We start from the raw sequence: 129,276 nt of genomic DNA on the forward strand, positions 1-129,276 counted from the left end.
ATCATTAATATACTAAAGGGAATTAATTTTTTTTCTTCTTTTTGGTTCTCATTCACTTCCAAAACTCTTATTTTTTCACTTCAGGCCATGGTTTTACAACAAAATGGGAATTTGATGGAGTTGGTGGATCCAGAATTGGGGTCTGAGTTCAGTAAAGAAGAGGCAACTATAATTATTAAAGTAGCTTTATTATGCATTAATCCATCACCAGCACTTAGGCCCACCATGACTGCCGTAGTGAGCATGCTTGAAGGACGAACAGTCGTTCCAGAATTGACCATGGAAGCAAGTATTTATGCTAATGATGTGAGGTTTGAATCCTTTAGAGGCCAATGTCAGACCCTACGAGCAAGCTCAAGTGATAGACAGAGCCTCCTTCAGTCATCAAATGCAACATGGATTGGCTCTTCTTCTACATCTGCCCATGATTTCTATTCGATTAATCTCGACTCTAGTAATATGAAGAGAATGCTACCTATCTCCAGCTATGGTTAATGGTAAAATTTAAAAGAATGAACTGTGTGATTTTAATTCCATCATGACAACTTCTCCCTAATTTGTTACTTCCCTTCCTATAATGAGTTACTAGATTTATGATTTAAATATCTCCAGATTTCGTGTATGTAAAGAAATGGATAGTGTCATAATTGTTCAGATTCATGATATCTTTCATAGTTTCATTTCCTTGGATCATAAAAATGACAATAACCAGTGGGGCCTTGGGAAATTGTTGATCTGCCTACTTGGAATTAAAACCAAATAAAAGAATGAAAATGAACCCAATTTGTGATTAAAAATATTCGTTTGTATCTGTTACATTTCTTTTTTAATATTCAATTTTTTACAATAAACACCAACTGCCTCTTAGGCAGATTGGTGCCTCCCGTGGTTTTTGTCGCATATTAGGAAATGCCACTAATCAATTCTTAGGTTCTTCCATTAACACTTACTTAAGGTGATATATCCAAATCGTATCACCAAAAATTTAAGAAGAGATGGTCTGCAATATCATGAAAAATTGCAATGTATGGACATGGATATGCATAAAGTGGCTTATGAATTTTGTCAAGCAATCTTTTCTTCCTAAATCATTCTTGCTGTAAGTGTTGTGGATGGTTTAATTTAATTCACAACGTTGTTAGTTTTGAAGTTGTCTTCTCTTGGGAACAAATACTGAAGATTTATGTAAAAATCTCAAAAAACTTCAAAACTTTGAATTGATACCTCAACTTGATGATTTCATACTATCTGATTTTTAAAAAAATGTTCCATTAATGTATAATCATTTTCTCAGGATGAACTAGTGTTAGTTAATTATTCTTTTCTAACTATTGAGTTATACTACAGAATTACTATTCAAGACTACATATTCTTAACATAATGTTCAAATGTATTTCTCTATATGAAATTAATATTTGTTTTGTTTATACTTTAGTATTAATCCGTCAAAATTAATATTGGTTTGATTAGTAATAAATAAATGCATTTAATTAATATTTAAATATAACAGACTCTGCTAAAATTTATCAATTTAAACCTCAGACAATATTGAGTTGTTTATAAACTTCCCAACACATTAGAAAAGGAATATATCATTCATTTTTGTTACATTTCAATTTTGTTATGGACTCCAAAACCTTGTAGAAAAGTCCACCAATAGGCCCATTATCCATAAATGCAATGGTGAGCCCATAATCCCATTAACCAAATATTTTAAATAGCTAGTTTGATTACCACTAGGCCCAATACAAAAGCCCAATTGAGAAGTGCTTCGTGTAATAGGATCACAATTGGGAAAGAAAGACTAGGCTTTCAATATGGACCCATGCAGTAGTAATGACCTTAAGTTGGGCAACGCCAAAATATTGGTTTTGACTAAGGCCACTCTACAATAATTCTCTCGTCTGCAATTGCTCTCATTATCATGGCTAGAATTCAAGACCCATTAGGAATAAGTTGAATTTATTTTCTTTTATAGCTTTTGGATTTTGATGTTCTCAAGCTTAAAAATAATTTATTTTCTAATAAGTTGAATTTATTTTCTCATTATCATGCCCTTAGCCTCCCATATATATAATTATAAACCGATCCAATTCACTAATTTTTAAAAAAAAAAGCTTAAAAAGAAAAAAGAAAAAAGAAAAAGGGAATTAAGAGCAAACAAACAAAACTACAAAACCATATAGAAAAAGAATGAAAGACACGTGTAGAGGGAGAAGGAAAGAGGTTGAATAGAAAATCTACATATTTGATAAGGCAAGTGATGCTAAGGATACCACAAATTTTACTATAAGCTTACAAATTGATATGTCACTGATCACAAAAAATTAATTTAAACATTCATTAATTAGGTTGTTGAAGTTCATTAATCATAGCCATTGTCACATGATATTGTGAATATTTTGTAGTATATTTGGCGCATTTTTCCTTTTCGTTTCTATCAAGACGTCCAAAATATGAGACCAATTGAAACTCTAAAATTTTCAAAAAAACAAAATTTGTTGTAAATGTGTTAAATTATCAATTATAGATTAATCTCCTCTAATAGTTTGAGACTTTAATTTTTGTAAACCGATATCCTACAAAACCACACAACAAATAATATCCATCTCTCTCTCTCTCTCTCTCTCTCTCTCTCTCATAGTGTGCTAATTTTCGTATATAATGAAGAGAGTATTTTTAGTTTTATTAAACTTTATTTTTAAATCTCTATTAGATATCAGGAGTTTGAATTTCATTATTCACTTAATTTTATGTAATGAAATCTTTGCCATATACACTGACATGATTGCTTCAACAATTAATAATCTTATTGTTATTTAATTGTAATTTCATCATTTATATAACCTTGGTCTATTAACAAACTAAAAAAAAGACTCAATTGCTTTCGTATTAGTTTTGAAAAAAAAAAAAAAAAGACTCAATTTAATAAAAAGTCTTTACATTTTCTCTTTTATGTGTATCGCATGGTACCAAAGAAAAACATGAACATGGATGAACACAATATTTTTTTCAAAAGCTTGCTTACAAGTTTATGTTTAGATAAATGTTTGTTGTAATATTTTTGTCAATTTCTATAAGTTGAACATTATCATTATTTATATTACTTTTGGCAGCTATAGCCAACCTAAGTGGCTTGTCTATAGCTGTCATTACCTTTGAAATCTCGCTAAAGGGGAAGTTTGGAAACAAATAGCACAAGGATGCTACTACCTTTATGAATTTACAACTCCTCTCCACATTTGCAAGTACCCTTTTGACAGGAGAGCTTTCTGAAAAAATGGGATGCACATGCTCAATCCTTTTAATGGATCTCATATTCATAGTTGGGTACATAGGCAAACTACAAATTCCAGTTAGCTTTGGAATCGGCATGGGGAGCAAACTAATCCCCCTCTTTGTTGCTGCTAGCTGCCCCCCAAAGATTAGGGGAACAATCATAAAAAATTAATAAGAAGTCTTTACATTTGGTCAATTAATAATGTAAAAAGAGACTTAATTGCATTGGTATTGTTTTTGAAAAAAAAAAGACTCAATTTAGTAAAAAGTTTTTACATTTTCTCTTTTATGTGTATAGCATGGTACCCAAAAAAAAAAAAAAAATTGAACATGAATAAACATATTTTTTTTTTCAATAGCTTGCATGTGTTTCAAGTTTATGCTTAAATAAATGTTTGTTGTAATATTTGCGTCAATTTCTATAAATTGAAAATTATTTTTTTTTACTCAATTTTAAGTGTGATTTGTTCCCCATTAACAGTCAACTTAATAAGAATTTCAAACTTTTTAATATAGGATCAAAATTAATCCGATCAAATAGTTGGGTTTTAGTTAAAACTCACCCAAATTTGAGAAATCCAATAAAAATTATCAAAATCAACACAAACAAAAATTTGACTGTTCAAACCACAAGACTCGAATTTCCATCAAAATCAAAGGGTAGACAAAAATTAAGTATCTAAACCTCTTAATCCCTAATTCATACTGAATACAAGACTTTATTTGGAAAACAAAAAAAGAATCAATGTTTGTTGTAATATTTTTATCAATTTCTATAAGTTGAATATTATCATTATTTATACTAATTTTGGCAGCTATATGATCATATTGTTTTTTTTTTTTTTTTGGTTTCCCATAGTGTATCCTCAAAACTTTCAACCAGAGACTAATCACTGTTCATGCCGGATCGGCCCACGAAGGAGTAAAGCATTGGCCCAGGGATTTTTTTCAAAGTGCAGGTAGCAGGACTCGAACTAGGGAGCACACCTAGTCGAGCCAAGTACAAACACTCTGAGACCAAGCGCCGAACCGCTTGGCCAACCCCACTGGGTTATATGATCATATTGTTAATACTTCTAAGTTAATTTCTTTTTTAACTTTTCTCTAATTAAGTATTTGGAAAAGTTGTTTAAATTTAAATATCTTATATTTAGATCAATCTTTTAACTTCATATATTAATAATTAAATATTGATTTTTTTATTTTTATTTGTTACTTTTTACTTGTTTGAAATATATTTTTATAATCAGTTTAAATTATGAAAAAATATTGTAAGCATAGCAATAATTATACTAACTCTAATACTAGGCTTGAAAAAATAGATCTAAGGCCAACAAAAAAGGAAAATTTGATTAAGTTTGATTTATCATGTAGGGAAAGACCTTGGTGAATAGCTACACAATTGGAAACGAAAGACTGGAATGCCAACGTGGAACCATGCATAAATTAGTCAAGTTGGTTAACGCGCTTATCAAAATCGGAACCAAGGCCATTGTACAACAATTCTCTCATCTGTAATTGCTCACATCCTGATAATGTATGCCACGTCATTGAATTATACGTAAAACTTTCATTTTGCTACTACAAATCTACAATGATGGATTATAAGATTATTTAATATATTTTTTTATGAGTTTAATTTATTCAATCAGCAAATTACATAAGATGTCCAGGTGGCACCCTTAGCGGATGCCTAGTTTCAAAATATTTTAGAAAGCACTAGAGATGTGGGAGTGCTTAATTATTTGCAAAAGATCCTATTAATAAGGGTTTGTTACAAAAGATGGACACTGCACGCATTCTTGAAGTCTGCTTCTTTACTTCGTTCCTCTCTTGACTAGATCATACTCAACACTATTAAATTCACGGAAGATGAATTAGATTTGTTAATCAACCAAAAGAGCAAACTTCATAGTGCGTATATATAATTGACATTCAAAAATTAAACATAATTTATTAATTGATATTTAGCAAATTATATAAGCAAGAACTTTTATTTGACAATCGCAATTGTGATTAAGACTGCCTACAAAGACTTTTTTTTTTTTTTTTTTTTTTTCTTGATTTGATAGTTATAACTTATGATGGGTTGGGGGAATTCATACCCTGAATTTTTTTTATTGAGAACACCAAGAGGTAGTAACTGATTGAGCTACAAGGCTCTTAACATTTACGACGACTCTTGAGACCATATTTTTGTTTAACTTATTAAGTGACATATCTTGGACATATAAGACACTTTCTCCTTCAATGACTCCATACTCCTTGTACTCTTCAATGATTCCATGTCTTATCCATTGTGACATCTTTGTCATATATTTCATCTTCAACTAAACTGCTCACCTTCAACTCAAGATAGCTTCCTCCACCCTCTATGATTTTCAAGGGAGATGCTAATATATTCCATATGTTATTTAGCACATTTCAAATCTTTGATATTAATGGCACCACTCAAATCACCCAAGAAAATCTTAGTCAAACCCACACCATCAAAATAAAGAATTCCCACAAGCCAATAAACCTACCTCAATTCTCATTCTGTACAACCTAAAAGGATTAAAAAAAAAAAAAAGTTGATTTGCAATTAGAGGGGATCTTTGGTTCTTTATATAAATTATTTTTGCAATCTGAGATGACTTTGTTTCATTTATTGCGGCTGGATTGTTTCACAGTTGAATAGAGTTTTTAAAAAACAATTAATGATGTGGAAAATTGTGGAGTTAGCAAAGCTGATGTGACATTGTATTATGAAGTCAATAAAAAATCAAAAACTTCAGATTTAAAGTACATATAGATAATAAATTATTATTACTACTACTATTATTATTATTATTATGAAAATGAAATTATTGATACCAATGTTAATAACATAAAAAAGATTTTAAAAATAAAAACTTATGTTTATTATATTTCTTTGTTGAAAAACTTATTTTAATTGATTTTTATGAGAATAAAAGTATTAATAGTTATGTATAAACATATACAAAAACCTAAACCTGTGTATTTTGAAAAACAAATCATAACAATTACTTAAAAATATAGGATAAATTGCAAATTACACCCCAAAAGTTTTGGGGGTGATTGGATTTTACACCCTGAAATTTTAGAATTTGGATTTTACCTCTTGAAGTTTGGGGTGTTTGGATTTACACCCTAACGCTTCAAAACTTGGATTTTACCTTCTTAAGTTTAGGGTTGTTTGGATTTTACACCCCAATATTCTGAAACTTTAGGGTGTAAAATTCAAATACTCCAAAATTTTAGAGAGTAAAATCCAAATACTCCTAAAATATAGGGGGAAATATCCAAATTCTAAAACGTTAGGGTATAAAATTCAAGCATCACCAAATTTCAGGGGGTAAAATACAGATTCTAAAACTTTAAGGTGTAAAATCTAATCACACCCAAACTTTAGGAGTGTAATTTGCAATTTGCCCAAAAATAAATAATAAACATATATGTATATAAACTTGCATATTTTCAAGAGATTTCATATTGGCCCAAGTAATGCGCAACTTGTGTAACTAGAGGGATGAATATAAAGTACAACTTACATAGCAATAGGAATAAGCATAACTTCTAGTCTCCCTTTGAAGTCCTATTTTCACAAAGAAGTTGAAAATAAAAAGTGACTCTAAACACGTTTCTAGTTATATTGTTTTAACTTTTAACCGATTATGTGATAATTGATCAATTATCTATACATAATTTTAGTTATTTAGATATATAATACACATAAATAATTTATAATTTGTCATATAATAGATTAGAAAATATAAGCTCCATTTTGAGCCGAACTTTGTTCAATAGGAAATACCAATTTAAAAACAATTAGATTAATTAGTAACTTTAATAATTTATTTAAGAGCATGATAGACAACTTAAGTAACACCAGTTGCTTTTATAGTATACCAATGTTAATAACATAAAAAAGATTTTAACAACTTAACTTTGTTATGTTTGTTATATTTCTTTCTTGAAAAACTTATTTTAATTGATTTTTATGAAAATAAAACTATTAATTGTTATGTATAGACATATACATAAACATTAACCAGTGTATTTTGAAAAACAAAGCATAACAATTACTTAAAAAATAAATAATAAACATATAGGTATATAAACTTGCATATTTTCAAGGGATTTCATATTATGATTAAGACAAATTTTTTGTTTAAATTGTTTTTTAGAATGCTGATAACTTTTGATTAAAATAAGTGGCAACCACAAGTATGGTGGAAAGAGAGATATTCAAAAAAGTCTGTAGCTCAATCCAAGTTGAGTTTCAAGCCCAGAAAATAAGGCGCACTATTTTGAACAAATTTCCCACCAATTCAAATGAAATTTAAAGGTTGATGAGTCATTTTCTACACGAAGTCAAAAAATATTTATTTTTGGTTTCCTAAGAAATATTCAGCCTTTATGTTTTATCCTAATTAAGCATATAGGTTTTTTATTTTGATTCTAGTTTCTTTGAGTCTATTATGACTTTAGTCTTAAAAATGTAAGGAATTAAATCGTAATTTCAATCTCCTATGCTTATAGGGCTATTCTAAGCACTATATAAGCTACTTGACTAGAATGAATAAAGCAGAAAGTGTTTTTCAAAAAAATAGCCTTTTGTGCTTTTTAGAAGATTAATTTTTTTTATTAAACCCTAATGCCTTGGGTGGATTCCTTTCAGTGGTGATATTTGTATCCCTTTTGATTTTTCTTTGATAATGAACTTATTTATCCTTTTAATACTTGCGTGTTGTTCCGTATAACTATATATATATATATATATACATATAAATATATGTCAAATCACCCCCCCTTTTGTCATATCAGATTAGTTTAGTTCACCCCATTTTTTGGTATTAGTATTTAGAGGAACATACGAAAATAAGCTTACACGCAAGTCGCATGTACTAATAGGCAAAATCTAACAATGCATTAGCCTTTTTTAGGCAATACATTAACATTTTTTTAACGTACAACTTATTTGAGTACGTAAGCCACAAGAGAGAGTATGTCCATTTTCTATCTTATCTACACTACTATATAAAAGACTTCTACTGTTTGGAATCCTTATTTTTATAGTTCAAAAATATCCCTACACCTTACGTTTAAGTAAAGACAAAATTTAGGGATAACCTTGTAAAAATACATCTCTAACTCAACCCAAAACACTACATACAAAATAGAACAACTATTAAGTTGTTAACCTACTCAAACTTATCCACTAATAAACGGTTACAACAGTTTACTACCCTTTGCATAAATAAAAAATAAACCAGCCTCATCACACGTGCTTCGCGCGTGCAATGAGGCTTTTTATTTTTCATTTTTTGGGTTACACATTTTATTCATGACAGTTTTAGTTTTATTTTTTTATTTTATTTTAAGAAGTTGTACTAGTACTTGACTACTGATGTGAGAGAGAAATGTAGAGATGAGAAAAAAACAGTTTAATAATAATAACAAGTGGTACGTTTGTGGAAAAAAAAAAAAGCAGTTTTTTTTTTTTTTTTTTTTTTTTTTCCAAAAAGAAGTTGTATTAGTACTTGACAACTAACGTGAGAGAGAAATGTAGAGGTGGGAGAAAAAACTGTTTTTATTTATTTTAAATTTAGCTAAAAATTAGGAATTTTTAAATTACTGATTTTACATGTCTTTCCAAAAGTAGATGATTATTCATTTGCTTCTCACGTCCTGCAAATAGCCTAGCTGCAACTTGCTAGCATGAAGCCAGAATTGCTAGCAATCGCCAATTAGCCATACGGTGGTGAATTCGTTCTCAGGCCTTGTACACACCACCCGTCACACTATGGGAACTGGCCATGCTTGAAGCCATTACCTTAACCACGAGGAGGGGGATGCCAAAAGCAGGGCTAGTGGCTAGAGTGAAATTGTAACAAGGTTAGGGATATTATAAGCATTCCATTAATTATGTATCAATGTTCTAACAAAAATACTTGTATGCATCAAATATCGGGGGTTCCACAACGTAAATGCATTAAAAAGGGACAAGTTTTAGTAGATGGTGCTGCTACAGTTAGCGGCGAACTTGCTATGGGAAAAAACGTAGTGGCAGCTCCAGAAATTTTGTTTAGGGGGGTCATTAAGAAATTTAAATTAATAAAAAAAGAACTTGAATATATTAAGTTATAGAAAAAAAAATGAATTTTTACAATTTCCTTCTACAAGTTTTCAAATTTTGAATTGTTACACAATAGTTCATTTTGAGTATTTATTGCCAATATGAGTAACTATGACCATTTTATTTTGTTATAAAAATATTTTAAACTAAATGACTAAACTTAATTCATTGGCTCTATATTAAGTATTGACGCACACAACCACACTCATTCATACATAAAATAATTTACTATGTGTTTACTTAACCAATCAAATCTTGAATAATCACTAACTTTGCAATTTTTTTCTTGAATTTTTCTAACTTTATGACAAAAAGTTATTATAACATGATAACTATACAGACTCATGTAAGAAATCCTCTCTATTTCCTAATTATTAAATTATATAAAGTTATATTATATTTATATTGTAGACACAAACATCCACATACATGTCATTATTTACACAAATGACATTATAAAAAAAAAAAAAAGTAATTCACATAATCAATATTAGACACACTCTCACACATATAATAAAAATTTATGACATTTAGAATTCACAAACACTACTCTTTCTTTAGAGTCAGAAATACTTGTAATAAGGGTGTATAAGATTTAAGTTAGGGTGTGCAAAAATATTTTTAAGAAAAAAATTAATATATTAAACTAACAAAAAAATATTAAATTTTTTTTTTTTTTTTTTTTGAAGTCAGGGGGTTCATTTGAACCCCTGAACAAAGAGTAGCATCGCCCCTGAAAAAACGTATTAGTAGCTTATATGCCAACATATTTTCCCAGTGACCCCGTAAATACTTCTGCTACGAAAAAAAGGTTGTGATTGATTTCTTGTACACTACCCCTTCTTTCTAATGGGTTTCGATTTTCGAATCTAAAAATCATTTATTGGTACATAACCTGACTGAGGTAAATCCATGACTTCAATTCAAGTGTTTTTTTTTTTTTTTTTTTTTTTTTTTTTTTTTTCTAGTCTGACTAACCAACCACCTAAACCTTGAATAACCCTATGATTTAAGCTATAGGGCATCTAAATTGAGGATCCCAAATGAAATATAATTGATAATTTAATCAACCATTAAGTTATAAACTCAAGCGGTTGACAAATACTTATGCACATGTTCACAAATGAGATATATTCAATCATTGAACCATTGCAATACATAAGGATCAACGATTTCTGAGCTTCACCCTTGTTTTGTTTTAGATCCAAAAAGACCCACACATCCTCCAAGTATCAAGTATATGATAGTTCTTCAAGTCCAAAGCTGAAATAGGTCATTTCACATACATGGAGCTATGCAATATCATCACAAGGTAAGTTTAAATATATCATTCTACAAGTATATGCTTGATTTGTAGTGTCCTAATCATTGTTGTGTACATTTTAAAATGTCTATTAATAAAACAAAAGTGACACATTTTGTATAATCACTACAACAAAATGTAGTTTCAGTGACGAATTTTAGTGAGGAAAATTTTTTCCTCGCAAAAAAGTACTATATAGCGACGAAATTTAAATTTCGTCGCTATTTATAAAAAAAATTAGTAATATTTAGCGACGAAAATTAGATTTCGTCGCTATATGTTGTGTTGAACTCAGGCGCCAAGCAAAAAATGTTGGCGCGAAACTAAATTCAGCTATAGTGACGAAAATTTTCGTCGCTATAAGATTAAGTTTTTGCGACGAAAAATTTCGTCGTAAAATGTGTTAGTAAGAACACTATTAGTGACAAAAAATATTTCGTCGATGTATATAACATATAGTGACGAATATAAGTTGTCGCTAAAAATAAAAACATATATATCAGTATATTATCAGCGACGAATCCCAGTTCGTCGCTAAAGGTAGCCAACAACGACGAATCTGAGTTCCTCACTAAAAGTTTTATACTAATATCACTCAGGCGCCAAGTGAAAATTTTTTGGTGCCAAACTAAATTCAGCTACAGCGACGAACTGTTTCGTCGCTAAAAGTTTAAGTTTTTTGCGACGAAAATGTTCGTCGCTGAAAATAACATATAGCGACGAATCCGAGTTCGTCACTAAACGTTTTACATAATATGACTCAGGTGCCAAGTGAAAATTTTCGGTACCAAACAAATTCAGCTATAGCGACGAAGATTTTCGTCGCTAAAAGTTTAATTTTTTTGCGACAAAAATTTTTGTCGCTAAAGATGTTAGTGAGAACACTATTAGGGATGAAAATAATTTCGTTGCTGAATATAACATATAGCGACGAAATTAAGTCATCGCTAAAAATAAAATGATAATTATAGGTTCGTTATCAGTGACGAAACCCAGTTCATCGCTAAAGGTATCCAATAGCGGCAAATCTGAGTTCATCACTAAAAGTTTTATACATATAATCTTTAGCCCTTTTTTTTTTTTTTTTTTTTTTTTTTTTTTCACTTTTCCCTTCTTCTGATTTTTTTCTCTCTTTCCCTCATAGCCCATCCGCATATCGCCGATTCGACCGTCGATTAGGCTCGCCGTCGCCGCCAAATCGGCTCGCCGTCACCGCCGAATCGTTGCTTTTGCTTTTGCTCGCCGTCGCCTTTGCTTTTGCTCGTCGTCGCCTTTGCTTTTGCTCACCGTCGCCTTTGCTTTTGCTCACTGTCGCTTATGCTTGCCGTTGCCGCTGAATCGGTTCGCCGTCTTATTTGCTTGCTCGTCGTCGCTTTTGCTTGCGTTGCTTTTGCTTGCCGTAGTCGCTTTTGCTTGCCGTCGTCGCTTTTGCTGCTTGCCGTCGTCGCTTTTGCTTGATCGTCGTCGCCGATCAAACCCCAACGATGTTTCGGCTCCCAGCCACACCGACGCTTCGGCTTCCCTTCGCCAATTTAGCTCCCACGGCCCTTTGGCTTCCACCCACACTGACTGTTCGCCTTCCCTTTGCCGATTCAGCTCCCAGCGACCCTTCGGCTTCCACTTCCAACCGGTGACCCTTCACCTTCCCTTCACTGATTCAAATTTTTTTTTTTTTTTCTAACTACTTCAAGTAAGAGACTCCTGAAATTATATTTATTTATTGCTTTTCTTTTTTGGTTTCTGAGCATTGGTACATAAGGAACGTTTCATTTGATATACAAGTTTTACTATAGTTTCACTTCAAATACATGCTGCACTGGGGTTGCTTTCATATGCACTTTTGGCAAGTGCTGAGGGGAGTCATGTTTAGACACTCCTTTAGGAAATTTGGGCTCTGGGGCTTGTTTAATGTCAATATTATTCCCAAGAATTAGGCTGGAAATTTAAGTATATTTACAAATGAATATGGGAATAAGGGTCCGTTTGGGAGTTTATAAAGGAATGGAATGGAATGGAATGATCATTAAAAGAATGGAATGGAATAGAATGGAATGGAATGGATTTAGTAGGGAAAGGAATGGAATGGAATTTAAAAATCTTGTTTGGATGTTATAAAATAAATGAATGGAAAGGAATGGAATGGAAAGTAAGTAACACCGTTTGGAAGTGACATTGGAAGGAATGGAATGGAATCATTTTATAATAACATTACTATTGTACCCCTCATTTTAAAGAACATAAAAAATAATCAATGAGAACTTATAATTGTTTTGAAATGTTTAGTATTTAGTGGATGATGTGAAACTAGTTAGCCACAATTGGGTCTGTGTTAAATTATTGAATTACAATATAGTTTTGTCAAGGTGAATAGAAATAATCACGCTAATTAATAATTTAACAAATGAAGATAATGGCATGAAAATTTGACAATAGCACAATTTCTTTATTTCAATTTGAAAATTTTTTTTAGGGGCTGCTAGTTTTAGATTGAATCTTTCTTGGCTAGTGTGCTTTACAATAGATTTGATAATTTAATACATCTCAATCTCCCAATTTCTTTAAAGAAAAAAGAAAATTTTATTGTAGCTAAAAAACAAGTTATGTATATTTCTATGTTGTAAAGCAATTCACGCATCACATATTTATTCTCAACAAAATAAATATTGTCTAACAATGCAAACAAATATCTTAAAAAAAAAAAATTAAAACTCCGGTAATGAGTCTTGCCAAAACAAAACAAAAAAAACATAATCCATTCCAAAACTAAGGTTGGCCAAAAAATCCCACACTTTTTTAATTTTTAGGCCTAGACATTAGTGTCAATAAGACACATTTGCGCTCATGATCTGGGCAACCAAAGAACATCTCCTTATATGTTGGATTTTCCATCAAAAATATGTAGGCCTCAGTCTTTGATATTGGATCTAAGTCCAATAGGCCCAAAGCTGCGTGAACTTCTGCTCCATATGACTTTGAAAACAAAATTAATCTAAAAAATATTAGTTTGCATCAATAAATAAAAAACTATATAATAAAAAAATAAAAAAATAAAGATAATTAATTCATATTAAATAAAAAATTAATTGAAGACATTAATCAGTGTATTTATTTACAATTCAAGAAATTAATCAATGTACTCAAAATAAACTATGAAATTAACTCAATGAAAAAGTGTAAAAAATATAACAACATATTTGAAAAGTTGTATAATGACTCGTTGGGCCAATGGCTACAGACCTACTGCTTTGAGCTGAAGTGGTGAGAAAATTTTAAACTTGGTTTGGTAAAAGATTTTAACATTCATCCCATTGCATGTTAACTTTGAATTGACATGCTGTGTGCTCTTTGATTGCTGGTATTATGAGTGTTGGACATATATTAGCTTAAACTAAATTCATTAACCTGAGAGGAATATCATCTAACAAAAACCCTCTCTCTAATCCTCACCCTCGCCTAATGAAAATATGGCTGACTTAAAAATACTCTGTTTCTTGACCAAAAAACAGAGCATATCTCCTAACATGAAAGGCAAATAGCACTATTTGGATAGCCCCAAACGAGTGTAAAATTTGTAAACTAACTAAAACCTTTCCTCTCTTACTCACTAACATGTTATGCTTATATCTTTATCAGCAACAATTATTTTAATTACGCTTTGAAGTCCAGCCCACAAAACTCTTGCCAGCACATTAACTTCTAAAAACAATATACGTACCATTGAGTCTCCATGATTATGCCACGTCTAGAGTCCCCGACAAAAACAAAATAAATGGTGGCTAATTTATAGTACCATAATCAAAAAAAAAATCCCTTCCAACAACTTCGGTTTCCACACGCTCTAAACTAATTTCTATCTTCCAAAGACTTGATAAAGAATAGATCTTCCTACACCACTGACATGTTTCTACGGGTTTTGATTTTTTTTTTTTTTTTTTTAATGAATCATTCTCAATCCACAATCCCAAGACATCCACCCTATCTTGTTTTCTATCAAGTCCAAACACATGCACACAGAATCAATTATTCATTGGGGAACGAGGTGTGGAGAAAAATCAATGATTCATTGGAACACATAAAAGCAATAGCAAATTGAATTTTAAGGGTCAGACCAAAAATAAGATTATCCAATAAGTTGTATACATTGGCATAACGTGTTTCTACGGGTTTTGAAATTTTTTTTTTTTAATGAATCAATCTCAATCCACAATCTGAAGACATTAATGAAAAATAGTTCCTCACACATAACAAAGATAGAAAATATATGACAAGACATGAAGTAGGAAGCAAACATAACAGAACTGGTAGAAACATAAGAAAAAGAAAGACTTACTTGTGAGCAGTAGCCAAAACTTGCAGCAGTCAAAGAATAAACAGCAGTAGCTTCAATGGTGTCTCACGAAACAGCAATAGCTTCACTTTGTAGCAAATAAGCAATAACGTGTAGCTATGTTTTTTTTCTTACGGCTGATTGAGAAAAGAATGGTTGATATTAAAGGGGTATTTAGGGGTTTTAACAAAAATTTCATTAAACCTAAACCCATTCCCTCCCATTCCTCCCAATTTTGAGGGGAATAAAAATTTGAGGTTTGGAGGGAAAAGGGAGGAATGAGCATTCCCTCCTAACCATTCCATTCCCTCCCACTTAAACTCCCAAACAAGGGAATGAACTTTCCATTCCCTCCGTCAAAACTCCCAAACAAGAGGAGGGAAGAATATTCTAAAAATATTCTTTTTTTTCCATTCCATTCCATTCCATTCCATTCCATTCCCTCCTTCCAAACGGAGAGAAGCAGTGCATTTTAGAAAAGGAAACAGATATGCTTTTATTCTAACAAATTTGGAACCATCAGAGATTTGTGTGTGTGGAGGGGTAGGTAACCGTCAAAATTTTAATTGGCTCTTAACTACAACATTCAAGATAGTTATGAAAGATTGGATTTTATGAGATTAATTCTTTTGTTGCTCTAATCATAAAGAAATTGGAATATAATGGTTAATATCTTAGAATTATGATATGTTAATATACACATTTATTTGTTGCAGGGAACATCTTTGCTTTTGGGCTGTTTGTATCACCTATGTAAGTTTTAGACCTAAATAGTCTTCCTGTTTTATAAGACTTTTAAGAGGAGAAAGAGGAGCATATAGATTATATTATATTTCATCCCCTAACTAGTTTTTTTGGTTTCTGAGCATTGCTTTTCTTCAAAATTCCATGTTTTGCAGCAAATTTGGGGTTCCTTTTTTGGTTCAAGATGTTAGGATGTTTGGGGAATCTTCATTTTGTACAGAGAAAAGTCAAGGCTTGTTGATAGGTAAAAGTTACCCTTTAATTGTGAGAAGTTTCTAGCACTATTTTCTATTTATTGCTATTAGTACTTGGAAAATGTAAATTTCGAAATTTTACATAGCCCTCTATTTGCTATGATATGTTGTAGTTGAGCTGTATGTCTTGTAATTTAGGAAACTAAATGAACAATGGACAATTGTTTGGTATATTATCTTGTAAAAGGCTTTCATCTCAATCAAATAGAGGGCTAGGTAGTAGATTTGCTTGTGTGTGCCTCTTTGGTTAGGTTCTTTTTTATTATGTGGATGCTTGTGATTTGTATTATAATTATGGTGATGTTGTGTTTAGTCTTCATACTTTATTATGTGCAAATATTTCTCTTGGCTGGTGGCACAACTGGTACCATTAACATACTCTGTAACATGTCCCATTTGGTTAAGCTCCTAACACTTCTTCATTAATTTTCACAGGTATAATTTTTTCTTTTTTATTGTTTCTGGTAGTTGTATCATTTTCAAGACTGAAGGACTTATAAATTTAAGTTTTCTTTTGCAGGCTAAATACACATTGACTGTGTTTGGATTGCGCGTTTGCGCGTCCACGTTCACTTTCTGCGTTTTCTTTTTTTTTTTTTTTTTTTTTTTTTACACCCAAGCCGCAGTTGTTGACCAGATTTTCCATGAACAGTGCTCAGATGCACTGTTCATGGACCCACAAATTACATTTTTTATCAACTTTTTCATTAAAAATGGGTCCCACAACACTATTTACACATTTAAAAATTATTTCACTACAGTGTTTTCAGTTTCAGTTTTCAGTTTCAGCAAAAATAAGCTCAATCCAAACGGACCCATTATTTGCAATAACTTTGGATTTCTTTTTTTGAAAGTTGTAAGCTTAGCTTGAGCAAAGTAAGTAAATTCTAGTTAAAAACTTATAAAATTTTATATTTGTGATGTTGGAAATTGGATTTTGTGGTTGTATGTTGTGTTGGAGCAAGCGGGTGACTTGCATGGTGCTATAAGGTGGTTTAAATACATATTGGGAGCGTTTTACATTCTTTTGAATTATGATTGGGTATTGTTGATTAGATGTAATGAATAGTAAAATTTAATACTTGTAAGCATTATAGTTGTGATGTTTGTATTTGGTTTTCTTGTGGATTGTTGGTTTGAATGAGTATTGTTGATTAGATGTGATGAATAGTATTTTATTTGATTTAAATACTTGTAAAATTCTATATTTGTGATGTTGGAAATTGGATTTGTGGTGGTATGTTGTGTTGGAGCAAGTAGGTGGCTTGCATGGTGTTATAAGGTGGTTTAAATACATATTGAGAGTGTTTTACATTCTTTTGAATTATGATTGAGTATTGTTGATTAGATGTGATGAATAGTAGATTTCAATACTTGTAAGCATTATAGTTGTGATGTTTGTGTTTGGTTTTCTTGTGGATTGTTGGTTTGAATGAGTATTGTTAATTAGATATGATGAATATAATTTTATTTGATTTAAATACTTTTAAAACTATATACTTGTGATGTTGGAAATTGGTTTGGTGGGTTGTTGTGTTGGAGCAAGCGGGTGGCTTGCATGATATTATAAGGTGATTTAAATTCATATTGGGAGTGTTTTTCATTTCTTGCAAATTTGAATGAGTATTGTTGATTAGATGTGATGAAAAGTATTTTACTTGATTTAAATACTTGTAAAACTCTATATTTGTGATGTTGGAAATTGGATTTGTGGTGGTATGTTGTGTTGGAGCAAGCGGGTGGCTTGCATGGTGTTATAAGGTGGTTTAAATATATATTGGGAGTGTTTTACATTCTTTTGAATTATGATTGGGTATTGTTGATTAGATGTAATGAATAGTAGAATTTAATACTTGTAAGCATTATAGTTGTAATGTTTGTATTTGGTTTTCTTGTGGATTGTTAGTTTGAATGAGTATTGTTGATTAGATGTGATGAATAGTATTTTATTTGATTTAAATACTTGTAAAACTCTATATTTGTGATGTTGGAAATTGGATTTGTGGTGGTATGTTGTGTTGGAGCAAGCGGATGACTTGCATGGTGTTATAAGGTGGTTTAAATACATATTGGGAGTGTTTTACATTCTTTTGAATTATGATTGGGTATTGTTGATTAAATGTGATGAGTAGTAGATTTCAATATTTGTAAGCATTATAGTTGTGATGTTTGTGTTTGGTTTTCTTGTGGATTGTTGGTTTGAATGAGTATTGTTGATTAGATGCGATGAATATTATTTTATTTGATTTAAATATTTGTAAAACTCTATATTTGTGATGTTGGAAATTGGATTTGTGGTGGTATGTTGTGTTGGAGCAAGCGGGTGGCTTGCATGGTGTTATAAGGTGGTTTAAATACATATTGGGAGTGTTTTACATTATTTTGAATTATGATTGGATATTGTTAATTAAATGTGATGAATAGTAGATTTCAATACTTATAAGCATTATAGTTGTGATGTTTGTGTTTGGTTTTCTTGTGGATTGTTGGTTTGTTATCCTTATTTTACCTAAGTAGCTTATAGACTTAGATGTTAGAATACATTATGCATGAGTTGTCCTTATTTTGCTAAAATAGCATTCATCTTGCAATTGTAGTCAAACATGGATAAAAGTTGGATGACAATGGGTAAAACACCTGATGGCAGATTAAGTCGTCCATATATTGAAGGGGTCCATATATTTAAGTCGTCCATATCTTTAAGTTAAAACACTTCATTTTTTATGTATCATTTGAAACTAATATTTGTCACGTGATAGGTTATTCAATTTTTAGTAGAATTATATTTGACTAAAGATTTATATTTAACTAAAGATTTATATTTATGCAGATTTCTTATTGGCGACTTTAGGGGATTTCCTTTAGGCATTATTTGAAGACATATGAGGACATCTTCCGTTGGTTTTAATTATATTATGCAACATTTTTTGTATTGTTATAAAACATCTTAAGTTATTGTATGTGTTGCAAACAATTATTGTATGGAAGGAGTTTGAATTGGATACTTATTTTAATTTTGACTTGTGAAATGTATGGATCGATTTTTTATAAATGTGAGGTTTTAATAATGTAATGACAGGTTATTCAATCTTTAGTAGAATTATATTTTTCACGTGATAGGTTATTCAATTTTTAGTAGAATTATATTTGACTAAAGATTTATATTTAACTAAAGATTTATATTTATGCAGATTTCTTATTGGTGGCTTTAGGGGATTTCCTTTAGGCATTATTTGAAGACATATGAGGACATCTTCCGTTGGTTTTAATTATATTATGCAACATTTTTTGTATTGTTATAAAACATCTTAAGTTATTATATGTGTTGCAAACAATTATTGTATGGAAGGAGTTTGAATTGGATACTTATTTTAATTTTGACTTGTGGAATGTATGGATCGATTTTTTATAAATGTGAGGTTTTAATAATGTAATGACAGGTTACAAGTTAATATCAATTCCATGAAAATAATAAAAATAGAAAATAAGTTTTAGTGATGAATTTTTCGTCACAAATATAGCAACAAAATTTTTTTTTAGTGACGAAATATTTCGTCACTAAATGTAGGGGAATTTTGTAAGAAATGGTTTTAGTGATGAAAATTTTCGTCGCCATATGTGTATGGATTTTCCTAAAAAAATAGTTTTAGTGACGAATATTTTCATCACTATATGTACCCAAAAAAAGTTTTAGTGACGAAATTGTTCGTCACTAAATATGATTTAATAAACTAAAATGGTTTTAGTGACGAAATATTTTCGTCACTAAATACTGTTTTTAGCGAGGAAAACATTTAGCGACGAAACGCTTTCGTCGCTAAAAGTTTCTTTTTTAAAAAACAAATCGGACTTTTAGTGACGAAATTTTTCGTCGCCAGGACTTTTAGTGACGGGGCTACAGCGACGAAACGAATTTCGACACTAAAAGTCCAATTTCGTCACTAAAGGTTCTTAGTGACGAAAAACAGGACTTTTAGTGACGAATTTTTTCGTCACTAAAAATACATTTTCTTGTAGTGAATAGCTTCATGGCAAATTCAATTGGAAAGCACTTAGAATGAGGAACAAAAAACATTGCTCCACGAACTTCTCCACAATAGCTAGCATATTTTTAATAAGATGACCTATTCCATGTTTCTAATGTAGTGAATTATTTTACAATTTTACTTGATGTAAATATTTCAAGTTTCTACCTTGAATTATCAACTTTTTCATAATAGCTTTTGTAAATATTTTCATATGTAATTTTTAAATAGTTTTACAGTTACAATTTCATTATGCATTTTTACTATATGTAAATGTGGGTACTTGCCCCGCCATTAAGCAGTGTTTTTCCACTCTGAGGAGCCAAGCCCTCACGGATTTGTCACGAAGGGGTGGGAGTCTAGGATCTTCACCATTTTTTGCTTTACACCTTTGTCCCGCATCGCCTAAGTAACCCTCCCACACATGTGTAGTAGTGGTACACTCATGCAAGCTCCAAGGGCATATAAAGCATGAGTGGGAGGGTTACTTAGGCGATGTGGGACAAAGGTGTAAAGCCAAAAATGGTGAAGATCCTGGACTCCCACCCCTTCGTGACAAATCCGTGAGGGCTTGGCTCCCTAAAACGGACAAACACTGCTTAATGGCGGGGCAAGTACCCACAGTAAATTTAAAAGATTTACTAAGAGGATCATTTTTTTACTCCCCTAAAGGTTAATGCTAAATTATAGCATCATTTTCCAATCATTAAAACATTGATTACTACATTAGCAAAATTGCCAAAAATGAATGACAATTACTATATACTAGCCTTTGAGCGCATGCTTAGAGGCTATTCAATTTTTTGGGATAAAAGTTAATAATTTGCATCTATTATAATTTGGGATTACTACATTTTTCAATCACACAAAAAAAAAAAAAAAAAAAAAAAAAAAAAAAAAAAAACCTAGGCGGTGATAGAAAAAACCATTTCACACATAATACTCACCATCCCCTCTGAGCACGCGCGTGAGCGTGTGCTCAGAGGCTAGTTTTCTATTTAGGTATATATGCATGGCCAATGTGACCAATGAAGCTGGATTAAGATTAATGTAATTACAATTTGGGTAAAATACTATTTTGGTCTCTAAAATTTACCAAAAGTTTGTTTTTTATCCCTAAACTTTAAGAAATTCATTTTGTCCCTAAACTATTGAAAAGTTCATATTTCATCTCTAAACTATTCAAAATATTTTATTTATGTCCTTAAACTTTACTAAAAGTTTGTTTTTCATCCTAAACTTTTGAGAAAGTTCTTTTTTCATCCTTATTTTTGTCTCTATACTATTTAAAAAAACTCTTTACAAAGTTTAGAGATGAAAAAAGAACTTTTTAATGTTTAGGAATGAAAAACAAATATTTAGTAAAATTTATGGACCAAAATAGTATTTTACCCTTACAATTTTGTTGAATGATTGACGAGGGTAAAACAATTGATGGGAAGATCTAAGATTACCTAACAGAGATATCTAACATTAAATCTTGGCTTGCCTCAAAACTTGGTTGGAGCACTCTTAGGACTCTGGATGATCAGATTAAAGGGCAGCTCAATTAATGCAAAATATCTTTCAGCTTCATCTTAGAGCAAAATTTAGTCCACAAGTTGACAATGGGTTACTAAATAATTGAGTGCGCCCTTGGCATAGCCATATCACTTGAACTTGCTCCTAGCGTCTGACATTGGCATAAATACTTGCTCCTAGGATCTGTTTGTCCTTCAAGCATGCTCACGACGGCAGTCATGGTGAGCCTAAGCGCTGGTGATGGATTAAAGCTGCTTTAATCATTATAAGTGCCTCTTCTTTACTGAACTCAGACCCCAATCCTGGATCCACCAACTCCATCAAATTTCCTTTATGTTGTAAAGCTATGGCCTGAAGTGAAAAAAGAAGAAAGTTTTGGTCCTTTGGGAAGTGAATAAGAACCAAAAAGAAGAAAAACAAATAATTCTGCTTTCTTTTTCCTTTAATGTAGTTTCTCAATTCCCAAGTGAGCACTGAGCATACAGTAGTAGGCTACGAATTTAAATGATGAAAAAAAAAACAAATTAAGAGTAGGTAAATCAAAAAAAGAACAGTTTTTGCAATTGAAATATTGATAAAGCAATTAGTTAACAACAATTTCTGTAATTTCATCTTTTTCATATACTTACCAAAAGAAATTCTTTTCCAGTGTTAAAAAATCATTTTAACAAGATATCATCCAACATGTCACTTTGATTTCAATGAAGACATATTAGTTATGCAAATTGAACGTTGAACATGCAAGCAAAAATATACTACTTTGGCCAAACTCTTGCCACCCATGACTAGGTCAAACAATTTTCAACTGAAATATGTTTTCAAGAGGCTTGAGCCTAGCAGGTTGACCTAGTCAAATGAAGTTCCAAAAGAAGCAACCTAGGTTCCATAAGGTGCTTTAACCACAAGTTTCAAAGGAACGTGAGAAGGATGTAACTTCACAATCTAAAAGACACACCCAATTCTTGTTTGGTCTATAAATAATATTCAATCTGAATCATGAAATTAATTCATTTCAAATAAATAATATTCATGATGAACAAACTCACTTAATGCTAAGAAGTAAAAAATTACTATAACTTTTTTAAGCTTTGATTCATTTATAAGTTGTAAATAACACACATTCAATTAAAAATTTTCACATGCCAAGTAATTCTTGTAAGTGAAATTGTTATTGCGTGGAACTCATGTGCAAGTCAGCAAGTGATTAGGACAAGAAAAAAATATTGATTTTTCTTTCTAAAAAAAATATTAATTTTCAAATATATTTTTGGTGAATAAAAAATTATTGTTCTTTTTTTAACCCCGTTTTTCTTTGTGCTTTCAAAATACCAATTGATGGAAGAACCATTTAAAAGAATTTATGTTTTTATGTTATAAAAAATTAAAAGGGTTGGTTTATTTGTTTGTGTGGTTTTCCTCTCAATGATATTATCATCTAGCACAAAAAGAGAAAAAAAAATCACCTATATATTTTTGTCTGATCAATATCTCATGTTTTGTATTGGTATTTTAAATTTTAATACTACTTTTTCTTTTGACACTTCCTTCTATTTTAAGTTGTAATGGAATAACTAATAGCAAAGCCATTTTCTCTTGAGATTATAAATTCATATTATGTTATTAAATGTGTAACATAAGACTTATCAATTTACAAATATAGAATCACTTAATTATAATGCTATAGTTACAAGCATTGTGTTCAGGTACCTTAAAAATCCTTTTTATCATTTAAGCAAGACTAAAAGTTTCTTAAAATTTTGTAAATTAATGAAGTTATTGCTCATATTTCATGTAACTTAATATTCTATAGCTATAGTGAACTATGTTTATTAACTCAACATTTATTTTATCTTCCCTTAAAAGCAACCATGACTTTTGAGTAAAGTTTGTGGTATGCTTTTATGTTAAAACTTAGAACTTCTTTTCCCCACTCTTGTGAGTGTGTGTGTGTTACTGTGTTTGTTTGTTTCTAAAAATGAGTAATTATCCCACATTGCTCAAGAGAGTGTTATATGTAATATAAATTGTCACTTTGAATGGAGTTTGTAGTGTATCTTTGTGTTAGAACCCATTTTTTCTCTCCTTTGTGTGTGTGTTTGTTTCTTTAAAAAAAAAAAAAAAAAACTCAATTTTTATTAACTAATTTGTAACTTTTATTCCCTTATCAATAAATGCGATAGTAAACTATGCATATTGACTCAATATATATCAGCTAATTTGTAACTTTTATTACTTTGTCAATAAAACATGAATGGTCAAAGATGAATTATTATTCAAATAAGTTATTAAATATCAATTCTAAAAATTTTCATAAATTCCCTTAAAATTATTTCTACTTTTGTCAAGGATAATATGAATATGCAACCGTTGTTTTAGTGGAAGCTTGTTTCAAATGCATATCTAATAACTATCATACTTAGGTTGTGTTTGGCATTGGCTTAAAAAGCCTTTTTTTTTTTTACTACTTAGCTTATTTTTGCTACTATTCATAGATCTCATTGCACTTTTTGGTATTATTCATGGGTCCTACTGAACTATTTCAGTTACCTTTTAGCTTTATCTACAATATATTCAGTAAACAAGTTTTCAGTTTTAATTAAATAAACTGTTTCCAAACGGACTCTTAAATTTTGCTCAAAAAAAAAAAAAAATTGATGATTATCAAAGAAAGAGTTTTTGATTAATATTAAAAATTTAGAGATGTTTCTACTACCATTTTATTCAAATTTTTGATTGAAATAATATTTTATATATTATTAAATTCAAAAAATAAAGTTAATACAATGAATTAGACTTAACCCATTTCAACCAAACTAAAATGGATAGGATTTTATTTCCTCTTAGGAGGCCTTCATTGGGCTATTAGTGAAGCCCAATTAGTCCACTTTAATCAAGTAGGCCCTGGTCCATTCACTTAACACTGGTCCAGGTTGTCCAGCAGATTACTTTACTTCATAATATACGCTTTAGTATGAATTAGGCTTTATAGCCCATTTTACCTCTCTATTGGGACCAATCTTTACAATCAATACATCATTGTTTACACAAAATGGGCAGATACAAAGAGAAATACTCAAAGGCCAAGATATTAAGGGTCTGTTTGGAAGCAGTTTTATTTAGTTGAAATATCAAAATTTTTTGTTGACAGTGTGCTAAAATTTATTTGTACCTTGAAAAAAAATTTGAAAATGTGAGAAAATGCGAGAAAAAATGAGGTTTTAAAAAGTTGTAGATAAAAGCTAAAAAAACTAAATACTAAAAACAGAGCTTAAAAGCTCATGCCAAACACACTCTAAGAGCATCTCTAACCGCTTTTTCAAAATTTTGTATTGTTTGCAGAGTGAACTGTTGCATTTATCGTTTACTTACCTACTTTTCAAATACGCATTCAGCCAAAAAAAAAAAAAAAAAACTTTAACTTTAACATTAACATGCATTATGTGGCCATGTCCTTCAAAAAATAAATAAATAAATAAAAGAAAGAATAAAAGCCAAAGAAAGAAAATAAGAAACTAAAGAATATTGCAGAATAAAAAGAGAAAATGCATGTTTGGTTAGAGATTTTTTATATTGTTGTTTAAGTGTTATGGAAATATATTGGTTAAAAAGTGTTGTGGAAATACGTGCTGTAGTTTTTAAATACTAAAAACTATTGTTTAAATACCCCTAAATTACCTTCAAAATGAACAATGGAGATATGACATTCTCTGTTGACAGTATGGCAACGGGTCGGGTTTGGGCTGGTTTTTTTGTGTCCGAACCCGACCTGTGGCCAGTCCCCATGATCTGAACCTAGCCTGTTTAATAAACGGATTTTTTTTTTCACCCCAAACTCACTCCATCGGACCCTGTCCTGTCATGACCGGCCCAAAATCAAAAACACAAATTTCAAATTTATGATTTTCCGACCCAAAATCACAAACACAGACACAAATCCTAACATAAACACAAAAATCACAAACACAAATTTTTAGATTTATGATTTTCCCATTCAAAATCAGAAACACAAACACAAATTTCAAATTTATGATTTTCCCTTTCAAAATCACAAACACAAACACAAACACAAACTCACATGATTGAGACAAACTGAACCTAGAAAAAGAAAAAGAAAAAAAAATGGAGAACGAGGTGGAGAGAGGCTGTGAGGCCGTGAGAGGATGGCTAAGCGAGGCCGTGAGGGGGGCGATTGAGTGAGGTCGTGAGAGGGTTGCTGACTAGCAGGGTATCGGTGCGAGATGGGTGGGGGATATGGCCATATGAGTTGTGCGAGATAGGCGAGGGAGATGAGAGGGTTGTGCAAGATTGGTGAGGGCGAACCAAAGATGAGAGAGTTAGAGAGTTGTGCTTGACTGCTTGTGGCCGTGTGAGCGAGAGAGCTGAGAGATAAAGAGAGAGAGGCGGTCGTGTGAGTGAGAGAGCTGAGAGATGAAGAGAGAGTTTAGAAGATATTTATACTTAGAGTTAGAGTTTCTAAATTGTTTTTAATATTATATATTTATACGGGTCGAGTTCGGGCCGGGTTTGCATTATACCCAAACCCATTTCGGATTTTTTTATTATTAAAATCCAAACCCACCCCCATTTGCTTCACGGATTAGGTAAAATCTGCCCCATTAGGGTCGGGTTGGACCGGGTACCCACGAGTCGGGCATATTTTGTCATCCCTAGTTGACACTACATGTAAAGAGTAAAGACAAGGTTCATCTTGGAAGCATCAAACTTTGCCATGGAAGTAACAAAACGGTACATTCACAACTGGACCTTCCATTTCCTCAGTTCCAATATAGAAAGAAACAATGCTAGTGAGCTTGACAGTTGACATAAATGACACCTTGGCTTAAAGTTTAAACCCCACTAGTATGCATGTGAAATACAATTTTGAAAAATCTGGAGAGTAAAAGAAATACTAGCTTTTGTGACAGTACTGTGGCAATTCCAAGTTTCCAAACAGCTGCACAATAAGCAAAGAAAAATTTTAGGAACACAAAATTTTTCATAATTTTTTGTTATAGTTATGATGTAGCAAAAAATAACATTCTTACATATAACCTTACTTAAAATTATGACATATTGTCAAAGTATCTCCTAATCAATGTGTCAATTTTATATATTGATTTTTCTTTTTCTTTTTCTTTTTTTAAAAACTAAAGTAATTCTTTTACAATGGTATATATATTTTAAGGTCTTTTGCAATCAACTCACCTTTTGATAATTCAAAATGAAATATAAGAGAGAAAGAATAAATATTGATACTTTTTAAGTTAATTAAAAATAAAAAGTATATTTTTCTCAAAAAAAAAAAAAGTATTCATACATTATCTTTAAAAAAAGGAAAATTTGATTAAGTTTGATTTATCATGTAGTGAAAGCCCTTGGTAAAATAGCTACACAATTGAGAAGGAATTAAAGAATGGAATGTTAATGTGGATACATGCATAAATGGGTCAAGTTGGTTAATGCCTTTATCTAAATCAGATTCAAGGCCACTGTACAATAATCCTCTCATCTGTAATTGCTCATACCTTGATAGTGTATGCCACGTCGTCGGATTGTACATAAAACTTTCATTTTGCTGCCACAATGATAGATTAATTATTTATTTTGGCTGAATTATTATTATTTATTTTGGTGAAAAGAGAAGAAGTTTTATTTATTCAATTAGCAAATTACAAAAGATGCCCAAGTGGCACCATTAGTGAATGCCTAGTTTCAAAATATTTTAGAGAGCACTGGATATGTGGGAGTGCTTAATTATTTGCAAAAGATCCTATTAATAAGGGTTTGTTACAAAAGATGGACATTGCATGCATTCTTGAAGTCTACCTCTTTACTTCGTTCCTCTCTTGCCTAGACCATACTCAAGTAACTCAACACTATTAACTTCACGCAAGATGAATTAGATTTGTTAATCAACCAAAAGAGCAAATTCATAGTGCGTATATATAATTGACATTCAAAAATTAAACATAATTTATTAATTAATATTTTGCAAGTTATATAATCAAGAAATTTTATTTGACAATCATAATTGTGATTAAGACGGTCTATGAAGACTTTTTTTTTCTCCATTTGATAGTTATAACTTATGATGGGTTAAGTGAATTCAAACCCTAAATTTTTTTTACTGAGAACACCAAGAAGTAGTAACCGGTTGGGTTATGAGGCTCTTAACATTTACGACGACTCTTGAGACCATATTTTTGTTTAACTTATTAAGTGACACATCTTGGACGTATAAAGTACTTTCTCCTTCAACAATTCCATACTCCTTGTAGTCTTCAATGATTCCATGTCTTATCCATCATGACATCTTTGTCATTTCATCTTCAATTGAATTGCCCACCTTTAACTCAAGATAGCTTCCTCCACCCTCTATAAGTTTCAAGGGAGATGTTAATATATTCCATATGTTATTTAGCACATTTCAAATCTTTGATATTAGTCTTCATTTTTCGATGTCAAGAGTTTTATAGTTCAATTCACATTAATAACTCTAGGCATTTCCAATTGAGCCCATTTAGGGTTTCAAACTAAATAGATACATGGAGGTTTTATAATTTTATCTCTCTCTCTCTCTCAACAATTCAAATTACATGTAAACTTTCTTCTATAAATATCCTTGTCACACAGGTTCCTTAAAGCACAAGATTTTGCCTAGGGGTGTCAATGTTTGACCCAACTCACAAACACGGCATGATAAAAAACATGTCATAAGCGGGTCAATCCACGTACAAATAACTTTTTAAAAAATCATATAGAGAAAGATTCTAAAAATTATGACACTATCTTTATCTCAGTTTTAAACATTATGACAGTATATATAAAATAAAAAATAAAAAAAAATTAAAAAATTAAAAAAAAAAACCGCTTGTGATGAGATTAGTGTGTATCAAATTTGGTTATTTTTCTAATATTGACAAAATCTTTTAAAACCCCAATTTTTTTATTATTCTAATTTTGGTTAATTTGATATTTAGAGTTACCAATAACGATAAATTATGTAACTTAAAACTAACTAGAACTCACTCACTTTTTGGACAAATCAACCTAACAATAAACAAAGATTAAATTAGGTATGATCTTTTATAAACAAGTTCAAATCATGTTTTTTCTAATGTTGGCTCATAAAATTTTAAATATTCATATTTTTCTATATCGTTATTTTAATATAAAATTTTGAATTTGGTTCCTAGAGTGAAATAAAAAACTCTGTGACCTAACTATTACGAAAACTAAAAGTGACCTTGTTAAAACAGATTCGTATTGAATTATTGATATTGACAATTCAAATGAATGTATGGAAGCCTTACTCTTGCTTAAATGATAAAAAAGATTTTTAAAGGTATCTGAACACAATGTTTGTAACTATAGCATTATAATTAAGTGATTCTATATTTGTAAATTGATAAGTTATATGTTATATGTTACACATATAATAACATAATATGAATTTATAATCCCAAGCGAAAATGGCTTTACTACCAATTATTCTTCGTACAACTTAAAATAGAGGGAAATATAAGAATAAAAAGTAATATTAAAATTTAAAATACCAATAAAAAATATAAGATTTTGAGACACAAAAATGAAAAGACATTTTTTCTTATTTTGGGCTAAATGATAATATCATTGAGAGGAAAGCCACACAAACAAATAAACCAACCCATTTAATTTTTTAAAACATAAGAAAGTGGATTCTTTAATGAATTATTTTCATTACTTTTCAAAAGACATTTTAAATGGTTCTTTCCATCAATTGGTATTTTGAAAGAACAAAGAAGAACAGGGTAAAAAAAAGAACACTGATTTTTTATTCAAAAAAATATTTGAAAATCAGTATTTTTTTTGGGGAAAATCAGCATTTCATTTTGGGTTTATATAAAGAACACGTGCAACGGCTAGTTTATATATAAAACGGCTAGTATTTTCAATTTTTCTCTCTCACTTTCCTTTCTTCACTTTTCTCTCTGAAAAAATTCTCGCTTTTTTCTCACACTTTCCCAGATAACCCAACCCATCTTCATAAGCAGAAAATTTTCCCATAAGAAAGTGGTTTTCCTTTCCACAAAAATAGACAGATTCAATTCAACAAACGGACGGGTTCAAAGATTTTCCCCAGAAGATCTGATCCTCTCTCTCTTCAAACGGGTTTTTAATTTTGAAATGCTTAATATTCTTAATTTTAATTTTAATTTTTTTTTTTTGTTTTTGCAGACTACTGAGAAAAAAATCTGACGGTGATGAAGAAAAAAAAGGTTTGAAGATTTTCTCTGGTGAGGGGGTTTTCCATGCCGCCGCTGGCCGATGGTGCCTATGTTAGACTAATGGGATTTTTTTGTGCTTTCTTGGTTTTTTATTCTAATTGGTGTGGAATATCCTTTCAAATGTATATGGGTCTTAGGTTTTGTTGGGGTTTACACGGAGAGTGGCTTTTGGGGCTTTGTCTTTGTGTTTTCATCTTGATATTAGGCATATTTCTCCATTGTGGGGTTTTACTGTTTTAGAGTCTTACCATTATTGACAACATAAACATGATCTTCATTGTGGACTTGAATTAATTTTCATGTTCCTGTTGTTTTAAAAGATTTTTCATTTATTTTCTATGTTTCTCCTCTGAAATTTGTGGCACATGAAGTTTATTGATTAATATGATCTTTCGTAAGAAAAATATTGTGAGAAAAGAGAAGTAGTAATCAAGGAAACATTTTTCAAAAACTTTTTAGAATAGCCAAAGAAAATGTATCTGAAGTGTGCTGATCAGATTGATTTTAGAGATCAAAACCTTTCTCCCATCAAAATTTGATAGTTTTCATGTTTGAAGATTACCCATCTGGAATTTTTGTTATTTTCCATCCTGTATTGATTATATATATTATTAAATGTTTGTTTCAACACCGCCACCACCATTGTTACATGTTTCAACTCACCATAATACTATCAGCCATACCACTCTGGCCCCTACTGCCTTTATCATATGTCTGTACACCTCCTCTTAATTGCCACATCGACTCCCTTTTGCCACCACTGCCTCTGCCTACTTTGTAGTGCCAACCCCTCGGGCATCAATTTATAAGTGCTGGATTTAAGGTTTGTTCTCTTTAGAGCGCAACTCCATGCTAGCTATTCCAGTTATGTTAGAAGTTCGTTCTGCTTGTGACTTTTCCCTTTTGAACTGTCCACCTTTGAAGTAATTTTATCATTTTTGATACATCTCTTGTATTCTGTATGGTATATGGACCTTCTTCATGGGCTGCTCCATATTTTCTTTCTGGCAGAAGGCAAGGCACTTGTGATGCCTTGCTTTCTGCCAGAAAATAGTTTCTTATATTTTACTTGTCATTCTTTGTCATTTGCTGTTAGCTAGTTACATATATTTCATCACCTTAGAAAAGGTTAGTTGGGTGAAATGCCTGTATCAACTGTAAAGGTTTAGGGATAAGTTACTAGATCTTGTTGCAGTAGTGATGGGAACTTTGATATAAAGGTCTTATTTCATTTAGTTTACCCCTAATAAGACCTTGCTGAAATAGATAGTCCAGGAAAATATTCTACTCCTAATAACATGTGTAAATTTTAGTATCAGTATCTAGTAAAATGTTAGGAGTGAAAGAGGCAAGGCCAGCCTATATTGATGTATGCATATTATTATGTTCTATGTAGATCTGGAAGAATTTTATTTTATTTGTAAGCTTTTCATTGCCTTTGATATCTGGGATAATGATAAGAATTTAATTTAGTATGCATCAAATTAGTTTTGTATATGCACAGATTTCTGCTGAACATTTATGGATATTACATGCATGTATTTGCGTGTAAGCATTTCTTATATTTTACAGAGATCTGGAAGGGTTGAAGAAGAGATTGAGATGCTTCAGCTCAAGCTGAAGCATATTGATGAAGTTATAGCTTTCAGTGGAAGGAGGGCGAAGACAGCTAGATCTCAAGGGAAGAAGGTTCAAATAATTGTCAAACAGGAAATTTCAAGGTGGATGTTGCATCTTTTATTTTTCTGCTTTCATACTTGTTATATATTCCAAGGCGCTTACATGACTTTGATACTCTTATCAATGCAGAATACCTGGGAACTTGGCCTGGGCTTACTTGCAGCAAAAACTGAAGTACATTACAGGTAAGGTTTTCCATTCTCTGAACTTGGCTCATTGGGCACCTTGAATGTCAACCGAGCTACTTAGCAATCTGTTTAAATCTCTTAGCATGTTATCATAGTCAAAACTTGGTTTTCATTCATACTTTTCTTTTTACAATATTGTGGGCATAAATAGCCACTATACATAATTGGAATGCTAAAGTTTAGGACTAAAATCTCTGAGCCAATAGAGCATATCTCTAATCTAGGAAACATATATATTTACAATCAATCTATATATGGAAGTCTACCAACTTGGAATTATTTCTAGAATCTTCAACAATCATTGATCTACTTTTCATGATAATAGTTGCCAAGACTCAATATTTTATTTCTCATGTTTATAAAGTGCTAAAGGGTTATAGTCTTCTTGGCATGCTTCCACCTCAACTTGTCAAACTTCCTCACCTCCAAGAAATGTAAGATCGTTTTGAAATGCTTCAATTACATGTTTGATGGTAATATTTTGCAGCACTAATTTCTTGCTCAATTCACAAGGTTTGATTACAGAAATTTTTTTTTTTTTTTTCCCAGTGCTTTTCAATTTACACCAGTCTTCCTCTAAATATAGTGATTTTGCATACAACTATCTCAACAGAACAGTACCACTGGAATGGGCTTCAACACAATTAACTTTTATGTGAGCTTTTGTAAAATTATATTGATAAAATTGATATTTATTTGCTTTTATCTTAAATTAACCAGCAAGTGATGTGCAGCTCTGTTCTTGTGAATCGCTTATTAGGGGAAATTCCAAAGGAGTTGGGAAATATTACTTATCTCACATACGTGTACGTTTTGAACTTTGGTTTAACTCAATCATGTATATCTTGGACAAAGGACATTTATGGTGATTGAAGTCTTTATGAGTGGGATAAAGTTGTGAAATGAAGTAGAAAGGCTTCGGTTTTCTTGTTAAATGTATTGTCATGACCTCAAAACCTGTGGAACTTTTCATCCTTTATCTGTTACATAATGGTTTTGATATCCCTGCACTCCATAGTGACCTCTTGGAGGGTTTTAATCATGTTTTTTTCTATTAAGCTTTCTTGGTAATCTCAATATTTCGTTTTTTAATTTTGGTTTTTACCCCCTTTTCAAACAGGTGCCTTGAAGCAAACCAATTCTCTGGCATTGTTCCTCCTGAGCTCGGGGATTTGATCAACTTGCAGACTTTGTGAGACGCCTCAGTTCTTCATATTGATGCTCTGTAATTCTTAACTTTTCTCTTCACTTTTAACAATTTTCTGAAGGATTTCAGTGGTTAATTGCTTCAATGTTGTAATTGCAGGATGCTCTCCTCCAATAGTTTGACAGGGAACTTGCCATTAGCTTTTGCTAGGCTGAGAAACCTAATAGATATGTGAGAGTATTATATCCTCCTCTTTTTATATATTTGCCTCTTTTTAAAGCATAAATATCCACCTCTATTTATATTTTCCTTTAAATCATAAATATCAACTTATGCTTGATCAAAAATCATTTTATTGCTCAATGCGGTAGGATAAATGATAACAACTTCAGAGGAATTATACCTAATTTTGTACAGAATTGGAAACAACTGACAAGATTGTGAGATCTTTGTTCTTTTGAAAAATATCTCAAGTTCTTTGAGTTTTAATGGTAGATGAGTCTGAATTTAGCATATATTCTTATTCAAATTTAAATTCTTGAAGAGAAATGCACGCAAGTGGACTTGAGGGACCTATTTCACCAAATATATCTCTTATGAATAATTTACTTCAGTTGTGAGTGAAAAGCCTTCTCATATCCATCCAGTAGCTTGATATGATGTGAGTTTGTTTTTGTATGTGTTGGAATTATGATTAAGAGATTAAACTCAACATTTCCTGATAGCTTAAGTTTTTGAGATAATTGGTAATTTAACATAGTATCAGAGCAGGAGATCCTGAGTTCGATCACTGTCTTCACTCTACCTTCCATTTAAAATATTAAATTCTCACTTGTTGGGCTCTCACTTATTAAGAGGAAGTTTAGGCCCACAAGTGAGGTGGGGGGGGGGGGGGGGGGGGTTAGAATTATGATTAAGTGATTAAACTCACAATTTCTTGATAGTTTAAGCTTTTGGGATAATCGGTAATTTAATAGTATGTCAATCAATGGTTTTGGCTTATGGTTTGCATCCTTTGTACAGGAGGATTAGTGACATAGATGGGCTAAATCAGGATATTCCTATGTTGAGAAACATGACAGGCATAGTAAGATTGTATGTTTGGTACATACATTGGCAAATGATATAAATGTTTGACTTGATGATGGTCAATTTGATATAATTCAGTTATGTATTTTAGGGTTTTGAGAAACTGTAAGATTTCTGGGGAGATTCCTGCATACATCTAGACAATGAAGATACAAAGTAAACGTGCTTTTATTTCAGTGAACAAGAAAAATGGAGGCCATTTAAATGAACAGAAAAACATAACTTTTCTTTCACCTATAAGGGTGGATTATTGTTTAGTATTCTTTCACTTATACAATGTAGACATTTAATTGATGTTTTGCATTTAATCGATGAATAAAGCTTGGGCAGATATCATTGAAGATGGTTGCTAGTATGGTTTTTCATCCTAAATTCTAGATGAATATATCATAATCTGGGTGTATATATATATTTTCTAATATTTAACATACTATTATATATATTACTTTGGAGCCTGGACAGTGATTTATCTCATGATTTCTTTAGGGGTTAGTTGCACATATCTCTCTTGATTACTTTGCACATATCTCATGTTTTTTGTGCAGCCAAATAGATCTTTCTTACAATAATTTGTTAGAGAGCTCTGCACCACCTTGCCGAGACTCTTTGTAAGTCTGCCTACTTGAGTTTTACAAACTTTTCTGTCTTTGTAACTGTTATAAGAGTGTATAGGGCAGGGGAAAAGAAGTAATTCCCTCCTAATCACACATTTATATATAAATAATGGTTATGTGTGTTAGAGTTATTAATGTAAATAAACCCTAAAAACACTTGTTGAAATAACAATAACCTTTCTTGTATTCTGAAACTAATTGCTTTTCATCATTGAAAGTTCAATAAGTGTATGGAACACCTTGAACATTTAGACCCCCAATAACAAAATTATCAATTCAAGCTTTATGACAAACAATAAGAGTGCGGAACATGAATAAGCTTAATACAGAATTGATAAACAATCTAAACTAAATAAAATCACATCCACAGCAGAAATTAAATGGCAAAGATTAAGGGAAGAGAGATGCAAACACAAAGACAACACACGATGTGTTATTGAAAAGGAAACCGAAACTCTCGACGTAAAACCTCTCCGCCGCCCTCCAAGCGGTACGTAATCCACTAGAAAATGTAGTTGGGACACATGAATAGCAATAGACCCTCCAAACCTAATCTACCCAGTGTACCTAAGCCCTTCAAACTTCTTGCTCCAACGAGGTTGCACCGAACCTATTTCTTTTCTAACTTTCCGGATTCCGCTACTTGATCATAGCATCAACCAATGTGAAATTGGTTCCTTTCTAACTGCTTCCCAAAGTACCAAACAGCCCTCTCACAGAAATGGATATGGTGATAAAATGTTTTGGTAAAAAGCCTTCTCAAGGATTTAACAATAGAGAGAAAGATAGTTGAGAAATTTGAAGAGTCTCTTAATGAAGATTGGGGATGAATTAATCTTGTTTTTCTCTAGGGCTTCTCTCTCAAAATTCTCTCTGGAAGCTCTCTTTCTTTCATGGGTATAAGGGGTATTTATACTGCGGTGAGAATGGAATGTGAAGAATCAGGTTTTTCAAAATAGGGCTGGCTCACGACTTGGCCTCGCGGCTTGACTGAATGGCCAGTTGTCTTATCTTGTCCTGTAGTGCTCCAGTTAGCATGACGCTTCAACTTCTGGCATGCCTGGCACGTGTGCAGCTTCTAACTAGCGGCTTACAGCCGCGAGTCACCCGCGAGATCCAATCACGAGTCTGTTTTTCTTGCACACTCTTGAGCATTTTTTCACACTATCTCACTCACTACCCTTACAAAAATCTCACCTAAATACAGGGTTACTAATTGCTGAAATACAAGCAAATTTGGTACAAAATAAAGCCAACAAGATGGTTGATTAAATTCAACCTTACAATCATTGTGTCAGAAATTTGTTCAAAAGCTTCTTAGGAAGAGACAACTTGTAAGCTTCAAACTTAACGAAATTTTAAGGACCATTCCCCCCCCCCCCCCCCCCCCCCTTTTTCACTTTGGTTTCTGATAACTAAACTGACACTGTTTATCTACATAACTAATTAAGAAGAGTTCATGAGTGCTCGAATGAATCTTCATGTTCAAAAGGTAAATTATATATCTATTCAAATCAAATTATGAGGTATGTGCTGTAGTTATGTTGTTGGGCCCTCTTCTTGTACTTTATTTTTAAAAATGAAGAAAAAAAATGTTAAATAATTCATCTCATGCAAGATTACAACATAAATGAATAAACAAGATGATGTCAAACTCATTTTTTGTTTTATTGTGTTTGCTTGTATGTGATTGTCATTAATGTATTGCTGCTTCTATGTAGATTGGTATTCATTACACATAAATTGTGGTGGGAAAAAATCACTGTTGCAAATGTAGAGTATGAAGAGGATGAAGACATAGCTGGTCTAGCGAAATTTTATTATGTGGAGAATTGGGGATTCAGTAGCACTGATTGTTTTTGGGATGTTGACACTGTCTCAAATGACTATTTAGCAACTAATGAATCCATACTTACAATGGACAATTCCCAAATAGACACAAGTGCACGACTATCTCCTCTTTCGATCATATATTATGCCCACTGCTTAGTGAATGGAAATTATACCGTGAAACTTCACTTTGCAGAGGATTTGATTACACAAGTTCACATATTAATGTATATACACAAGTTCACAAGCAATAGATCTTCTTACAGTCTTGGGAAGCGGATATTTGATGTTTATATCTAGGTACTCTGACATTTATTTTTCTTTTTAGGTTATAGTAGAGGATTTGATTGATTCAATTTGCTGCAGGAAAACTGGCATTGAAAGATTTTAATATTGAAAATGATGCCCAAGGGCTTGATCAAGCAGCCTTTAAGAATTTTACAGCTGTTGTTATGAATAAAATTTTGATGATTCGGTTTCATTGGGCTGGGAAAGGAACAACAGCTGCCCCAAAGAGAGGGATATATTGTCCTCCTGTGTCAGCTATCTTTGTTGAATCTGGTAAATGTATTGGAGTTTGATAATCTTATTGTTTTTTTCCAGCTTCTTCCATGCTTGGATTAGATTGACATACAATATAATCATAGCAATTTAATGGAAGCAGAACCACAAAATTATCTACAGTTAAAATTTAAAAAGAATAGCTAAAAACGAGGTTATAATGCATATAGATGGAAGACATCCAAACATTTTATCATCTTCTTTTTAATCACTATTCTTAGCTATTCTTCTTTTCTGTAGATTTCAGTCCCCTTGTTGATGGCAAAGGTTGTGGTTGGAGCTATAGTTCTAGTGCTACTCCTCATTTTTGTGATTTTATGCATTCTTTGGTGGAAGGGCTGTATGGGAGGGAGGATATCAAGGGAAAAAGGTAATCAGTTGTGAAATCTTGATATATAAATTATAAAGGACAATATTCATTTTCTCCAGCTATGGTGGGAAGTTGGAACAATGTGAAGAAAAATTTTCCAAGGGCTCATAAATTGTAGCAGTTCAATTTTTATTTTTTTATTTTTCTACCTACTTCCATAGATGAATTAGCATTCCAAAGTACACCATGCAAAGCAACTGAATGATTGCTGGAATATGAGCATATGACTTATCTTGGGATGATGCATGATGATTGGAGTGATTTAGTTCTAAGAATGGTGATAATTGAGCTTATGTAACCATGCAAAAAACTCATATTGTTGCTATCTTGTAAAATCAGCATAAAATGGATGACTTAAGCTAACTGTAGTTGAGTGAATGTGTAATTATCTACAAAATATCTTGGCTATTTATTTAGTTTTTCACTCCTAATAAACTTTTTGTGCAGAAGTATGAAAAGAAACAAAAGACAAGATTTTGTGACAACTTGGGTTTGAGTTCCATTTCATATATTTGAATACCCTCTCTCTCTTATAGCTTCTGTGTGATCAAATGCATAGTGCCTTCTAAAGGCTTGTTCTTGTCTTTTCATTCTTTATGAAAATACCTAACTACTCAAGAGGCATGCATCTATTTGGTTAAAAATTTGTCTTGTTATACGGTAAGATGCAGCCTGACATCTAGCTAGAAGCCTTTGATAGAGTTAAGAGGATTAGACTTGCAAACTGGTTTTTTTACATATAGACAAATAAAAGTTGCCACTAATAAGTTCAACGCTGCAAATAAGATTGAGGAAGGTGGTTTTGGATCTGTTTACAAGGTATCTGACTGCTATTTTTATATTATAGAATGCGTGTTTGTGTGTTTCATCTTTTGCCTTTTATTCTCCTTCTGATCCTTGAGATTTCAAGACACATTATGAAATACATACCTGAAAATATATATTTCTGAATTCCCAATGTCTACTATTAGATGGTACTACAATTGCAGTTAAGCAGCTTTCTTCAAAATCAAAGCAAGGAAGCTGTTGATTTGTGACTGAAATAGGCATGGTATCTGGTTTTTAACATCCGAATCTTGTTAGATTGTTTGGATGTTGTATTGAAAGAGAACAATTATTGTTGGTGTATGAGTATATGGAAAACAATAGCCTTGCACGTGCCTTGTTTGGTAAGCTAATGTTTTATACCTACAATACATTTTATGTTCATAATAGAAGAATGAGGAGAAAATACTTTTGCTGAATTTTATTGATTGGGTTCTGAACATCTATTTCAGGTACTGCAGGTGACCGATTAAAATTGGATTGGCTTGCAAGGCAGAAAATATGTGTTGGCATAACAAGAGGTCTGGCTCTCTTACATGAGGAATCAATACTAAAAATTGTTCATAGAGAATCTATTACTTGATGGTGACTTTAATCCTAAGATCTCTAACTTTGGTTTGGGCTAGTTTATGAAGAGGAGAATACCCACATCAGCACTAGAATTTCTGGAACCATGTGAGCTATCTTCCTTTTCTTTTGCTCTCTTTTACTATCTTTTGTCTTTTTTTTTTTTTTTCCTATTCTTTTCTGTTTCATCACCTCTGCAGAGCTTGATTATGAATTCATGTCAATAGATATTGATCTTATGGTCTCTAGTGCTGTGTTGCTGCACAAAATATGGTAGTAATTATTTCAATGAAGTCTTTGCACAAAGACAAGTGCGTAAAATACTTTGAGATAAGTATTGGCCAAAGTACATTCGACACTTTAATTTGTATGTGTTTGGTATCTATATGTGATACATAACCATGCTTATAGAAACTCTTTGCAGCATGGTTTCACATCAGATAGGGTTCATGCTTTTTTATCTATAAAACAAAGTGACACCCTTTAATTTGTAGTGCTGTAGATTTTCTATTCCACATTACTCATGCAATATAAATTCATGTCAAGTTTCTTGTAGAAGAGAAAATTTTCAGGTTACAATGAAGCATGAGAAAAATATATAAAGTTACCCCCTAAATGTTGCTCCTGCTCTGCCTCCATATGCGAGAAGGAAAAACTATTTACAACATTCCTTTTTTTTTTTTTAAACGTGCTGGCCTTGTTATAACATTCCTTGAGTAAGCTCAAATCTTAACAAGTACATTTTTTTGGGAAATCTTCCCAATTATAAAAAAACCACCTGTATCATTTTAAAAATTTTACTATTTGTTATTGTATACTCTTTTTCTGGAAATCATTTTCCAAAATGGGGAGTAAGGCTCCCTATCAATCAGCTCTCCCAAACCTCACAAAAGTGGAAACCTTGTGCACCAGATACAACCTTTCTATTGCATACTCAGATATAAGATCTTTGCTGTTTGCTCAATTGCATGGCTCCTGGTCCATGTAACTGAAGCACTTTGACCTACTTTACCAAGTTTAGAAAACATAATATTTCTATTTTAATTTACTTGTTATTGTTGCTTTTATTGTTTTGTCATAATTTGTAGTACAATGAAGTTAAACTCAATTATGGTGGCTTTATTAATTGCATGATTGCATGCATAACCATAAAATGGATAATCTGGTTCTTGGAAACTTGACAGATATTGCACTTGCTGATTTAGAAGTTCATAGGATCATACTAGCGAATCAATTATCATAACTTAACTTAACGTATGTCTTGGAGAGGCTATATGCACCAGACTATGCACCATTCAGATCAGTTTTTCTTACATGAATTTTGTATAAATTTCAAGTTGTTGAGGAGCTGTAATATCTATGGACCAATCCCTCCTAATATTTTAGAAATGAAACAACTTCAGATTTTGTATTTCTCCTGTCCTTTTTCTTTTTCCCTTTTTATTTTTTTGCATCTTTTACTGAAAAATGTGTGAAGTCCTATAATTGGATAGAACCCACTTATATGACCCATATTAGAGCATTATATTAAGTTTAGTTGTAAAATATGAAAGATTAGGGTTAAGAGAGACCAAAGAGGAAGAAAAAAATATATATATAGAGAGAGAGAGAGAGAGTAGAAAAAAGGTTTGGATTTAATCAATCAGTCCCTCACATTAGCACATTTACATTCAAGCTGGAGCATACACATCAAACATGCCCAGCTTGAAAGCAATTATTGAAAGGAGGCATGATCTAACACTTTCGTGTGAATGTCACCCATGGGGAGTGATAATTCATTGCTGCAGCAACCAACCCGAATATTTTATAAAAAATAACCATGCCATTCAAGACTAATCGTTAATGAATATAACAAAGGAAAGTAATCCATTTAAAGTAGAAATCCAGAAGGATCCCATTTATTCATGTGGACTACCTTAAAGATTCAGACTGATGACTATGACAAACACTCGAAAATGAAGTATGATGATGCTTCCCTTAACTGACATGCTTCACATTCTAAAGTCTAGACTGATCACATGACTGACAATGTCAGAATGGGCAGGCCTGAGTTTGGCCAAATGAAAATTTGCCTATTAAAAAATAAATATAAGAAAAGTTAGGCTGAAATGGGTCCTATTTGATGCGGTGTTAAAATCATAGCAATATTTATTTGCAGAAGTTCTGGCCCTTCTGGGTAGACATCACTCTTCTGTAGAGTAGCAAATAATTATATGCTTTGTAGCTTAGTTGGCCAACAATAATTTTAATCTCTACAGGCTAAACCTTGTAGTTTTAGAACTACGAATTGTAAGCATGACAGCTGACATCTATAAATGATGCCCACTTTGGCCCGTTGCATCAGCTGCTATAAGATACCTATGAATGCTGCCCACTTTGGTCACATTGTTTGTGTGTCATCGTCTTGACTAGATATAGAAAAATAGTGGAAAAATTATAAAGTTGTTACTAAAACCTGTTACAAGATGCACCGCCAATGATTAAATGAAAATTTTAGGAGTATCTCTACCCGTTGGTTATTTAACTATATTATCTATTTTCAATTTTTATTCTTTATTAACACCTTCTACTTGTGCACATCTGGTGTTACAAGTTTTTTGATGTTAAGCAGTACAGTCATTTTGTAAACCTTCTTCTCTGTTATGATGACATCTATATTGTCACATTCTTACAAGTTTCTCTGGCTGCTAGGGTTAGGTCTCCTCACCCACGCCGCCTGTAGAATTTCAGGATTCATGGAATGGGCAGATGGGAGCAAGTCGGGAGCAAGTCTGGTGTGGGGACTCAACCACAAGATTAACATGTGTCAAGCAAATCTGAGAAATTGGAATCGTACCTCATTTGGTCATGTCCGTAATCTTTTATCCAAAAAACTCGGAATTAAAGTTGGCTGAGGAACTAGATGGGTACCTAACCAATCCCACCTGTATCTATCAGCTTCAGGATGATATTGAAATGCTCAAGTCAAAAGAAGAGTGTATGTGGAAGCAAAGGTCCCGAAATACTTGGCTGAAAGAAGGTGATCACTACACAAGAGGAATTATATTCTGGGTTTGAATGATGAAACTGGTGTTTGGGTAGAGGAGGAAGATCAGTTGGGAAATTTGGTGGAAAAATATTTTCAGGATATGTCACCACTTCAAATCCATTGGCTTTGATGATATTCTCAATGGTATCCAGCCAATAGTGACAACAGAGATGAATGAGGCATTGACCCGCGAGTTTAGATCTGAGGAAGTGCAGCACAAATAGCTCCTCTCATTGCACCTGGACTTGACTCGATGTCACATAGTGGGTGAACTTCCACAGTCCTTCATGCTCTGAATATAGGTACTGTCCATGAATCTTTCAACTACACTTTCATTTCCCTTATCCCCAAAATTAAGAATCCCAAGAGAGTAGTAGATTTTAGACCATTAGTCTATGCAATGTAATTTACAAGTTAATTGCTAAGGTGTTGGTAAACCGGATGAAATCGATCCTACCAAATGTTGTTCATGATTCTCAAAGTGCTTTCTTGTTTGGAAGGCTTATCACTGATAATGTTCTTGTAGCATTTGAGACCCTGCACTATTTAAAAAGAAAGACCCAAGGAAAATTAGGTTTCATGGCCCTTAAACTTGACATGAGGAAAGCCTATGACTGGGTGGTATGGGTTTTCTTGGAAAAATCATGCGACATTTAGGTTTTGTAGATGTACATGTTATACTGATCATGTCTTGTCTCTCTTTAGTTTCCTATTCTGTATTGCTTAATGGTCAACTTGTAGGAAATATAAAACCTAACAGAGGACTCAAACAAGGTGATCAGTTGTCTTCTTACCTATTTTTACTATGTGCTATGGTTTGCAAGGTTTATTGAAAAAAGTTGAGGTAGATGATGATATCAAGGGGGTTTCTATTTGTCGCAACGGGCCTCGGGTTTCACACTTGTTTTTTTGTAGATGATAGTGTCCTATTTTGCTAGACAAAAGAGATTGAGTGCCAGAAAATTCTTGGAGTTTTTAGAGGTCTATGAAAGGGTTCGGGGCAGAAAATAAACAGAGATAAGACCAATATTTTCTTTAGTTCAAACACTCAGCATGACTTGCAGGTTCAAATCCAACATCTACTTGGTGTCCCAACTATTCGTCAATATGAAAAATATTTGGGGCTTCCAGCTTTGGTGGGGAGAGCGAGGAAACAAAACTTCTTCTATCTCAAAGAAAGGATTTGGAGGAAGCTACAACATTGGAAGGAAAAAAATATTTCTCAACCAGGTAGGGAGGTTCTCATTAAATCAGTAATACAAGGTTCTCACTAAATCAGTAATATAGGCCATACCAACCTATACTATGAGTTGGTTCAAATTCCCTAAGGATTTAGTGAAGGAGTTGGAAGTAATTAATTCACAAATTTTGGTGGGTTATAATGGAGATATTAGAAAAAATTCATCGGATGAGCTGGGAGAGGCTGTGTGAAGCAAAGGAAGTGGGTGGAATGGGTTTTAAGGAAATTGAAAAGTTTAATGATGCGTTGCTAGCTAAACAAGTGTGGCGTATGATTTTTTCTGGATTGCTCCGTACTTGATGCTAAAGAGTCTACTATTGGTTCATATGGTTGGAAGAGTATTTTAAGTGCACGAGATGTTATTCAAAAATGCATGGTATGGCAGATAGGGAATGGTCAATCGATTCGATTGAGAGAAGATATAGATGGATCCCAATACAATGTAACACAGTTTCTGTATCGCAGCTGCCTTCAATCCAAACCGAAACTAAGGTTAGCTCTCTCATTAATTCTGATCTTGGTATCTGGAAATCGGAATTGGTAGAGCAGCTATTTTTGCCCCATGAAGCTTCTTGTATCTTGAATACTCCACTAAGCCCAAGATTACCCCTTGACAGAATTATATGGGCTCCCACCTCAACTGGTTGTTACTCGGCTAGCAGTGCTTACAAATTACTAGTTTCTTGTGATTCCTCTAACATTGCAAGCAGCTCAAATCTAGCATCAAGTAAGCAGTTTTGGAAAGGGTTATGAAATTTGAGAGTTCCCAATAAGATTAAGCACTTTGCCTGGCGTGCATGTAACAATGCTTTGCCAACAATGGCTAATCTTCATCGACGACACATTTATCCTGAATGGTATCTGTGAGATTTGCAAGGTTGAACCTGAAGACCAGATTCATGCTCTATGGTCATGTAAAGAAGTTGAAGCTGTATGTGGCTCTTTCCAATGGGCTCACCATGCTGCCTCCCCATCCCCTGTGAATTTTGCAGATCTACTAGCTAACTTTATGCAGGTTCACGAGGACTTCAGGAAAGAAATCTTCATTCTTTGTGCGTGGTGTTTATGGAATCGTCAAAACTCCCGACCGCTTGGTGTAATCATTAGAGATAGCAACGAAGATGTAATTGGTGCTCTATTTATGCCAATCCCACTTTCTCAATCGGTGGCAGAATTGGAGGCTCTTGCTTGTCGACGGGCAGTGCAATTTGCGTTGGAAATAGGCTTACGGAGGGTGACATTTGAAGGTGAATCGGTGACTGTCATTAATGCAATTGTTCGTGGGTCTCCAGAATTTTTGCCGTATGGGAATGTCATTGATGACATTCGGTTTCAAGTTTCAGGTTCACTTTCTCAAAAAAAAAAAAATAAGTTTCAGGTTTTCAATTTTTAGATTTTTGTCATGTTAAACGCAATTGTAATATTGTGGTTGATACTCTAGCAAAAAAGGCTAAACATTGTGTGGGGCTGTAGGTCTGGTTGGAAGACCTACTTGAGGACATTACCCCATTAGAGCATCTCCAGGAGCATGGCTATCCGGGTATATTAGTTATAATATAGAGAATATGTGCACTGTGGATGCTTCAGCGGATTCGGCAAAGTCAGTTTTTTTTTTTTTTTTCCTTATGAACAGTAGCCCATCAGACTTGATGGGCTACTGTTCATTCTTCAAAGTGTTATTTTCTATTATAATAATTTGTTGTTGAATAAAAAAATGTTGAAAGATGTGTAGTTGTTAAAAAAAGAATAAATAATGAATGAAAAAATAATATTTAAATGAGATAGAGAATCTGTTGGAAAGTGTATTTGAAAAGTGGGTAGGTAAAAGCTAAATATCATTGTTCATTAGCCAAACAGTACAAAAATTTGGCTAATCTGTTGGAGATGCTAGTCTTATTTGATATTAATTGAGTTATTTTGAATAAAGTCTTAGGCTGTTTCTAGTTTGGTTTCTTAAAAAAAAAAAAAAAAAAAAAAAATCAACAAACCAACATATTTTTAAAATTTTGGTTAGTTAAGTCCTTTTTTTTTTCAACCAACTTGCCTACAACTCAACAAATTATTCAAAAGCTGCACTAATTTAACAATATTTTTGAGTACACAGTGGCTGTTTTCGGGAATATTTTTTAGGGGGTTTATTCAATTTTGTGTTGAAGAAGTTGATAATAACTTCTTTGTAAATAATATTTTCTTATCCCATCTTGATCATTAGGATAATAAGATAGATATTTTTTCATAAGCTGTAATCCATGACTCAAAAGAAGGTTTTTCAAGCTAACACAAGTTCTCTTAAAAGATATATTTTAGGTAAGAGATGATTTTTTTTTTTTTTTTTTTTTTGGTGAGAAGAAGGAGATGAATCTTGTGGAAACATGTGATTTCCTGAAAAAAAAAAAAAAAAAAAAAAAATTCAAAGTACTAGTAAGAGAATAAAGGATAAACTAGAAGTTCATTGGCATATTGTTTCATAGTGCAATGAAAATATTAATTATTATTGCTAATATTAAATTTTGGAAATCCTTACTATAATAAAGTTATTAATTATTTTTGTTAAGTGAACTTTTATTATTATTGCTTAGAATAGTTTAATTTATTATTTATTAGTTTCTGTCTTTACTCTTTTTAAATCTTTTATTTAACCATTCAAATCAACTTTGAAAACTTATTGGTCTTTCTAATTCATTAGGAAGAATTTTTGTTATACAATCATTTAAAAAAAAAAAAAAAATTGACTTCACTCCCCACTAACCCACATATCATTTTCACTAACTCACAATTAATTGTTTTTTAGTGTTTACACTTTGCCGCACACTTAATTGTCTTTATCTGGGACTAAGATCAACAAATTACTAATTTTTGTTGTTCGTCCTTCTCTTTTTCATAACCAAAAAATTATAAAAATATTATAACTAAAAACAATGTGTCCCAAGTCAGGAGGTTCAATTGAAACCCCTGAAGTCAACGTGGCCCTGCCACTGTGAGTAGTAAAATAGGCTATAGCTTTACCATATTATTTCTCACCAATTTTAATTTATTATGACAGACATAAGGGCAGCTCCGCTTGAAGCCCCGGGATTCAAACTCCCTAAATTGGCAAACAGGATGATATATATAATATTTTGTTTTGACCCCTAAAATAAAAATTTAAACATCTTGACCCTAAATTTTTTAAGCTCCGTTTAAATAAGCTTGAATAGGATCCTATTAATATCTTGATATTTTTAAACACAAAAAACCCAATAACAAACTAATTTGATCTAAAATTTGAAAAGAAATATAATAAAATAAAAAGCTTAAAAACAAAAATAGAGATTTGTTCATTTTAAACTTTAGAAAAAGCCCATTAAGATCTTAAAAAAAATTGAAATAAATCAATCAAATGGGAGGCAATGTACATTGAAAGAGATGTAACTCGTAGAGTTGATAATGAAAATATTATGCAACGATTTCAAAACATGAAACCTCAAAGAAAACAATTGTAAAACTTATATTTGGGTTTTTGCCTTTTTTTTTTGTTATTGTTTTGTTGTTTTATTAATTTTTATACTGATATATTCCAGTTCTCTTATGTTTTAAATTTTGTATAATTTATGTTTCTTATTAACTCCATAAAAAAATTCTTGAAGCCACTACTGAACGGACAGATCTCTCTCATGGCAGCTAGTGTCACAAGCTATGAGGTTGCAGGTTTCAGTGGAAGAGGAGGCAGCCAGCTTTGGTAGCGATGGAGTAGTAAGAGGAGGTGCGGGTCTTCAACTTCAATGTTAAGAGAGTGGAGACGGGATACAGAGGGTGTCCTTTAGGGTGCATGCAACAAAAGAAGTTGACTCTAGCTATGATTTTGAGGGCCTGAGTTTTGGGATTGATTGTGGTGGATCAGCCATGGTGGTAGTGGTGATGTGAAGGAGGGAGAGTGAGAAGTGAAGAATCTTTTTTTTTTTTTTTTTTTGAAAACAGAAGTGAAGTGAAGAATCTTAGGTGCTTAGATGTACGATGTAAAATATTTAGATAGAATAGAGAAAAAAAAAAAAAAAAATAGAGAGCTTGTTGAGGAGTGAATCCAAAATGATAGGTAGTTAAAATAGAAAGATGACTTTCTAGTAAAAACTATATTGTGAATGCTCTTAGGAGTTAGGACTTAGGAATCTAGCTAGCTAGCCAGTATGTTGCACATTTCCTTTCTCAACCTAAGTTGAGATGACTATAAGTTTGGGAAAATCCAAAGTGGAGAAGGTTTTCTATTTGAGCCATATGGTTTTTAGGGTTTGATGGGCTGTTTGGCTCTCTAAACAAAGCCTTATTTGCCAATTATCCTAAGCATTTTCAAAATGAGTTTCCAAAACAAAAACACTTCCATAATCATGTACATAAGCTGCACTAGTAATTGTAAGTTGGTCTTGTGAAATGTTTTAAAGACAAATATTAAAGCTAATAAAAAAATCACGTGGTAACAATAAATTTATACGGTAAAGCTTTTTCCTTTTTGTTGTAAAATAAAGGAATTTGGTTCAAATCTCACTTTTTTTTTAACAAAAAAGTTATTCATCAATATCTTTTAACCTCATGACGTAGTGAAATAAATTCCCAAACATAAAAGTAGATAAAGTCATTGTATTAGACTATTAGTTGGATAATCTAAAACGGAACAATATTTTTGGGTTCTAAGGATTTTTTCCCCCTAATGAAAGGAAGTTTAATCAAACAAGCATAAGCATAGATAATACAAGAGTAGTAAATCTAACAACTTCCAACATATAATTATATAAATATATATATATATATATATATATAAATATTTTTTAATAATTCGGTTGTCGGGGAGGGTTGATTTCAATTAATTACAAAACTTTGATGCATTGCCTTTTAGCAATGGAACATACAAATATCTATTTTGCTTCTACAATAATAAACATAAACTAAATTTCCGTCATGAGAAATGCTATGTCTACAACATTTCTACAACATTTTTACAACAAATCCTAAGTGGCAAGTTGTTACTGGTTGTTTTTGTTGGGGCAAAAAAGTAATCTTAGTGTTAGTTTTAAATTTGAACCAATAACAACTAACCACCCATGATTTGTTGTAAAAATGTTGTAAAAATGTTGTAGACGTAGCATCTCTCTTTCCGTCATAGACCTATTTAGCAAACCTTTATACGTGTTGATCCTATCTTTGATTTCCAACCGACGAATATATAGAAGATTGAGACCTAACCCGATTGCATCTTGGAGGTTAGTAATACAACGACTATATATATATATTCAAAGTTATTCAGCAAAAAAAAAAAAAAGAAAAAAAAAACTATATTTTCAAAGTTAACTAATTATTTCCTATTCTAACTCGAGTACGATCTTAAGGCATAAACATACTACCGCTGCCAAAATTGTTAACTTATGCTCGATATAAAATCCTTTTTTTTTTTTTTAATGGGAGAATACTCCATATAAATCTAATGATTGCAACTTTGAGTTTGGACTTAGGACTAACTGTCCACTAATTCAAAAGCAACCTTAAACAAGAATTAGTCAAAATGAAAAGCAAACTAAACTCTAAACCCAACATTTTTTTCCTTTTAATGATAGGATTAAAAAAAATAAAAATAAAAATGACTTTTTTTAGGAAAGAAATAAAAATGACTTTTTTTAGGAAAGAAATAAAAATGACTTGGAATGAAAAAAAAAAAAAAGGAGTCACGGTGTCTTTACTCTTTAGAATCAGGTACCAAACTAGGGCACTCATAAGATTTATAGATAGTGTGTATATATATATATATATATATATATATATATATATATATATATATATATATATATATAAAGATAGACAAAACTTCGGTACAATACTTAAATACTGTACTTAAGTCTTGTCCTATAAAGATTATGCTACATACAATTTCTATTGGGTTAGAATAATAGCGTGTGGATGATTTTTTATTTTATTATTGTTATTATTATTATTTTTTTGTGCGGTTGAAATAACGTGTGAATGATTGTGATAATAAAAATAATATCCAGTAATAATGACAAGACTAAATCTTTAGAGGGTTTTTTTTTTTTTTTTTTTTTTTTTTTTTTTTGAGAAGCAAATCTTTAGAAATAAGATCAAAAATTGAAATTTTAATATTTTATTTTTAGCACTTTTCTTAAAATTTGTGAAGGGATCAATAGACATTAGACAATAATAGCTTCCATGAAATTGTATAGTGCTTTTAATATACTACGCCCTCATTATATAGAGGTAATCACTCTACCAATCAATCTCACACATGGGCTATTCAGCTAAAAAAAAATCTCACACATGGGCTCACCCAATGTAATGCACAATTATTTCTTGCATTTATCTTATCTAAACATAATCATAACAAAATATCTAATAATAATAAGATATTGCAATCAATAAATTTAGGGATATTACATTATTAACAACTTTTTTTACTTAACGATTGATATAGTTTGTTGTAATTAGTGCATAATAAAAGTAGTATCATATTGAAAAACCTATAAATTGATATTATGGGTAGATTGAAACTTTTGAGTTTACGTCATGCCTCAAACTAATGAGTCTACCACCTGAATACAATCGTAAGGGAAAAAAGCAATATTGCTTTGATTTCAACTTTTATCATATTAATAATGATGAAAACAAATTGTGGAAGATGTGCATTTAGCCATTGCTCTAATACAATTCTTGGAAGAGAAATTGTGAAACTTTTTGTTATTACTTTGTGTTATTTAAATTTTAAGATTTTTAGTGGAACAAAACAGTTGCTTTTAACCGTATTACCTACCGAATGGTTGAACTGAAACAACATTGTCATGTGAAAGAGAAATGAGCTTCAGTCTCTTACTCCCATTACCATTACCAAACCAACCAAACCATTCCTCGTACCAAAACTCAAATCTCAACGCAAACCCATCTCTCTTTCCCATTCCACATTCATTCCCTTTCTTCTCTCTCACTCACACTCAACGATCTCCAACTCGTTCCAACTCAGTGCACGAAGGACGAGTCCACTGGACCCAGAACTCCTTCAAGAACCACCGCATTGTTCCCGAAACACTTGTTGTACTCACATTTTCCACGCTCCTTTTCTGCCTTAGGCTTTTCTCCAATGCCCTTTTGCCCGATTTCCCTCGTCGTTGGCGAAACCTCATTGCATTTTCCGCCGAGGCTGAACTCAGAGCCAGCTCTTATCCTTGGCATTTATGGCAAGCCATTGTGGCTTACGAGGACCGCCGCTTCTTTATGCATCATGGGGTTGACCCCGTCGGCATTGCCCGTGCTGTGCTGTCTTTTTCGTCTCGTGGAGGTGGTAGCACCATTACCCAACAGGTGAGGTTGTATTTTGGTTGACTTGTTTGTTACGCGTACCATGTGTTTGATGGTTTTATCAATCAAGTTGGTTTTGTTTGTTTGTTTGACTTGTGGGTGTTGTATATTTAATCAATTATTATTATGTTTATTAATGAAGTCATTGATTTCTAAAGAGAGGTATTCATTTATGGTGTTCGGGTCTTAGCTGGGATGGTAAGGTGGCAAGGTGGAGATGGGGTAGGCTGTGCAAGGTATATTTTAGTGATTAATGATTGAGTGCATCTAATATATTGTAAATGGTAATAGTGCACGATACAGCATTCATCTTAGAATAAAGAACCACCAAGTTAGGTCCTAAGTCCTAACTGCACAGAAATCTTTAAATCTTAGGTCCACTTTATTGGTATACAAGAGAGCAGCTGGTTGATGATTGTGTATGAGTGTAGCATTTAAGGAAATCAATCTTAGAATAAATAAATGTTCATTCAGGTTTGACTTGTTTAAAAAATTCTTATATCTTGCATCGGCAGCTGATGTTAGCACTAAATAAATATAATCTTGGCCTTCAATAAGAATCAAGTTGTTTCATAGTCAACACATAACCCTATTGGATTTGGGAGGAAAGAAATGGAAGTAACTGGAGGAAGTCATTTACAATCTCACCATTATGCTCTTCATGAAACCCTCTCCCAACTTCTCTTCATTCTTCATTTCATCAAACCTCTACATGGGATCCTGTTTATTGTTCCTCACCATCTTCTTAGTCTTTCCTTCTGCCTTGAGTTTGTCATCCTTAGAGTACATACACCCAAATTTCACTGCTTCGGAATTTCAACATATTGACAGCAGTGGTGTTTTTTTGTCCTCCCGTAATGGCACATTCGCAGCTGCTATCTTTAACCCTGGTGTTCAACAAACCAACTTCTACTTGTGCGTCATCCATATGGCATCCAATGCCATCATCTGGTCTGCTAACCGTGATGCTCCCATCTCAAGTTCTGGTATAATGAATCTTACGACCAAAGGGATTACAGTTTCTGATCCATATGGCAATCTCAGATGGTCAACTCCGCCATTACAGTCATCGGTATATGCATTATTGTTAACTGAGATGGGTAACCTTGTCTTACTTGATCATTCCAATAGTTCTCTTTGGGAGAGTTTCCACTATCCAACAGACACAATTGTGATTGGACAACACTTACCTGTTGGGATGTATCTGTCTAGTGCTGCATCAGATTATGACTTATCATCTAGTATTTACACCTTCACAATAAGTACTTCTGATGCCTTACTGCAGTGGTATGGACAGACATACTGGAAATTGTCAATGGATACAAAGGCTTTTATTATCTCGAATTATGTTGTGAAATACATGGCAATTAACAGAACGGGTCTTTTTCTCCTTGGCCATGATGCATCGGAAGTTGTTATACAGGTCAGCTTGCCACCAGCTGACTTCCGAATTGGCAAGTTGGGTCCGTTAGGGCGCTTTACTGTCCATAGCTTTTCTGATGCCCAATGGGAGCAGGAATTTTCCGGGCCAGATTCTTCTTGTAGAACTCCGTCTATTTGTGGCCAAATGGGATTGTGTACTGACAACTCTCCATCCATTACCCCAATATGTTCATGTCCATCAGGCTTCCATGCAGGTTCACAGAATATTAGTGGCTGTGTGCCAAGTGATGATTCTCAATCTTTGCCGCTTGCTTGTAACTCAACCAATAATGGCAGTCGGTTAAACTCATCCGTTGTTTCATTTTTGGGGCTTGGCTATGGTATAGATTATTTTTCCAATGATTTCTCCCAGCCTCTAAAATATGGTGTGAATTTGACAGTTTGTCAAGATCTCTGCTCAAGGGACTGTTCTTGCTTGGGAATTTTCTATGGAAACTCATCTGGTTCTTGCTACATGCTTGAAAATGAGTTGGGGTCCTTTACATCAAGCAATTCTGGTGGAATGAACCTGCTGGGCTACATCAAAGTCTCTGGATCAAATACAACAACAAATGACAATGGTCCTCCCCCTAACAGTTCTAGTAATCATAGAAAAGGGCTTCATGTAGTTGTTCTGGTGCTTTTATCGTTCACTTCAATTTTACTGTTAGTGGCACTAGGTTTTCTCATTTGGATGAGATGGAAACTCTCCAAAACTAAGGAAATTAAATTAGGTGGCTTCAACTCACAGTCTTTTGAAGACCTGGACGCATTCTACATCCCAGGCTTACCTAAAAGGTTTGACTATGAAGAGCTTGAGGTGGCAACTGATAAATTTAGCACTCAGATTGGATCAGGAGGGTTTGGTTCTGTATACAAGGGGACACTGCCTGATAAAAGTGTTGTGGCCATAAAGAAGATAACCAATTTAGGCATTCAAGGGAGAAAAGAATTCTGCACTGAGATTGCGGTTATTGGAAATGTTCACCATGTCAATTTGGTTCGATTGAAAGGGTTTTGTGTCCATGGAAGACAGCGCCTATTGGTTTATGAGTATATGAATCATGGTTCATTGGACAGGACTCTGTTTGGTAGTGGACCTGTTTTAGAATGGCAAGAGAGGTTTGATGTTGCGCTCGGATCAGCACGTGGGCTTGCATACTTGCATAGTGGGTGCGAACACAAGATCATCCATTGTGATGTCAAACCAGAGAACATTCTTTTGGATGAACACCTTCAGGCAAAAATTTCTGATTTTGGACTCTCCAAGCTTCTAAGTCCTGAACAATCTGGTCTGTTCACTACCATGAGAGGTACTCGTGGCTATCTTGCACCTGAATGGCTTACCACCTCTGCAATCTCGGAAAAAACTGATGTCTATAGTTTTGGAATGGTACTGCTTGAACTTGTGAGTGGAAGAAAAAATTGCTCATTACGATCACAAAGCCATAGCATAGAGGATAGTGGTAGTGGTGGTGGTCACTTTTCATCATCATCATGGTCAGGACTTGTTTACTATCCTCTATTTGCATTAGAGATGCATGAGCAAGGTGAGTACTTGGAGCTTGTTGACCCAAGGCTAGAAGGACGGGTGACAAGGGAAGAGGTGGAGAAATTAGTGCGTGTAGCTTTGTGTTGTCTTTATGAGGAACCAGGACTTAGGCCAAATATGATTAGTGTTGTTGGTATGTTGGAGGGTGGGATTCCTTTAGGTCAGCCAAGAACAGAATCTCTAAACTTCTTGCGCTTTTATGGGCATAGGTTTACTGAGGCTTCCACAATAATGGACCCAAATGGTTCTCTATCATTTCCACAAGGAAATAGCTTACAGACTGGTTTTTCTTATATATCTTCACAGCAGATCTCTGGCCCAAGATAGTATTGAATGGCATTTTGTTTTTGCAGCTCATGTATAGATTTCTGTGAATGACTATGAAATGTATGTTTTCAGGAATTCTAGTTGTTGCCTACTCTAGAAAACTGAAATCTACTGTATCATTCTTACGTTTTGCTACAAAGCTCAAGGTGGATTGAGTGGCTGTGACCTTTTACACTTGTGTAAAGTGTTCTTTTGAATGTACAATATGATTCAATTCTATGTAAAGGTCCATTTGATCATTGTATTTTATAGTAAACATCTGAGTTATGTTATTATATCTTGTTATAGTAGATTGGCAGAATGGGAGACACTGAAATTTTGCTATGGAATGCCTTTTTACACTTACACACACACACACTCACATATATATATATATATATATTTTACGTGGCTGACACAGAATGTATCTAGGTAATTTTGCATTCCTATTTTTTTTTTTCTGAACAGGGGGCCCCTTTCTGGCTACCTTGCTGTCAAATTATTTTCCTTTATCCTTGCCTATTTAATGGAAATTTATTTTAATATCTTCTTCATATGTTTTGTATTAATCTAGAGAAATCATATGATAGAGTCCCTAGAGAGCTTATCTAGTGGCTTTTGGAATAGAAAGGAGTTTCTCTAAAGTATATTAATTTAATTAAGGATATGTATGACGGAGTGGTAACTAGTGTGAGAACAAGTGGAGGCATCACAGGTGAGCTTTCTAACTATTGGTTTGCATCAATGATTAATATTAAGTTCATATCTCTTTGCAATAGTGATGGATGAGCTCACTGAATTGATCCAAGCAGAAGTTCCTTCGTTTATGATTTTTGTAGATGATACAGTTTTAGTAAATGAAACTAGATGTGGAGTTAATGCCAAGTTAGAAATATGAATACACACTTTAAAATCTATAGGCTTTCAATTAGTTAGGACTAAAATAGAGTACATGGAATGTAAGTTTAGTAAAAGTATAAAAAGAGATGTTGTAAGACTTGATGGCCAAAAGATACTAAAGAGCGGGAGCTTTTGATATCTTGGATCAATAATCCATAAAGATGGAGAGATTGAAGATTATGGAAATCATAGGATAAGTGCATGGTAGATGAATTAGAGAAATGCATTAGGAGTATTGTGTGATTGTAGAATACCTATTAAGTTAAAGGGAAATATTTATAAGGCTGCTAATTGACCAGCTATGCTTGATGGTATTGAACGTTGTGCTGTTAAAAAGCAATATATTCATAACATGAGTATAGCTGAAATGAGAATGTTATGATAGATAAGTGAAAATACACAAAAAGATAGGATTCGAAATGAGGAAATTCACTTAAAGATAGGGCTGGCTCTTTTAAGCCGCCTGATTGACTCAATTTGGCCATAGCTCTTTTAAGTAAACTGCTAACCATCTTAGTTGGCTTAACATCTTTGGTTGTAAATCTGTAAAGTTATTTGATTGCCTAATTTAATTCATTAGTATAGCTAGACAACAACAAAGCCTTATTCCCAAAACTTTATGGTTGGGTTTCATTAGGATAATGAAAGCTAATAAAAAATTTCAGTTTCTTTGATTGGTTGTTTGAGTTATTCATTTGTTAGCCATTGATGCTGATTACAATAGTTAAAGCTGTAGAAATTATGAGAGTTCTCATATAGAAACTTTCTTCCAAATATAGTGGTAATAGTTTATTGAAAACACAAACTGACAAATTTGTATCATGTTTACCATTAGCAGTCTCCACTTGGAAGCTTGCTAAGCTAATGTAACATTTTTACAAATTGATATTTAAATTGAAAAGTCTTATGATCTGATACCTATTCTGGTTCTAGAGTAGGACCCAATGCATGAAAAGGGAAAAAAAAAAAAGGACACTAGAGATGGGAACATTTATTGTTCTTGGCCAATTGTATGGGAGAATTCTGTAACACATTTGACTTCCATCAAGGCCTAATAGATATTGATGGAAAATTAATGTCTTAATATGATAGTTGAAGTAATTGAAATAGAAAATAGGAAAAAACCCAGGATTTTTAACACTAAATCAAAAGAAAATTCGGGTAGCTGCTTTTCAAAATTATAGGATATATTTTACATGGATAATGCTGTGAAGAAATATATTGCCATGTTTTTATTTTGATCAAATATCTTATGCAAAAAGACAAACATTTGAATACTTCACTATGCATTTATATTGGCTTTCTTTTAAGGGCCCGAGACCTGGCCTTACAGTTGTTCTTGGCTTGAATCATCCAGTACCTTTGAAACCCACCCTTTATGTGGAGTCAAATATGAAGCTTGTTTTTGAATTCTTTTCATCTTTTGGTTTATTTCAACATCATGTGTTTTAATTAATCTTATTTTCTTTCTGTTCTTGAAACACATTGCAGCTTGTCAAAAACACCTTCCTAAAAAATGAACGCACTCTTTCAAGAAAAGTATTCGAGATGGTGTTGGCACTAGCATTGGAGAGGACAATGTCAAAAAGGAGAATTCTGAGCTGCTATATGAATAAGGTTTGGTCAACTATAGTTCTTTTTAATTAGGTGATGCTGTGTATTTTATTCCTCATGCGTTGTGTCGGGAGGGGCACCAGGGGGGAGAGGGGGGGGGGGGGGGGGGGGGGTGGGGGAGGGGAGAGTAGGGGTGATCTGAGAAGTTCATGTGAGATTGTATTTAATGTGCTTATGTCTGCACATGAAAAGTTTTAAGGAGATGTTGACAGGATTTATTATAGTTGCATCTTACATTTAGTGTGTATTTGGAAGCATGTTTTCTGCCCCCACTCACCCACAGATTCCAGGAAGCTCAATTAATTGGATACATTAGGCATATAATGTTATCATTCTATTTGTTTTGAAGTTTAATATGTGTCACGGTGGTTTAATTTTCTAGCTGGTTGTGTGGGCGGAGACATGTTAGCTTAAGTCAGTATTGTGAGTCATTTCCTCCCTCCCTCCTTTCAAATTCCACGTTATTACAAAATCATGTTTGTCGCAAGTTATTAAATTTTCTGTAATTGTTGGTGTTTTCTTGTTTTATTCATGTAATCATCATTTCATAGTACATAAAGGTTTCACTTTCAGAATGTTAGAGATGAAAATTTTAGAGAATGAAGAGGATGTGGAGGAAAGAAATTTAGACAAGGATCAAGGATTCAAGGTTTATTTTAAGGTTGTAATCCAGGAAGTGACTGGATCATGGTTGTAGCTCAAATGCATATCTTAATTAATCAGAAAAATAGGTTGCAATGCAAGACTTCTTAGTTGGGTTTCATTCCATGACAGGCTAGAAAATTAGCATTTAGTTTTCAGAATGATTTTATTTTATTTCCTTTTAATATATGGTTGGAGAATTTTTCATTCAAAGAAGTGAATACGAATATTATAATGAGCAAGATGTGCTGTAATGACATTCATTTTGAGAATTTAGGTTGCAAAAGGAGGGTTTGGTTATGTCCTCTAAAACAAAGATTTAGGGAAGGAAAGATGTTAGTAAAGTTTGACTCTTCAAATTTAATCCAATTTTTAGAATTGTGGTTAAATGATTCAATTTTCCATTTCTTAACCATTTAAGCTTTTGGGACAAGTGGTAATTTATTGCCAATATATGTGAGCTCAATTAAGCATAAACTTATCTATCCCTTCTTTTTGGAAGGAGGGATAGATAAGTTTTTTTTTTTTCATTGGTAAGTTACATGCACAAAGTGGGACTTGAATCCATGAGTTCACCTTTTATCCTATTCTTACAGGTAAAGGAGGCTCTGTTTGAGCTAGGGGTCATTGGCCTGGAGAGGGGCTAGAAGTGTAGCTCAGGTTTTGTTGATAGAACTAACAAGCTCAAAATTCCTACACAAGCTTGGCTTGTCTTTATTAACAACTGAGGTTGAAGTCTGAAGATCTGCAAAAAAGGTCTAGTTTAAGCTACACGGTTGTTCTGCTTGCTGCCTAAGCCTATTGTGAATGTTGGAGTCTATTTAGCTGCTTGATTTTATATAAAAAATTAATCAAATTGCTCTTTCACTTAAATAGGTTATGTGGCATCTCGTCAATTAATGTTGTAAGGTCACTATAAATTTAAGACAAAGATCTCACTCTTTATGCCAGTGGCATATGTCAACTTTGCTGGCATAAATCCTGAGGTTTGTAATTTTTGGACCCTGTCCTTCCTACACTTCTATAATCGATCTGATAAGTTGATTTCTTTGGTGGTAGCATTGTTTCTTTATAGAAAATATTTTGCTTAGCCCATTTGGAAATTATTTTAATTTCGTGCAGCCCTCCATTTTGTACTAAATTCATGCACTCACCATGTGAAGTGAAAGCACCTAAAACTTTAAGGGTTAATATGACTGCCTTACTTTTTTTCAGATATTTCATATGATCCTTACAGGTTGTCAGCTTGTAATAGAGGTATTTTTTATATTACAGATTTACTGGGGACATGGTATATATGGCATTAAATCAGCATCAATTTTCTACTTTGGAAAGCATCCATCTCTTCTTAGTTTGGGGGAGTCTGCAATGCTTGCTGGGATTATACCTGCCCCAGAACTTCGTTCTCCACTCAGGGATCCTAGCAGGTCTGGTGCTACTATATATGTATTAATCCTATGTTTATTATGAATAATTACGTACAAACCAAAATATGGCATCTCACGTTTTCTCATAGGGGAAAGAGCTTCCAGGCAAGAGTCTTAAGGAGGATGGTGGAAGTTGGTTTTCTTGATATTGAAACGGCACTATTGGTTGTGAAACAAGGTCTTCATCTGCATGTTTTTGTGTCAGAATATGCTGATGGATTGTTGCACCTATCACCCTTGCCTAAGGATGTAAGTTAATTCTTTCTATGCCTATTTTCAGAGGTTGGTTTCCTTCAAATTCATGCAACGCCTCTGCTATATGACTGTATTGAGGGTGGCAACACCCCCCCCCCCCCCCTCCTTTTTTTTTTTTTTTCATTTTTTAGTGATTTTGGTAGTGAATTCATTTGACATGATGAATTATAAACAATTTATTTATTTATTATTACATATTTATAGATAAATCTACAATTGCTCTCCGATTTGTAGATGCATCTGCCTAGAATCCCACTGTTATGGCTTTGTATTATCATGAACCTTAACAGTTCCTTTTCCGTTTTACTTTTTCGAAATGTTATGCCACAACATTTTCACAACAAATCATAAGTAGTTGGTCGTTACGGGTTGTTATTGGTGGGCAAAAAAGTAATTTAAGTGATAGGTTTAACTTTGAACCAATAACAACTTACCACTTATGATTTGTTGTGAAAATGTTGTGGACGTAACACTTCTCTTTACTTTTTGGTTTTTTTAAAATGAGTTCTCTTAATTCTTGGGATTTTACTACAAGCAGGAAGGTCAGGATTTCGCTACAAAGGTAAAAAGAAGAAGAGCAAGGGGGATAATGCACTTCTGGTCCTGTTTGAATGTCCCATGAAATATTATTATTTTTTTTTTTCCATGAAATTTAGTTGGTTTGATCTGTTTTGTATATAATATGAGCAGAATTCATAATTATAAACACGATGGTCCAAGACTGGCATCCATCGTCTTATATTACAAAAAGAAAGGAAAACCAATGACAACACATTTCGGGAATTCTTTTAATTTGATGCTATCTCATTATTTATAGTGTCTACAATTTTTTTAATATGATCCAATATAAGTTGATGAAATAGTACCTTAGGGGAAAAAAATTACAAATGCATCAATTTAAATTTTCATACCCTTGATAATTTTTCTTTTCCCATTTTTTCTTTTCTTTGGTGTCTGGTTATGCATAAGAAATTTATGAAGTTATGCTGGACTTGTCAAAAAACTTGTTTGATTTGTTCACTAGGGACTGGGAGTATCCGACAAATTGAAGCGAGGAACTGACTCAGCTTTTAAGGTTGTGTGGGACTGGGAAAAAGAGAGCGTGACATGGGAAGCCTGGGAAGATATGGAAAGATGGTCCATCAAGTTGCAGGCCATTGATCACATAAAACTTCAGAAAAACATTCTGGTTGTAGTGACAAAATGGATTTTTTGTAATAAATAGTAAGGATTGTCTTTTAATTTTTATGGTGCCTCTTAGAGCTCCATTAAACTAAACTCAATAAGTTGGATGTCTTCGCCTGCATCATTGCTAATTCAGCATGTCCTCTTTCACCATTTTATTAGGCACCAAACCTCAGAAAAATTGTTTGTGTGTGAATGTGTCTATAAGTGTTGTGGTAACTTTGCTCTCATATGGTTACTGTCAAATCCGGTCTTATTTGGAAGGGCTTCTAGGCTTTTGCAATAGTTTCATGTTGATAATTACTGACATCCAAGCCTTATTCCAAGTATTTTTTTAGTGGTGATCAAATTTTTTACTAAGTACTGTTGGTATATGATTGATGTAAAATCATATTCCATAACAATGATCATTTTTAAATATATGATAACAAATGTAATAATCCTAAAACCACAGCCCGTGCTATTATATAAAATCAGGGTTCATTGTATCCATGGTATTTTTATAGTGTTCTGCTCAAACTCAAATTATAAGCTTGATAACAATCTGAGATTGGAGTAAAAGTATGACCACTGAAGAGGTCGGTGGGTGTGTATTTTGGGGTGTGTGTGTGTATAGTCATATAGGCTTTTGAGCATGTGAGATAGTGAACTAAAAGGAGCGGAAGATTCTAATGATGAGTCTTTCGGCATTTGCAAAACAAGACCCGGCCAAGTCGTTCGTAACTTAAAATGGTGGTATGAACTATGAAGGAGGGGATGAATCTTAAAAAGTTATGCTACATGGTGGTCAAATCACTAGTAGAGAAGGAATAAAGCTATATGAAGATGCTCAGGATTAGGTAGTGTTACGTAGCACTGAAATCACTAATATGAAAGGGCAATGCTAAAGAGGACGTCAGAGTTGGATAAAGAAAATATGGTTTACTAATTCTAAACCTCAAGTTCTAAACCTCAACTCTAATATACTAGATATACTAGTAGAGTTATCTAGTATATTAGAGTTGGTTAATTTTCGGTCAACTCTACTCTACTCTCCCTCAATCCTAACTAGCGGTCTTAGGATACCTTTTTTCTTATTGTTGATGCTCGTTTTGGAAAGCCCAGTAGCAGGAAGAAGCCCAACAATATGGGCATAGTAGAGTTAGTGGATTAATAGAAAAAAAAACTATTAAGCCCGAATGACAGGAACAATAGATTATAGGCCCATAAAGTAAATAAATGGGTCTTGAGGAAAGCAATGGGTCTAAAGAAGCCCAGAGAGAGAAGTAGTAAACCCATGTGCATTATGAGATGTAAAAAAGTAAGAATGGGCCACAGCAAGCCCGAGGTAATGAAGCGAGAAAGTAAAGGGTTAGTGGAAAGCCTATGAGCTCCAAGGATGAAGAATAAGGTAATTGGGTCAGGGAAGCCCAAAAGAGTTAGTAAAAGCCTATGAGAATGCAGAGTTAGAAAATGGGCTAAGGATACCCAAGGGAAGCAAATGGGCCAAGGATGCTCAAGAAGAAAGAAATGGGACAAAGGAGCCTACGAGCAATGTAATGGGTTAAGAAAGTCTAAAGTAGCATGAGTATAAATCCAATGACCATATTGAGTCATTAAGAGAAGAATAGGCAGCAGGCCCAAAGAGGCCCAGCAAGCACGGGTCAAATAAACACCACAGCAGGAATGACAGAGTGGGATGGTAGGAATGGCAACAAGACTACGGAAAGAGCAAAGAATGGGTTAAAAAGGGAAAAAACTCACGATCAAGCAAGGCCCAGCCCTTGAAAGGAGCAAGCCAATAAAGAATGAAAGATCAGAAAACAGTTCACGCCATAAGAGGTCAAGGATGAGCGGCAGAATGCACAGATGAGCCTTTAGACCATGGCAAATGCATGAGCAGCAAACAAGCTTTCAACGTTCACAAGAAGTAGAGCATGCGCAAGGCCAGACACTACCAACCTATACCAAGCCAATACAGGAATGGTGGGTCATGGACCAGAGGTAAGAGAGGGTATGGTCTGGCGGTGGGGAGAAAGGAAAGCCTATTTAGGGGTTCTTGCTCATATTCTTTTGGGGGTGATGTTCTGCTAGGATGACATACCACCCAAAAGAAGGTAAGATGAGTTGGAACCACTAGGTGCATGCCATAAGGGATAGCAAGAGAGAATGCCATGGTGAGCAAGCAAACAAAATAGTCTTCTTTGTCTGGTAATGGAAAGTGGCACAGCCAGCACAGGTAAGTGGTGGTGGCTGGACAACTGACAAATCAGTGGGTGGTTGGGAGGAACACCCTAAACCAGACAAAAGTGGTTAAAGGCTAAAATGGCAAAAACCAATCACGACAGGCAGTATATAAAGGGTCCTTGCTGTGGACAGTAACACAACCACAACTAGAGTAACTTCTAAAGGAGGATCACTACACCACCATCACCATAACATCACATGAGTAAGCATTGAGAAAGAAAGAAAGGAGTGGGAAAGAATCAAAGTAACAAAAAACAGAGAGAAAAGAGAAAGAAAAGAAATAAAGAATGTAGAACGGCAGGCATGCACCAATAGGCCAATCCCTTCTCTCTCTCTCTAAAATCCTACCTCTGTTAAGGATAAAGAACTCATTTGGGCACAAGCCATTCAGGCCCGTTCCCTCAAAGTGGATAATTTCTATGGTAGGATTATCCTATGAAGTTATCCATGTTGAGGAAGTGGTTCCCTCCTTGGCCTTAGCCCCATAACATAATTGAATACGGTAAACTGATCTTTTACTTCTTTGATTTTACCGCTTATTGTTATTGTTTCTTCTCTTGTCTTTGCAATTTCACCTATAACGTGCTCTTTCCACTTGTTTTAATTAAGAATCTCTTACTTATTTCGCCTAACAGTAACGTATTTCTGTTATCATAGTTTTATTACATTTATCCGCCATAACTCTTTTGTAGTAACTTCGCTTGCCATGGGCATGTGACTAAAGTTTCGGCAAACGGGGTATAGTTTGTGCGCAAGCCGGATCAAGGTGAGTTGCAATTGGACCGGTCCCAACTCTCTTATCCAAAACACTCGGGCCCAGTGCAGCAGGAGGCGGTCCAGCCCAAAATCACAAAAGGCCCACCACACTTACATACAAAGAAAGTTTTGTATCTTAGGATTCTTTCATATAAAGATAATTACTATTTTATACTTCCAGATGTATAATATTTCACACAATATCCACACTTTTATATAGGGTGTCCATATTTTACATATATGATAGAAAGAGTGTTGACATTGTTGGATGTGAAACAACCAAAACCCTTGTATAAATTTGTTGACAGCTGCCTCTCAAGTAAATTTAATGATGAATAAAACTCCATTAGAAATATCTATTGATGACTTGAAAATTAAATAATTAAAGTATAACAATGCCCAATTGTAGAGTATTTTATCATCTAATATATAGAGAAGTATAATTTTCCAACATTGTTAGCAACAATTTCTAGAACGATTATTACTTGAATAGACATGGAGATAATAGTTGAAGGAGAAGATTTCTTTATGTAATTTACACTAGATGAGATCCAACCAAACTAAATTTCATAAGGTTAAGGTTCTTATAATTGGTGCCCCTAAAAATTAAAAGATGAGGAATCAAATAATGAGGGAATTAGTCTAGGCTTCAAAGGAATGGATAGACAAAGATGATAGTGCACATGATAAGGTCAAATGAGAGAAAATAATTAAGGTGATGTATTACATTGGGCTATGCATGGTAATATGGATGCATAGAGGCAGTTTAAGTGAAAAAGGTTGTGAATTCAAAATTCGTTTATGTGCAATCTTTACATTGATGAGGATAGAATCCAAACTGATGAGGCCTTGAAATCACCAGTGAGCCGCACAGTCCACGCTCGCCGCAACTAGCAACTTGCAAAGAAAAAGAAAGTGATCTTGCCGTGGGCACCGGTGTGGTGTCGACCAAATACCCTCCGACGATCAAGTTAGAATTGTTCTCAACTCTAGAGTGCTAGAGAGGGTAAATTATGCGTACCTTGATTTGCGAGAGTATTCAAGCTTTTATAGTAGAAGAAAGTCGGTCTTTCCTCCTTGGACTAGAAGGCTTTTCCTTGTAGGACTCTTTTTCTTGAAATCCCAAACGTGATGGGCGAATATTTCCTTGTAGAGTGAGTCTTTTCATTAAGACGGATCTTGTAGAATTGCCCTTGTGCGGACCTCCTGATTTTCTGGGATTCCCTTGGATTTTAAACATGCGTATCAAGCATTTTAAGAGAGACTAAGCCTTGGGCCCCTGCTTAACGTCGGCCCATGATTTCGAATCCGTCAGGCCCAAATGTTGCACAATTTCTTACCCATCAGTTATTGTGGGAGCATTTTTTGCTTCAAGGAAACTCATGTACTCCTAGGCAATTTTTGCTTGTCCTACATTGGAAAGATAGCTTTCCTCTTTCTACCTTATAAGGGATGAACCAATGAGAAAGAGTATCACTAGTTTGGTTAGATAGTTTTCCTCTTTCTACCTAACCAAACTAGTGGTACTCTTTCTCATTGGTTCATCCCTTATAAGGTAGAAAGAGGAAAGCTATCATTCCAATGTAGGACAAGCAAAAATTGCCTAGGAGTACATGAGTTTCCTTGAAGCAAAAAATGCTCCCACAATAAAAGGATACTGATGAGGCCGTGAAATCACCAGTGAGCCGCACAGTCCACGCTCGCTGCAACTAGCAACCTGCAAAGAAAAAGAAAGTGATCTTGCCGTGGGCACCGGTGTGGTGTCGACCAAATACCCTCCGACGATCAAGTTAGAATTTTTCTCAACTCTAGAGTGCTAGAGAGGGTAAATTATGCGTACCTTGATTTGCGAGAGTATTCAAGCTTTTATAGTAGAAGAAAGTCGGTCTTTCCTCCTTGGACTAGAAGTCTTTTCCTTGTAGGACTCTTTTTCCTGAAATCCCAAACGTGATGGGCGAATATTTCCTTGTAGAGTGAGTCTTTTCATTAAGGCGGATCTTCTAGAATTGCCCTTGTGCGGACCTCCTGATTTTTTGGGATTCCCTTGGATTTTAAACGTGCGTATCAAGCATTTTAAGCGAGACTAAGCCTTGGGCCCCTGCTTAACGTCGGCCCATGATTTCAAATCCGTCAGGCCCAAATGTTGCACAATTTCTTACCCATCAGTTGCCCCCTTCACCCTATGGTCCGTCATTGTTTTTAATGGACGGAGCATTAGGGTGATGATTAGATAAATTTGGGGGATGACGATTAAAGGTTCATAATGATGACAGTTGAGAAACTGTCGTTTCTAGATGGATCAACCTGTTGGCTGAAGATTCATAAAGTTGACGGTTCCATAAAGGGTACAATTTGCTGATGCGTGCTGACAGGTTGTCAACATTTATTGGGTATGCCACGTGTCAATCTCGGAATGGGCGTTGTATCGGATCGAAGCGTCGCTTTGTCTTCCGTGCATCTCCCATATATATAAAGCGCGTCACTCTTCCATTTCTACTATTTTCAGCCAGAAATCGTTTGTCAGAGCGAAGTCGTCACCCTTGTCAGAGCACTCCGTCGAGGACTAGTATCCGTAGATCACACCAACCGTCAACTATCCTCTACCAAGTGTGGTGAGTACTTATGTTAATATCATAGTCAAGTTACATTTCTGTCCTTGCATTTTTGTTAGGCTTACTACCCCCGTCAATACTTTCAAACCCGTCAGTCTTAGGTTTCTTCGTCAATTGTAGGAAATGTCTAGTGCGTTAAGTAACCAGTCGGTGGTTCATGACGGGACGGAATATGAGGATGTATACCCGTCCGGTCATAAAGACCAAGAGAGTCCCAGCGAAGATAGGAGTTCGTCTGCCTCCTCTTCATCCTTAACAAATGAGGATGTGGAGATAGTTGAAATAGAGGGTTCTGGTGACGACGGGAATCAAGCACTGGAGTCTGTTGTAGGTGCTGATGGACTAAGGCAGTTCATCATGTTACCAGAGTGGACAGTGCATAGGTTCACATCCGTCATCAGGGAGAGAAATTTCAGCACTTTTAGAACCAACTTCCAAATTCCGGACAACATTCCCATCCGTCTACCCTATGTGTCGGAGAAGTGTTACTACGAAGGGGTAGAAGGTGTTGGGATATACGAGCAGGTGTTGAAGGCAGGACTTCGGTTCCCGCTCAGTACACTTCATAGGGAACTCTTGCACTATCTGGGATTGTCCGTCACCCAGATATCTCCGAACGCCTGGAGGGTCTTCATAGCAATGGAGATTCTCTATGGTGCAATGTCGGATGGAGAAAGGAGATTGACGGTCCGTGAGTTTCTTCACTGTTACCGTCCTGATGAGATTGATAAATCAAGGGGGATGTATAGTTTTGCTAGTCGAAGCCCCTTGTTGAAGGTGATCTTTGAGACCCCAGACTCAAATAGAGACTGGAAGAGTCGTTACTTCTTCCTGGAGGGTGACAGATGGATGAACCGTCCAGGGGAGACGAAGTACATGCCTGTTGACACAACCTAGGGAGTGATAAATCAATCGTGTATGCACCCGTCCTATTTTCGTAATACCTTTCATACCCGTCCATTTTTATATATATATTTTGATCGTCTTTCTCTTCAGGTAGACGGCGCCCTCAAGTTAGCCTTGAGGAATTCAGTTTCTTTGAAAAGATTTGCAGAAAAACTAAGCCGGAGGAAAGGACCTGGGCCAAGTTGGTGAACCCGAAGACCATACATTGGTACTGTGACGGTCCTGAGCCCACTCAAGAAGCCATTAGATACGACGAGCGAGTTCACAGACGTAAGCCCGTCAATTTTACTTGGCCAATTTATTTCATCTCTATTTAGTTTAATTTCATCCGTCGTAATTTGCAGAGATGGAGGACGCAAAAAGGAGAGCTTTGATTAAATCTCAAGCCGTCAAGAAGAAGGAATCCGGCGAGGTGGCACCAAAGGGGTCGGCTCCATCCTCGAAGAGGAAGCTAACATCAAAACCCGATCATCCGTTTAAACAACCCAAGATTTCTCTTGAACCAGTTGTTGGCTTGATGGCTGAGGGTGCTAAGGCTGTCACCCCAGCTAAGCATGGGACGGGGAAGGGTTTTATGAAGGCCCCAGACACCAAACAAGAGAGACCTCCTCCCCTCCTCCGTGATGACTCCAAGTTCGCATTAGGGAAGCTGTCGTCTATTATCACGACGGAGGATTATGAGGAACTAGGAAATCACTCGACGGAGGCTATGGGAGAGACGGGCCTCTTTGCTGTTGCTCAAGTAAGTTATGTCCGTCAATTATGTTTGTTTTTCCTTTTTGTTTAGTACATTATGTGACGGGTTCTCTTTTCGTTTGTAGTCCTTGGTCATGATGAAGGGATTACTGGATCGGTATCTCAATCGTGAGAGTACTTTGGACCGGGTGCGTGCAAAGGCGGAACAGACGGAGGAAGAGCTTGGTCAACTCCATAAATGGAGGTCCAATATGGAGAAGAAGCTGGAGCTCTCTGAGAAAGCAAGGAAAGAGCTGGAGCAGAAGACGGACGAGGCGTTGACGGTTTTGGAGAAGAAGGAGAAGGAGATCCAAGAACTGAAGGAAGAGATCTGTCGTGCTAAAGAAGTAGCCGTCAAGGAGTACCGCGACTCAGACTCCTTGTTGAGCGAGCTGGCGGACTCTTTTCTGCAAGGCTTTGACGACTCGCTTCGTCAGATCAAGAAGGTCTATCCCGAGCTGGATGTGTCAATGATCAAAGTTGACGACCAAGGCCAGACTTCTGCTATTCCCGTTGCTTCTGAAAATACGGAGGACCTCTTTGGAGATGAAACAGCTCAGGGTGACGGAGAATCAGCCATGCCGAAGGACGTTTCGGATGCCGACCCTAAGAAAGTTGATTGATCTCTTGTAATTTTTGTATTTTGAGGACAGTTTGTTCCTTCTTGTATGTTTTGAGCAGTTTCACGGTAGACTTATCCGTCAATGTGCACTTTAAACTTTTATTTCTGCTTTATGTCAGCCTTCATATTGAACAATGTTTTTTCTTGACAATATGTTTATGCATATTTTTGTTGTTGATTGAGTATTTGCATCTGTGAGGATTTTTCTCTCCGTCTTTCTGTATGGGAATTGTTAATTTGGACAAACTTACCTTTTGGAGGGTTCGTCCAATCTATGAACACGCGAATGGGTTGCATTGGTGTGGTAGTTTTACCTTTAATATGACCGTCCATTTTTTTGACTTGTAAAAATTTTAACCGTTTCGGTGGTCCGTCCATTTTGTGGGCAGCTCTTTTATCGTCGTGGTTATCCGTCCACTTTGTGGCGGTTATATCATCTTTAAAAGCACCGTCCATTTTATGGACTTGTAAAAAATTTTAACCGTTTCGGTGGTCCGTCCATTTTGTGGGCAGTTCTTTTATCGTCGTGGTGATCCATCCACTTTGTGGCGGTTATATCATCTTTAAAAGCACCGTCCATTTTATGGACTTGTAAAAAATTTTAACCATTTCGGTGGTCCGTCCACTTTATGGGCAGTTCTTTTATCGTCTTGGTGATTCGTCCACTTTGTGGCGGTTATATCATCTTTAAAAGCACCGTCCATTTTATGGACTTGTAAAAAATTTTAACCATTTCGTTGGTCCGTCCACTTTGTGGGCAGTTCTTTTATCGTCGTGGTGATCCGTCCACTTTGTGGCGGTTGTATCACCTTTAAATGCACCGTCCATTTTATGGACTTGTAAGAGTTTTCACCGTTTCGGTGATCCGTCCGCTTTGCGGACAGTTCTTTTATCGTCGTGGTGATCCGTCCACTTTGTGGTAGTTGTATCACCTTTAAATGCACCGTCCATTTTATGGACTTGTAAGAGTTTTCACCGTTTCGGTGATCCGTTCGCTTTGCAGACAGTTCTTTTATCGTTGTGGTGATCCGTCCACTTTGTGGCGGTTATATCACCTTTAACTACACCGTCCATTTTATGGACTTGTAAGAATTTTCACTGTTTCGGTGATCCGTCCGCTTTGCGGACATGTTCCTTGTAGCATATCCATATCCATGCGAAAAATTAAGTTGTCTGTGACTAGTTAAATAAATAAATAAAAAAAACAAGTGCCTGCCCCCTTGGGCTTAAAAAGGCACAAAAAGATTGGGACTAAGGGTGGTACACTCATGCAAGCTTCAAGGGCATATAAAGCATGAGTGGGGCGCATCTCTAACCGATGTGGGACTAAGGGTGTCAAGCCTCAAAGAAGGTGAAAATCCCAAAGACCACACTCGGGGCCGAGAACAAAACCTTGCGGGCTTGGCTCCCCAAAGAGGACAATAAGCTTGTGGGGGAAAATCCCCTACAAAAAGGCGCTTTTGAGGGCAGTGCCCATCTCCAGTATTGTCCGCTTTGGGGCGAGTTCTGGGTTTCACCTCTTTGAGGCTTGACACCCTTCTGCACCCGCACGGTTTTGTTGCCAACACCGAAGTGCAAGGCACGCCTTTACCACTACCACACAACTGATAGAGAAGTGGAAAATAATCCATCTCCATCTCGTCCAAATGGATCGTCCATGAGCCTACAGTGCAGGTTGATCCAAGAGTTAACCCAGAAGAAAGAGAAACGTCCATGGATAATAGCACCACTCTATAAGTTAAGCCTCCCATGGACGACATGATCGTCCATTAGGGTCGTCCATGAGCAATCATCAGGTATCCTTGGACGACCCAACTGTCCTACACCAGACGGACGAGAGTGCAACACTTAGTTCGCAACTATCTCAACAAATCCTTCGAATAAGTTAACTTCCGTTAGCGGTTACAGTTTTATATCCGTTGAGGTAGTTAACTCCGGACTTGTTGGCTTCCGCAAATCCTGGGGAGGTTATTGGACAAATAACCGTCCCAGGCTCCCTATATAAGGGACCGGTCTGGACCCGACAGCGGTAAGAATTTCTCTCAGACAATTTTCCAAAATACTTGGAACTTCCTTCTCTACGAGACTAACTTTTCCATCGGAGGGGGTTCGACCGGTCTTCTCCGGTCTCCTCTTTGATTGTGTTTTGTTCCTTGCAGGCCTTCAACCGTTTCGATAGCCCACCGAAGCCAGGCCATCCACCTTACTGATTCGGAGCGATATCAGTTGGCGTCGTCTGTGGGAAAGCGAAGGTTGTTTTGCGACTTTCTTTTCCGCGACAAAGGGTTAGGATGGTCAGGACCAGGTCAAGGGCTACTAGCCCTGGCCGTCAGGGAAGCAGAGGCGCTTCAAGTGATCCCCAGCGTGATCGCCAATCTGCACCAATCATGCAGACGTCGTCCGTTCAGCATGTGCAATCCATGGCGGCTGCAATGGTGGAATTGACTTGCCAAAACCAGGAGTTGAGAATGGAGATCAATCAGAGAAGACAGACACGTGAGGAACACGCACGACAGACACAAGGCCATGGTGACAGAGAGAATACTGAGATTGGAAGTCAGTTTAGAGGCACCACTTCACGGGTGATACCACACTTGAAAGAGGAGGTGGACCAAATGAAGAAAGTCATGGAGGAGATGAAGGAGAACATGAGGAGGACGAATCCTATAGAAGATTTGGTCCACAGAACTGACTCTCCTTTTACGGCTTTCATCAATGGCCACCCTCTACCGTCAAAGTTCAAACTGCCTTCCCTGGACTCGTATGATGGGACGCGTGACCCCTTTGATCACATTGCAACATTCAAGACGACAATGCACCTTCAAGGGGTCCCTGATGAAATCATGTGTCGAGCCTTCCCTACTACCCTTAAGAGCCCTGCACGAGTTTGGTTCAGTAAAATACCCCCAAGTTCCGTAAGTTCTTTCGAAGAGTTGAGTAAATTGTTTGTTAACAATTTCATCGGGGGACAAAGGCACAATCGCTCTTCGTCCAACTTACTGACCATAGAACAAGGGGAGAACGAAAGCTTGCGGTCATTCATCACTCGCTTCAACAGAGAAGCCCTTAGTGTGGACGAGGTGGACGACAAGCTTCTACTGGCAGCCTTCCACAATGGGATTAATTCGGATTTATTTATCCACAAGCTATATGAGAAGGAGCCTCAAACCATGACCGAGCTCGTCCATTCAGCTCAGAACTTCATGAATGCAGAAGATGCGATCATAGCCAAGAAGAGGAAAAGAGCTGAAAGGATGGAAACGCACCCAGTTCGACACTCAGAACAAGCCCCTCGTCCAAAGAAGGGACGGACGGAAGATAGGAAGGAACGAGATAACAGGAAGACAGGTCCCTTGGGAAGAAGCCAGAATTATACGCCCCTGAACGCTCCACTTGATCAGGTGCTCATGCAAATCAAAGACGATCCTTCTTTAAAATGGCCAGAGAAGATGAAAGGGGATCCCAATAAGCGCAATAAGAACAAATATTGTCACTTTCACAGGGATCATGGGCATGACACGGATGAGTGTTATGACCTAAAACAGCAAATTGAGAACCTTATCAGACAAGGAAAGTTAAGGCACTTCGTTGGAAGGGATCATAAAGATGAGAAGTTGAAAGGCAAAATAGAGGAATCATCCCGGCCCCCACTAGGAGAGATAAGGATTATCGTCGGAGGGAACTCGATGGGGCAATCTTCCAAGTCGAAGAAGACGTATCTCAAAGCGGTACAAAACGTCCAGCTCTCTGGACGATCACTAAGGACGAGATCAATGGACGAGCCAACCATTTCCTTCACCGACGAAGATGCTGAGAGGATCCATCAACCGCATAACGATGCGATCGTCATTACACTGCTTATTGCAGATTATACAACCAGGAAAGTGTTAGTTGACAATGGAAGCTCAGCAGACATATTGTACTACCCTGCCTTCCAACAGATGAGGCTTAGACGGGATCAACTTCGTCCAGTCTACTCACCACTGATAGGATTTGGAGGAATGAAGGTGCAGCCCGTGGGTACCATTACATTACCAGTGGTGGTAGGGTCATACCCGCAACAGATAACCAGGGAAGTCAATTTCCTCGTGGTAGACTGTATCTCTTCATACAATGCCATTATTGGAAGACCAACTCTTAATAGTTGGAAGGTGATAATCTCTACCTACCATCTATCAGTCAAATTCCCTACGGAGTACGGGATAGGGCAAGCACAAGGAGATCAGTTGGCAGCTAGAGAATGCTACTTAGCCATGATGGCTTTGGATGAACAGGTGCAGACAATGAGCATCGAGGAAAGAAGAGTTGTTGCAGAGCCCACGGAAGTATTGGAAGATGTTCTTTTGCAAGAAGATGATCCCGAGAAATTCACCAGAATTGGAACAGGTATGAAGGAGAAGGCAAGAAAAGACCTCATCCAGTTCCTGAGAAAGAGTATCGACGTTTTTGCATGGAGTCATGACGACATGTCAGGAATCGACCCGAGTGTAATCACTCATCGATTGAATGTGTACCCCTTTTTTAAGCCTGTTCGTCAGAAGAAGAGGGTATTCGCTCCCGAGCGGGATAAGGCGATCAAGGAAGAAGTTCAGAAACTGACCACAGCACAGTTCATTAAGGAAGTCTATTACCCGGATTGGTTAGCCAATGTGGTGATGGTGAAGAAAGCTAATGGAAAGTGGAGAATGTGCGTAGACTTCACTGACTTGAACAAAGCATGTCCCAAGGATAGTTATCCTCTGCCAGTCATTGATCAATTGGTGGACTCTACTGCTGGACATCAGTTGCTGAGCTTCATGGACGCCTTCTCAGGATATAATCAGATCAAGATGGATGAAGCTGATCAGGAAAAAACTTCCTTCATTACTAGCCAAGGTTTGTTTTGCTACAAAGTGATGTCTTTCGGTTTGAAGAACGCAGGGGCAACTTATCAAAGGTTAGTGAATCACATGTTTCGTCCACAGATAGGACGGAATGTGGAGGTTTATGTTGACGACATGCTCGTGAAGAGCATAGACGAGGGAAGCCATCTAGATGACCTATAGGAAACCTTTGAAACACTTCGGCGATATAAGATGAAGTTGAACCCAAGCAAGTGTGCATTTGGAGTATCGTCGGGAAAGTTTCTGGGGTTCATGGTCTCGCAAAGAGGAATTGAGGCGAATCCAAACAAGATCCAGGCTATATTGGACATGGAACCACTGAAGAGTATTAAGGAAGTCCAATCCCTCACAGGACGAGTTGCCGCTTTGAACAGGTTTGTTTCGAAAGCCACAGAGAAGTGTTTACCTTTCTTTAAAGTCCTTAGGAAGGCATTTGAATGGACGGACGAATGCCAAAGGGCCTTCCAAGACCTGAAGGACTATCTCACAACTACCCTATTATTAAGTCCATCCGTGCAAGGAGAAGAACTGTACCTATACTTAGTGGTATCCCCACACGCCGTAAGTTCAGCTTTAATCAGAAAAGAGAGGAAAGTACAAAAACCGGTGTACTACACTAGCCGGGCACTCAGAGGAGCAGAGGGAAGGTATCCGCTCATAGAGAAATTGGCTTTTGCACTGATAACGGCTTCTAGGAAGTTAAGACATTACTTCCAAGTTCATGTCATCAATGTCATGACGGACCATCCGCTTAAGAAGGCAATGAACAAGCTGGAAGCCGCAGGACGACTGATTCAGTGGGCAGTGGAACTTAGTGAATTCGACATTCTGTACCAACCGAGAAATGCAATAAAGGCTCAAGCCTTAGCAGATTTCATCGTAGAGTTCACTCCGAGTTACGAAGACCTGGGGGAAGGAGAGTACAATAACAAATGGGTCGTCCATGTAGATGGATCGTCTACAATGTATGTTGGAGGAATAGGAGTTGTTTTGCAGTCGCCAGAAGGAGACAAATTGAAATACAAGGCTCGTTTGCAATACCAGACTACTAACAATGAAGTGGAGTATGAAGCCCTTTTAAAGGGGTTGGAGCTGGCCAAATCTGTAGAAGCAGACTCAATACTTGTCTTGGGAGACTCTCAATTGGTCATAGGCCAAGTAAATGGGACATGTGAAGCCAAGGAAGACAGAATAAAGAAATATCTAAGGAAGGTAGTACGCCTTGTGAAGAAATTCAAAAAAGCAGATTTTGTTCAAATCCCAAGGGAAGAGAATGTGGAAGCAGATACTTTGGCGAAGGAAGCGTCTGCGAATGAGGCGTTGGACGAAATGGATGATGTACACTACATGCCAAGTATAGACCTTCCAGAACTGATGCAGATAGAGGGAGAAGGAAATTGGATGACCCCAATAGTGTCATACTTAAAGGACGGAAGGCTTCCAGAAGAAAATGACGAAGCTAGGAAGCTCAGGGTCAAGTCAGCCAGGTATGTACTTATGGACGAGGTGTTATACAAAAGAGGTTTTTCCCAGCCTCTCTTAAGATGTTTGGCTCCGAACGAGGCAAATTACATGTTGAGGGAGGTTCACGAAGGAGCATGCAGAAACCATTCGGGAGCCAGATCACTCGTCCATAAAGTCATCCGTAGCGGATTCTATTGGCCAACCATCCAAGCTGATGCTAAAGCATATGTCAAAGTATGTGATCAATGTCAACGCTTCAGCAACATTCCCAGATAGCCAACAGAATATCTCACGCCAATGATGACCCCTTGGCCTTTCGCGCAATGGGGACTAGACATTTTGGGGCCCTTTCGACTGGAACTCGGCAAATGAAGTTTCTGGTGGTGGGAATAGATTACTTCACAAAATGGGTGGAAGCCGAACTCTTAGCTAAAATTACGTAGCAGAATGTCAAGAACTTCGTCTGGAAGAACATTGTATGCATATTCGGAGTACCTAGAGTACTAATGTCTGACAATGGACGACAGTTTGACAACACACCTTTCAGGGAATTTTGTGAACAGCTTGGAATGAAGAACCATTACTCCTCACCCTCCCACCCACAGGCCAATGGCCAAGCAGAAGTAGCGAACCGATCCTTGCTAGCGAGAAAAACCTCTTTTATATAAGATGTCTTTTATCAGCACGAACCGTGATGCCTGGACCTTCAATTTTCTGGCGGCACCTTTCTCATCCGGTAACACCCCGACCTTTAGGTAGGCGATCAATGGCGTAGTCCAGTCACCCTCAGAGTCCTCAACCTGCATGTTTGTTTCGTTATCGATTAATGAGGATGTTTGCACAAACGACAATACCTGTTCGGGGACCAATACAAACTCGGCTGATGCAGACTTTGCTAGTTGGTCAGCCCACCCATTCTCTTCCCTCGGGATTTGAACGAATTTGACTTCAATACTGTTGATTCGGTACTTCACTTCTTCCAAGTATTTCTTCATTCTATCGTTCTTGCACTCGTAGTCGCCATTGATCTGACTTGTTACTACTTGCGAATCGCAATGGACAATTACGTTCTCCGCTCCTGTGGCTTTTGCGAGGTCTAGTCTCGCCACTAAGACCTCATACTCTGCCTCATTGTTGGTTATTGGAAAATCCAGGTGGATCATGCATCGTATTGTGTCTCCCTGCAGAGTTCGTATTACGACTCCATCTCCTCCGGCTCGCCTGTTTGAGGATCCGTCTGTGTAGATTTTCCACTGTTCCTTTACTTCTGCCAATTGGTCCTCCCCGAGGGTAAATTCGGTGACGAACTCAGCTACTGCCTGTCCTTTCATGGCCGTCCGCAGGCGGTATTGAATGTCAAACTCGCTTAGCTCTATTGCCCACAAGGCCATTCTTCCTGCTGCTTCCGGGCTGTTCATAGCTTTCCTTAGTGGCTTGTTTGTTAAGACAATGATTGTGTGTGCCTAGAAGTACGGCTTAAGTCTCCGTGCAGCTATTACTAGTGCGAAAGCCAACTTCTCCATCTGGGGGTACCTCTCCTCTGCACCACGGAGTGCACGGCTGGTAAAGTAGACAGGTTTTTGTATCCCGTCCTCCTCCCTTACTAAAGCTGCGCTCACTGCGGCATGCGAGATTGCTAAGTAAAGGTAGAGTTCTTCACCTTGCACGGAAGGACTGAGCAATGGTGGAGATGAGAGATACGCCTTTAAGTCGTTGAAGGCCGCTTGGCATTCATCCGTCCACTCAAATGACTTTCTTAAGGTTTGGAAGAATGGTAAGCACCTGTCCGTCGCCCTTGAGACGAATCTGTTTAGGGCCGCAATCTTTCCATTTAAACTCTGGACTTCTTTGACCGTCCTCGGGGGTTCCAACTCCATTATGGCCCGTACCTTCTCCGGGTTGACTTCTATTCCTCTCTGGGACACCATAAAACCCAGGAACTTTCCCGCCGTGACCCCGAACGCACACTTGCTCGGATTTAGCTTCATGTTGAATGATCGAAGTGTGTCGAACGTTTCTCGAAGGTCGTCTAGATGATCTTTTTTGCGCAAGCTTTTGACTAACATGTCGTCAACGTAAACCTGAACGTTCCTGCCTATCTGATGTGCAAACATCTTGTTCATTAGCCTCTGGTACGTTGCTCCGGCGTTCTTGAGTCCGAAGGGCATTACCTTGTAGCAGAATAATCCCTGGCTGGTGACGAAGGAGGTTTTTTCTTGATCAGATACATCCATCCGGATTTGGTTGTAGCCCGAGAAAGCGTCCATAAAGCTTAGAAGCTGATGTCTTGCATTGATAATACAAGAGTAGTAAATATAACAACTTCCACCATATAATTATAATATATATATACACACACACATTGGCGGAGCCAGGGGAGGGCGAGAGGGGGCAAGTGCCCCCTATGGCCTCCCCAAAAACTCCTATATAATATACCTATAAAGCAATTTGCCCCCTGACAAAATTTTTCTATCTCAACTTTGCTCCTAGCATAAATAAGAAGACTTCTTTGCTTTTAAAAGAAAGCAATCTAATGTCCTGTATAAGTACATAGCATATTTTCGTCTTTTTCCAATGAAAACAAAGTTCAATGGTTCCACATAAGACTAAAAGCTTTGTCCTTTTGACAAGTTTCCAAACTACTAACAGTAAATAATGAATTTCTACAATTTTTTTCATAACAAATTTCATAATTGTCAGAGCAATACTATATAGTATATACAGTATTTTTCACAATAAATTTCATAATTGTTGAACATTTAATTTTCATCTAGGCCCACCACTTACACTATTTTATTGTCTACCAGTTATATAATTCCTAGTGTCAACTTGTGAAAATACCAACTCTCCTCTTTGTGGGTTCTACATAATCATTATTTTATATAAAAAAAAAAATGGCCTACTTATATTCATATATACCACTAAAACCATAGCCTCCACTCTTTTTCTTATTTTTTTAGTTTTTAATTTTTATTTTTATTTTTTGCTATAATCCAAATTTTAACTGCTTAAAAGAATAGAGAAAAAAATATTGAATTCAACATTATTTTTTAATAGTATTCAAGGCAATGAGGATACAAAATTTCTAGTACATTGTTATACTCTTAACACTTTAAAAAATAATTTATTTTAAGAAATAAAATTGATTGTTTAAACTCTATTTATTTAGATTAATCTCCAAATTACATTGATATATATTTGTGTATTTAGGTTGCTATTAATATCAATTAATTTTTTTAGATTAATTTTGCTTTCAACATTGTCCCCCCTAAACTGAATTCTTAGCTCTGCCACTATGTATATAAATAAATAAATAAATAAATAAATAAATAAATATATATATATATATATATATATATATATATTAATAATTCAGTTGTCGGGGGAGGGTTGATTTCAATTAATTACAAAACTTTTTTTTTTTTTGAGAACAGGTCAGAAATTTTATTAAACTAAAAAGAAGTACATGTATAAAGCAAAAACTTGTATAAGTCCAAGGCCAGCTACATGCAGCTGGCCATAGACTGAGGCTACACTACCGTAGCTAAGAAAGGACCCATACTAAACAATTAACTCTGTAAAGAAAACTTGTATAAATCCAAGGCCAGCTACAAGCAGCTGGCCATAGACTGAGGCTACACTAACGTAGCTAAGAAAAGACCCATACTAACCAATTATCTCTGAGACGCCATCAGTTTTTGGTACTCATCTAGTAGACTCTCTGCACCGCTTAGGATAGTCCTTGGGTGGGTTTGTTTATGTTCAAAATAGACCTTATTTCGGGCATTCCAAATAGACCATGCCACTGTAGCCCAACGTTCAAGGTCACGTTGATCTAAGCTTTGCACCATGAACCCGAACAGTAGGAAGAAATCCCGAGCCTCATTGTTGCACTTCTTTATCTTTCCCTTTACCAATGCCCAAACATTCCTGGCAAGCGGACACTCCCACAAAATATGCCCCGTGGTCTCAGGTTTCTGCTTACACAAACCACACACCACCTCAACATGAACCTTCCTTCTATGCAGATTGGCCCGAGTAGGTAAGCAGTCTGAGCACGCCCTCCAAATGAAATTTTTGACTTTTGGGGGAACATTCAAAGTCCAGATTTTCTTCCAGGTTGACTTGTTCGACCTAGCCTTGGAATGCTCCACTACCTGCTGTTGCTTTAGTCGAAGTGCAACATGGTAGGCAGTCTTTACTGAGAAGGTCCTTGCCTTATTCTCCATCCAAATGAGGGAGTCTCGAGCTTGGAGATTGTTGAGGGGGAGAGCTAGAATCTCAGTCCGGGTTCTAGCCGTGAACAATGCGTGAATCTTGCCTCTGTCCCACTGTCTTGTGTCCTCATCTATCAAATCACTAACTTTCAACTCAGGAGCGGGTTCACCGTTGAAAATAGGGTCATGGGACAGCCATTTGTGCGTAGTGACACCAATATGCTTTCCGTCTCCAATTTTCCATCTTGATCTCGCAATGATCACCTCCCGAGCAGTTAGAAGACTCCGCCATACGAAAGAAGGATTGTGTCCCAGCTGGGCCTCCAAGAATGTGCAGTTAGGGAAATAACGTGCTTTGTACACTCGATAAAACAAAGACTAAGTGCCCTGAAGCAAGCGCCATGCATGCTTGGCCAACATTGCAAGATTAAAAGCGTCGATGTCCCGAAAACCCATACCTCCTCTATTCTTGTCTGTACACAACTTCTGCCAGCTCACCCAATGGATCTTTCTCTCATCATATTTCTGTCCCCACCAATAATTGGCTAAGGTCGAGTTGATAGCGTCACACATAGCTTTTGGAAGCCTGAATAAGCTCATGGAGTAAGTCGGTATGGACTGCGCAACTGTCTTTATAAGTATATCTCAGCCAGCCTAAGAGATGAATTTCTCCTTCCATCCTAACACTCTCTTAGCAACTCGCTCTTGGATCTCTCTAAACGTGGTTGTCTTAGCTCTACCCCCTACCATCGGCAAGTCCAAATACTTCTCGTAATCCATCATGATTTTGGCTCCAAGCAAACTTCTGATCATATCCCGAGTGTCATGTTTGGTGTTTCGGCTAAAAAAGAGGGATGTTTTCTGTCGGTTAATGGCCTGTCCAGAAGCCGATTCATATTGAGCTAAGATGTTGAGCACTTGGCACTCTTGGACCGTTGCTTGACAGAACAGTAGACTGTCATCGGCAAAGAGCAAATGTGAGATGTGCACTCCATGCTGACAAGATACAACCCCTGTAAGAGACCGATTCTCTTCCACCCTACGGAGCATTGCAAACAAACCTTCGGCACAAAGCAGGAACAAATATGGCGAGAGGGGATCACCTTGCTTGATTCCACGAGAGGGTTGGACCAAACCACGAGGCTCTCCATTGATGAGGATTGAGTAAGAAGCAGTGCAAACCGTTTCCATAGCTAGCCGTATCCAGGTATCATCGAACCCAAGTTTGCTCATCATATTCTGTAAAAACACCCACTCAACCCGATCGTAAGCTTTGCTAATATCCAACTTCACCGCCATCTGACCTCTCTTTCCCTTCCTCTTATTTCTCATCCTGTGTAACAACTCAAACGCTACAGTGGTATTATCAGTGATCAAGCGATTAGGAACAAAGGCACTTTGAGCATCAGAAATAATATTAGGCAATATTAATTTAATGCGGTTAGCCAAAACTTTAGAGAATAAGCGTGATACCACATTGCCTAAGCTGATAGGGCGATAATCTGAGATGTACTGGGGCTCATTCTTCTTGGGGATAAGAATAATGTGGGTATAGTTCATCTTGTGCAAGAGGTGGCCCGAGTTCAAAACAGAAAGAACAGCTCTAACCACATCGTTCCCTACAATATGCCAGTATTTTTGAAAGAAGAATGGGGACATTCCATCAGGGCCCGGTGACTTGGATGGGTGCATTTGGAACAAAGCTCGTTTTATTTCCTCTGGTGTGTAAGGTTGTAGCAGTTGTTGGTTCATGTCAGGGGTTACTAGTCTTTCCACTGGGTCCAGAACAGTCTCCATATTTTAGGGTTCAATTAATTACAAAACTTTGATGCGTTGCCTTTTAGTAATGGAACATACAAATATCTATTTTGCTTCTACAATAATAAACATAAAGTAAATTCCCGTCCTATCTTTGATTTCCAACCAACGAATATTATATATATATATATATATATATATATATAGAAGATTGAGACTAAACCCGATTGCATCTTGGAGGTTAGTAATACTATGACTATGTGTCTGTTTGGGAACAGCTTATTTAGCTGAAATTGAAAACTTTTTGCTGAAAGTAATATAGATAAAAGTAAAAGTTAGCTAAATAGTACAGTGGAATCCATGAATAGTACCAAAAAGTGCAGTAGGACTCATGAATAGTAGTAAAAATAAGTTGAATAGTACAAAAAGCTGACTTTTTAAGCCAATGCCAAGTGCATACTATATTTTTTTTAAGAAAAAAGATCGAACTTGTCAATTAAGAAAAGCCATTTAAGTCGACCTGAAGTACATGAATAATATCTGGTGGTATATCCTCCATCCAAATTTGCATTTGAGAGAAAGAAATTGCTCGTCTCACTAGAGAGTGAGCTACAGTATTACAATGCCTACGAACATGAGAATAATGTATTTTTGAAAAATAAGAGGCGAGGTACTGAATGCCTTTTACTATGTGGCCAATGTTTGACAGAGAGTGAGAGTTGTTTTCCAAGGCTGAGATGAGTATCTGTGAGTCGCCTTATAATATTATCTGATGAAAACCAGTCTCCAGTGCCAATTTTAAAGCCCTCTGTGCTGCCATAGCTTCCATTTCAATAGCTGTGAAAGTGGTTTTTTGCGAGAGAGCGACCATGACCTGTCCCTCTTCATTGCGAATAACCATGCCCAAACCAGCACTGTTTTCTGTTGTAAATAGAGCACCATCGAAGTTCACCTTTTAAGTATTACGATTCAGAGCTTGCCAACTGGTAGGTGGTCAGCCCACTAGGGTTACTGAGGAGGAATTGTAGAGTTTGAACTCACACAACCTTTCTTTTGACTGAGACAGCAGCTCATTAAGGGGGACTGTAGATTTTCCGAGGCGAAGATTATTTCTCCGATTCCAGATTGCCCACGCAGCCATGGAGAAGAGCATAGGGTCCTTATTTTTCGCAAAAACACAACCCATTAGATCAATAAACGATGTTGCTTGATGTAGGCTACTATGATTCTAGAGATCAACTTTTGTCCACAAGTTTAGTAGCTTCAGACAGTGGTACAAAGCATGGGCCACATCTTCCTTTTGGTTTCGGCATTGCTCATAGAGGTCCTCACTTATAATTTTCTACTTCATCAAGTTCATCTTGGTAGGTAAAGAATTTTTTGACGCTCGCCAAACGAAATTTTTCACCTTACTCGGAACCTATAAACTCCAGATAGCTTTCCATAATGGCTTCAGGTACTTGAGGTTAGATTGGCTAGGTTGTGAGTTCTGGTATTCATGCTGCAAGAAAGTGTATCCTAATTTTACTGTGTACTCCCCCGTGGGATTGAAAGGCCAAGTAAGGGTGTCTGCTTGGTCTATGTAGCATAAAGGAATTTTTTTGATCATGTTTGCTTCAAAGCTTAGCAAGTTGGCATCCAAAACTTCTTCCTTCCACATTCTGTGCTTTTGGTCAATGAGAGCACTGACCTTGGCATCAGCCAAGGCTCCTGTATAGGGTAATACAATTTTTGGGGAGTGTTTTACTGAAAGCCAGCGCTCACCCCAGATTGTAGTTGATCGTCCATCACCAATCCTCCAAACTGCACCTCTTTGTATGACTTCCCTGCCCTTGATAATGCTTTTCCACATATATGAGGCTGAACTCGGGTTTGTGGCTTCCATGATTGTATAGTTTGGAAAAAACTTGGCCTTGAAAACTCTATAAAATAGTGAGGTTTTATTGTGTAAAAGGCACCAAGTTTGTTTGGCAAGGAGGGCATCGTTGAACCTTGAAAGATCTTGAAACCCATTCCACCTTGTGCCTTCATTTTGCATAGATCTGCCCATTTAGTCCAGTGCACTTGGTAGAGTACCTGAATTTAAATACAATAATATTGCTTTAGTAACATCAGTACCTACCAAAGACCAGTAGCTTTGATAAAACAGTGGCGGCATACCATCCGGTCCAAGTGACTTCAAGGGTGCCATCTGTTTTAATGTATCCTTAACCTCCTCTACTGTAAATTCTTCCAATAATTGCTTATTCATGTCATCGGTAACCATTGTAGGGATTTGTTCCAAAATTCAATCAAAGTTTTCGGGTTCATTAGAAGTAAAGAGTTGTTGATAAAATTTCACCACTGTGTCCACCACTCGGCTTGGATGAGTGCACCATTGGCCCCTTCATCAAATAGGCCTTTGATGTAATTTCGTCGTCGCCGCTGTGTTGCTTTACTGTGGAAGAACCGAGTGTTTTTGTCACCATCACACATCCATTGAATCTTTGATCTTTGTGCCCACATTTTTGCCTCACGGTCCAGGAGGGTAGTAATTTGTTTCTCTAGGTATTTCATTCGGCTAGTGCTTCCTCCATTCATAGCAATCTGTTTTGCCTTTGCTAATAATTTTTTTTTTCCAGCTCCTTACGCACATTCTTGAAACTGCGTTTGCTCCATTTGGTCAATTCTTTCCCGCAGTCATCGATTTTTTTAACACCTTTAACTCCTCAGTTTCCCCATTGGCATACAACCGTGCTCGGTCATCCATATTTGCTCGAACTTGAATGGTCTCTGTTGTGCACAGTCCATCCCATTCAACACTATCCAAAGGGGTCGTATGTATCTGCTTCTAAGTGGTAAATCTTGGTATCCGGGAATAGAGAGAGCCAATCTGATGTTGCCACAGCTCTATCTAGATGCTCCCAAACCATATAACCCGCAAAGTGTTTATGCCATATGAATTCTGAACCCACAAATCCAAAGTCTAGAAAACCACATTCATCAAGTATATCTCTAAATGCTTGCATCTGTACATGTGGTCGAACTTTGCCCCCTAGCTTCTCTGATTGATTGGTTATTTCGTTGAAATCTCCCACACAAATCCAAGGTGCCGACCCCCTTGATTTCAGGTTTTTTAAATGAGCCCAAGCCTCATATCTATTTTATGTGTCTGGTTTGTGGTAAAAACCTATAAACCTCCACCCCTCTGCCTTGTTTTTATTCACTGTAATATCAATATGATTTTTAGAGAATGTTTCAATTGTTAAGTCAAAATCCTCTTTCCAAAAAATCACCAAGCCCCCAGCCTTGTTTCTTCTTGGAGCCATAAATTTGTGTTTAAACTTTATCCTATCTTGTATTAGAACTAGCCTTGCTTCGTCCATCCATGTTTTGGCTAAGAACACAACGGAGGGATCTTTTGCCCGCACCATATCTACGAGCTGATTTTCTGTTCGTTGGTTCCCAAGCCCTTGACAGTTCCAACATAAGAAACTCATTGGTCTTGGTAGAGCTGGGAACCAACCTCCGCTAATATCCTTTTTGTTGCTTCATCCACCCGAGAAACTATTTTTCTTCTTTTTTCAGTAACTCAAGCTAATCCTCCTCTCTGCCACTTCATTTTTCCCCCACTGCATCTTCCATAGTAATATCTGAACCTATGTCTGACCTGGCAATTCGTTTCCATCTCCCTGTATTCAATTCTAGGTTGTTTGTAATATCAAATAGCACTGATTCTAAACACAGGTTGAGAGAGGGGAGGGGTGTGCATGTGAGTACACTTTAGTTGAGGAGGCTCTCTCATTAATTGTTAGTGTTTCTAGAATATTTTCTTTGTTTTTACCCTACTGGTTCTCCAAAAATGATTCCCCATTTGTATCAAATTTGCCTAAATCTGGGTCTATTTCCTGAATTCTCTCTTCAAACAGCTCATTAGATAGCTTTCCTTCCATAAAATTCGGAATTGATTGATCCATGGGATTTGATTTGGGATGCAATGGTTCTCTCCCCTGAAAATCTGGAGCAATATCCTCTGTATGTGATTGCACCTCTGTTTCCCTTTCTAGCCTTAAAATCTCAGGTGACGGATCCCCCTTATGGACCACCACTACTGGTGGTTTCTTACTCAGTTTTGGAGGTGCTACCTTGGCCAGGTTGTTCTTCTTGGAATAAAATCCAAGGACAACTACCACATTCCTCCGAATGGTGTAAAAGGTGGTGCACGTATCCATAGACCATACTGTTGGGACTCTGGCAACAAATTACCTTCGCTTTCAATTCATAGTTCGCAATCCCTATTGGCGTGTGTGAGGCAGCCACACCAATAGCATAGATTGGGAAGGCATTTGTATTTGAAAGATACCCACAATTCTCTGCCATTTTTGAGTGAGCTTAAACGTCCACGACACAGATGTTTGGATTTATCCACCACGACATGAACCCGTACAAAGCCATCCCCTTTCCACATCTGTGACGTCAGTAGGTCTACTCATTGTGCCAATAGTTGTACAAATTTTTCCGGCTATATTTCATGTTCTGAATTTGACTGGTATATTGTGTACTTGAACCCAAAAAGTAACCATGTTAAAATTCATATCACATAAGTCAATATCCTTATTGTAACGTTGCAACACCATAAGGTGTTTATCAAAACTCCAAGGTTCTATCGATAATATTTTTTCCATCTCCTCCTTGTTATCAAAAGTGAATAAAGCTACATGATCGTCCTCCTTTTTGACCTTGAACCCATTTCTCGACCTCCAAATCAGGTTAAAAGTGTTTGCAATAGCATCAATATTTAATGCACGCTTGGTAAAAAATTTTGCTGCAAGAACAAATTCTGGTGCTACTTCATCTTCAGTCAGGCGAAGATCAGATCCTTCCTGCTCTGAAAGAGTTAGGCAACTCCAGGATTTGGTGAGGTCGTCCATCGTTGATATTGTTTCCCAAACCCCAAAAAGATAAAACCACAAAACCTAAGGTAACACTGTTACCAAAGGGACGAAAAAACTCCTTCAAAGAAGGGACAACAAATTCTACGACCTAGGAGAAGACGGAGCACCCTCTTTCGCTAGCGAGGAGAAACTTTCGCCTAGAAATCTTTTGTGTAGCTCGATTCGCCAAATGCACACTACATATTCAAAGTTATTCAGCAAAAAAGAAAAAGAAAAAAAAAAAAAAAAAGACTATATATTCAAAGTTAACCAATTATTTCCTATTCTAACTCGAGTACGACCTTAAGGCATAAACGTCTACCGCTGCCAAAATTGTTAACTTATGCTCCATATAAAATCCTTTTCTTTTTTTTTTTTTTTTTTTTTTAAATGGGAGAACAATCCATATAAATGTAATGATTGCAGCTTTGAATTTGGACTTTGGACTTTGGACTTTGGACTAACTGTCCACTAATTCAAAAGCAACCTTAAACAAGAATCAGTCAAAATGAAAAGCAAACTAAACTCTAAACCCAACATTTTTTTTTTTCCTTTTAATGATATGATTAATAAAAAAAAAAAAAAATGACTTGGAATGAAAAAAAATAAAAATAAAAAAAATAAATAGAGTCACGGTGTCTTTACTCTTTATAATCAGGTACCAAACGAGGGCACTCATAAGATTTATATATATATAATCTTTAGAGATTTTTTTTTTTTTTCTTTTTAGAAGCAAATCTTTAGAGATAAGATCAAAAAATTGAAATTCTAATATTTTATTTTTAGCACTTTTCTTAAAATGTGTGAAGGGATCAATAGACATTAGACAATAGTAGCTTCCATGAAATTATATAGTGCTTTTAATATACTACGCCCTCATTATATAAAGGTAATCATTCTACCTATCAATCTCACACATGGGCTCACCCAATGTAATGCACAATTATTTCTTGCATTTATCTTATCTAAACATAATCATAATAAAATATCTAATAAAAATAAGATATTGCAATCAATAAATTTAGAGATATTACATTATTAACAATTTTTTCCCTAAAAATTGATATAGCTTGTTGTGATTAGTGCATGATAAAAGTGATATCATACTGAAATCCCTGTAAATTGATATTATGAGTGGATTGAAACTTTTGGGTTTACATCATGCCTCAAACTAATGAGTCCATCACTTGAATACAATTGCGAGGGAAAAAAACATTATTACACTGATTTCGACTTATCATATTAATAATGATGAAAACAAATTGTGGAAGATGTGTATTTAGCCATTGCTCTAATACAATTCTTGGAAGAGAAATTGTGAAACTTTTTGTTATTACTTTGTGTTATTTAAATTTTAAGATTTTTAGTGGAACAAAACAGTTGCTTTTAACCGTATTACCTACCGAATGGTTGAACTGAAACAACATTGTCATGTGAAAGAGAAATGAGCTTCAGTCTCTTACTCCCATTACCATTATCAAACCAACCAAACCATTCCTCGTACCAAAACTCAAATCTAAACGCAAACCCATCTCTCTTTCCCATTCCACATTCACTCCCTTTCTTCTCTCTCACTCACACTCACCGATCTCCAACTCGTTCCAACTCAGTGCACGAAGGACGAGTCCACTGGACCCAGAACTCCTCCAAGAACCATCTCATTGTTCCCGAAACACTTGTTGTACTCACATTTTCCACGCTCTTTCTCTGCCTTAGGCTCTTCTCCAATGCCCTTTTGCCCGATTTCCCTCGTCGTTGGCGAAACCTCATTGCATTTTCCGCCGAGGCTGAACTCAGAGCCAGCTCTTATCCTTGGCATTTATGGCAAGCCATTGTGGCTTACGAGTACCGCCGCTTCTTTATGCATCATGGGGTTGACCCCGTCGGCATTGCCCGTGCTGTGCTGTCTTTTTCGTCTCGTGGAGGTGGTAGCACCATTACCCAACAGGTGAGGTTGTATTTTGGTTGACTTGTTTGTTACGCGTACCATGTGTTTGATGGTTTTATCAATCAAGTTGGTTTTGTTTGTTTGTTTGACTTGTGGGTGTTGTATATTTAATCAATTATTATTATGTTTATTAATGAAGTCATTGATTTCTAAAGAGACGTATTCATTTATGGTGTTCGGGTCTTAGCTGGGATGGTAAGGTGGCAAGGTGGAGATGGGGTAGGCTGTGCAAGGTATATTTTAGTGATTAATGATTGAGTGCATCTAATATATTGTAAATGGTAATAGTGCACGATACAGCATTCATCTTAGAATAAAGAACCACCAAGTTAGGTCCTAAGTCCTAACTGCACAGAAATCTTTAAATCTTAGGTCCACTTTATTGGTATACAAGAGAGCAGCTGGTTGATGATTGTGTATGAGTGTAGCATTTAAGGAAATCAATCTTAGAATAAATAAATGTTCATTCAGGTTTGACTTGTTTAAAAAATTCTTATATCTTGCATCGGCAGCTGATGTTAGCACTAAATAAATATAATCTTGGCCTTCAATAAGAATCAAGTTGTTTCATAGTCAACACATAACCCTATTGGATTTGGGAGGAAAGAAATGGAAGTAACTGGAGGAAGTCATTTACAATCTCACCATTATGCTCTTCATGAAACCCTCTCCCAACTTCTCTTCATTCTTCATTTCATCAAACCTCTACATGGGATACTGTTTATTGTTCCTCACCATCTTCTTAGTCTTTCCTCCTGCCTTGAGTTTGTCATCCTTAGAGTACATACACCAAAATTTCACTGCTTCGGAATTTCAACATATTGACAGCAGTGGTGTTTTTTTGTCCTCCCGTAATGGCACATTCGCAGCTGCTATCTTTAACCCTGGTGTTCAACAAACCAACTTCTACTTTTGCGTCATCCATATGGCATCCAACGCCATCATCTGGTCTGCTAACCGTGATGCTCCCATCTCAAGTTCTGGTATAATGAATCTTACGACCAAAGGGATTACAGTTTCTGATCCATATGGCAATCTCAGATGGTCAACTCCGCCATTACAGTCATCGGTATACGCATTATTGTTAACTGAGATGGGTAACCTTGTCTTACTTGATCATTCCAATAGTTCTCTTTGGGAGAGTTTCCACTATCCAACAGACACAATTGTGATTGGACAACACTTACCTGTTGGGATGTATTTGTCTAGTGCTGCATCAGATTATGACTTATCATCTAGTATTTACAACTTCACAATAAGTACTTCTGATGCCTTACTGCAGTGGTATGGACAGACATACTGGAAATTGTCAATGGATACAAAGGCTTATATTATCTCAAAGTATGTTGTGAAATACATGGCAATTAACAGAACGGGTCTTTTTTTCCTTGGCCATGATGCATCGGAAGTTGTTATACAGGTCAGCTTGCCACCAGCCGATTTCCGAATTGGCAAGTTGGGTCCGTTAGGGCGCTTTACTGTCCATAGCTTTTCTGATGCCCAATGGGAGCAGGAATTTTCCGGGCTAGATTCTTCTTGTAGAACTCCATCTATTTGTGGCCAAATGGGATTGTGTACTGACAACTCTCCATCCATTACCCAAATATGTTCATGTCCATCAGGCTTCCATGCAGGTTCACAGAATATGAGTGGCTGTGTGCCAAGTGATGATTCTCAATCTTTGCCGCTTGCTTGTAACTCAACCAATAATGGCAGTTGGTTAAACTCATCTGTTGTTTCATTTTTGGGGCTTGGCTATGGTATAGATTATTTTTCCAATGATTTCTCTCAGCCTCTAAAATATGGTGTGAATTTGACAGTTTGTCAAGATCTCTGCTCAAGGGACTGTTCTTGCTTGGGAATTTTCTATGGAAACTCATCTGGTTCTTGCTACATGCTTGAAAATGAGTTGGGGTCCTTTACATCAAGCAATTCTGGTGGAATGAACCTGCTGGGCTACATCAAAGTCTCTGGATCAAATACAACAACAAATGACAATGGTCCTCCCCCTAACAGTTCTAGTAATCATAGAAAAGGGCTTCGTGTAGTTGTTCTGGTGCTTTTACTGTTCACTTCAATTTTACTGTTAGTGGCACTAGGTTTTCTCATTTGGATGAGATGGAAACTCTCAAAAACTAAGGAAATTAAATTAGGTGGCTTCAACTCACAGTCTTCTGAAGACCTGGATGCATTCTACATCCCAGGCTTACCTAAAAGGTTTGACTATGAAGAGCTTGAGGTGGCAACTGATAAATTTAGCACTCAGATTGGATCAGGAGGGTTTGGTTCTGTATACAAGGGGACACTGCCTGATAAAAGTGTTGTGGCCATAAAGAAGATAACCAATTTAGGCATTCAAGGGAGAAAAGAATTCTGCACTGAGATTGCGGTTATTGGAAATGTTCACCATGTCAATTTGGTTCGATTGAAAGGGTTTTGTGTCCATGGAAGACAGCGCCTATTAGTTTATGAGTATATGAATCATGGTTCATTGGACAGGACTCTGTTTGGTAGTGGACCTGTTTTAGAATGGCAAGAGAGGTTTGATGTTGCGCTCGGATCAGCACGTGGGCTTGCATACTTGCATAGTGGGTGCGAACACAAGATCATCCATTGTGATGTCAAACCAGAGAACATTCTTTTGGATGACCACCTTCAGGCAAAAATTTCTGATTTTGGACTCTCCAAGCTTCTAAGTCCTGAACAATCTGGTCTGTTCACTACCATGAGAGGTACTCGTGGCTATCTTGCACCTGAATGGCTTACCACCTCAGCAATCTCGGAAAAAACTGATGTCTATAGTTTTGGAATGGTACTGCTTGAACTTGTGAGTGGAAGAAAAAATTGCTCATTACGATCACAAAGCCATAGCATAGAGGATAGTGGTAGTGGTGGTGGTCACTTTTCATCGTCATCATGGTCAGGACTTGTTTACTATCCTCTATTTGCATTAGAGATGCATGAGCAAGGTAAGTACTTGGAGCTTGTTGATCCAAGGCTAGAAGGACGGGTGACAAGGGAAGAGGTGGAGAAATTAGTGCGTGTAGCTTTGTGTTGTCTTTATGAGGAACCAGCACTTAGGCCAAATATGATTAGTGTTGTTGGTATGTTGGAGGGTGGGATTCCTTTAGGTCAGCCAAGAACAGAATCTCTAAACTTCTTGCGCTTTTATGGGCGTAGGTTTATTGAGGCTTCCACAATAATGGACCCAAATGGTTCTCTATCTTATCCACAAGGAAATAGCTTACAGACTGGTTTTTCTTATATATCTTCACAGCAGATCTCTGGCCCAAGATAGTATTGAATGGCATTTTGTTTTTGCAGCTTATGTATAGATTTCTGTGAATGACTATGAAATGTATGTTTTCAGGAATTCTAGTTGTTGCCTACTCTAGAAAACTGAAATCTACTGTATCATTCTTACGTTTAGCTACAAAGCTCAAGGTGGATTGAGTGGCTGTGACCTTTTACACTTGTGTAAAGTGTTCTTTTGAATGTACAATATGATTCAATTCTATGTAAAGGTCCATTTGATCTTTGTATTTTCTAGTAAACATCTGAGTTATGTTATTATATCTTGTTATAGTAGATTGGCAGAATGGGAGACACTGAAATTTTGCTATGGAATGTCTTTTTACACTTACACACACACACACACACACATTCACATATATATATATATATATATATATTACGTGGCTGACACAGAATGTATCTAGGTAATTTTGCATTCCTATTAATTTTTTTTTTTTTTTTTTTTTTTTTTTTTTTTTTTTTTTTTTTTTTCTGAACAAGGGGCCCCTTTCTGTCTACCTTGCTGTCAATTATTTTCCTTTATCCTTGCCTATTTAATGGAAATTTATTTTAATATCTTCTTCATATGTTTTGTATTAATCTAGAGAGAGCATATGATAGAGTCCCTAGAGAGGTTATCTAGTGGCTTTTGGAATAGAAAGGAGTTTCTCTAAAGTATATTAATTTAATTTAGGATATGTATGACGGAGTGGTAACTAGTGTGAGAACAAGTGGAGGCATCACAGGTGAGCTTTCTAACTATTGATTTGCATCAATGATTAATATTAAGTTCATATCTCTTTGCAGTAGTGATGGATGAGCTCACTGAATTGATCCAAGCAGAAGTTCCTTCGTTTATGATTTTTGTAGATGATACAATTTTAGTAAATGAAACTAGATGTGGAGTTAATGCCAAGTTAGAAATATGAATACACACTTTAGAATCTATAGGCTTTCAATTAGTTCGGACTAAAATAGAGTACATGGAATGTAAGTTTAGTAAAAGTATAAAAAGAGACGTTGTAAGACTTGATGGCCAAAAGATACTAAAGAGAGGGAGCTTTTGATATCTTGGATCAATAATCCATAAAGATGGAGAGATTGAAGATTATGGAAATCATAGGATAAGTGCATGGTAGATGAATTGGAGAAATGCATTAGGAGTATTGTGTGATTGTAGAATACCTATTAAGTTAAAGGGAAATATTTATAAGGCTGCTAATAGACCAGCTATGCTAGATGGTATTGAACGTTGTGCTGTTAAAAAGCAATATATTCATAACATGAGTATAGCTGAAATGAGAATGTTATAATAGATAAGTGAAAATACACAAAAAGATAGGATTCGAAATGAGGAAATTCACTTAAAGATAGGGCTGGCTCTTTTAAACCGCCTGATTGACTCTATTTAGCCATAGCTCTTTTAAGTAAATTGCTAACTATCTTAGTTGGCCTAACATTTTTTGGTTGTAAATCTGTAAAGTTATTTGATTGCCTAATTTACTTCATTAGTATAGCTAGACAACAACAAAGCCTTATTCCCAAAACTTTGTGGTCGGGTTTCATTAGGATAGTGAAAGCTAATAAAAAATTTCAGTTTCTTTGATTGGTTATTTGAGTTATTCATTTGTTAGCCATTGATGCTGATTACAATAGTTAAAGCTGCAGAAATTATGAGAGTTCTCATATAGAAACTTTCTTCCAAATATAGTGGTAATATTTTATTGAAAACACAAACTGACAAATTTGTATCATGTTTACCATTAGCAGTCTCCACTTTGAAGCTTGCTAAGCTAATGTAACATTTTTACAAATTGATATTTAAATTGAAAAGTCTTATGATCTGATATCTATTCTGGTTCTAGAGTAGGACCCAATGCATGAAAAGGAAAAAAAAGGACACTAGAGATGGGAACATTTATTGTTCTTGGCCAATTGTATGGGAGAATTCTGTAACACGTTTGACTTCCATCAAGGCCTAATAGATATTGATGGAAAATTAATGTCTTAATATGATAGTTGAAGTAATTGAAATGGAAAATAGGAAAAAACCCAGGATTTTTAACACTAAATCAAAAGAAAATTCGGGTAGCTGCTTTTCAAAATTATAGGATATATTTTACATGGATAATGCTGTGAAGAAATATATTGCCATGTTTTTATTTTGATCAAATATCTTATACAAAAAGACAAACATTTGAATACTTCACTATGCATTTATATTGGCTTTCTTTTAAGGGCCCGAGACCTGGCCTTACGGTTGTTCTTGGCTTGAATCATCCAGTACCTTTGAAACCCACCCTTTATGTGGAGTCAAATATGAAGCTTGTTTTTGAATTCTTTTCATCTTTTGGTTTATTTCAACATCATGTGTTTTAATTAATATTATTTTCTTTCTGTTCTTGAAACACATTGCAGCTTGTCAAAAACACCTTCCTTAAAAATGAACGCACTCTTTCAAGAAAAGTAGTCGAGATGGTGTTGGCACTAGCATTGGAGAGGACAATGTCAAAAAGGAGAATTCTGAGCTGCTATATGAATAAGGTTTGGTCAACTATAGTTCTTTTTAATTAGGTGATGCTGTGTATTCTATTCCTCATGCGTTGTGTCGGGAGGGGCACCCGGGGGGGGGGGGGGGGGAGGGAGTAGGGGTGATCTGAGAAGTTCATATGAGATTGTATTTAATGTGCTTATGTCTGCACGTGAAAAGTTTTAAGGAGATGTTGACAGGATTTATTATAGTTGCATCGTACATTTAGTGTGTATTTGGAAGCATGTTTTCTGCCCCCACTCACCCACAGATTCCAGGAAGCTCAATTATTTGGATACATTAGGCATATAATGTTATCATTCTATTTGTTTTGAAGTTTAATATGTGTCACGGTGGCTTAATTTTCTAGCTGGTTGTGTGGGCGGAGACATATTAGCTTAAGTCAGTATTGTGAGTCATTTCCTCCCTCCTTTCTTTCAAATTCCATGTTATTACAAAATCATGTTTGTTGCAAGTTATTAAATTTTCTGGAATTGTTGGTGTTTTCTTGTCTTATTCATGTAATCATCATTTCATAGTACATAAAGGTTTCACTTTCAGAATGTTAGAGATGAAAATTTTAGAGAATGAAGAGGATGTGGAGGAGAGAAAAGTAGACAGGGATGAAGGATTCAAGGTTTATATAAAGGTTGTAATCCAGGAAGTGATTGGATCATGGTTGTAGCTCAAATACATATCTTAATTAATCAGAAAAATAGGTTGCAATGCAAGACTTCTTAGTTGGGTTTCATTCCATGACAGGCTAGAAAATTAGCATTTAGTTTTCCGAATGATTTTATTTTATTTCCTTTTAATATATGGTTGGAGAATTTTTCATTCAAAAAAGTGAATACGAATATTATAATGAGCAAGATGTGCTGTAATGACATTCATTTTGAGAATTTAGGTTGCAAAAGGAGGGTTTGGTTATGTCCTCTAAAACAAAGATTTAGGGAAGGAAAGATGTTAGTAAAGTTTGACTCTTCAAATTTAATCCAGTTGTTAGAATTGTGGTTAAACAATTCAATTTTCCATTTCTTAACCATTTAAGCTTTTGAGACAAGTGGTAATTTATTGCCAATATATGTGAGCTCAATTAAGCATAAACTTATCTATCCCTTCTTTTTGGAAGGAAGGATAGATAAGTTTTTTTTTTTTTTTTTTTTTTTTTTTCATTGGTAAGTTACATGCACAAAGTGGGACTTGAATCCATGAGTTCACCTTTTATCCTATTCTTACAAGTAAAGAAGGCTCTGTTTGAGCTAGGGCTCATTGGCCTGGAGAGGGGCTAGAAGTGTAGCTCAGGTTTTGTTGATAGAACTAACAAGCTCAAAATTCCTACACAAGCTTGGCTTGTCTTTATTAACAACTGAGGTTGAAGTCTGAAGATCTGTAAAAAAGGTCTAGTTTAAGCTACATGGTTGTTCTGCTTGCTGCCCAAGCCTATTGTGAATGTTGGAGTCTATTTAGCTGCTTGATTTTATATAAAAAATTAATCAAATTGCTCTTTCACTTAAATAAGTTATGTGGCATCTTGTCAATTAATGTTGTAAGGTCACTGTAAATTTAAGACAAAGATCTCACTCTTTATGCCAGTGGCATATGTCAACTTTGCTGGCATAAATCCTGAGGTTTGTAATTTTTGGACCCTGTTCTTCCTACACTTCTATAATCGATCTGATAAGTTGATTTCTTTAGTGGTAGCATTGTTTCTTTTTAGAAAATATTTTGCTTAGCCCATTTGGAAATTATTTTAATTTCGTGCAGCCCTCCACTTTGTACTAAATTCATGCGCTCACCATGTGAAGTGAAAGCACCTAAAACTTTAGGGGTTCATATGAATGCCTTACTTTTTTCAGATATTTCATATGATCCTTAGAGGTTGTCAGCTTGTAATAGAGGTATTTTTATATTACAGATTTACTGGGGACATGGTATATATGGCATTAAATCAGCATCAATTTTCTACTTTGGAAAGCATCCATCTCTTCTTAGTTTGGGGGAGTCTGCAATGCTTGCTGGGATTATACCTGCCCCAGAACTTCGTTCTCCACTCAGGGATCCTAGCAGGTCTGGTGCTACTATATACGTATTAATCCTACGTCTGGTAACCATTCCTTTCTGGAATTGTATTTATTGTATTGCATTGATTTTTGCACTATGTTCTTGATTCCCTCTATGTTTATTATGAATAATTACATACAAACCAAAATCTTGCATCTCACGTTTTCTCATAGGGGGAAGAGCTTCCAAGCAAGAGTCTTAAGGAGGATGGTGGAAGTTGGTTTTCTTGATATTGAAACGGCACTTTTGGTTGTGAAACAAGGTCTTCATCTGCATGTTTTTGTGTAAGAATATGCTGATGGATTCTTGCATCTATCACCCTTGCCTAAGGATGTAAGTTAATTCTTTCTATGCCTATTTTCAGAAGTTGGTTTCCTTCAAATTCATGCAACGCCTCTGCTATATGACTGTATTGAGGGTGGCAACTTTTTTTTTTATTTTTTTTATTTTTTTTTTATTTTAGTGATTTTGGTAGTGAATTCATTTGACATGATGAATTATAAACAATTTATTTATTTATTATTACATATTTATAGATAAATCTACAATTGCTCTCTGATTTGTAGATGCATCTGCCCAGAATCCCATTGTTATGGCTTTGTATTATCATGAACCTTAACAGTTCCTTTTCTGTTTTACTTTTTAGAAATGCTATGCCATAACATTTTCACAATAAATCATAAGTGGCGGATCGTTATGTAGGGAATTTAACCAAAATCCCAACTTGTGAGAAACAAAACAAATAGAGAAAACACACGTCAAAGAAAATAATCACACGCACAAGACAATATTTACGTGGTTCGGCAATTTGCCTACGTCCACGGAGTTGCAGGGATTTCACTATTATCAAGGAGAATACAATAGTGCACAAGAACACTCTCAAGAAACCCAAATCCCAATTACACCCTAGCACTCTCTCACAGAAAAAATAAGAATAGAAACTGGCTGCCTCTCTTTTCTCTATTTTCTCTCATGCGGCTGCTCACTAGGTTAATTAGGATTTCTCTCTATGTTCTCACGTCTGCATCTTTATTTTTCAAAACCTAATATATATATATATATATATATATGTCAAAAGTCGGCTGGAGTGGGATTCCCTTTTCAACTAGGATTCTATCAACTTATGTGGACTTGGGCTTGACAATTCAAGTCACACATACAGCCCATTTCAACACGTTACAGGTTATTATTGATGGGCAAAAAAGTAATTAAGTGATAGGTTTAAATTTGAACCATTAATAACTTACCACCTATGATTTGCTGTGAAAATGTTGTGGACGTAACATTTCTTTTTACTTTTTTGTTTTTTTAAAATGAGTTCTCTTAATTCTTGGGATTTTACTACAAGCAGGAAGGTCAGGATTTCGCTACAAAGGTAAAAAGAAGAAGAGCAAGGGGGATAATGCACGTCTGGCCCTGTTTGAATGTCCCATGATTTTTATTTATTTATTTTTTTCTATCGATGTCCCATGAAATTTAGTTGGTTTGATCTGTTTTGTATATAATATGAGCAGAATTCATAATTATAAACACGATGGTCCAAGACTGGCATCCATCGTCTTATATTACAAAAAGAATGGAAAACCAATGACAGTGCATTTTGTGAATTCTTTTAATTTGATGCTATCTCATTATTTATAGTGTCTACAATTTTTTTTTGGATGATCCAATATAAGTTGATGAAATAGTACCTTAGGGGAAAAAAATTACAAATGCATCAATTTAAATTTTCATACCCTTGATAATTTTTCTTTTCCCATTTTTTTTTTCTTTGGTGTCTGGTTATGCATAAGAAATTTACGAAGTTATGCCAGACGTTAAAAAACTTGTTTGATTTGTTCACTAGGGACTGGGAGTATCCGACAAATTGAAGCAAGGAACTGACTCAGCTTTTAAGGTTGTGTGGGACTGGGAAAAAGAGAGCGTGACATGGGAAGCCTGGGAAGATATGGAAAGATGGTCCATCAAGTTGCAGGCCATTGATCACATAAAACTTCAGAAAAACATTCTGGTTGTAGTGACAAAATGGATTTTTCGTAATAAATAGTAAGGATTGTCTTTTAATTTTTATGGTGCCTCTTAGAGCTTCATTAAACTAAACTCAATAAGTTGGATGTCTTCGCCTGCATTATTGCTAATTCAGCATGTCCTCTTTCACCATTTTATTAGGCACCAAACCTCAGAAAAATTGTTTGTGTGTGAATGTGTCTATAAGTGTTGTGGTAACTTTGCTCTCATATGGTTACTGTCAAATCCGGTCTTATTTGGAAGGGCTTCTAGGCTTTTGCAATAGTTTCATGTTGATAATTACTGACATCCAAGCCTTATTCCAAGTATTTTTTTAGTGGTGATCAAATTTTTTACTAAGTACCGTTGGTATATGATTAATGTAAAGTCATATTCCATAACAATGATCATTGTTAAATATATGATAACAAATGTAATAATCCTAAAACCACAGCCTGTGCTATTATATAAAATTACGGTTCATTGTATCCATGGTATTTTTATAATGTTCTGCTCAAACTCAAATTGTAAGATTGATAACAATTTGAGATTGGAGTAAAAGTATGACCACTGAAGAGGTCGGTGGATGTGCATTTTGGGGTGTGTGTGTGTATAGTCATATAGGCTATTGAGCATGTGAGATAGTGAACTAAAAGGAGTGGAAGATTCTAATGACGAGTCTTTCGGCATTTGCAGAACAAGACCCAAGTCGTTCGTAACTTAAAATGGTGGTATGAACTATGAAGGAGGGGATGAATCTTAAAAAGTTATGCTACATGGTGGTCAAATCACTAGTAGAGAAGGAATAAAGCCATATGAGGATGCTCACGATTAGGTAGTGTTACGTAGCACTGAAATCACTAATATGAAAGGGCAATGCTAAAGAGGACGTCAGAGTTGGATAAAGAAAATATGGTTTACTAATTCTAAACCTCAAGTTCTAAACCTCAACTCTAATATATTAGATATACTAGTAGAGTTATCTAACATATTAGAGTTGGCTAATTTTCGGTCAACTCCACTCTACTCTCCCTCAATCCTAATTAGTGGTCTTAGGATACCTTTTTTCTTTTTGTTGATGCTCGTTTTGGAAAGCCCAATAGCAGAAAGAAGCCCTACAATATGGACAGAGTAGAGTTAGTGGATTAATAAAAAAAACTATTAAGCCCGAATGGCAGGAACAATAGATTATAGGCCCATAAAGTAAATAAGTGGGCCTTGAGGAAAGTAATGGGTCTAAAGGAGCCTAGAGAGAGAAGTTGTAAACCCATGGGCATTATGAGATGTAGAAAAGTAAGAATGGGCTACAGCAAGCCCGAGGTAATAAAGCAAGAAAGTAAGGGGTTAGTGGAAAGCCCATGAGCCCCAAGGATGAAGAATAAAGTAATTAGGTTAGGAAAGTCCAAAAGAGTTAGTAAAAGCCCATGAGAATGCAGAGTTAGAAAATGGGCCAAGGATATCCAAGGAAAGCAAATGGGCCAAGGATGTTTAGGAAGAAAGAAATGGGACAAAAGAGCCTACGAGCAATGTAATGGGTTAAGAAAGTCCAAAGTAGCATGAGTATAAATCCAATGACCATATTGAGTTATTAAGAGAAGAATAGACAGCAGGTCCAAAGTGGCCCAGCAAGCATAAGTTAAATAAAACCACGGTAGGAATGGCAGAGTGGGATGGTAGGAATGGCAACAAGACTATGGAAGGAGCAAAGAATGGGCTAAAAGGGGAAAAAAAAAACTACGATCAAGCAAGGCCCATCCTTTGAAAGGAGCAAGCCAATAAAGAATGAAAGATCAGAAAATAGTTCATGCCATAAGAGGTCAAGGATGAGTGGCAGAATGCATAGATGAGCCTTTAGACCATGACAAATGCATGAGCAGCAGACAAGCTTTCAACATACACAAGAAGTGGAGCACGCATAAGGCTTAGACATTACCAACCTGTACTCAACCAATATAAGAGTGGTGGGTCATGGACCAGAGGTAAGAGAGGGTATGGTCTGGCCATGGGGAGAAAAGAAAGCCTATTTAGGGGTTCTTGCTCATATTCTTTTGGGGATGATGTTCTGCTGGGATGACATATCACCCAAAAGAAGGTAAGATGAGTTGGAATTATTAGGTGCATGCCATGAGAGATAGCAAGAGAGAATGCTATGGTGAGCAAGTAAACAAAATAGTCTTCTTCGTCTGGCAATAGAAAGTGGCACAGCCAGCACAGGTAAGTGGTGGCGGCTGGACAACTGACAAATTAGTGGGTGATCGGGAGGAACGCCCTAAACCAGACAAAAGTAGTTAAAGGCTAAAATAGTAATAACCAGTCACGACAGGCAGTATATAAAGGGTCTTTGCTGTGGATAGTAACACAACCACAACTAGAGCAACCTCTAGAGGAGGATCACTATACCACCATCATCATAACACCACATGAGTAAGCATTGAGAAAGAAAGAAAGGAAAAGACCAAATGCCAGCTCTGCAATGAATCTCGCCGACAATACACTTATCGTTGTTACCTCTGCGACTTCAACCTTCACGCCACATGTACTCCCTTAACGCCCACCATCGAATCTGAAGTCCACCACCACCCATTAACCCCCTTTTGGAAGTGGATTACGTTAACTTGTGACCTTTGTGTCAAAGAAGTCAAGGGTATACCTAATCATTGTGACCTACGTGGTTTCTGGGTTCATAATAGTTGTGCTTTTTTGCCACGCAGATTCAAACTTATATGTCATGAGCACCTCCTCCACCTCACCCATTCTTATCTTGAAGTTGGACTCCATCAATCTGACTCCCGATTTTGTCTGATCTGTGCTCAAAAAGTGAATACAAACTATGGGTTTTACTTTTGCTCCAGATGCGATTTCGTTGCTCACATTGATTGTGCTACAGACTACAGATATAGGGAGTACATAAATTTGCAGGAACTTAAAGAGGAGGAGAATGAAGATTCAGAGCTCGATCAGTCTGTTTACTTGGCAACTTATGAAGTCAAAAATATCAAAGTGGGGGAGGATGGAACTGAAATAGCCACAGAAATCCAACAAGTTAGTCACGAGCATGACTTAAAGCTTTCAGATGATGAGGTTCTGAATAATGAAAAATGCAACGGGTGCGTGCAAGCTATTTTCCCTCCTTTTTATAGTTGTGTAAATTGTAGTTTTTTTCTACATGAATCTTGTGCTAAATTACCTAGAAAAAACGACACTTGCTTCATCAACACCCACTCACCCTCTTCCCAAAGTCACCTTATGGGAGGAATAAGATATTTGAGTGTTATGCCTGTAAACGTCGTTGCAATGGCTTCATCTATTTGTGTCAGTGTGACATGCTGGTTTAATCTTGATATTTCATGTAGTTTAATCTTAGACATCCTTACCCACCCTGGTCATGAGCATCGACTTCTTCTCTCAAGCATAGAATCTAAACATAATTGTAGTTGTTGTGATTCTAAAACTTACCCAATATTCCGTTGTACCACTTGTGAATTTGCTTTGGACATAAAATGCACTACACTACCACAAGTCATAGGGTACAAACAACATGACCACCCCTTTACTCTCTATTATATTGCTGAAGATGACTCCGATAAATATTATTGTGATATCTGTGAAGAAGAAAGAGACCCAAAGCATTGGTTTTACTATTGTATGAATTGTAGTTATCCTGCCCATCCCAAATGTATCCTTGGGAAATACCCAAAGTGCAAATTTGGAGTTTCTCACACATTTGATTCTCACCCACATCCTCTTACTTTCATTGTAGAAACTAAAGACCACCCTCAATGTAACAGATGTACTGGTTCTTGTGTAGAGTTGATATATCAATGTGCTCCATGTAATTTCAACATGCACTATAATTGTTTATGAAAAAGACAAATAAAGGTTTTTATTTTTATTTATATATTTTTCCTTTTGGGTTGGGCCTTTGTTCTTATTATCAAATTGAATTTTTTATTACGATAATCCATTAGTGTAGTTTACGGGAGAACTTTTATTTATTTTGAGTTTAAGCTCATTAGTATTGTTGTTTTGTACCTCTCAAATGGCCAAAACAATTAACATGTTGTAACATTTGTTAAAATTAGATTTCAATTATACAAGCAACTTACTCTATTCTTCATTGAACCTACCAATCTTGATGCTGGCAACAAGCCTGAGGGTTTAAAAAAAAAAAAAAAATGTTTGGGTGTCTTGAACAATATTTGATCTTGTTGTTGGTGTGTATCTATGTTTAGGTGTTGGGACATTGGTCAATTGCCGATGATGTGACCATTTTGGGGCTATGGTTGGTGTTTGGGGTCTATCCTACCTTTTTGACAAAACTTCTTAGAAACCTCAAGTCTTTGTTGCATTAATTGCATAATATACAAGCTACTTATGCTCATAAATTTAGAAATGCAGCATTTTTTTTTTTTGTTATTTTGTTGGAACCATAATTAATAGTTATTCCTAAATACAAATTCTTTTAAGTTATATGGAATAATCTAGAAGTAATTGTTAGTCAAATGTGAAGTTGGTCTTTGCTTCTAAAAGATGTCTACTATTTTGTTTAAATAATGTCCAATATGCCAAAAATATCAACTTTGCTGCATTTCAAGTATGGAGAATTTGCCTAATGTGCTCATCTTATTCTCAAGTTCTCACACTCTTGCATTTTTTAGGAAATCTTATTTTCTTTTATTTATTTATTTTTAAGTGTTGGGAGTTCTTCACTTTTTCATCTTCAATATCTATACTGTGTTTATGTTTGTTCATTTTCTTGCTTCTACACAATTAGTACAACTTTAAATTTTAATGCCATTGTTATAACTTAGGCACAGAGCAGTTGTTACTTGTTACAAAAGTTAAACGGAACATATTCTTATAATCAATATGGAAATGTTTTTCTTAGAAGATCAAAAACCCAATTGCTATAATGGTCTGTGTAATGGTTTGGATCAACCAATTACTCCAATGTGGTGGAGGGAATGTGCCTTGCTCACTTTTTTTGTTTTATGAAATGGCTGTCTTCTGTGGCACAGCTTTGGTCGCACTTAAGATTGTATTCCATTGAGCGTTATTTTGTTTAGAATAACAAAAATGTGACTAGTACATTGGAGTCATTCCACCTCCGTTTTATAGTTGTACGAAGTGTAGCTTCTTTCCCCATAAATCTTGTATTAATCTACACTTGAAAAAAGCTGCATTGACTCACTCACCTCCCAAAGACACTATACAAGACTAATTGTAATAACTTCAATCTGCGTACAAAGGATATGTAATAAAATGTCCAAGCATTTGTTCTTCTAGTTATTTTCTCAATTAAGGGCTTGCAGTCATAAAAGCTTAGGTTACCAAGGACTAGAGGCATACCCTGATATCCAACTAGGAGACTACCTTCCTTAAAGTGAAGAGCAACCAAAATTTGGTTCTTTAGGCCAGCAGATACACCTACACAAATATTAATCTACAAGCCAAAAATCACTTTAAAGTCTTCCAAACACTTTACACTAATTGGAATGGGAGTAAATCAGCTCTTGGGAAAATCATTTAGTTTGCAAAATAAAGATTAATAAGCTGCATATTCTCATCTGGGATTGAATTTGAATTCCTTGCAACCAAGAATCCTTTTTTTTAGCATCTAAGTTAGGAACCCCATTGCTAGCAAAAACAAATAAGGTGTGTGTGTGTGTGTGAACATGGATAAAAAGCAATAAACTCCAATATGCAAGAGTTGTGAAAATCCATAAAAACTAAAAAAAATTAAACTTGCACACATTCCATTCATATTTCATTCCTAACAAAATTAACACATCATATTATATATAATTAAAATTGGGTCATAAAAATCGTGGTTCATTCGCTTTCTGATAGTGCCTTACATTCATTGTACATACAGGTGAAGAACTTAGCAGAGTAAATAAGTTAAAGCAACTCTATGCTTAGATGATTAATTTGCTATCAATTTTAAAACATGTAAGGTGAAAGGTACTCTAACCAGGATCAGTTTTGCTGTGATTTCACAAATTGCTTTTGCAGTTAAAACTTGATTTCGTCATTGTATTCCTACAAGAAGATTACAAAAGCAAGCACATTGCGTGAAATATTTCCTCCTGGAAGCGTTTTTTGGTTTTTGGTTTATTTGTTTCTCAGAAGATGTTTATATTTATATCCACTCTTCACTGCCAAATTTTATACACTACGTGTAGTGCTTCCTTGTTCTGAGCTTTTCAGCTTTGTGCCTAAGTAACTGGATAGGATAAATCTGCATAAACTAATACTTCGCTTTGAAATCTGGTCCTTATTACATAGAGAATGGTCTTTCTCTTGAACAAACTGGTCCATTGATTTTCTGCTCTCTCTGGTATCTCTTGCAGATCGCGAAGTTGATGGGTGAAAGTGAAACTGCACAAGTATTGATCAAAAAACAAAAAGCTGAGAGCTGTGACACACAGCTACTTATCAGGTATGTTTCATTATTTTGCTTACTTGCCTATGGGAAATTTAGGTTTTTTTTAGTGGCATTTCCTACAAAGTAACTTCCCACTGTGTGATAGATTTTTCCTGGTTTCTTCACAGAATCACATTATTGGGCTACAATCTATGACAAATTACAAGTTTGGAGGTGCTTACACATTTGACTGTCGCACACACCCCCTTACTTTCATTGAGGAACTAAAGTCCACCTTAAATGTGATTATTGTGTTGGTACTTGCATAGAGTTGATATACCAATGTTCCCAGTGTAATTTCAACATACATTGTGGATGTTTATAGAAAGGAAAAATCTGGTTTTAGTTTTTATTATATATTTTTCTTTTGGGTTGAGCCTTAGTTATTTATTATCAAATTGAATGTTTTATTGTGACAATCCATTAGTGTAGATTACAGAGGACTTTTATTGAAGTGGATTACGTTCACTTATGACCTTTGTGCCAAAGAAGTCAAGGCTATACCTAATCATTGTGACCTATGTGTCGATTAGGTAGTGTATCCATTACTCATAAATAGAGACCATTAGCAATATTCAAAACCATGCTCAAAAGAGGACCTGTTACAGGATGAAAATGAAAATTTATTCTATAAATGAGCAAACAGATGAGGTATTCTCACCTCCAATGGAGGATTCATTTTAGAGATTTATTTGTCTCAAGATTACCTTGTTTAATATTATATTAAAGATGAAAACTATATGAAATGATGTATTGATATATTATTTATTGTAGTGGTTTTGAGAGGGGGTTTAAGGGTAAACCTTCACCTAGGCTTGTGAAGATGGACATGTTTGCAACACTGACCCGAGATCCAAGCAAGCTTGCTCAGCTCGATCTGCATCATCCTTTATTTTTGACAACTGGGTAAAGTCGTTATAAGCCTCCAGAACAATTAGAATCGTACAAATTGGTATGCCATTGTAACTGTATTGGCAATGTTTGATTTTTAAAGCACAATTCTTATTCTAATTCAATTTCTAAAAGCAAGCTCACTTATTGCATTTAAGACTACTTTTCAAGTTGAAAAAGTTATTCATCCTGTGCTAAAAACAAACATGACAATTATGTTTTTCACTTGTCTAAAAGTTCTTCATAATTAAAAGCTTACTTTCATGGTATTTTCCACTAAAGGCAAGTTTTAGCTTCAGTTTTGTTGCTGGCAATTTGTTCTATTTGAGAATTTTGAATAACTTTAAGGCACATAAACCTTAATTGGGCATTGTTTTTTAATCATCAAAGGTACTTTGACACTGGAAACAGTCAAATGATCAAATCTCAGTTTTGGTATTACTTTTCTGTCTTTTTTATCTTTGAAAGGAGGAATCTTGGATACTTTTTTTATTGTTTTTAAATTTGACTCAACAAAATCACTTGCCAGGATTCAATTTTTAACAATATAAATTCAAAAACCAAACATAAAGTGCCAAATTTAATACAACTTTGTATTGTGATCATAAAGTATCAAATGACACTTCCTCCCCTTGTAATCACAAGGAAAAGGGTGAGGTTGTGACTCATGGGTTCAAGAATCACCAGCTGTGTGTATAGACTGTATAGTTACCAATAAAAAAAAAAAAAAAAAAAAAAAATTTACTGAAGAAGCATCTGGTCAAATTTTAAAATTTTGGAAAGAACTTTGAAATTTTCTGTGTGTGTCAATTTTGGGCTGTGTTTTGAGCTGGTCACCATGATATCTTTTGGTGCTTATTAGAAAATTTTGATCAATACCACCCCTAAGACATGGTTACATTTATATGCTCTATATACTCAAAATCTAGGTATTAGGTTCTGATAACTGTCGTTAATTGATTTTTAATGGTAATCCCATTGCTCTCTGTAATTTCAAATTTCCATCTCTTGTTTACAGATTTGTGAATCAAAACTCAAACCATTGTATTTGGTTGCCCTTCTAAAAAATTTAGGAGGAGAGAAGTGCATTGTTTTTACATCTTCTATGGAATCAACTCATCATCTATGCACCTTACTAAATTTTTTTGGTGATCTACAAATCAAGATCAAGGAGTATTCAAGTCTTCAACATCAATCTGTAATAAGGTAATTTCTGGTTTAACTTGTTAATGGCATTCATGTTAAACTACTTGATTCTTCCCAGATTGGAGAGAGAAAAGGGGAAAAAAAAAAAACTTTAGCTGTATACTGACTGCTACTGATAAGCATAAAAACATGTGGCAAGAATGAATGAAGGGTGTCCAGATGATGGGAACTAAAAATCTCAATTTAATTTTCCCCGTTTTGTAATGAAATTTTCAGTTTCACTATTTTGGAAGTCGTGGGAAAATTTAAGAGGTCTGAGCTTTGAAAGTGCTTTGATTTATTAGAAATATTTTCACTGTCAGTTATGCCTATTTTGGTTTCCATGGCTAAGTGGCTTATAACTGAAGGATAATCCATTAGTTGAAAACATCCATTGACTTGTCATTTGAGCCTCTAATGGGATGGGAGCTCCACCAGGCTGACTGCCCATGCAGATTGATGTTTGCATCTTATCTATGGGTAATCCGTAATTGTGAGCTGAATGAGTGTTTGTGTACCATTTCTTTTTCGAAAAACACTGGTTATCTGTGTCTTTAGAACAAGTCCTACCTTTGGATTCTTGTTTCCTAGTTTTTTTTAACAATAATAATAACAACATAAAGATCACAGATACATTAGGGTCATAAGAACATTAGTATGGCACATTACAAAATTCTAGGTGTAGCCAGTTACAGTGGATAGGTATTTTTGGTAGCTAAAGAGGCCATATCATCAACATCAGACAAAATAACTCTAGGAACTAACGTTATGCTAAATTTCATCCCTTGCTGCTGCAAAGCTTTCAGGTCTGTAAGCATCATTAGATCCTGCCAAAAAGGTTTTCTTTTATTGTTGCAAACTTCCTTCACATATTTGCATCTTGTGAGCACTATGATATGATGAAAGCCCAGTTCTTTAGCTTTCAAAAGAGCTCCCACCGGTGCTTCCTTGGTTGCTGTTAGTCGGGTGTCAAAACCATTCCTATTGCATCCTCTAAAGATCTTTTCTTCCTTCCTTATTTAGTGTTTTAAAAGCATAACTGCTCCTTCTGGTCTATCGGTCCCTATGGCTTCCAATTTTGACAAGTAATTGCCAATTTTCTAGTATCCACAACAAAATCTTTGGGCTGCAAAGAAGATTTTGAGAGGTTAGTATTATCTCAATGGGATTAGGGCTTTTACCTTCATGTACGACCTGGTTTCTGTGATTGTAGATTGTCCATAAGGTGTAAATAGAGCTTGTGAGGTGTTCAAGTTCTCCTGATCCAACCTTTTGTTTTCCAAAATACATCTTGCAAACCATCGAATCACCAAGATTTGGTTGAGATTGGCAGTTTTAATGGAAATATACAATCATGGAGAAGTTTCCATATAAAAGTGAGGATTTTTAATGGTAGCTTCACTTTCCATAACACACTCAGAACACTGCTATGAATGTCTAGTTGTCTTGTACCTGTCGGATTATCAACCATAAAGTTCTTATGTGGCAACTCATAAGCTTTATTAACTGGGAATTCTGCAGAGATGGAGTGTTTCCACAAGACTTTGTCCCTTCCCCCTTCTGTGTTTGTTAGAGGAATGTGCAAAATTTGATTGCAAGTGGGTTGCTGGTATAGAGACCTGACAGTGTCAAACTTCCAACTATGGGATGAGCTATTAATCAGGTCAGCAACAACATGGATGTTTTGATTCCCTTTGTCAAGTTTTGAGAATAATTGAGTGACCAAGATGGGCAGTTCTATAACCATTGGGAAAGTATTTTCCTTTAAGAGCTTTGTCTAAAAGTGAATTGGGGTGTTGGATAATTCTCCAATATTGTTTAGCAAGCATTGCTTGGTTCAAGAAGCTAAAATTCTTTTAGTCAAGGCCTCCTTCCTTTTTGGGTTGACAAATTGTATCCTAATTAATAAGATGGAGTTTCTTTAGGTGGGGTTCATGACCCCACCAAAAAGCTCTAGTGAGGGAGTCTAACTTCTTACAAACAGTTTTAGGGACCCTAAAGCAGGAAAAGGTGTAAAGGGGCATGGATTGCAGTATAGAAGAAATAAGAGTAGTTCTGCCAGCTTGGGACAGAAGTTTGGTGTTCCAGCTTTGTAATTTAGACCTAATGACACAATATTTCTAGCAGATTCACCCTTTCCCAATATTTCTCGAAACCATCTGACCTAATGACAATATTTTTGTTAATGTAAGAGTGGCATTGGGTGTGTAAAGGTTTTTAGATTGTGAGTCTTGTTTATGATGTAATAGGATTTGGGAGAATTTTTGTTTCTGACATTTGTGTGTGATGCTTGTGAGAGTGTGCTAATTTGATTGAGGTTTTGTTGAACATGGTTGCAATCCATATTATTGATAGTAGATTTTGATTGGTGTTGTTGCTCATGGACTGCATGCAGTTGACTGAACCATGCTTAATATTGTTATCTTGTAATGATTTTTTTTTAAAAATTGTTCGTGTGAATGTGCTCTCACTAGCTCCAAATCAAAAGAAGTTTTACTGACACCTATTATATATCAAATGGCTTTGTAGGACAACCTCCTCTATGTCATTATTGTTAGTTTCAACATTTCTGATATATATTTACATTCTGTTATTTTCATCTTTGTGGTAATTCAATTTGTAGTATATATCAGGCAAGGATGATTTGTTCGTCCAATTCACTTGGATGCTTAACATTATGTAGAAGCCCTTTGTACTTTGTCGTTTACTCAATAATGAAGAAAAGAGTAACAAAGGTGGACCTGCAAAGTCTAAGCCAGCACTGTCTGATGTTACAGAACTTGTTCAGAGTAACAATGACAACGACTATGATAAAGCATATGTTGCAGAAAATCAAGCAGCAAAAGTGAGATAATTTTTTTTTTTTTTTTTTGGAATAGAGAAGTATAGTAAATTAAACAAGTACTTGTGCACTCATGTTTCTTTCGTCAGGTTGATTTAAGTGAGGACATAGAACTTCTCATGGGTGCGTTCTATGTCCCTCCAGAGGACTCTCCATCCAGTTTACCCCTCACCACTCCTGATGTTTCAGCTCCGATCACTGTCAAAACTTCTCATAAAGAAACCCAATCTGAACCAACATTGGCTCCAGCATCTCAAGAATTGCCGGAGCAACTGAATACCGTCCTATTAATTGCATAACAAGATTTGACAATGCAGCACCCCTTGCATGTAACGATGATTATTATTGATGACGTCGAAAATAGTCACCAATGGGTCACACCGTACTCGCGACTCGAATCGAACCTGCACGACAGAAGCAATCGAAAGAATCCTTCAGAGAGCACTGGTGTGGTGCCGGCCAAAGGCTCTCCGACGGTCAAGTTAGAATTCTTTTGTTCTACTTAGAGCGTTAGAGGGGGTCAATTAAAGGGTACCTCGATTTCTGAGGGTGGCAGGCCTTTTATAGTGGCAAAGGGTTGACTTTTCTTCTCGGTTTCCAAATCTTTTCCATGTGGGATTCTAATACAAATTCCTCTGAGCGTGGTGAGTAAGGATTTCCATTTTTGGCTCTTAAGGCTTTTCTAGGCGATATGGACCTCGGATCATGGGCCCTTACTACGTCTGTCAGCAATGGGCCTTCAGAGTCCAGGGGATCATCTTTATACGGGCCCACCAGTTCTGATCCGTCAGGCCCATTAAGGTAGGCCCATCAACTCTATGTTTTACCATCTTCAGTTGCCCCCTTCACCCCAATGGTCCGTCACCTTTCAGGTCAAAGGACCAATGGGGTGACGGTCCTTACGTATGGGTATGACGGTCATTCTTCATGACGGATTCATGCAAGATAGGACGACGGTTCCAGATGGATCAACCCGTCAGAGGAAGATTCATCAAGTTGATGGTTACATGACGGGTACAATTCTGTTGGTACGTACTGACAGGTTGTCAGCATTTATTAAGCATGCCACGTGTCACTCTCTGAATGGTCGTTGTATAGGATCGAAGCGTCGCTTCGTCTTCCGTGCACCTCCTATATATATAAGGCGCCTCACTCTCTCATTTTTCAATTTTCACTCAGAAATCATTTGTCAGAGCGAAGCCGTCAACCTTGTCAGAGTAATCCGTCGGGGACGAATATCTACTGATTACACCAACCGTCACCTCTCCTCTGCTAAGTTTGGTAAGTGTTTCTAATTTACTATAGTCAAGTTACATTTCCGTCCATGCATTGTTGTTAGGCTTTCCATACCCGTCAACACTTTCAAACCCGTCGGTCTTAGGTTTCATTGTCAATTGTAGGAAATGTCTAGTGCGTCAAGTAACTAGTCGGTGGTTCGTGATGGGACGGAATACGAGGATGTATACCCATCCGGTCATAAAGACCAAGAGAGCCTCGGCGAAGATAGGAGTCTGTCTGCCTCCTCTTCATCCTCAACAAATGAGGATGTGGAGATAGTTGAAATAGAGGGTTCTGATGACGACGGGGATCAAGCACTGGAGTCCGTTGTAGGTGTTGATGGACTAAGGCAGTTCATCATGTTGCCAGAGTGGACGGTGCATAGGTTTACATCCGTCATCAGGGAGAAACACTTCAGCACCTTCAGAACCAACTTCCAAATCCCTGACTATGTTTCCATCCGTCTACCATACGCATCGGAGAAGTGTTACTATGAAGGGGTAGACGGTGTCGGAGTGTACGAGCAGGCGTTGAAGGCTGGACTTCGATTCCCGCTTTCTACACTTCATAGGGAACTTTTACAGTATCTGGGGTTGTCCGTCACCCAGATATCCCCTAACGCCTGGAGGGTCTTCATAGCCATGGAGATTCTTTACGGTGCAATGTCAGGTGGGGAAAGGAAACTGACGGTCCGTGAATTTCTTCACTGTTACCGTCCAGACGAGATTTCTGGATCAAGGGGGATGTACAGTTTTGCTAGTCGGAGCCCCTTGTTGAAGGTGATCTTTGAGACCCCAGACTCAAATAGAGACTGGAAGAGTCGCTACTTCTTCCTGGAGGGTGACAGATGGATGAGCCATCCAGGGGAGACGGATTACATGCCCGTCGACACAACTTGGGCAGTGATAAATCAATCGTGTATGCATCCGTCTTAATTTTGTAAAGCTTTTCATATCCGTCCATTTTTATGTGTATATCTTGATCGTCTCTCTCTGCAGGTAGACGGTGCCCACAAGTCAGCCTTGAGGAGTTTAGTTTCCTTGAAAAGGTTTGCAGGAAAACTACGCCGGAGGAAAGGACTTGGGCTAAGTTGGTGAACCCGAGGACCATACATTGGTACTACGACGGTCCTAAGCCCACCCAAGAGGCAATTAGATACGACGAACGAGTTCATAGACGTAAGCCCGTCAACTTTACTTTGCTATTTAACTGACCTTACTTTGTTTTAATTTCATCCGTCATTATTTGCAGAGATGGAAGACGCAAAAAGGAGAGCTTTGATCAAATCCCAAGCCGTCAAGAAGAGGGAATCCGGCGAGGAGGTACCTAAGGTGTCGGCTTCAGCCCCTAAGAGGAAACTGACATCAAAATCTGACCGTCCATTTAAGCAACCAAAGGTCTCTCTTGAACCTGTGGTTGGTTTAATGGCTGAGGGTAACAAGACCGTCACCCCAGCTAAGCAGGGGACGGGTAAAGGATTGATGACGGCCCTAGAAGGTAAGCAAGAGAGACCTCCTTCCCTTCTTCGCGACGACTCCAAGTATGCATTGGAGAAGCTGTCTTCCATCATCACGGCGGAAGACTATGAAGATCTTGGAAACCATTCGACGGAGGCCATGGGGGAGACGGGCCTCTTTGCCGTCGCTCAGGTTGGTTATGTCCGTCAAATAAGTTCATTTTTCTTTTTCGTTGTTATTTACATTATGTGACGGTTTCTTTTCTATTCGCAGTCCTTGGTCATGATGAAGGGACTACTGGACCGGTGTCTCAACTGTGAGAATACCTTGGACCGGGTGCGCGCGAAGGCGGAGCAGACGGAGGAAGAGCTCGGACAACTCCATAAATGGAGATCCAAGATGGAGAAGAAGCTGGAGCTTTCTGAGAAGGCAAGGAAGGAGCTGGAGGAGAAGACGGCCTCTGCGCTGACGACCATAGAGAAAAAAGAGGCAGAGATCAAAGAACTCAAGGAAGAGATCCGTCATGTGAAAGAGGTAGCCGTCGAGGAGTACCGATGCTCAGAGTCCTGCCTGGGCGAGTTGTCAGATTCCTTCCTTCAAGGCTTCGATGATTCTCTCCGTCAAGTCAAGAAGGCCTACCTAGAGTTGGATTTGTCAATGGTCAAACTTGAGGACCAAGCCCAGACTTCTGCCCTCCCTGTCGCCTCCGAAAATACGGAGGACCTCTTTGGCGAAGGCGCTGCTCAAGGAGACGGAGAGTCCGTCCCGTCGAAGGATGTCCAAGTTGCTGAACAAAAGGAAGATTAATGTCTATGTAATTCATTTTGAGAACAATCCGTCCTTTCTCCCCTTTTTTTTATTATTATTTTTTATTCTCATTTCAGGACAATCCGTCCTTTTTAATTTGTATTAAACACTTGCCTTTGGGGCTTTTGGCTTAATGTTCATATATGCTTTTTATCATTGTTTGGTATTTTGTTTAAAGGTCCGTCCTCCTTCTTGAGGAAGGATTTTTGTGAGAATATATATCTGTGATACTCCGTCCATATTGCAGACTTGTTATCTTGTGTTGATTGGGCATTTACATCCGTGAGGATTTTCATTCTCCGTCTATTTTTAGAGGTTCATTATGAGGAACCGTCTACTTTGTGACGTTGTACATCACTTTTTAAATGTAATGCCTATTTAATGGACTTGTAAAAAATTTTAACGTAGTCAGTGGTCCGTCCACTTCGCTTGCATGTTCTTCAATTATTTCTGTCCACCTTGTGGACTTGAGTTATCGTACTTGTAGGATGTCATCATCCCTGTGGGATGGCCCATCGGCCTTGTGGACTTTATTTTATGTCCGTCCATTTAAGGACTCACAGTGATCGTCCTTGTAGGACGATCCGTCCGTCTAGTGGACTTTCGATTGTATCCGTCCACCTTGTGGACTTGAGTCATCATCCCTGTGGGATGGTCCGTCCATCTTGTGGACTTTGGCTACCATCTTTGTAGGGTAATCCGTCCATCTTGTGGACCTTATTTTGAGTCTGTCCATTTTATGGACTGACAGTGACCGTCCATGTGGGGTGATCCGTCCACCTTGTGGACATTTTCTGTCCGTCAATTTTGCGGATTGAGGGCGATCGTCCATGTAGGGCGATCTGTCCATCTTGTGGACAACATTTATATCCGTCCATCTTGTGGACTTGAATGATTATTCCTGTAGTATCTTATCATCCCCGTAGGATGATCCGTCCATCTTGTGGACATTTTGTGTCCGTCAATCTTGCGGATTGAGGGCGATCGCCTTGTAGGGCGATCCGTCCATCTTGTGGACCGTATTTATATCCGTCCATCTTGTGGACTGCATTTGTATCCGTCCATCTTGTGGACTTTATTTAGTTTCCGTTAGTTTTGTAGACAATTATAATGACATCCAAGTAGAAGATCAAAGTAATATCTGATTATAGAAATGCATAAAGGAAAAAGTGCCTACCCCCTTTGGGCTTAAAAAGGGCACAACAAAATTGTAGCAAAAAGACAGTTAAAAGAGAAACTTATAAAAAGCTCAAACAAAAACTGGTTGCCGTGTCACTACTACTGGTAGTATTTCCTCAAATGCTCGGCATTCCATGGATGTGGCAGCTTCTCTCCATCTGTTGTTTCCAGGTGGTACGTTTCTTTCCTTTTCCATGACGTAACTCTATAAGGTCCTTCCCAGTTGGGGCCGAGTTTTCCCTGTGCAGGGTCTTTAGTTGCACCCATGACCTTCCTGAGTACGAGGTCTCCAACTTGGAAGTTTCTATGTCGGACCCGTGTGTTGTAATGTCTGGACATGCGATCCTTGTACCTAGCGATCCTTTGCTCCGCCACCGACCTAACCTCATCTATCAGGTCCAGCTGTAGCCTCAGGGATTCGTCATTCCTGCATTCGTCATGGTTGTGAACCCTGTAGCTTGTGAGTCCAACTTCTGCTGGGATGACCGCCTCGCTCCCGTATGTCAGTCGAAATGGCGTCTCTCCTGTCGGAGTCCTCGCCGTTGTCCTGTATGCCCATAGTATGCTCGGCAATTCTTCGGGCCATATGCCCTTTGCCCCCTCGAGCCGAGTCTTGATAATCTTTAACAGGGATCGGTTCGTGACTTCAACCTGGCCATTAGCCTAAGGATGGGCGGGTGATGAGTAGTGGTTTTTTATTCCTAGCTGAGTGCAGAAATCCCTAAAGTGGCCGTTGTCAAACTGCCTCCCGTTATTTGAGACAAGAACTCTTGGAATACCGAACCTGCATACGATGCACCGCCAAACAAAACTTCTAATGTTTTTTTCTGTAATGGTGGCCAAGGCTTCCGCCTCTACCCATTTTGTGAAGTAGTCAATACCCACTACCAAGAACTTCAGCTGCCTTACCGCCGTTGGGAAAGGTCCCATGATATCTAGTCCCCACTGAGCGAACGGCCATAGAGCCGTTATAGGGGTTAGCTCCTCAGCTGGTTGTCCGATGAAATTGCTGAACCTTTGGCATTTGTCGCAGCTTTTAACGTAAGACTCGGCATCCTTCTGCATGGTTGGCCAGTAATACCCAACTCGTACCAGTTTGTGCACTAACGAGCGCGATCCGGAATGGTTCCCGCATATTCCTTCGTGTACTTCCCTCATCACGTAGTCTGCCTCTTCAACCCCGAGACATCTTAGGTAAGGACGGGAGAAACCTCTCTTGTAAAGAATGTCTTTTTATCAAGACGAACCTTGCCGCTCGGACTTTTAGCTTTCTCGCTGCCTCCTTCTCTTCTGGCAATATCCCGTCCTTTAAGTATGAAGTTATCTGCGTAGTCCAGTTTCTTTCGGAGCGTATTTCCTGCATGTTGTCGGGGTCTATTAGCGGAAAGATTTGAACAAAGGGAAGTACATTACCCGGTGTCATCATATGTTCTGCTGAAGCGGCTTTGGCTAGCCGATCGGCGAGCTTATTGTCTCCCCTGGGGATCTGGACGAACATTGCTTTTAGCCCGTCGACTTTCGCCCTTACTTGATCAAGATATCTCTTCAACCTTTCCCCTTTGCATTCATAATCTCCGTTTACTTGATTGGTCACGACTTGAGAGTCGCAATGCACGACCACACTTTCAGCTCCGGCGGCTTTGGCTAGGTCGAGTCCTGCTGCCACCGCTTCGTATTCTACTTCATTGTTGGTAATGGGGAAGTCGAGACGGACCATACATTCAATCTTGTCTCCTTCAGGTGACAGCAATACTATGTCGGCTCCTCCAACTCGCTTATTGGATGATCCGTCGGTGTAGATGTTCCACTGGGGGGGTTCTTCTGCCCCCTTGTCCGCGTCATGCGTAAACTCTGCTATGAAGTCGGCTACAGCTTGTCCTTTAATGGCCACACGTGGACGGTACTTGATGTCAAACTCACTCAATTCTATTGCCCACAGCGTCAGTCGACCCGCGGCTTCAGGATTACTCAGTGCCCTTCGCAAGGGCTTGTTGGTCATTACGTTCACGGTATGGGCTTGAAAGTAGGGCTTGAGCTTGCGAGCCGCCGTGACCAGCGCAAAAGCGAGTTTCTCTATAGGTTGGTATCTTTCCTCGGCACCGCGGAGCGCCCGGCTGGCGTAGTACACGGGCTTCTGTGCCCTGTCCTCCTCTCTGATTAAGGCCGCGCTGACGGCCACCGTGGAGACAGCCAAATAGAGGAAGAGTTCTTCACCTGGTTGCGAGGGGCTCAGTAGAGGTGGTGAAGATAGATAGGTTTTTAACTCCTCGAAGGCTCGCTGACACTCATCCGTCCACTCGAATGACTTTTTCAATGTTCGAAAGAAGGGCAAACACTTGTCCGTCGCTCTCGACACGAATCTATTCAATGCCGCTACCTTACCGTTAAGGCTCTGTACTTCCTTCACATTTCTCGGTGGGGCCATCTCCATTATGGCTCGGATTTTGTCCGGGTTAGCTTCAATCCCCCTTTGAGATACCATGAATCCTAGGAATTTGCCTGCCGTTACACCGAATGCGCACTTTCCCGGATTGAGTTTCATGTTGTAGGATCGAAGCGTGCCGAATGTTTCCTTGAGATCTTCCAAGTGGTCTTCCTCCTTTCGGCTTTTCACCAGCATGTCATCAACATAGACTTGGACATTCCTCCCGATTTGCTGTGCTAACATCTTGTTCATTAGTCTCTGGTATGTTGCCCCTGCATTCTTCAGGCCGAATGACATTACTTTGTAGCAGAAGAGTCCTTGACTGGTTACAAACGAAGTCTTCTCCTGATCATCCTCGTGCATGCGGATCTGGTTATAACCCGAGAAAGCATCCATGAAGCTTAGCAATTGGTGTTGAGCCGTCGAGTCTACTAGGATGTCGACCCTTGGAAGGGGATAGCTATCTTTGGGGCATGCTTTGTTAAGATCGGTGAAGTCCACGCACATCCGCCATTTGCCGCTCGTTTTCTTCACCATTACCACATTCGCCAGCCAATCGGGGTAGTAGACTTCCTTGATGAAGCTTGCCTCTTGGAGTTTGCAGACCTCTTCCGCTATTGCTTGGTCTCGTTCTGGGGCGAATACTCTCTTCTTTTGTCGGACGGGTGGAAACGAGGGCAACACATTCAACTTATGTACCATGACCGAGGGATCGATTCCTGGCATATCGTCATGGCTCCAGGCGAACACATCCTTATTGCTTCTTAAGAAAGCTACGAGCTCTTGACGGATTGCGGGTTTGGCAAGCGTTCCGATCTTGGTGGTTCGGTTTGGATTGGAACTGTTGAGAGTTATCTCTTCTAGCTTCTCTGTAGGTTCTGCCGTCGTTCGGTGTTCTTCTATGTTCATGGCCTGGATCTGGTCTTCCACCTCCATCATTGCTACGTAGCATTCTCGTGCGGCAATTTGACTTCCGCGTAGCTCTCCTACCCCATACTCCGTTGGGAACTTGATCATCAGGTGGTAAGTTGATGTTGCCGCCTTCCACGAGTTGAGCGTGGGTCGTCCAATAATAGCATTGTAGGCTGACGAGCAATCGACCACCAAGAATGTTACGTCCTTGGTGATTTGTTGGGGGTAATCTCCTACTGTCACCGATAACGTGACTACGCCCAAAGGGAATATCCTACTCCCTCCGAAACCAACGAGCGGGGCGTTTGTCGGTATTAGCTGCTCTCTGTCAATGCTCATTTGTTGGAACGCCGGATAATACAAGATGTCGACCGAACTACCATTGTCGACCAACACTCGGTGGATATTGTAGTCGCCTGCCCGTAAGGTGACGACGAGGGCATCGTCGTGTGGATGGTGTAGGCGTCTTGCATCCTCTTCCGAGAACCCGATAATGGGGCCTTCCCTTCTTGCCATCTTTGGCACTGTACCCGCTAACTGGACATTCTGTACCATCCGAAGGTATGTTTTGCGAGCCTTTTTCGACGATCCGACCGCGGCTGTTCCTCCAATTATCATCCTTATTTCCCCTAATGGGGGCCTTGGTCGCTCGTTTTCTCGACGGGGGTGTTGTTCTTGTGGGTGTTGCTCCGTTCTCTCCTTGCTGACGAACTTCTTCAGCTTCCCTTGTCGGATGAGGGCTTCGATTTGTTGCTTCAAGTCGTAGCAATCGGCCGTGTCGTGACCATGGTCACGATGGAAGCGGAAATACTTGTCTCTGGACCTTTTGTTGGGGTCACTCTTCAGCTTTCCCGGAAACGTCAGGGATCCTTCGTCCTTAATCTGCATTAGGACTTGGTCTATCGGAGCAGTCAACGGGGTGAAACTTGTGAACCTTGCGCCCATATGTTTTGGACGTCTCTCCTCCCTTCGGTCTCCCATCCTTCCTTTCTTCCGCCCCTGGTCCTGTCGGGGATCCTCTTGTCTGTCTCTTTTCTTAGGTCTATCTTCTCAGGCTAATAGTGCGTCTTCAGCGTTCATATACTTGGTGGCCCTGTAAAGTACCTCCGACATGGTCTTTGGGTCGTTTTTGTATAGGGAAAACAAAAACTTACCCCCCTTCAGCCCGTTCGTGAACGCTGCCACTAGTATCTTGTCATCGGCTTCGTCGATCGAGAGCGCTTCTTTATTGAAGCGTGATATGTAGGCCCGTAACGTCTCCTCCTCTCTCTGCTTGATGTTCATTAAACAAGCCGTGGATTTCTTATACCGATGTCCTCCGATGAAGTGCGTAGTGAATTGAGCGCTCAGCTCCTTGAAGGTGCCGATGGAGTTTGGTGTTAATCGGCTGAACCAAATCCTTGCTGTGCCCTTTAGGGTTGTAGGGAACGCCCTGCACATAATTGCGTCTGCCACTCCCTGAAGGTGCATCAGGGTCTTGAAGGTCTCTAGATGATTGAGAGGGTCCTTGATTCCGTCATAACTATCCATAACTGATGACGTCGAAAATAGTCACCAATGGGTCACACCGTACTCGCGACTCGAATCGAACCTGCACGACAGAAGCAATCGAAAGAATCCTTCAGAGAGCACCGGTGTGGTGCCGGCCAAAGGCTCTCCGACGGTCAAGTTAGAATTCTTTTGTTATACTTAGAGCGTTAGAGGGGGTTAATTAAAGCGTACCTCGATTTCTGAGGGTGGCAGGCCTTTTATAGTGGCAAAGGGTTGACTTTTCTTCTTGGTTTCCAAATCTTTTCCATGTGGGATTCTAATACAAATTCCTCTGAGCGTGGTGAGTAAGGATTTCCATTTTTGGCTCTTAAGGCTTTTCTAGGCGATATGGACCTCGGATCATGGGCCCTTACTACGTCTGTCAGCAATGGGCCTTCAAAGTCCAGGGGATCATCTTTATACGGGCCCACCAGTTCCGATCCGTCAGGCCCATTAAGGTAGGCCCATCAACTCTATGTTTTACCATCTTCAATTATGCATGTGCTTCGGAAAATCTAGTGGCAGAAGTAAATACTACAGAAGTGAGAATGAATTTTACTTTCGGCTTAAAACAGTTGTCAATATTATTATTTTGTGGGAATTGAAAGTGCAGATAACTAAAAATATATACTTTTCTCAGTTATTCATTTGTCTTCCATCAGGTTGACCTCGATCTGGATATGGACGAAGCCTTCGAAATGTTCTATATCCCTCCAACAGGGCCATTAGATTGCAACCTTTTCTCCCCATCAACTTTAACCCCCGTTACTGCTGTTTCATATCCTTCCACAGCTGAAGCTTCTCTTGAAGCACAGTCTATGCCAGCCCCAGCTTCAGTGTTTCCAGAATTAGGCAGTGAAGCTGACAATTATCGCACAAGTTTTCGATGTCTTCCTGAAGAAAAATATGATGGAATAACAACTAAGACTATAGTGCCCATTGAGTACAATGGTTATAACACTTCTGTTGCAAAAAAACAAGTGGCAGAAGTGACATCTGATGTGGTGAGGAAAGAATTAAATTCGAGCATAAAACAATAACATCTTTCTTCCAAGGGTAGTTAACTAGTTAAGTACCTAACTTATTAATTATGTTTCTAACATCAGGCTGATTTTCAGGTGGAGGCAGGCTCAAATATGTTCCCTGACACACCACAGCCACTAGGTTGCGACATGTTATCCCCATTACACTCGAATTTAATTCTTTCCTCACCACATCAGATGCCACTTCTGCCACTATTGGGTCAAACAAAACTCAAATGGAGTATGCCCAATAGTCGACTCGATTCAGTCTGTTTTCAAAGAGTTGTGTCCATTGCCAAACAGTTGCCATATCTTGAGTCCACACCCTTTGGTTGTCTATATAAAGGGGTCAAGAGCCCATTTGTGCATGTGACATAATTTTTCACTTACACGTGGTGTTGTAGAGAACAATACATAGAGAAATATCTCTTTATTTTGCTCATCAATTTCATCAAAGCATTTAGATTGTAAATGCTGTGTGTTTTGTTCTCATAAACAAACATCATTGTTGAGTCTCAATAATACAGATTATGAATATGGGAGACTTTGATTTTATTTATTTTTTTAACAATAGAAAAACCCTCTTTAATAGGATAGTGTGTGGATTGTGGAATGCAAACTGTAAGGTTGAATTTAATCAACCATCTTGTTGGTTTTATTCCGTGCCAAATTTACTTGTATTTCCGCATTTAGTAACCCTGTATTTAGGTGAGTTTTGTTGTAAGGGTAGTGAGTGAGATAGAGTGATTAAATGCTCAAGAGTGTGCAAGAAAACAGAGTCTTACGGCTTGATCTCACGGGTGACTCGCAGCTGCAAGCCACCAGAAGTAGCACATATGCCAAGCATGCCAGAAGTCGAAGCGTCATGCTAACTGGAGCACTACAGGACAAAATAGGACAACTGGCTATTTTGTTATCGCGTGGCTGGAACTCGTGACTCAGTCAAGCTGCGAGCCATCCCTGTTTTGAAAAACTTGACGTTTCACATTCTTTTCTCACCCTAATATAAATACCCCTTATACCCACAAATGAAAGAGAGCTTCCAGAGAGAATTTTGAGAGAGAAACCCTAGAGTAAAACAAGATTGATTCATCTACAATCTTTACATAAGAGTCTTTTCAAATTCCTCAACTCTCTTCCTCTCCATTGTCAAATCCTTGAGAGGCATTTTACTAAAACCTTTTTCTCACCATATCCATTACTGTAAGAGGGCTATTTGGTATTCTGGGAAGTAGTTAGGAAGGAACCAATTTACATTGGTTGATGCTATGGACAAGTAGCGGAATCTGGAAAGCTAGAAAAGAAATAGGTTCGGCGCAACCTCGTTGGAGCAAGAAGTTTGGAGGGCTTAGGTGTACTGGGTAGATTAGGCTTGGAGGTTCTATTGCTATCCATGTATCCCAACTACATTTTCTAGTGGATTGTTTACCGCTTGGAGGGTGGCGGAGAGGTTTTACGCCGAGGGCTTCGGTTTCCTCTTCGATAACATATCGCGTGTTGTCCTTGTGTTTGCATCTTCCTTTCCTTTTATCTTTGCCTTTTATTATCTGCTGTGGGTTGTGATTTTAATTTGGCTTAGATAGTTTTCCAATTCTGTTTTATAACTTTTGTTCATTTTCTGCACACTAGTTGTTTGACATAAAGTTTGAATTGGTTAATTTGTAAATTGGGGGTCTAAACGTTCAAGGGTGTTTTTACACTATTTGAACTTTCAATTGGTATCAGAGCGGGTACACTTCTAGTGGTTTCATTACCATAGTGTGATCCTTGACTCCCTTTTGAGATGGATCGATCTCAATCCCTAAATGCACCTCTATATTTTGATGGTAGTAATTATGCCTTTTGGAAGGTTCGCATGAGAGTATTTTTGTGTTCCATTGATGAATCTGTTTGGGATGCTGTTGAGATAGGTTGGACCAGACCTGAGGCAGCCAAATCCACATGGGATAAGGCAGCACTCGCCGCATCTAATGCTAACAGTAAAGCATTCAATGCTATTTTCTGTGGTGTGTCTCCAAATGAATTTCACAGGATCTCTCACATTACCGTTGCCAAAAAAGCGTGGGAGATATTGGAGACCACTTACGAAGGCACGAAGAAAGTAAAAGACACCAAGCTGTAGATGCTAACCACTTGGTTTGGGGAGTTAAAAATGAGTAAGGATGAGTCATTTGACTCTTTTTATAGCAAGTTGAATGAGGTGATTATAAGCAAGTTCAATGTGGGAGAGAAAATGGAGGATTCTAAAATTGTAAGGAAGATCCTTCGATCATTGCTGGAAAGTTTTCGTGCCAAATTGACAGCGATTGAAGAGAGCAAAGACCTTTATGACATAAAAGTCCAGGAGCTGGTTGGTTCTTTTCAGACTTATGAAATGTCGCTGCCCAATCAACAGAAGAGTAAATCTCTTGCTCTTAAGACCATTAATGAGAAGGTGGAAGACCATGACTCATCGGAAGAAGATGTGGTTGACAAAGATGTTGCATACCTTGTAAAAAATTTTCGAAAATTCTTGAAATTCAAGAATAATGGCAAATTTGGTGATAGAGGAAAATTCCAAAGTTCAGGAAGAGAGAAAAGGGAATTTAAAAAGAAAGATGGAAAAGAGTCCCAATTTACAAAGGTGTCACTTGTTTTGAATGCAACAAGCATAGACACTTTAAGAAAGAATGTCCGAATTATTTGAAATTAAAATGCAAAGTGTATGCCACGGCATTGAGTGACTTGGATTCATCCGACTCAGATTTTGAAGAAAGCTGTGATGGAGAGGGGAACTATTCAGTTTTTATGACTATTGCCCATGTTGAGTCTTCAGACGAGTTGAATTTGCTTGTACGAGAACTTGGAGAACATAGTGATGAAGAATCATTGGGAGTTGTTGAAGAATCATATGCTGAAGAATATGAAAGCACAACCAATCTTCAAGAGAATTATAACTCACTCTTGGAGAAGTCGGGTGAGTACATAAGGGTAGCCAAGGCAGCTGTGAGAAAAATGAATAAGGCAGAGGAGAACTATAAAAGTCTCCTGATTCGATATAGGGTGGCCAAATGTGAGATAGAAATACTGAACGATGAGTTGTCAGAAACTTACACAAAAGTGAGATTTCTTGAGCAAGAGGTTGTGCAAGCAAATGCCAAAATAGAGAGGGTCACCACTAAAAAGCTAGATGATGTTATTTCATCTCAAAAGAGCTTTTCAGACAAATCTGGACTGGGATATACTAGAGGAAGTAGCACATTTGGCAATATCACTAAAGAAGTGAAGTTTATAAAGGCCAAAGAATCAATTGATGTTGGCCCTACTGCTGAGAAGCACAAGATAGAGGAGAAAAGGAATGTGGGGAATGAACGGTTGTTGAAACCACGTAATCAATCTGTGGGCATGTCTGAATCTCGAGCCAAGTCTTGTCCACGACCACAAAGAGGTCCTGGATCGAATTATGTGTGTCATCATTGCGGTCTTCAAGGGTATACTCGACCAAATTGTTAAAAGCTGAGAGCAATGAATAGTGCAACTCCTTAAAGGTCACGAGGACCTAGAAATGATAGGAGAAATTGGGCTGTTGAACCATCAAGAGATCAAAGTGGTGATACCGGAATGATGGACGTGATGAAGATGATTGGTGCTTTCACCAACTACTTGGAGAGCTTCACACGAAGATTTGAAAGCCCTAACTCTCGTACCCAATCCTATAAGGAAATCACCCCAAATGCAAGTGACGTGTGGGTGAAAAAGGGTACTCATGCATAAGCATTACAACATGTCCATGCATCAATATTTCCTATGCTTTGTGACAGAGTTTGATTGTTTGCTTATTGATTATGTTGGTGTTTGTTTGTTTGTCTAATTTTGCATACTTTTGTTCATTTTTGTTTTTGATCAATCTTTTTCTTCTTATGTGTCAAAAATCCAAAAATCACATAAAAATTGGAAAATTAAAAAGTTTGATCGGCATTGTTAAGTTCTGTCTCAAAACTTGTTTTGGCTTGTACCTTTGTGCTAATGGCTTTGTGCATTTTCGAGCGTAGCTTGTTTCTTTGCACTCTTATCACGGTGGAAGAAATCTTGAAATCTATGTGACTGTTGTAAATAGATTTTCAAACTTGTCATGAATGATTAGTGAATGGTTATGTTGATCTTGAGACTTGCATAGACTTGTGCCTATATATCTTCCTACTTTTTATTTTTTATTTTGCTAAAAATAGCTCACCAAATGTAAATCTCCAAATGAAAAGAGATATTGAGCTGCAAAAACCTATCGCACATACTAGTATTCGACTAGGAAAAAAAAGGGAAAGCGACCAAAAATTTATGTGAATGTTTATTCAAAACGCCAAAGGCTATCTCATCAAAGTAAAATATCAAATATCACTCTCACAATGAGAGGTGATTGTCTTAAAACGATCAAAAAGATCAAATGTTATGATTGAAAGTGGAGTCAAATGTAAAGCTTCAAATTATGTTATCAAGTTTTTTGGGAGGTCATATACGCATACTTCTATAATTGAGATGGGTCACATGATCTAGTGCTAATTGTGTATACCTTCGTTAAATTGATTATTGAAGCTTCACATTAGACTAAGGAATATCTCATTGTTGATATCCACACACAACACACAAGTTTATGTTCAATAAATGCCATATTCATTTATGTGATTGTACTTGATAAAATGTGTTTTCACATGCTCAATCTTTGTTGATTCAAATACAAAATTTTTTTTGAGTGTTTTAGGTGTTTTTGGAAAGTATTTTGTTCTTAAAAACTGAAGATTTCAAAAAACTTTTTTGCCCTATTTTGGCGACTCAATCGCAGGTAAATCAAGTCGCACGCCACAGTCGCGAGCTCGCGGGTCAATTTTGGCAACTCGTTCATGAGTGAAAGGTCCAGTCGCAAGGGGTACACAGAGATTTTCGCAGCCCAGCTTGCAGCTCCCTTGCAAGTAAGACTTCCAGTCGCGAAAAATACTTAGAAAATTTTTCAAAACTTTTGTCTTGAAGTGTTTTGGCGGGTGGATCTGGCGACTTTCTGGCGACTTACCTCAGCCGTGAAAAACGCGTGTTTTGCATAGTGAGGGCAGTTTTTAAAATCTTTTTCAGTTTTCCCTCGAACTTTTTATGACTGTTCATTTTCTCTCTCAACTGTCTCCTTCCCAAATGCTCCGTATAACCCATTTTGAACTCCATTGTTGCTTCCTTTCAACTCAAAATCTTCAAGTAACAGGTATGGGTTTTCTTTCTTGAACTCTGTTTTACTTGATTTTGTGTTTTTCCCTCTTGAATATTTGCATTTTTGTCTGTTTTGAGTTAGGTTTTTGTTTCGGCTATTGCTCTTTGTCCGTGCTTAGCTAGGGGAGGCTATTGATTTATTTTGAACTTGTTTAAGTTGTTGGCTTTGGTCTTCATCATGTGCTTAGCTAGGGTTTGTTATCTGTCATTTACCCATCTTGTTTGATCTTATTTTGATGTGTTGGTTCAAAATGTTCTTGTTTTGTTTGTTGGGTCTACTGTGTTGACTATGTGCTTGCTCATCTAGTGTGTGCATCTGTCTTATGTTCTCTGGGTCATTTCATTCTCATCAAAATGTATATCTCATTGACATATATTTGTCTTTTGGGTGTTTTCAATCTCTGCTGCTTTAATACTCTCCTGCATATTGCTAGTTGTTCTTGTGTATCCACCTTTAGGTTCGTTCATCTATGTGGTTGATTTAAGTTATGAGGATTGTCCTTTTATTTTTTGTCTTTGTTTATTAACAAAGTACTGATTTGTTCTACACATGCATTGCACTATGTTGTTGTGGCCTCTTCTGATTGTTCACAGATGGCTCCTTCATCCCTAAAGAAGAAAACTCCTGCAAAGAAAGCAAATAAGAGAATGAAAATGGATCCTAACCTGTTCAGGTCTGTTTCCCATTTTGAGAGATACAAGGATTTCTTCTTAAAGGCAGGAATTATTCAAGAAAGGTTTGTGGATCTAGAGGATTTGAGAGACACTTTTATCCCCAGCTGTTTTGAAGGGAGAGGATGGGAAAAGTTTCTGTGTAATCTCCCAGTTGTGTGTGAACCACTGATTAGGGAGTTTTATTCCAATGCTGTGATAAGGGAGGATGAACTAAGCTGCTGGGTTAGAGGTACATAGTTCACTTTAGATGCACATGACATTGATGATGTGCTAGGGCTTGAGGGGTTAGAAGATCAAGAGTTTGTCAACTACAAGGATAGGATTCTGTCTATTGAAACTGTACAGCAGAGGATAGGTGGACAGAGAAAAGGAAAATGCCTAAATACCACAGCTTTTCTAGTGGACATGAGGTGTCTCACTATTATCATAATGTTCAACCTATAACCCATAAGGAAGTTGACTACAATTAACAGTGCAAGAGTAATTTTTCTGATGGACCTCAAGGAAAAGACTTTCATTGACATCAGTTCTCACATATTTGACACTATTGTGGATGAGACTAGAACCACTTCTAAGCCTAAACTGATCTTCCCTAGTCTGCTCATGAGGATTTTTAGAAAGAAGGGTGTTGCAATCCCACGAGACATTAGTCCCATGTCCACACCTTCTGCTATTAGCAAGTTAACCTTCAAAAGGATAAGTGTTTGGCTTTCAAGTGAAGAAGATGAAGGTGATGAAGGAGAGGGTGTCCCAATGGAGACTGAGGCAGAGGCAGCAGGCCAGGCATCAACCTTGACACCCAGGAGGAGTGGCAAGAGGACTAGAGCATCAACTTCTTCAGATACACCTCCAGATGCATTTCATATCATTCTGGAATGAATTGATGGAATCAGAGGGCTCCAGACTGAGCACTCTAAGAGGATGGTAGCCATGTAGGATCAGATTGATATTTTGTCAACAAAATTTGATAGCTTCACCACCCAGCATAGACAGTGACCCTTTATCCATTTCAGTCAAAAAGGGGGAGATATCTAAAGTTTTTTTTGAGAAGCAGAGAAGTAGCTCTTAAGGGGGAGTAATATGTTGAGGGGAAGCAGTCAAAAACAATGTCTATCTTGTTATCTTTGTCTATATTTTTGGGTTTTATTATTGCTATGGGTTTGATACACTGTGGTTTCAGTGTATGTTGTGTTTCTAACTCTTTTCACATGGATGGTTTTGAAACTTGGTTTACTCTTTATATATATATATTGTTTATGTTATTCAGTATATATTGTGTTTTGTACCCATGTTGCTTTTGTAAGCTTTTAGGGTTTATGTTCTTGTTTGTAGGCTTTATGGTTTGTACCATACTTTATGCAGCCTCTATGTTTTTGTTAAATCAGTACATCTATCCAAATGTCATGCATTTTCTGGTTAAGTACTGTCACTCTTGTGCCCTTATAGGATTGTTCCTAGATGCATATACTTAGTGTATTATGCTGCATTGGTTGAGTGTTGGGCATACAAGTAACTTGCATTGTTCTTATTTGCTTGTATGTTCAAGTGTTCATTCCAAGTGTGAATGAGTATTGTGTTCACTACCTTGTAGTGATTTCTTGGTTGATCAAGCCATGGTTTGTCTCTTAACTCCATCTTTACTTGATCACATATTGCTTGTTTCATATGCATTTCATTCTTTTCAATATACAATGATCATGGTGTATTGTTGTGTTTCAGGAGTTACATGTTCATATGATTCAAGTGCTTCACAGCTTCTAGAGTTAGGTGTGAGTGAGTTTTGCTCAACTGTTCCCAAGTCATATGTTAAGTCTAGAGTCTGTTTTAAGGTTTTGTCACGGAATAGCCAAAGGGGGAGATTGTAAAGTTGAATTTAATCAACCATCTTGTTGGCTTTATTCCGTGTCAAATTTGCTTATATTTCAGCATTTAGTAACCCTGTATTTATATGGATTTTGTTGTAAGGGTACTAAGTGAGATAGAGTGATTGAATGTTCAAGAGTGTGCAAGAAAACAGAGTCTCGCGGCTTGATCTCGTGGGTGACTCGCAGCTGCAAGCTGCCAGAAGTAGTACACGTGTCAAGCATGATAGAAGTCGAAGCGTCATGCTAGCTGGAGCAGTACAGGACAAAATAGAACAACTGGCCGTTCTGTTATCGCACGGTTGGAACTCGTGACTCAGTTAAGCCGCGAGTCCAAGCCGCGAGTCCAAGCCGCAAGCCACCCCTGTTTTGAAAAACCTGACGTTTCACATTCTTTTCTCACCCCAGTATAAATACCCCTCATACCCACAAATGAAAGAGAGCTTCTAGAGAGAATTTTGAGAGAGAAACCCTAGAGTAAAACAAGATTGATTCATTTACAATCTTTACATAAGAGTCTCTCTAAATTCCTCAATTCTCTTCCCCTCCATTGTCAAATCCTTGAGAGGCATTTTACCAAAACCTTTTTCTCACCATATCCATTACTGTGAGAGGGCTGTTTGGTGTTCTGGGAAGCAGTTAGGAAGGAACCAATTTACATTGGTTGATGCTATGGTCAAGTAGCGGAATCTGGGAAGTTAGAAAAGAAATAGGTTCGGCGCAACCTCGTTAGAGCAAGAATCTTGGAGGGCTTAGGTGCACTGGGTAGATTAGGTTTGGAGGGTCTATTGCTGTCCATGTATCCCAACTACATTTTCTAATGGATTGTTTACCGCTTGGAGGGTGGCGGAGAGGTTTTACGCCGAGGGCTTCGGTTTCATCTTCGATAACACATCGCGTGTTGTCCTTGTGTTTGCATCTTCCTTCCCTTTTATCTTTGCCTTTTATTATTTGCTGTGGGTTGTGATTTTAATTTGGCTTAGATAGTTTTCCAATTTTGTTTTATAGATTTTGTTCATTTTCCGCACACTAGTTGTTTGACATAAAACTTGAATTGGTTAATTTGTAAATTAGGGGTCTAAACGTTCAAGGGTATTTTTACACTATTTGGACTTTCACAAACCATGTAGAATCTGTTTTACATGTGATCGACTCATGAAAATGATGTCTAGAGTCTCTAGATTCAAAACTAAAGATAATGTATATAATTTAAAAGGATAGGCCAACAAGAGAACATGGACATATAAAAACATAGATAAATTGCATAAAATAATATAATAAAGGAGAAAAGAGAAGGCACAAACCTTCCTCAACAATTCTCCACCATATACGAACTGGGTGATAATGTCATGAAATAGCAAATAACATAAAGAATTGAAGTACTTTAATTCACGAATTTTTTTCTGGACAGGAGATGTCTAACAATTTTTATTTTTTAAGAAGGCAAGAGATGGCTAATATACATGACGCTTAAATGAAATTTTAAACGCTGGCATGCATCTTCATGAGCAAACCTTTCCTTGAAATTGAATAAGAAAAATACTACTTTGTGCTATCACTCGAAAGCCTAACATTTTTATACTAACAAAATAATGATTCATAGGGATAGCCATGACTTTATTCGTTTGGAGGTGCCAAACTATTCATTAAAAAAAAGAAAAAAGGAAGCACCACTAAACAATAAAAGATATACTAAAAATTTAAAAATAAATTAATATATAAAAATCCAAACTAATATATATTTTTATATTAAAAATATATATAAAATAAAAGACAAAAATCATTTGTTAAAATTGAACTTGACCGTTTAAAAAAAAATCATTAAATTTTTGACAAATTTTCTTTTAATGTACAAAATTTATGTCAAGCATTCTTCTAAATACAAAACTAATTATTGTTTTGAAGTTAAGAAAATAACACTCAGACATTGAAACAAAAGTTAAAACTACCTCAGCCACTCAACATTATTTTCTATAAATTATTATAATATGTCCTATATTTTTCTAATGCGTTGCCAGGTTAAAACTTTAAAGCAGGGAAAAAAAAAAAAAAAAAATCCCTCAGCAAATCATTTAGGTAGAGCCAAATAGCAGTAATTAAACAATACTTAAATCTTATAAAGTGCCAAACTCTTAACTTTGGCAACCTGACTCTATAAACAGTCAAAATTTCACACACATAGCAGTTTTAATTAAAATAAAAAATAAAAATGTTTAAGCCAAACATAGAGTCATTTGAATTTAAAAAAGAAAAAAGAAAAAGGAAAAAAAAAGAAAGTAAAGAATCGAAGCACAGTCATTTGATTTGTTTTTAAGGGATCAATTAACGCTTAAAGGTTTTGAAGAAATAGACTTGACATGAATCTCGCAACATCCTCCCTTTTCGTTCTTTTGGTTTTTGAATGAATGTGTTTGACTTTGATTCCCAACAAACACAATTGCCAAAAGTTGAATGCTTCTATCTAATTCGATCTTCCTCCCCTTTCTACCTACCGAACCTTAGGTCCTTGAGTCTTTGATTGTGATGGATTACGACCTTTTGCTTTGAGCTGCAAATTGAGTCACAATTTACTATTATAGTAAAGACTAATGAGCTTTGATTATGTTAGACTGGGTTTGGATTGTGATGAAAAGCAACAAAACGTGCGTCTGCATTTTTTTTGTGAGTCTTGTGCACTGTTCACAGAATTTGCAAGTATGGATTTCAGTAAATTTTTCTTTAAAATTGGGTCCCACGGTATTATTCACACATTTAAAAATTATTTTACTACAGTGTTTTCAGTTTTCAACAATAAGCGATATCCAAACAGTCCCTTAAAGAAAAATACTACGACCACTTTTTCTCTACCGCTTACAACTAGTCATGTGGCGAGTTGTGGTCAAAGTTGTGCAAATAGTTATAGTCCTAGCATTGTTCAAACAATCGTCCTAAAATTTTATTTTATTTTATTTTTATTTTGACTAATGATGGGTCGACATCTAAATTTG

At 36.7% G+C, this 129,276-nt stretch overlaps 6 protein-coding genes, 2 long non-coding RNA genes and 1 pseudogene across 19 annotated transcripts in view; all 9 read left to right on the forward strand.

The window, feature by feature from the left end:
- LOC126728366 (probable leucine-rich repeat receptor-like serine/threonine-protein kinase At3g14840) overlaps nt 1-495 on the forward strand; it is a 6,749-nt gene extending 6,254 nt beyond the window's left edge. Inside the window, exon 13 of the mRNA XM_050434205.1 lies at nt 85-495. Coding sequence (XP_050290162.1) covers nt 85-495 — 411 coding nt within the window. The remainder of the gene's footprint in view (nt 1-84) is intronic.
- A 29,067-nt stretch (nt 496-29,562) lies between these two features.
- Nucleotides 29,563-33,765, forward strand: LOC126728953 (protein SULFUR DEFICIENCY-INDUCED 1-like). 3 transcript variants are annotated; one of them, XR_007656430.1, is made up of 4 exons: nt 29,563-30,685; nt 31,435-31,583; nt 31,672-31,727; nt 32,851-33,765. XR_007656430.1 is itself a non-coding variant. In XM_050434725.1 (4 exons), the coding sequence occupies exons 1-3, from the start codon at nt 31,384-31,386 to the stop codon at nt 32,904-32,906; spliced, it is 312 nt and encodes a 103-aa protein (XP_050290682.1). In that variant the 5' UTR covers nt 30,865-31,383; the 3' UTR covers nt 32,907-32,922; nt 33,037-33,095. The 3 variants fall into 3 exon arrangements, 2 of the variants coding, with proteins under 2 accessions (XP_050290682.1, XP_050290681.1); XM_050434725.1 differs by lacking the exon at nt 29,563-30,685 and having other exon boundaries at nt 30,865-31,583; nt 32,851-32,922; nt 33,037-33,095; XM_050434724.1 differs by lacking the exon at nt 29,563-30,685 and having other exon boundaries at nt 30,865-31,583.
- A 2,209-nt stretch (nt 33,766-35,974) lies between these two features.
- On the forward strand, nt 35,975-44,607 carry LOC126728954 (uncharacterized). Of its 2 annotated transcripts, XR_007656432.1 has the most exons (5): nt 35,975-36,710; nt 36,777-36,971; nt 37,212-37,341; nt 38,619-38,841; nt 41,425-44,607. It is a non-coding gene; the product is annotated as an uncharacterized LOC126728954 (long non-coding RNA). The 2 variants fall into 2 exon arrangements; XR_007656431.1 differs by having other exon boundaries at nt 35,975-36,971.
- Nucleotides 44,608-49,693: 5,086 nt separating this feature from the next.
- LOC126728951 (uncharacterized) lies at nt 49,694-96,831 on the forward strand. Of its 8 annotated transcripts, none has more exons than XM_050434718.1 (6): nt 49,698-50,333; nt 56,002-56,127; nt 58,042-58,193; nt 58,283-58,442; nt 95,913-95,936; nt 96,408-96,831. In XM_050434718.1, exons 1-6 carry the CDS (start codon nt 49,830-49,832, stop codon nt 96,606-96,608), a joined length of 1,167 nt encoding a protein of 388 aa, XP_050290675.1. In that variant the 5' UTR covers nt 49,698-49,829; the 3' UTR covers nt 96,609-96,831. The 8 variants fall into 8 exon arrangements, 6 of the variants coding, with proteins under 6 accessions (XP_050290678.1, XP_050290675.1, XP_050290677.1 ...); XM_050434723.1 differs by having other exon boundaries at nt 50,201-50,338; XM_050434721.1 differs by lacking the exon at nt 56,002-56,127 and having other exon boundaries at nt 49,694-50,333.
- On the forward strand, nt 50,621-53,870 carry LOC126728950 (G-type lectin S-receptor-like serine/threonine-protein kinase At5g35370). The gene has a single exon (XM_050434717.1). It carries the CDS (start codon nt 50,983-50,985, stop codon nt 53,629-53,631), a length of 2,649 nt encoding a protein of 882 aa, XP_050290674.1. The 5' UTR covers nt 50,621-50,982; the 3' UTR covers nt 53,632-53,870.
- Nucleotides 87,091-90,281, forward strand: LOC126728949 (G-type lectin S-receptor-like serine/threonine-protein kinase At5g35370). Its single transcript, XM_050434716.1, has one exon. The coding sequence runs from the start codon at nt 87,323-87,325 to the stop codon at nt 89,969-89,971; it is 2,649 nt and encodes an 882-aa protein (XP_050290673.1). The 5' UTR covers nt 87,091-87,322; the 3' UTR covers nt 89,972-90,281.
- A 1,705-nt stretch (nt 96,832-98,536) lies between the features above and the next one.
- LOC126728367 (uncharacterized) lies at nt 98,537-100,464 on the forward strand (annotated as a pseudogene).
- A 2,372-nt stretch (nt 100,465-102,836) lies between these two features.
- Nucleotides 102,837-108,258, forward strand: LOC126728955 (uncharacterized). Of its 2 annotated transcripts, none has more exons than XR_007656434.1 (5): nt 102,837-103,010; nt 103,770-103,947; nt 104,905-105,092; nt 107,755-107,916; nt 108,003-108,258. It is a non-coding gene; the product is annotated as an uncharacterized LOC126728955 (long non-coding RNA). The 2 variants fall into 2 exon arrangements; XR_007656433.1 differs by lacking the exon at nt 102,837-103,010 and adding an exon at nt 103,430-103,646.
- A 9,741-nt stretch (nt 108,259-117,999) lies between these two features.
- Nucleotides 118,000-119,078, forward strand: LOC126728956 (uncharacterized). The gene is made up of 3 exons (XM_050434727.1): nt 118,000-118,043; nt 118,164-118,505; nt 118,620-119,078. Exons 2-3 carry the CDS (start codon nt 118,182-118,184, stop codon nt 118,899-118,901), a joined length of 606 nt encoding a protein of 201 aa, XP_050290684.1. The 5' UTR covers nt 118,000-118,043; nt 118,164-118,181; the 3' UTR covers nt 118,902-119,078.
- Nucleotides 119,079-129,276: the final 10,198 nt, after the last annotated feature.

Source organism: Quercus robur, chromosome 5, assembly GCF_932294415.1.
Source record: "Quercus robur chromosome 5, dhQueRobu3.1, whole genome shotgun sequence".
Classification (NCBI taxonomy): Eukaryota; Viridiplantae; Streptophyta; class Magnoliopsida; order Fagales; family Fagaceae; genus Quercus; species Quercus robur.

Bases quoted from the DNA above. Each gene is read 5' to 3' on its own strand.
- LOC126728953 (XM_050434724.1), top strand. From the start codon at position 31,384: ATGGATATTACATGCATGTATTTGCGTGTAAGCATTTCTTATATTTTA. The intron at 31,584-31,671 runs GTGGATGTTGCA...TTATCAATGCAG, and splicing joins GTCAAACAGGAAATTTCAAG to AATACCTGGGAACTTGGCCT. The intron at 31,728-32,850 runs GTAAGGTTTTCC...CTTTTCAAACAG, and splicing joins AAAACTGAAGTACATTACAG to GTGCCTTGAAGCAAACCAAT.
- LOC126728951 (XM_050434718.1), top strand. From the start codon at position 49,830: ATGAGCTTCAGTCTCTTACTCCCATTACCATTACCAAACCAACCAAAC. The intron at 50,334-56,001 runs GTGAGGTTGTAT...AACACATTGCAG, and splicing joins GTAGCACCATTACCCAACAG to CTTGTCAAAAACACCTTCCT. The intron at 95,937-96,407 runs GTAAAAAGAAGA...TTTGTTCACTAG, and splicing joins GTCAGGATTTCGCTACAAAG to GGACTGGGAGTATCCGACAA.
- LOC126728950 (XM_050434717.1), top strand. From the start codon at position 50,983: ATGCTCTTCATGAAACCCTCTCCCAACTTCTCTTCATTCTTCATTTCA.
- LOC126728949 (XM_050434716.1), top strand. From the start codon at position 87,323: ATGCTCTTCATGAAACCCTCTCCCAACTTCTCTTCATTCTTCATTTCA.
- LOC126728956 (XM_050434727.1), top strand. From the start codon at position 118,182: ATGGACGAAGCCTTCGAAATGTTCTATATCCCTCCAACAGGGCCATTA. The intron at 118,506-118,619 runs GTGAGGAAAGAA...GCTGATTTTCAG, and splicing joins CAGAAGTGACATCTGATGTG to GTGGAGGCAGGCTCAAATAT.